This window comes from Megalobrama amblycephala, linkage group LG16, assembly GCF_018812025.1.
Source record: "Megalobrama amblycephala isolate DHTTF-2021 linkage group LG16, ASM1881202v1, whole genome shotgun sequence".
Taxonomy (NCBI): Eukaryota; Metazoa; Chordata; class Actinopteri; order Cypriniformes; family Xenocyprididae; genus Megalobrama; species Megalobrama amblycephala.
In genome coordinates, this window is record NC_063059.1 from 11408317 (window position 1) to 11552495 (window position 144179).

Here is a 144179-nt window from a genome sequence, read left to right on the forward strand (position 1 = left end):
AGTTGGGAGCCAGGACTGAGCCGAAAGTGTAGGGAGCCAAGGTGGAGCCGGCAATGGGAGGGAGGATGTCCCAGGAGGGACTCTGGAAAGCCAGCAGTGGAAGTGATCAATGGAGGACCGGCTGAGAAGAAGGTCTTGGGAATGCTGGCTGAGAAAATGATGATGTTTGGAATGTCGATTAAGAAGGAAGTGCCGGCAGAGTAGATAGCCTGGGAGGTGCTGCCAGAGGGGAAATGGGGACTGGAGAAATTCAAAGATGTTCCTGTTGTATTGAGGTGGCAATAAACGACCACCTTGACTGAGGCAAGGGAGCATGGGAACGGACTCTGTGGCAGAGATGAGGGAACTTAAAACAGCCTCCTTGGCCAAGAAGAGGGAGCTTGGAAGTCGCTCTGAGGCAGAGATGAGAGAGCTTGGAACGGCCTCGGTGGCCAAGGAGAAAGAAGCTTGGAACGGCCTCGGTGGCCAAGGAGAAAGAACCTTGAAACAGCCTCCTTGGCTGAGATGAGGGAGCTTGAAACAGCCTCACTGGCCAAGAAGAGGGAGCTTGGAACAGCCTCCTTGGCTGAGATGAGGGATCTTGGAACAGCCTCACTGGCCAAGAAGAGGGAGCTTGGAACAGCCTCCTTGGCTGAGATGAGGGATCTTGGAACAGGCTCTGTGGCCGAGATGAAGGAGCTTGGAACAGCCTCCGTGGCGGAGATGAGGGAACTTAAAACAGCCTTCTTGGCCAAGAAGTGGGAGCTTGGAACTGGCTATGTGGCAGAGATGAGGGAGCTTGGAACTGGCTCTGTGGCCCAGATAAAGGAGCTTGGAATGAGCTCTGTGGCCCAAATGAGTGAGCTTGAAACAGCCTCCTTGGCTGAGATGAGGGATCTTGGAACAGGCTCTGTTGCCGAGATGAAGGAGCTTGGAACAGCCTCCTTGGCGGAGATGAGGGAACTTAAAACAGCCTTCTTGGCCAAGAAGTGGGAGCTTGGAACTGGCTATGTGGCAGAGATGAGGGAGCTTGGAACTGGCTCTGTGGCCCAGATAAAGGAGCTTGGAATGAGCTCTGTGGCCCAAATGAGTGAGCTTGAAACAGCCTCCTTGGCTGAGATGAGGGAGCTTGGAACTGGCTCTGTGGCCCAGATAAAGGAGCTTGGAATGAGCTCTGTGGCCAAGATGAAGGAGCTTGGAACGAGTTCTGTGGCCAAGATAAAGGAGCTTGGAACGAGCTCTGTGGCCCAGATAAAGGAGCTTGGAACGAGCTCTGTGGCCCAGATAAAGGAGCTTGGAACGAGCTCTGTGGCCGAGATGAAGGAGCTTGGAACGAGTTCTGTGGCCAAGATAAAGGAGCTTGGAACGAGCTCTGTGGCCAAGATGAAGGAGCTTGGAACGAGTTCTGTGGCCCAGATAAAGGAGCTTGGAACGAGTTCTGTGACCAAGATGAAGGAGCTTGGAACAAGCTCTGTGGCCCAGATAAAGGAGTTTGGAACGAGCTCTGTGGCCCAGATAAAGGAGCTTGGAACTGACTCTGTGGCCCAGATAAAGGAGCTTGGAACGAGCTCTGTGGCCGAGATGAAGGAGCTTGGAACGAGTTCTGTGGCCCAGATAAAGGAGCTTGGAACGAGCTCTGTGGCCGAGATGAAGGAGCTTGGAACGAGCTCTGTGGCCCAGATAAAGGAGCTTGGAACGAGCTCTGTGGCCCAGATAAAGGAGATTGGAACTGACTCTGTGGCCCAGATAAAGGAGCTTGGAACGAGCTCTGTGGCCGAGATGAAGGAGCTTGGAACGAGTTCTGTGGCCAAGATGAAGGAGCTTGGAACGAGCTCTGTGGCCCAGATAAAGGAGCTTGGAACTGACTCTGTGGCCCAGATAAAGGAGCTTGGAACGAGCTCTGTGGCCGAGATGAAGGAGCTTGGAACGAGTTCTGTGGCCAAGATGAAGGAGCTTGGAACGAGCTCTGTGGCCCAGATAAAGGAGATTGGAACTGACTCTGTGGCCCAGATAAAGGAGCTTGGAACGAGCTCTGTGGCCGAGATGAAGGAGCTTGGAACGAGTTCTGTGGCCAAGATGAAGGAGCTTGGAACGAGCTCTGTGGCCCAGATAAAGGAGCTTGGAACAAGCTCTGTGACCAAGATGAAGGAGCTTGGAACGTGCTCTGTGGCCCAGATAAAGGAGCTTGGAACGAGCTCTGTGGCCCAGATAAAGGAGCTTGGAACTGACTCTGTGGCCCAGATAAAGGAGCTTGGAACGAGCTCTGTGGCCGAGATGAAGGAGCTTGGAACGAGTTCTGTGGCCAAGATGAAGGAGCTTGGAACGAGTTCTGTGGCCCAGATAAAGGAGCTTGGAATGAGTTCTGTGGCCAAGATGAAGGAGCTTGGAACGAGCTCTGTGGCCAAGATAAAGGAGCTTGGAACGAGCTCTGTGGCCCAGATGAAGGAGCTTGGAACGAGTTCTGTGGCCGAGATAAAGGAGCTTGGAACGAGCTCTGTGGCCAAGATAAAGGAGCTTGGAACGAGCTCTGTGGCCCAGATAAAGGAGTTTGGAACAAGCTCTGTGGCCCAGATGAAGGAGCTTGGAACGAGTTCTGTGGCCGAGATAAAGGAGCTTGGAACGAGCTCTGTGGCCAAGATAAAGGAGCTTGGAACGAGCTCTGTGGCCGAGATGAAGGAGCTTGGAACGAGCTCTGTGGCCCAGATAAAGGAGCTTGGAACGAGCTCTGTGGCCCAGATAAAGGAGATTGGAACTGACTCTGTGGCCCAGATAAAGGAGCTTGGAACGAGCTCTGTGGCCGAGATGAAGGAGCTTGGAACGAGCTCTGTGGCCAAGATAAAGGAGCTTGGAACGAGCTCTGTGGCCAAGATAAAGGAGCTTGGAACGAGTTCTGTGGCCAAGATGAAGGAGCTTGGAACAGCCTCCTTGGCGGAGATGAGGGAATTTAAAACAGCCTCCTTGGCCAAGAAGTGGGAGCTTGGAACTGGCTCTGTGGCCCAAATGAGGGAGCTTGGAACGGCCTCGGACTCTGTGGCCGAGTTAATGCAGTAATAAATAGAAATATTTATTACTGCATTACCTCCATAAATTACAACAAAATATTTCAGCAGTAACTAAGTAAACAGTTTTAAAATAAATCAAGTGAAAATTTAGGGTTTTTTTATAATATATATCCTTTATTTCATGTTCATTGACAGTTCTCTAGGTTGAATGTTGCACTACACACTGGGCAGAGCATATTCCCCACTCAACTAATATTTCAGGGAATGTTGTCAGATTAAAAAAAAAGAAAGAAAAGAAAACACAACTATACGACAGTGTAACCTCTCAAGCATCAACACCAGCAGTACAAAAGAGAGATGACATCAAACTACAGTTGATTAAATGGTGAATGTACAGTCTATAAATTAAATAAGGCATCTTCATGAAGATGATGGACAATTTTAGTATTTAACAGTGAGAGGGTGGACAATATCACCCTGTACCATCCCATAATTATGAGCGGAATGTGGTATGTGGCACATTTAATGACATTCTGGAAAATAATGATTCACATCTATCTTTTCTATAAGTTGAACTTTTTCGAAACACTGAAAGTGTGCGAGTGTCAGAATGTGATAGATACCTTCATTCCACTCAAGCCAAAACTCAATAAATGGCTTTCATCCAGCAAAAAAACAAAACAAAACAAAACAAAAAAAACATTAAGATAATCAGTAAAAACCTCTTTCAGGTCTCAAAAGGAAATTCTGGATTGGCATTTTGGTATTTGAGACTGAGGTTGCAAATAAAGCAGGTATAGAACACACTTAAATGGCATTTACTGGCTATTTAAAGGCTTTGAAACATTTCAAGTTTCCATTTTTTCAATATAACTTGGAATATATTTAAGTCTATCTATGTACATCGATTCCATAGGTCTACAGAAAATAATTAAGGCCAAAACCAAATGCCTATCCATGGCAAAACTTTAGATTGACATCTGCCCCATAATCCTCATGGAGCCTGTGAACGGAAAAATATTCATGGTACATATACAAAGCGGAATTCAGGAGGCGTTCAGTCACATAATTCAATCAAACTTAAAACAAATCACTAAAACTTCCAAAAGTGTTGATAGACAACGTGAAGAAAGATTTGACTAAACAGTTCAAGGAATAATTCACCCAAAAAATGAAAATTCTGCCATCATTTACCTCAGTCCAAACCTGTATGACTGTCTTTCTTCAATGAAACAAAAAAGGTGATATTTTGAAATATGTTCATGCTGCTCTTTTCCATTCAAAGAAAGCATACAGTGAAGCATTCAGAATTTTAATTTTTGGGTTAATTATTCCTTAAATAGCTTTACCAAATGAGAGTGTCAAAATAATCTACAGTGTTTGTTAACAGTTAGAATCTTTGAATTTAATGGCAGTAACATTCATCAGTTAGCCTCATCTCGGCGTAGCTAATTAGTGCTCTCAGCCTCTAGCTATGTAGAAAATAGAGTTGAAATGTGGATGTTTATATGCCAGCTGACGGAATAAGATGCCAAACACACTTACAGCTTGAGCTTTTAAAATGGTGCAATTAAACTATGGTTTAAAATAAACAAAAACCAACAAAAGGTGAAGTCAGCAGCAGTTAAAATACATCAAATGACACAACCGGCCTGCTTTAGGAAAGCAAACGCCAGGTTCAGAAGAAAAACTGGCCACTCCAAAAGACCAAACATTCTGATTAAAATGTACTCGCAGGGCCAATTTACAGCAACTGAAAACGCTGGAGATGGGATTGGACACAGAAGCAATCCAACCTGAAATGAGTAATTTAATCTGTCTAAACATACAATGACGTCTGATGCAACTTTCTGAAACACTTTAGGCATGCTGGGAAGTTTAGCAGATCTCAAGAAACGTGTCAAGAATATGTCTTATTTCCACTAAACATGATAGAAAATGAACCCTGTTATTAAGATGTCTTGCATTGTGACATATATATATATATATATATATATATATATATATATATATTTAGGCCACACATCTTATTGTGATGCAAAAGAAAAAAAAATGTCATTATCACATAATAAAAATGGGTTGGTAAGGTTTTTTTTTTAATGTTTTTGAAATAAATCTCTTTATGTTAACTAAGACTGCTTTTATTTATTCAAAAATACAGTAAAATCAGTGATATTGTGAAATATTATTACAATTTATAATAATTATTTTATTCTTTAATATATTTTAAACTGTAATTTATTCCTGTGATCAAAGCTGAATTTTCAGCATCATTACTCCAGTCTTCAGTGTCACATGATCCTTCAGAAATCATTCTAATATGCTGATTTCTTATCAATATTTGATACATTTTCTTCAGGGGTTTTTTTAATGAAAAGAAAGTTCAAAATAACAGCAATTATTTGAAATAGAATGTTTTTGTAACAATGTAAAAAAGCCTTTACTGTCACTTTTGATCCATTTAATGAATCCTCGCTACATAAATGTATTTCTTTAAACGAAAACGTACTGACCCCTAACTTTTAAACGGTAATGTATACATATAATTTAATTGTATAATAATTAATCATTAAATTATTATAATTTAATTTGTAATAGTTCATTTTGGTGCTATTTTTGTACAACCTCTAATTTATGCTGATTTCAAAAGAGTTATTGTATTACAGTATTTGTTTACTGTAACATTATTTACAGAGCATAATTGTGTTAAATTGTCATGAGAACCATGTGAAAAGTCTAAATAGCTCTAAAAATACAATTTTTTATGCAAATAATCCTAATAATCTACTGATTTGGGGGTGAAATATGACTCGAAGATTGGTGAGATTCACCCTTTTAGTGGTTTTGAGAACGTAACGTGAGCATTTCAGCAGACTTGACAAAGTTCAAACAACATGGAGACATCCCTTTACAGACACGGAAACACAGCGTTCACATACAAGTAAATGTCTTTAGGCAAACACACTGGAATTACACTGGAATGGAATTACTGAAGGTCGAAGCAGTGCAAATTTCCACTTTCACTTACACAAGGAACAAAACTAAAATTGTTCTTTGGCAAAGAGCAGTTTAAAATGAACATTTCATTTCAACTTTGTCAAGATCAAAACATAATACACAGGTGGGATGAACAAACAGTAGCTCTCCCTGTCATTTAATAGCGTTTCTATGAAATCACAATTGGGAAATAGGCTTTCTTCCTTCCTGTGGGGGGTCACAGATGTCGTTCAGGACTTCCTGTGAATCTTCCGTGAATCTTCCCGCGAAGTCATCACAGATGGAGCCAAACATTTCCTGTGAGGTCACGGAGAGACTTTCCCAGTGGCTTCACAGCGGTCACATCTTCCAAATCAGAAGACAAGCAATCAGGGTATGAAGCACAGAAACACACATGTAAGCGTCCCTCGAGTTCAGCGAACAAATAAATAAAGCGAGCCCACGTGGGCTGATGTGGCGGCAGAGGAAAATTTGTTAACGGTCGATTCGAACACCGGAGAAGATCAACGTTGGCAGGCGCTCGCCTCATCCTCCTGCATTCGGCCCGACTCCTCAAATAACTTTAGCACATAAATAAAAAACAGTGCTTGGGAAAGAGCCAAAACTGTCCGTTCAGCGTTTTTTTGGGAGGCCAGGCTGGTCTGTGTAAGCAAGCTGGTGTCTTGTTGGGTGCCAGTCCTACCACACCTCACAGCGGTGGCCTGAGTTCATGGGAGAGCCCAGCGGACACTGGAAGTGCTCTGCGAAGTCGGGTGAGTTGGACAGGGTGCCGATGACACGGTATTTGGGTGGGCTGTGAGGGTCCGTCATCAGGCCCTCGTGAGCACTTTCTGGCGTTCGGACAGAGCACCAGACCTAAGAAGAAGAGCCAAAGGAATGCGTTTCTGAGACCACATGTTTTCACAATGTGCTTTATTTGCTTTAAAAAGTTAGTATATTAAAAAAAAATATATTGATAACATAGAAGTAACACTTTGCAACAAGGTCCCATTCGTTAACACGTTACCTAACTAACAACGAGGAAGACATTTGCTAGTTTTTAAAAATCTTTGTTTTTTGTAGTTAATAAAAATACAACTGTTCATTAATTCATGTCAGCTCAGGTCCATTAAATAATATTAACAGATACAACTTTTGACTTTAATAATGTTGATATTAACATTAACAATGATTAATAAATGTTTTAGAAGTATTTTTCATTGTTAGTTAATGCTAACTTAACCTTATTGTAAAGTGTCAACATTAAAATATATAACATCATACATCAATGCTAACCAGAATTAATTTTATTAAGATTACCCCAGACAATTATTTAATATTAACATTAATTTCTACATATAGTAATATATTAACTTTATAAGTTATATAATCTTAATATATTAACAATGTAATTATTTATAATATATAATACATTACATAAAATTCCGTGTTAATATTAAATCCAATTATTGATCATTTATTAATCTTTCATTGTTATTTTATCATTAAAAAAAGCATTAAATAGTTATTTTATTAAGAAAATTCATTACTTATTCTGTCACCACATCATATAGCACCTGAAAGTTATAATATATATCGTCATATTTACATATATGAACATAAACAAAAAACATTTTGATTTATTATTTAATTTCTACATAGTAATATATTACCATTATAAGTTAGATGATGTTAATACATTAACATTAATATAATTACATATTAACATTTACCAAGATTAAGATATGCTGTAAAAAGATTAAAATTCAAATCACTGTTAGTGTATTAATCTTGGTTAATATATACTAAAATAATATATTTATATAATTTAAATATATTAACATTAAGCAAAATAATAATAAAAATGTTGCTAGATCATGATACCTAAAGGATCGACTAATGTTATTTATAGATCTTAATTGTAGAAATCATTAAAAAAGTGTTATTTTATTCATCAAATTCATTTCTTGTTCTGTCACCACATCATATAGTGCCTGACTTGTAAAATAAGTTTAATATTGGGCCTGTATTGCTGAGGCGCAGAGTGTTTACCAGTTACACAGTAGTTGGGGTGAACAGGTGTTTCATGTCATACTTATTATTTTTACATACTTGCTTCTCTTTTTGCATGTCTTTTCATACCTGTGCAAAACCTACGAAGAAGAGCTGGTCGTTTGTCAGATTGACAGCTGGGAGTCTCTTCTCTTCGCCGTTCTTCCGCACCCATGACCTATACGCCTGTCAAAACAAAGATCTCAAAATCAGTTATTTGTCTTTATTCAGTTTAATCACAACATTTGCATTAGCTTGGAAAGAAATAAATGTCTAGTGATTTATATTCATCACCAGAAGGGGGAGCCTCGTGAACCACAGAATCATCAAAATAAAAATTCCTATGGGATGTTTTTATAAAATGTATCTTCCTTCTTTTTCTTTTCTAAAAGGCTTTAAATGACCATCCACTCTTAATGTGGACAGAGCATATTGGAAATTCTTAGGCCGGTCATTTAAATGATCAAATCTTCAACAGTGCAATAGGATTACTTTACTAATTGCTCTCTTTAAAAAGTATTGGATTACTTATCACTAATTACTTTCTAAATACCATATCAACCTCGACCAGTTGACGACATTTAATTTTGATGTTAAATCCACTATTGTTTTATATAGAATTGTTCTATAGTCTATACAAGTATTTAATGCACGTACATCAGAAGTAACTGTAATTAAATTACAGAAAAATGAAAAGTAATCCCTTACCTTACTTTTTAAGGGAAAAGTAATTAAAGGGGACCTATAATGCGGTCACGGTCACCGTCATGTTCTGTTTGTTTTGGTTTGCATTTTGCCAGTTTTCCCGCCATCATCAGTCACCATGGACACTAACTTGATCATCACAGCTGTTAGTCATTTGAGTTCATTAGTGTGTGTATATCAGTTCAGTTCTGTCAGTGTGTCTTTGTCGGGTCTCGTTTGTACTTGTGATGTGTTGGTGTACGCTCTGCTCTGGATTCTGTGTTTCTCCCTGTGGATTATCAAGACTTATTATACGTTACTCTTCCTCGTCGTGTGTTTGCTCTACCAACATCACGTAACAAATGCTCCTTTTCACAAGATGTAATATAAGTCTCTGGTGTCCCCAGAATGTGTCTGTGAAGTTTCAGCTCAAAATACCCCACAGATCATTTATTATAGCTTGTGAAATTTGCCTCTATTTGGGTGTGAGCAAAAACACACCGTTTTTGTATATGTCACTTTAAATGCAAATGAGCTCCGCTTTCCAGAAGAGGGCGGAGCTTTAACAGAACAACAACAAAGCTGGAGAATCTCACACAGCCAAAATGAGGATCGTCAGTAACGGTGTTCAGCCTTACATTGTTCAAACCGGAGTCGACACTGATGGAGAGACTCAGGAAGAAGTTACAACTTTTAGAATGAAACTGGACGTTTCTGAATGGTTAGTGGATAAATTTATGTAGTTGCTGTGGAGTTGATTCAACTCATCCACTAGCATGTGCCGTCATGTTCATCTTTTGTGCAAATCCAGCATTGAATTGACCTTCATATGTGAAGCATGTCAACAACACTCCATTACAACAACATGGCCTCGCCCCTTTGTTGTGTGTTCTTTGGGGGCGGGGTTTATGTAAATTTTAGGGTTAGTGATGTCACGGGAAGAAGCTCGTTGTAGTCCCTACCAGCCATTTGTTGTAGTCCTTAAACAGAGAATTCTTTAAAAGAAAATTTCTCCCTTTGCATTGAACTTTGAGCGTCGTAACTTTGCAGATGTTATGAACTAACAGCAACATTACACACTAACTTAAGTTAAACAAGTGAAATCATAACAATACTTAGTAATGCATTACACCGAACTCTGAATGTAACCTACGTGATAGGCAGCTTTCAGACCACCGTTGTCTGCTATGTTTTCTCCCAGCGTCTGTTTTCCATTAATGTGCTCTCCATTGATGGTGTACTGCGTGTACTGATCCACCATACACTCAGTGCGGTTCTTAAACGCGTCCACAGAGGAGTTCTGCCACCACGGTCGAAGGTTTCCATCTTTGTCATACTCTCTGCCTGTGTAATAGAATTAAGACACAAAGTGGTTATATAATGAAATATTGAATTTTATTGATGTACTATAAAAAATGTATTGCACTGAAATTAATCTACAATATGTTCTGTGAGCATGCATGGGTTTGTTAAACTTAAAGCAGGCTTTGCAAAGAACCTGTGAAAGCTGTGGTAAAAAAATGCACTTTACTGCACTGAAAGTAGTGTACTTCAAATCTTAAATGGATATTTGCCGATATATACTTGCCTATTTCTTAACGCACTTGAGTACATTTTTAAAAAGTGCACTTTGTAATAATATCAAATTAAAAGCTAATTGTATTTAATATAAATTAAAACTATAATAGATTTGCATTTAATTGATATTAACATGCAAAATCATTACATTTAGTTCAAACTTTTAAAGTATATATTTCCATAATAAATAAAATAACTCTTAATAACTCTTTTAAAAAGTATGCTAAAGTGCACTTCTTTTTTAAAAAGGACAACCACAAAAAAGTCAGTTTAATTCTAATGGCCAGAGAGAACATTGAGAATTATAATGGAAAAACTAAATTTTTTTTTTTTTTTTATCTTTACTGATAATATTTTTAGGCGTCAGGGAAAGAAAAACATATGATATGAACCCCAGTGTACTAACCTTGGTCATCAAATGCATGCGTTAACTCGTGTCCCATAACCACTCCAATACCACCAAAGTTTAAAGCTCTGTGAAACACACCAAAACATCACAGTTGTTACAAACTCAGGAGTATTTTTTTAGCAACATGCTAAGAATTTCAGCCATGTCTGCTCACTTGGGGTGATCCTGGGCGTAGAACGGGGCCTGTAAGATGCCAGCGGGGAAGACGATCCCATTCTTGGTTGGCATGTAGTAAGCGTTCACTGTGGGTGGAGTCATGCTCCATCTACAGAAGAAAAGATATCGCAATCACAAATCAGGTACCATCTTACAGGCTGCCTCGAGTTTTTCTCTTATAACACACACTGTTAAACTCACTGGTCTCTGTTTGGTGGCTTGCGGAGCTGGTCTGCCATCACTCGTGCTGAGAAGTTATAGAAGTTGATCATATTCTGGAAGAAGTTGTCTTCTGTAACCTCATACTACAATCAAAACAGCACATTGCCTGTTAGCTGGGATATTTTCAATAATAATTAATTAAAGTACTTAATAAATCAATAATATAATATAATATAATAGGTCGGCACAATTTTTTTATGTTTTGATTTTGAATGTCTGATTCTCACCAAGCCATTTATTTGATCAAAAAACAATAACAACAGTAATGTTGTGAAAAAATTATACAATTTAAAGTAACTGTGTTCTATTGTAATACATTTTAAAATGTAATTTATTCCTGTGATCAAAACAGAATTTTCAGTATCATTCCTCCAGTCTTCAGTGTCACATGATCCTTCAGAAATCATTCTAACATGCTGATTTGATGATCAAGAAACATTTATGATTATGACAGTTGTGCTGCTTTTTTTTTTGTCTGATACATTTTTTAAAGATTTTATTAATTTCAAAGAACAGAAATAAAAAAACAATTTGTTTGAAAGAAAATTTTTGTCAGAACAAATTTATCTATAATTACAAATTTAATGTAAAATACTAATTATTTTGAATATTTAAATAATTTAAGTATTAACTATGTTTCAAAGACAATAGAAATTACATATAAAGATTAACTTAAGTCCTATTTAAGCGGATGAACTGCTATATTTTTATAAAGCACAACCGCGCTGCCAAATCTGAGACACGTTGAAAATCATTTAAAACTGGAAAAATAAAGTTTTAGGATTCTAAAATGTAAACAAAAGCTATTTGCTGACTCACCCCATCATACACATCATCAAGCTCTTTGGAGTCCAGAATGAAGTCCGGAAATCCAATCATGTCATAGATGGCGTCCGCCTAGAGCCAGAAACGACACTTTATCCTGATTTCTTGGCAAGCAATGCAAAGTGTTTACAGTTAAGCTGTTTTTGCAGTCTTGAATCTCAGACAAATCCGCAAGTTTTGGTTATCCAGTCATGCTGCTGTCTTTATAATTCCCATTCTCTCTCACCTTGTCCTTGGCAGCTTGTCGAGTCTGTTCATCCATCCAGTTCAAATCATCTAGCGCGCTTTTGAAAGCTGTGCGGATTTCATTGATCATCCCCTCCGCCTGTGTTTTGACAGAAAAGATGAGGTTGTGAACTGTGTAATTCACATTGCTGCCACATGGTGGCAAACATGCATCACCAATGAGATTCTAAATTAAACACGAGGACATAAACTTGCACTGTCAAATATGTATCCAGTAGTTTTTAGTCATATGGCTTTGAGTAACTCACTATTTCTTTGCTCTGTTTGTCGAAAGTGGCTTTGACAAAAAGAGCACCCAACGCAAAACCAAGAGTGTCATCTGTGTTCCCGATACACGTCTGCCAGCGTGGGGTACAGGACTAAACAAAAAACAAAAACACAGACATGTTTACAGATTAACTTGAAACAAGCAGTCATAAAATCACAAAATGGGAACCAGATTTTTGATGTGATTGTGTCAATATAAAACATGCTCCAACTAAACAACAAATCATCACTGTAATTTTTTTTTTACAATTATACTGGTCGCATACAAATGTGTCAAGAAAAGTCCAGATTCTCTCTTTAAAGGAACAGTTCACATAATTCTAAAATTCAGATTTTCAGTGAATAATGACTCAAATTTCCATCCGTTCATCACATAAAGCTTATCGCATGACTTCATAAGATGCGTATAAAAGGCATATAGCCCTTTTTTTAAATTATTTTTTTTCAATCCCAAACCCCATTGACTTCCATTACATGGAAAAAAGCACATTTTAGCGCTAAATGAAACATGTCATTTGGAATTGGATCAACATGAAGGCAAGTAAATAACTGACAACTAAATTTTCACTTTTGCGTGAACTATTTCTTTAATTCATCCATACACACTCCAACAACACACACCTTCTTAGTGCCATAGAGGCTCTCCAGAAGCTTATCCTGAGCGTTCTCAAACCGCTGGTCAAGACTGGACGCTCCTTTCTGCACCAGATTCCAGATCATGTAATTATTCAGAAGACTGGAGAAGAAAGAGAAAGAGTGCATCCTAATATCTAAAAAAAGGACCATTCCTGCATTTGTATTCATTTATTTATACAGGTAGAGTGAGAGACAGTGTTACAGAAGATCTAAGAAGGAATAAATGCATTAATATTCTTAGAAGGAGAGGCAAAGAGAGAGAGAGCGTGAGAGAGACTGTTATTAGTACTGAATGTTCTGATACACAATCTAAACAGACGCTCTCAGAGGGGACGTCCTCTTCCTGAACTCTGATTAGCTGTAACCATAGAGACAGCTGCCGTACCTGCGGTCGGTCTTGTTGATAAGGTCCGAAACTTGTTGCATGTATTCCTTGGCGTAGACCACCACAGGCTCTGTGTCGTTCAACTCTAGCGGTGAAAGGACGGAGTTCAGATAATCCAACCATTCAACTGCTGGAGCCAACGCCTACGACAGAAAAAAAAGGTCACAATGTCATAAGTGAAATATTTCCTTATTCATTTCAGTTTAATGCAAGGTTAGACTGTAAAATCACTTTAGGAACAGTTTTGGGCTCTTTATGCAAAAAAAATATACATACAAAAAAAAGCAAAAAACACCCTTGACCACCACTGACACCTATTGGTGTGGATGCAGCTTTACACAACAGCAAAAGTTAAGTTACGATAATGCAGCACAAATATGAAAGCTTGTCTCCCCTGAGAATTAAAAAAAAAAAAAAACATTAATTGTAACTTTATATCTCATAATTACAAATGTATGTGTCGCAATTTTACTTTATATCTCATAATTGTATATTGTAATCAGTGTTGGGGATAACGCATTAACAAGTAACGCGAGTTACATAATCAGATTACTTTTTTAAACCCTTGTGCATTCTTCGGGGTCTTTTTGACCCGCAAATGATGTTTGCTCAAATTAAAAAAAAATGTTCTCTTTGTCCAAATGGCATGAGACTTTGTACGGTGGTTAACACTTTTAAGATCTACAAATAAAAAAAAAATTGGAATGATATCTTGCTTTTATGTTAGTGTAAAAAAAAAAGTTACGTTCGTGGTCTTCTGGGTCTCTGGAGACCCCGGGCAACAAAATGTAATTTTGTAACAATATAATATATTTTTTAATAACCAATGTAATTTTACTCTGTGTTTTTTCTCAACATTTGTGCAGTTTTTGGAGGAATCGTGATATCTTTTAAATTTATATAAATAAATTAAAAAATATTTTTTGAAATAGGTTTTTATGCATGAACAGCTTTTTATGTAAAATTCGCTTTATAAAAGGCCCAGATTTCTAACTTTCATTCATGTGGATAACATGGATAATTTGACATGGTTTAGTGTAAGATTTTTGCCCATCTTTTGGAAAATGCAGTTATAAAAGTAAAAAAAAAAACTATAATTTTACCAGTAGATGGCTGCAGAGCTCCACTATTTGCTATCTGCTATTTGAATGACTAAAAGACGTCTTTTCACAAGTTTTTTTTTTTTTTTTTCAGTTGATTTCATATCTAAATGTTATGAAATAACAATTATTACAATAAAAATTACTTTGTCAAAGTTTAGCATTTTTTGTGCAGGGCAAAATCAGTTTTTCAATAATAATTATATAATAAAATAAAAAAATATATTTTTGTCTGCGTGTGTGTGTGTGTGAGCATGTCCATTTTGTATTGGGAGTGTTTTTTTTGCATTTTTGGAAGTGTGCCACTTCATTTCTGTCTATGTGTGTTGTGCGTTGTTTCTGATTTTGAGAATGGATTTTGTCCAGTTTCTAAGTGGGGTCTCTGTGGGTTACATTATTGATGATATTATTGAAAAACTGATTTTTTTCAGTACAAAATATGCTAAACTTTGACAAAAAGTAATTTTTATTGTTATAATTGTGATTTCATAACATTTAGATATGAATGGTTATTCTAGACTAGTTCTAGACTAAATGTGAGCATACATATAGTCATTTACTTCTTCTCCTGTGTCCTATTCTTCTGTATTCCAGGGCTGCGTTCCGGTTCGTTTTTGTTATGCCCTTCCCTTGCTAACTTCCCTCAGGCTCGTTGACTCGGATGTACGTCAACACTCACGTTGCATGAGTGCCCACTACTGGCAGAACCATTGCAATGGGCTGAATTGGAAAGTCCTAAGCCCTTGATGAGTTGGAATCCGCTATGGAGTTGATTTATTATTATTATTATTTTTTCCTTAACAAAATTGTTTAATGCAGCATTCTATATGTATATAGGTGTATTTGGGTTGTTTTAAATATTAAAAAATATATATCATAGAGTTGTTTGTGGTGGGGTAAATTAAACACGATTTGCAGTGACATCACAATCGTGTTGCATTGTGGTATATGGAGCTGCCTGAATTGTACATATGAAGTAGATGAAGTAGAGGGTCTGTCCATATAAACTTCCCTCGTCCACTTCACAAAGTGGAACGCACATCAAAATGGCGGCAGGGATTCCCCAAAGGGGAAGTGCTTACGGAAGTTCGCAAGTGCGTGTCTAAAAGTGGAGTAGTACGCAGCCCTGAATGGCAGCACAGCTGAAAGGCTTGTTTGTTTGAGCTGCGCCCTCTACTGTACAGGTGTAAATTTGCATTTCCTTGCTTATTCATTTCACTTATGGTGTGAAAGGGCCTTTACATTTGCCAAAAATAGGGTTTTTTTGTTGTTATAAAAACAAGCAAACAAACAGCCCAGATGAGAAAAAGTAAAGCAAAATTAACTTACACGTACTTTCCATAAAAAGTAATGCAATATTTTAAAAGTAACTTTCCCAACACTGACTGTAATGTGAGTCTATATCTTACAATTGTGACTTTATTTCTCATAATTGTCATTTTATATCTCACAATTTTGACTTTATATTTCGCAATGTGACTATTTATTGTAAATGCGGCTTTATAACTCACAATTTGACTTTTAATCCCGTAACTTGGACTTTATTTCTCACAATGCAACTTCATATCTTGTAATGTCCCTTTAAATCTCACAATTGCAAATTTTTATATCACAATTGTGACATCTCACAGAGTGACTTTATACATTGTAATGTCATATCTCATTGCAGTTTTATTTTCCGTATTGTAATTTATATCACAGTGAAATGCCATATGTATCACAATTAATATTTCTCACAGTGTCACTTTATATCTTACAATTGTGAATTTCACGAAATTGTCACTTTATATCTCACAACTGTAACTTTATATGTGGCAATGTGATTATTAAGTTAATGTAGCTTTAACTCACAATGTACTTTCTCATAGGTGAGATTATATCCAGTGTCCTTTAACACATGGAATTTTTAATTTACAATTATGAGTTTATATATCACAATGCGACTATATCTTGCAATGCCAACTTTATTTCTTGCCATTGTCACTTTATATCTGACAAGTGCAACTTTATATCCCAATAGGTGACTTTTGACTATTTCATACTCATGAATATTTCACTCTACAGTTGAAGCTTCAGTAAGAGGGCTTTCAGTAATCAAGTGAATAGTATTGGGCTGGTCATATCTCAACATAACACAGCCATCATTAAGTGGTGATTGCACTATAATAAAACCTTTTGTAGGCCACCAACACATGGAGCATTACATTTAATTAAGACAAACTTTCATTTTTTTTCATAACCTTGACTTTGAGAGCTCTGCTTGTCTTAATTTTGTTTCCCTTAATGATTTCTGTTTTAGCCATGAAAAGGACACAGAATGCGTGTTCGGATTCGCTCTCACACAAAATGCTCAAATAATCAGCAGGCTTCGAGTCAATAACCTGCATGTTTTCACTCCTGAATCCCAGATGCAATTCTAGCCGCTCTGCCCTTGGGTGTAATAAAACAAAGACCTCCATCATAAACACACAGCTGAAAGCCCCCATCTACCCTCATTCACCACATAGCCTTCATCTCTACTGTGGATTTCTGGCAGATGAAAACAAATTAGGTGACTAAAATGGACTATTTTCCCTCTCTCTTATGGATATGAGAAGCTGTGTTGTTTTTTAATAAACTCAAAAACCAAGCGAACCCTTGAGGTTGCTCTGCATAAAGACGTGCAAAATAAGAAGTGACTGTTGCAAGCTTTGTCTAATGAGAGCTGAGCTGTTTAAAAAACAATTAAATTCAGAAATGCCCTTAAAAAGTATTTATTTTTTTTCTGTTAAAATAAGGGCTGTCAAACTCAAAATGTTAAAGGATTAGTTCACTTCAGAATTGACTCCCCCATGTCATCCAGGATGTTTATGGAAAAAGGAAAAAAACATTCCTCAAATGTTTATCAGTAAAAATCCATTTAAACTTAAATCTTTGTGTTCAGTGGGAGATCACAGCTGGTTGATGCATAGATGAGGTACTGAGAATCTATTTGCAGAAGTCTCTTTTGATTTACAAACTCAAAATAAATTAACGGTTCTTCAGGATACTCGGATATCAGAAACACGAACAGAACAACCAACAATTACGCAACATAGATGGAATAAAGATTAACTGAAAACAGACTCAATATATACCAACTCAAACCAATGAAAGAAACAGGAAGCAGGTGTGGTGCATTAATCAAACAATGAATAACCATGGAAACAAATGCCAACAACAGAAACTGAGCAGAAAACAAAGCAAAACCAACTAAGAAAACAATTCAAAATTAAAGCTGCAAGCAGCGATGAAAGGGCCATTGTTCCCGGAGCCACAGCCACCCGGTGGCCTAAGGAAAACAGTGAACATTGGGCGACATGCATGGAAGCAAGAAAATACAGGAGAAATAATTTCGACGTGCCACACTTCCTGCTGCCAACAGGTGGCGTTTTGACTATAACTGAATATTGCCATGTAGATGTCTTCAGGCCAGGACTGTTATCAAACATGTGAAGTTTGGAGCAGATCGGACATTGTATGCCTGAGTTACAACAACTTCCTGTTCATGGAGTTAATCGCACACTTTAACACTTAGCCAAGTGTTGCATGATGTAATGTGTTTCTAGTATGTTTGGTACTTCATGGCATATTTAAATGTGTTTCTGGGAGTGAATTACAGTGCAAAGCATGCCATTTCCTTGTTGCCAGCAGGTGGCGCTATGACTAACTGAATATTGGCATATAGATGTCTTTAGGCCAGGACTCTTATCACACATGTGAAGTTTGGGGCAGATCGGACATTGTATGTTACAACAGCTTCTATTTTTATGGTGAAACATCAGACTTTGTCAGGCCGCCACAGACACACCCTTCAGCGAAAACTCAAGCTCTTCGCAATTTAACATCGCTAAGGCCTTAAGATTGGACTGACAACATATGATGTTGATCTAATTAAATGTCTATGAGTAGTTAATCGCAGTGTAAAGCATGTCATTTCCTGTTGGCCAGAGGTGGCGCTATGACTGTAACTGAATATTGCCATGTAGATGTCTTCAGACCAGGACTCTAATAAAACATGTGAAGTTTGGGGCAGATCGGACATTGTATGCCCAAGTTACAATAGCTTCCTGTTTCATGGCAAAACATCAAAATCTGTCAGGGCACCACGGACACGCCCTTCAGTGAAAACTCTAGATCTTTTCAATTTAATGTCGCAAAAGCCTTTAGATTAGACTGACCAAATATGATGTTGATCTGATTTAATCTCTAGGAGGCTCTAGGAGGAGTTTGTTAAAGTACAACGTCTGGAAAGGGCAAAAACTGCAAAAATTTTGCAGAGAAAATTCAAAATATCTCACTTCCAGTTGGGTTTTCAGATTTTGCACCCAGTGGGCTTTTTGTTGGTATTGGGCTGTTAGATGTGTCCACCGAATTTCATACCTGTACATGAAATGTAGAGCGAAGGGCGCTTGATTGAAATTTTGTAAGGTGGCGCTATCAAGCCATTTTGCCACACCTAATTCTGAAACCCATATCAGACGTACAATTTTCACCATTTCTGACGTGTGCGCAAACTTTCATGAGTTTTCAAGTATGTTTAGGTGCCTCAAAAATGTGATTCATTTCGGAGAAGAAGGAATATTTGACCAAGCAATTACAATAGGGTCCTCACACCATCGGTGCTCGGGCCCTAATAAACTCAAACTAAGACAAAACTGCCAGAGTTATGTTTAGTTCTGTTAGTTTCATTGTGTTTTAGTTTGGTCTTGTTCTGTTCCTGTTTGCCTGTGTTCTCTGTCATTAGCCAGGTTTCCATCCAAGGATGTTTTTGTGAAAAAAAACTCTTTAGATGTGTTTCCGGCTGCGTCAAACCCCAACTGGCTTGACTGCATGTTCAAGGCATTAAAGATTGTTGCAATAAGCAAAGACTGAATATTTCACTGCAGTCTTTTTATGGACCCTAAAATGTTTTGCATACAGGACAAATGAGCTGCTCTGTGTCCAAACCTGTGCTTCATCAAATAAAGGCAGTAAAATCCTGTCAGAGGAGCTGCTCCACCTCACCATCGTCTTCTTATATTTCTAATTTAATTATATGTGAAAATAAGCAGTACTGGCCAATTTCAATTGTCTCATTACTCTGTTACATTTTACAAATATTTGGGATGCAAAGATAAGAATCTTGTGATATACGTAAAAGTATGTATGGAAAAGGCTCATGGGCAGATTTTTTTTTTTGCGATATATGCGACAATGCATTTTTTTTTTAGGGATGACATCATCACACACAACATTTTATCGATAAGAGGCCAAGTGGATGGAAACAGCCTCAAGACAGCAAATTTTGCAAAAAAAAAATTTTGCGCACATTTGCTTTATTGATAACAAAACATGGCAAAAACTGGATGGAAACTTAGCTATTGTTAGGTATCTTGGTTACTGAATTGAGTTTCACACCTGTTCGCTGTTCTGTTGATTACTCCCAGTGTATTTAAGCCTTCTGTTTTCAGAGTTCTTGGTTCGGTGTCGTCACTGTACTACGTGGTCGTGTTCTATGCTTATTCCTACGATTTCCTACATGTTGACTATTGGATTTTGCGATTAAAGACTGTTTTGGTTGTAGTATTCCCTATCGGTTTCAGCGCATTCTGTTGCAATTTAAGAAATAAAATCATCTTTTTTTTTTTCCTTTTTTTTGAGAGTAAGTAAAAAACACTTCTATAAATTTGTGTCACCCACACAAAACGCACAACCTAAAAATGACACATTTTATGTTATTTACATTTTTTTTTTGTTCCCTTAGAAAATAGCTAAGCATGTTAAGTCAAATGTAAGAACTGTGTGTCACCACACATCTGAACTCCACGGCTGCCGGAGACGTCTGCTCATCACATGCAAGAGAATAGTGACATGAATATATAATGTATTGGGCTTCAGCTTTAAGGCAGGGGAATGAAGAACTACAGGTCATTTTAAACACACTTTCACCAGATGGTTTTCTTACAAACTGAGTAAGAAGTAAATGAAAATATACTATAAAAGGAGATACAAAAAAGTCCTAGAAATGTACATTTACATAATTAACTGAAGCCTGTTTAATCATTTGTAAAACAACTATATACAATTATTATTTTAGAATCTTGGTATAAAAACCATAAGCATTAAATAATATTAACAATAATAATCATTTAAAAATTCTTTGTAAGAAAAAAGTTTTTCAAAAGACTGGACTTTTTGGACTTATTCCCTTTATACTGACAGCAGACATAATTTAATCAGTAAGCAATCTACTGTCATGCCCACCCCTCCACCTCACTACTTCACTGTACAGTTGCTCAGCAACTGTTGCCACGGAAATCACAGGAGCTTTCACAATACAAAAGTTTCAACGCAGGTGCTCTAAATGAAAAAAATCGTTAATAATTAAATGATGTAAAAAAGCCAGAAGACACAAAAAGGAATGAATATTTATATGCACAGACGGATAAAAGATGTGGCCTTCTGTTGAACCATATATATGAGAATTAGATAGATAGATAGATAGATAGATAGATAGATAGATAGATAGATAGATAGATAGATAGATAGATAGATAGAAGGATAGATAGAAGGATAGATAGAAGGATAGAAAGTTTATAATGTGTGAACACACTTACACAGACACACAGCGGCAAACCTGACTCCATGCGCTGTGCATTATTCATGAACTCTCTCTTCTCTTATCTCATACAAACACTATTAATAAGCAATATGTCTGAAACACATTTACTGATTAAAACTAATGATCCCAAATATTCAGCTAAGAATTTCTGAGCTTCCTGAACACGCTTTCATCTGTTTACCGCACTACTACACCAAACCTTCAGGACTTTTGTCTAATTAAACCCTTGTGAGCCTGCACACACACCTGGAGTTCAGCTATCGTTATCTTGTGGTAGATCTTTTCCTCGTCTCGTCGTTCGTCCTGAGGCACCGTAATATTAGCCAGCGCTGTCTCGAAGTCCAAAATTTGCTGCATCTGACCCCGGGTGGAATTCTTGTCTCCTCCCAACAACAATCCCAACTCTACCATGTAATCCAGATAAGCCTTCAACACCTAAACACACATCAGTGGCAGGCTATTAGACATGGGCAAAAAGCTGCTTTAAATATTACAAAATGTCTTTAAATATTGATACTTTAAGTTTTGCTTCATGATACCTTCTCGTTTGTCTTATTGAGGTAATAATCTCGGGATGGGAGGAAGAGTCCTGATTGGTCAACCTGGAAAAAGAGGAAGTTTACACAGGTGAGCAAACACCTCGGGTGTGATCAGTTTAGCAAATACAATAAAACAAACATGAAACAAAAACTTTCAAACAGCAGCTGTTCATTAAAACTTGATAAAGAGAGTAAATGTACCTGAATGACATTACTGTTGGAGTTTTTAGGGTCCACGCTTACACCAAGGGTGAAGAAGGGCTGAGCTCTGTAAGGTCCAGAAACTATCTTTAAAACGTTCCTGAAAGTTATCTTTATCCCAGGACTCTGTGATGTTCCAGCCTCCTATCTACACACACAGACAGACACAAAGTAAAGGAAAAACATTAGTTTTTAGGTGTTTTCTAAGTCTGAGGTGGTACTTAAGTCCTACTGTGGAAATCAAAAGTGACCCTGTTTACTATCTTTATATCAGTTCCTGGTTATACTGTGCCTGATTCATCATCTTTTTTGGGGGGATAAATGTGTTTGCAAAATGTATAAATGTAATCCAAGACTAAAAAAAAAAAAAAATAAATAAAAAATACCAGAAATGTAAAATGTGTGGGTAAGAAATTATCTATTTATTATCTAACATATTTCATTGATGTTTCATATTGTGAATGTAGAGAATGTGAAGAAAACAACAATTCCAAAATAAGGTTTTATCTAGTTCATTAGACTATATAAACTGGAACAGAACAACTGGTAAATCAGACGAGAACAGACAAATTAATTGAACAAAACACAGGGCTTAAATACAAAAAGCAAACTATTCAACCACATGAACAACAGGTGCAAATGATAATCAAATCAACAAACTCAAACACAGGAAACAGAACTAGAACGTGTATCCAACCCACTCAAAAACAGAAACTGACAACCCCCCATCAAGAAGGCATGACCTTGCACCTTATTAACTATTACCATAAAAATTCCAACAGAGGAGGGGGCTTAGGTGGGGGATGGAGAGCAGGCATAAGGGGTGACCACTGGAGCCAGGGTGGAGCAGACAACATGAAGGGCCAGGGAGGAGACGACGCAGCAGAAGCCAGGGAGGAGACGACGCAGCAGAAGCCAGGGAGGAGTTAGTGGTAGGATGAGCCAGGGCAGAACCCCCAGCAAGAATCCCAGGATGTAAGCCCATGGTGGAGGCTTGGGAGGCAGAACCAGGGGAGTGACCGATTGAGACAAGGCTCCTGGAGACCAAGGCAAAGCTGTGGGGATGAACAGCCAAGGGAAAACCAGGGTACCGGAAGACTGAGGCAGAGCCGGTGTACCAGAGGACTTAGGTGGAGCTGGAGGGAATGCAAAGCCTGATAGAGCCAAAGGGGTGGAGGGATGAGGCACAAACGAAGGTCCGGTAAATCCATGGCAATGGTAGAGTGACGACTGACCAAGGCTGAGCCAGAGGAATGAGGAAACCAAGTGGAGCTGTTGAGACGACTGTCCCAGTTGGATGGAGCATAGGGGACGAAGACACATGGTGAAGCTGATAGCTCGACGGGCCGAGGAGGAGTGATGGGACTGGAGGATAAGGCGGGGCAGACAACATGAAAAGCCAGGGAGGAGACAATGTGGCAGAAGCCAGGGAGGAGTTAGCGGTAAGATGAGCCAGGGCAGAATCCCCCACAAGAATCCCAGGACGTAAGCCCATGGTGGAGGCTTGGCAGGCAGAACCAGAGGGATGACTAATTGAGACGAGGCTCCTGGAGAACAAGGTGGAGCTGTTTGGATGAACAGTCGAGGGAAAACCAGGGTACCAGAAGACTGAGGTAGAGCTGGTGTGCCAGAGGACTGAGGTGAAGCTGGAGGGAATGCAGAGCCTGATAGAGCCAAAGGGGTGGAGGGATGAGGCACAGACGAAGGTCCGTTAAATCCATGGCAATGGTAGAGTGACGAGTGACCAAGGCTGAGCCAGAGGAAGCCTGGTGGATCTGTAGGGACGACTGTCCCAGTTGGAGCAGAGGGGGCGAAGAGCCATGGTGAAGCCGATAGGTCGACGGGCCGACGTGGAGTCAGGGGACTGGAGGCTAAGGTGGAGTAAATGGGTCGACAGTCCAGGGTCGAGCTGACGAACTATCAGTCCAAGGCGGGAAAACGATGCACCAAGTAGACAGCGTAGGATGAGACAAAGGGCTGATGAGAGGCAGTGAAGACAGGGCTGAAGGACTGGGCAGTGTAGACAGGGGTTTAATAAATTACCTTTCTGGCCTATACTGGACACACAGACAGTCTAAGAGCAGCCTCCTTGGCCAATACAGGACGGGCAGACTTCTCAGAAACAGCTCCTGGCTGACATGAAACAGACAGACATCTCAGGACAAGCAGAGAAGGTGGGAGTGGGAGGCAGGGCAGGAACATCAAAGACATCAATAACCGCTTTTTCACTGTCGGCCCAGTGTGAGCCAGGGCTAACAATGTACTGGACAGGGCCAATAGCCTCAAACCTCAAGTACCAAGGTCAAAATCAAGTTGCATTTCCACTGTTGGGGTGGTAGCCCCACAGCGCTACCCTAAAACTCGCCCTCCATAGAACGACGTTACACAACCTCACTATTACACCAGCTGACGGAAAACTAGCTAGATCACAAAATGAGCATGACAGAAGCAAACGATTTAAGACTTAAGACTCCAGCATCGATATTTGACCAATGTTTTACAATAAAAAATGTTGCAGTGACAGTAATTTATTCATTTGTGTCAGGAGTGAACATCAATCATGCTGAATCAAACTGGTATTTACCATTTCACATAAAAAGAGAACATACCTATTCAGTTGCACCTGCTTCCATTTATTTGAGATCACAGGAATGCACAAAACATCTCCATTAAGTCTTTTAAGTCCAAAGGCTTACACATTTAGAAAAAATATTGATAAAATATATTTACATTACATTTCCTTAGAAAGAGCATTTATATTAATTTTCCAAGAAATTATGCGATCTGATCTCAGGTTTGAGCGATCCCTCCCCTCTCACTATACTATGATTTCAGTCAGAGCAACAAAGGGAGCTCATGAGATGAAAACAGGAGTTAGGAGTTATACAAGTTAACTGGAGTATACGTAATTTATGACATATGTGAAATCGGATGCAGAAGTCAACAAAGGCAAAAGGAAGGTTATTCCGGTGGGCTCAGGCTTCACGTCCATTGAGACGGTGGGGGCGGGTGGCACAAAGTGCACGACACAGACAGTTGCTTTATAATCCATATTTAATTAGCTGGGAAAACAATGCAATAAACAACTGATTTAATAAGTAATAACCAGGGTAGTCGACGTTAACGCGTTAACGCATGTGATTCATTCGTTAACGCGTTAAAATATTTTAATGCAAATAAATTACTGAAGCACATGAAATTGCATTATTAAAGTAATTTACATCACGCAGTTAGATGATCTTACAAGTTGCAAGTTTATAATACTGAGCATCTACAATGTCGCAAGCACCTGTAAAAGAGTACTAAAGAAAACAAGGTTGATTGCATCAGAAAGGGCAACGAGAATAGAGACTCACATTGCATTTTCAGTGAATTGATCATTCCAGTGCATTCTGTGATTGTTTCTGGAGAGCACAAGCCCTCAAGCATCACGTTGTGTGAAATACAAACTGAACGTAACATCAAAACACCCCACCGCTGTATGGCCAGATGATACACAAACTAAGTTTCTCGGCTGGATGAAACAAACCAGCGTCTCGCTAGTAAAGTTTTGATGGATGATCAAGGTAAACATGATTGTGGAGTCGTATAGTAAGCACACATGAGTCTCTTATATTGATGCACAAACAAACCGTTTAAGTGCGTTTAAGCACTTAAGTGCGGTCTCAATGCACTGATCGCATTTATGCACAGACACATTTCAGTACATTCACGTTGTTTCAACTGTGGTAGATTTTCCAAGACGCACCTGACTTAAGTTTACCTGTTCCTGGGGTGTCTCCTAATCCACACTCAATAAATTTCCTGATCTTTCACAGCGTCTCCAAATCGACACTCAATAATACACTTGGGAGCCTCTCCAAATCGACACTCAATAATATATGATCTCTCGGAGCGTCTCCTAATCGACACTCAATAATATCTTGGTCAGCATCTTGACCCTCTTAAACCTAGTGTTCCCTAACCTGACTTGCTCTACAGCAATAACCAGAGACTCCAGTTGTTGTCCTTCAAAGCTTTAATCACGGCCGGGAGAGTTCCCATCAATCCCAGAGAATCTCTCTCCGAACAAAGGAATACAGCAGGTTTTATAGGATTTCAGGTACATTTCACAGTCAGTACAGCATGATCTATTACTCATTATAATCAGTCTTAATATGATTGGTTCAGATTTAAGAAAAACATCTCAGTTCCTCTGCCCCGCTTACTGGCGGAGTAAATTTAGATTAGAACAACTGAATCACATGATCATAAATATCACCGGGTTAATAGTTCAGCAATTTTTCAAAGACTATTTTTTATCCTTAGAAGGATGCTGTCTAACCAGCACAGCAGAATTTTTCCACTTGTTACAACACTCAGTCCTAGTGACTATTTCTCTATTTAAAAGTTACCTTATTAGGCCTGTAGAAGAAAAGAACTGTTAGTTCATTATTAATTAGTTCAAAAATTCCATCACACCACAAACAGCCCTGGTTAACAACCATGTGAGAATACTAAATAATTTCAATGAACTGATTGAATAGTATTGTATTTTGATGAAAAGATAATAAAATAAGATCACAAAATATGTCCTAATAAAAGTTTTTTAAAAAATGCTCTGAAAATAAATTCCAGGGTGCAAATATTATTTTCTTTTTTTTAAATATTCACAATAATATTTTTCTAAATATTACTTTCTATTATTTTTTTTTAAATATTCATAATAAATTTAATAATAATAATAATAATTCTCTACACAACTGGCTGCAAATTCACTTTCAGATCTCTTTCCATTCTGATTTGGAAAGCCCAGGTTCCAATTCACATTCATTTTCTTGTTGAATACTTTTTTTTTTTGTTGAAATATATCACATTACTGAAGTAAAATAAGCTGCAAATGCCATTTCATGTTGATTTTAAGATGTTCAGATCAAAGGTATTACATTCTGGAAGTGTGAAAAAAGACAAAAGCTTGAAGAACATTACTCAGGCTGATGTGTTCGGGCTGACACCTAATATCAAAGGCAATTAAATCTGTCTCGCCTCTGAGAATAAACCTATTCTCAGTTATCTTCAACACTATATGCTCTATCACTGTGAATCCCAATGATACGAGATGGCAGAAAGAGTGACAGATTGAGAGAAAGACATAAGAGAAGGGTAGCATTTGTAAAGGCAGCTCATCAGAGGCAGTGTAAATTTTTCGCTCTCCATCTTCCCAACCGTATCTCTTTTAAACCTTCCAGAAGGCAGCTGTGTGTGGGGAGGGCTGTAAATTAGGTAGATGAAGAGCTGTTTGACATCACTGCTTTGTGTATGTAACATGGATTAATCTTTCAGGTCTGTGCTGAGGGTTAGTTTCAGAGCTTTCTTCTTCAAAATGGCTGATTCAGAGAGATAGAAGTGCATGAAAACGTCTTTCACTGAAGGATGTCTACATAATTTCAAGGCTCGCTGATTTTAAACCGAGAGGAATTGATAGTATCGTAGCCGTTTGAGATAAGGTATCTTCCTCAGTTCAAATAAAGAACTATTTTTAGGAGATGCACAGAAAACCAATCAAAAAAATTAACCAGGCATTAAATTAAATCAAAGGTCATTCTACAAAATTGGTGTTTTTGTGTCCCTAATTAATATACATAAAAATGACTACAAATGAATAGCTGACACCAGCTTTGTAAACACAAATACACACACACACACACACACACACACACACAAAATCCAGTGACATTTACTATATTTTTAAGTATTTTTTTGCTTCACAAGTATACCTTTGTGCCTCTTCACCCCTGTGTTTTGCTGTAGTAAATATGCACAATTGCATTAGAAAGAATATGATCTCTGCATCTCTGCAAGGACAAGTAAAGTTCTCTTTTTTATCAGTTTGTTTTACATTTTATACATGTTACATCTGTCAAAGGGGACAATTTTAAATGATCATGTTACCATGATTTTGTATAGTAAACAACTTGATTCATGAAAAATGGGTATTTTTGTAATGTTTGCATTAGCTGTACCTTAAAGGAACACTCCACTTTTTTTGAAAATATGCTCATTTTCCAACTCCCCTAGAGTTAAACAGTTGAAATTTACCGTTTTTGAATCCATTCAGCCAATCTCTGGTTCTGGCGGTACCACTTTTAGCATAGCTTAGCATAGTTCATTGAATCTGATTAGACCGTTAGCATCTCGCTCAAAAATAACCAAAGAGTTTCAATATTTTTCCTATTTAAAACCTGACTCTTCTGTAGTTACATTGTGTACTAAGACAAACGGAAAAAAGTTGAGATTTTCTAGGCCGATATAGGAACTATACTCTCACTCCGGCGTAATAATCAAGGAACTTTGTTGTCGTCCCATGGGTGCAGCAGGCGCAATGATATTACGCAGCGTCTCTCACAAATGTCTCCATGGTTGCAAGGCACGCTCCCTGTGCAAACAGGGGGTCACAGGCGGTGCATAATATCATTGCGCCTGCTGCACCCATGGGACGGCAGCAAAGTTCCTTGATTATTACGCCGGAATGAGAGTCTAGTTCCAAGCCATATCTAGAAAATCGCAACTTTTCATTTTCCGTCGAAACTCTTTGGTTATTTTTGAGCGAGATGCTAACGGTCTAATCAGATTCAATGAACTATGCTAAGCTATGCTAAAAGTGGTACTGCCAGACCCGGATCCGCTGAATGGATTCGAAAATGGTAAAACTCAACAGTTTAACTCTAGGGGAGTTGGAAAATGAGCCAATTTTTAAAAAAAGTGGAGTGTTCCTTTAAAGAAATGCCTTCTTGAAATGGAAAAGGTTCCCAATTCCATTAAACATTTTGCACTGTTTACCCTCCACACCAGAGGGGGCGCCACAGAAACACTCACCTTTGCAATCAAGTCGATGAGTGGCTGGGCTCCGAAGTTCTTCTATTCGTTGTTCATTTAGACAGGAAAGATAGTAGGACTGCGTCTTTCTCTCTGCCTCACTGCTTGAGTTAAAGGTGCCATTTTCTACAGGAACACATAAGAAATAGCATTTGAGTTGCATCACAAAATTGTAACATTTGATAAATCTCATCAAAAGATGAAAATCGTCACCCTTTACTCACCCTCATGTTATTACCAATTTTATATCCACATTTCTTTTTTCCATAGAATACAAAACAAGGAATGTTCAAGCTGCTCTTTACCTTAAAACTAAATTAGGTCTAGGCCAAGGTATAGATATAGGCTTTTTTGTTTGTTTGTTTGTTTTGTTTTTACTTTTTGGAGCTCAACTGCCCTATGCTTTCATCAAAACATTCTTCAAAATGGCTTCTTTTGTGTTTGGAACAGCATTGGGTGACTAAAAGGGTGACTAAAAGATGACAATTTTCATTTTTAGGTGAAATATTCTTGAGCTTGATGCTAAGGCAAAATTGTCCCCCACAGAAATAAAAGACAGGACATGAAGGACGAGAGAGAGGAGCGTCACATAGTTAAGGGGAAGCTTGGAGTACCATCGTTAGGGTAAACAAACATGACAGCAGGGAGAACAACTTGCGCGGGGTCAACGCACAGGGTCATGAAACAACAATCTGAGTTTCTCCAGCTGCCTGACAAACTGACAAGACGGTGCCCTCTGATTGGCTCCCGTTGCATGGAATGATGGTACGTAAGCACAAGCAATGCAGTGGAGGTAAACTGAGTCAGAACTGGAAGAATTGCAAAAAAAGGGTCCTGTCATCTATCTTTTTAATGTCACATCCATGACAGCTGCCCTTGCATGAGAAAACGTGACGAAATGCAGATGCCGTTGGCGAGCCAAACAACCAGGGTGGTTTTCATCCTCAATAACCTCTGCCATCAGTCGCAGTCAAAACACTGTGTGTCGCAGCTGCCAGTGGGAAGACAGGCAGAGGGGAAAAGCATTGCCACTGTCATGCTAACTTTATTTACATTAAAAATGGCAAAATTAAGAGGATAGACCCGGAACAGGTGATTGGCAGTGCTGGGTGCATATTGGACTCAACAGGGAAACAACCAAGCCATGCAGGTTAACTTCCTGAACCATGTAAACACTCTTGTGGTTTTTGACAACATAGGCTCATTAGGAAAAACATGCCTCTACCTACATTTTTTCAAAACTCCAAGAACTTGCCTATGCATACAATTAACTGCAGTATCCAGATTTATCGAACATTATTGGCACCTACAACTTTTATTCTTTTTCACATAAATTACAATTACAGGGTCAGATTATCAATTAATAAAGACTTATTTTGCACAGTTCCTTGCACCTCAAAACCCTTTTACCATACTGTAAGTTTTGTAAACTAATACATCTTGATGTTTGCATCACATAACCAGCTCCATATGCATCCACCTTTTTCCTGAGTAAACGATGTGAGCAGCCATGATGGATTCTAACTTCCATTTGTATGCTGTCCTGTTCCGGTCTCTATAGGAAACCATTGTTAAAATGGGGTAAAAAGAGCAAATGAATTATGCAGAAACTTTTTGAACATTACTGAGTGCAGGATTAAGCTGTGCTGTTGTTGGCTGCCAAAGCAAATCGCAAATCACCACCCTAAGAATAAGAATATAACACTTTCAAGAATATCACATCAGAGTTAAGTAACATAGTCCTTTAAACAACTAGGCTTCAGATAATCACGTTTAGGTTCAGTGGCATGAGCAGTGTTCTCAGCCGGAGTTGTTGGTGTACATGGAAATGCAGTGCGATGGGAAGCATTCCATGTCTTTTCATCAAAAAGAACGTATGTATCCACCCCAAGTCTTTTGGAAACCACGAGAGGATCGGTAAACTTTATGTGTCCCTTAGGAACATGCATGGGGTTCCGGACCATCACTTTATCCCCTCCTGGAAACCAGGAGTGCGAGCACCCCGCTTAGCATCAACATACTTTTTCATTTTGTGTTGTAGCCGCGTAACAATGCTGTGAACAGTCATGTCAGATGGCAGGAGCACAGGAGCAGTTGTGCGCATTTGCCTTCCATAGAGAAGCTGAAATAGTAAAGTGCCAGTTGCAGCATGTGGAGTGGCACGGTTCACCTGCAAGAAATCAGTTACCATGGCTGATGCTGCTGGATGGCCATTTGGACAGTGTGTTTGAGCACACGGTTGAACCTTTCTACAGAACCATTAGCTGCCGGGTAGTAGAAAGTGTACTCTTTCACTTGTGTTCTCACACATTACATCATAATACAACACTTTTCAAAGTAGTAGTCAACAATACAATTAACTTATGAACACAACAAAAAACAAGTATGGCTTGCAGCACTTAAGTTAAAATACTCCCCATAAAAGGTATATGTGCGTTCTTATCATTTTGAGGACAACTCAACCCACCCCCCCAAACTTCACCCCGATCAGGAGCTGTATGTAGGATATGAGCGCCTATCTGTTTTCAATGTAGCTAACTTCGAGTAGCTTTTCAGACATAGTAAACTTGTTTGAAAGCTCACCTGATACAGCATTACTTGGGTACAAGTCATGTGATACACAAGTCACACCTCAAGTACTTGTAGAAACAAGTTAAAAATGGCATAGTGGTTTCAGCAAATGCATTTTTCTCTAACGTTTGCTTTTGTCAACACTACCGGTTAGGAATTGGGTAGGTGGTACGTTAAACGTGAAAGAGCATTTCCTTTTAGCGCCATTCACTGAACATTTCATTTTCAGACTGCAGCAATATATACATCAACCAACATAATAAAATGTTGCCAGAACGACATTAATTTTTTAGGACAAATTATCGCCACAGGCATGTTTTTTTTTGTTTTTTTTCCAATGAGTCCAATGGGTTGGATTTTTTTTTAATTTGGTGAATAATAAGATGACAAAACTCCCTAGAAATACAAAATATTATAAAGACTTGAGGATGGGCACATTTGATTGGGTCAGTAAGCAACCGTCTATCAACCACCCAGAACAGTATTAATCTTTAGTAGGGTCAATGACAAATACGAATGCCCAAGATAAAGAAAGGAAATGAAAAACATGTGAGTGTATATATCCTTTTCATTATTTTCGAAAATAGTTTCAAAAGTTTATATTTGACATATATATAGTTTTTCATTGCTAATGCATAAATATGTTTTGGGGGAGTATCACCTTGTGACATTTTACAATCAGAAATTTACCATGTCATAAAAAGGTTAAATTATTTTTAATATTTTATAAGACTTGCTGACCTTGACATATAGTCAAGAGGGTCTGCAGGGTTATGATTTCTTTCCTTTATTTTTCTGCATGTTGGTAGCACCACATGACTAGCACCAGATAACTGTTTATTAAAGGTCCCGTTCTTCGTGATCCCATGTTTCAAACTTTAGTTAATGTGTAATGTTGTTGTTAGAGTATAAATAAAATCTGTAAAATTTTAAAGCTCAAAGTTCAATGCCAAGCGAGATATTTTATTTAACAGAAGTCGCCTACATCGAACGGCCAGTTTGGACTACATCCCTCTACTTCCTTCTTTAATGACGTCACTAAAACAGTTTTTTGACTAACCTCCGCCCACAGGAATACACAAGAGTTGCGTTGGTAGAGTGTGTTTGTCGCCATGTCGCCGAAACGCTGTTATTTTCATCCCGCAGTCCAATCACCGGGTCTGATTCCGGCTCAAATTGATAGGGTAAAATTAAAGACATGTTTACAATAACACTGAGCGCGTGCATCTCCACGTTATGGTAAGAGGCGTGACTTTTCCGGGCAAGATGCGCTAAACTGCTGTCGAATCACAACACAGGAACCGCTGGCACAATCAGAACTCGTTACGTATTTCTGAAGGAGGGACTTCATAGAACAAGGAAGTCATCAGCCCGTTTTTATGACAGTGAAAACAGCGGTATACAGAAAAGTAAATTATGTGAAAAATACTGTGTTTTTTACACACAAAACATGAACATGTTATATTGCACACTATAAACACAATCAAAGCTTCAAAAAAACACGAAAAACGGGACCTTTAAATATGAATTATTAAATGTTGTAACAAAATTGCTTCACTGCTTATATTCAGCATAGAAGATGTGTAATTGTATGTATACATTTCATTTTTAATGAATTGTAAAAAAATAAATAAATAAAAAAAGTAAAAAAGGATCTGGACAAACTCACATTTTCTTCAAAAAAGTCATCTAATGTACACCGATCAGGCATAACATTATGAGCACCTTCCTAATATTGTGTTCGCCCCCCTTTTGCTGCCAAAGCAGCCCTGACCCGTCGAGGCATGGACTCCTCTAGACCCCTGAAGGTGTGCTGTGGTATCTGCCACCAAGATGTTAGCAGCAGATCCTTTAAGTTCTGTGTGTTACGAGATGGGGCCTCCATCGGGCTTGTTTGTTCAGCACATCCCACAGATGCTCGATTGGATTGAGATCTGGGGAATTTGGAGGCCAAGTCAACACCTCAAACTCATTGTTGTGCTCCTCAAATCATTCCTGAACCATTTCTGCTTTGTGGCAGGAGCATTATCCTGCTGAAAGAGGCCACAGCCACTAGGGAATACCGTTTCCATGAAAGGGTGTACATGACCTGCAACAATGCTTAGGTAGGTGGTACGTGTCAAAGTAACATCCACGTGGAAAAGAAAACGTGATTCATCAGACCAGGCCACCTTCTTCAATTGCTCCGTGGTCCAGTTCTGATGTTCACGTGCCCACTGTTGGCGCTTTCGGCGGTGCAACAAACTGTGATGCACTGTGTATTCTGACACCTTTCTATCAGAACCAGCATTAACTTCTTCAGCAATTTGATCTACAGTAGCTCATCTGTTGGATCAGACCATATGGGCCAGGCTTCGCTCCCCACATGCATCAGTGAATCTTGGCCGTCCATGACCCTGTCGCCGGTTCACCGCTGTTCCTTCCTTGGAGCACTTTTGATAGATACTGACCACTGCAGACCGGGAACACCCCACAAGAGCTGCAGTTTTGGAGATGCTCTGACCCAGTCATCTAGCCATCACAATCTGGTCCTTGTCAAACTCGCTCAAATTCTTACACTTGCCCATTATTCCTGCTTCTAACACATCGACTTCGAGGACAATATATTCACTTGCTGCCTAATATATCCACCCACTAACAGGTGCCATGATGAAAAGATCATCAGTGTTATTCACCTCACCTGTCAGTGCTCATAATGTTATGCCTGATCTGCGTATAGTTGCCTAACATCTCATCCAAACAAAGAACACACAGGGGTGTGAACAAACAGATAAAGGCACACAAATGATGAGTCGCAAATATACATGCAACCACCCACTCCTGAGCACACAATTATCCTTGTCATTGTGATCTGTGATTGGTGCTTAGTTGTTGTCATGGTAATACACCTCACACTTCTTTAGAGGAGGAATAATTCCCCCTGCTCTTTGTGTTTTTATACACATCTGTGTTTTGCGAAAGAGCGATGGTGTAATTAATCTATAACATGATCGTTCAAGCAAACAATACCTAAACCACCTCTTACTCCCCTCTCCCCTCTATTCTTGCTCATTTTTCTTCTCTGTAGTATTTTCTCCTTCTAACAGTGCAATTACATTAAGAAACAGGAGGCAGAAATATTCAAGTAATAAATTCTCAGGGGAACAGTGGCAGTCCAATTACCGGTCAGCAGGTCTAGTCTAGAGAGAGGACACACGGTGAGAAAGGAATGGGTTTTGGCATGACTCGCTGCTCGTCTAGCAGAATTCAGAGCTGATCTCATTCCATTTCCAGATTTTGCTTATGTTTGTTTGTGTTTTCTGGGCAAAAGGTGCCCATCAAGCAGGCGCTCTGGCACAAAGTGCTCATTTGTCTTTATCGGAGTTGCTCTGTGTGAGGGCAAAGCACACACTTACAAACACATAATCTGACTTCACGACTCTCCGCTTTTGTTTTTGTTTAAAAATATCCCTTTCAATTTCAAATTATATTTTTTAGTTAAAATCATTTATGCAAAAGCCCTGGAGTGTAAACAAAAATTTATTTTATGACTTGGGCCAGTAAGTAGTCACCTAGCAACCACACCCTAACACCCTAGTAACACCCTACAAATCACCCAAAACACCTAAGCAAAACACCAAGCAATGCTCTAGAAACCATCCATACAACCCTAGCAACCCCCCAGCAACACACTGAAACCACCCAGAACATCCTGGTAACCACCTAGCAACACTCTGGTAACCAACCTTGAACACCCTAGAAATACCCTGGTAACCACCCAGAAGACACAAGCAACTACTTAGTAACACCTTGGCAACCACCAAAAACACTCTAGCAAACACCCAGCAACAACCCAGGTTTGTCACATTCAGCGTAGACAGCTTTTAGCTGTTGCAGCGCGATGCGATGCGACAACAGTCGCGTCTGGTGTAGACACGGTGTAACGATTCCGGTTTCCGATTCCGTTTCCATAAAAATTAAAACCAATTAAAATAGTAGTAAGGGGAAAAATGCATAATACTCAACACAAACAGTCATTTTTGTGTTAATTATATATGTAAAATTAGTTTCACAGACTGCTAATCTCAACAAATTCGCTAAACACTTTACAATAAGGTTCATTAATGACATTAACATTTACTAATGAGCTGTATTTCTACAGCATTTATTAATCTTTGTTAATGTTAATTTCAACATTTACTAATACATTATTAAAATCAAGAGTTGTATTAACATTAGTTAATGCACTGTGAACTAACATGGACAAACTATGAACAGCTGTATTTTTTTATTAACGTTAACAAAGATTAACAAATACACTAACACATGTATTGCTCGTAGTTAGTTCATGTTAGTTAACACATTAACTAATGTTTAACTAATGAACCTTATTGTAAAGTTTTACCACAAATTCAACACAAATACGATGCTTGAACACACATGTAAGATCCAGACAGGTGAAACATAATATTTTTCTAAGTTAGATTCATAAAGACTTCACTTGTTTCTGAAAGAATGATTCAGTGATGGATACATTTTTAACCACAATTTGTTGCCACCTAGTGGCGTAACAATGCAATTGATACAGTCGTTATTTGAAGCACCCAGTTACTTTCAAAAGGTGATTTATTCAATTTTGATCGGTAATGTAGACATCAGCGTTTATATCTGAATAATACACTTTTGTATACTTCTGTGATAATAGGAATATTTGTAACAGAAATAATGATACTGTGTGTTTGAAATGATTGTTCGTGAAGCTGTTTATATCTAAAAATGACTAGATCTGCGGCAGCGCAAATGCAGATTTGAATGTCACGATTTTATTTTTGTCAAAGATCTAATATACACTGGCAAATCGTTGACACTTAGGAATTAGATCATGTGAGTGATGAAATCGAGAACGCAATCTTTGAAAGATTTATCGTGCAGTTTTGTGCATCTCATTCGCTCTCTGCATTGATATCTGATGTATATGAGTAGCCCAAGGGCTTTTCCGAGCATTCACTGATATAATATTCATGGAGTGAGACGTCTCTATTAAAGGATATGCTCCTCACACTTTGCTCACCCATCACAGCAGAACCGTTTTCGGAACCGAAACTTAGAAATTTTGCATGGTTCCGGTACTTTTCAAAAACACTACCGGTTCTGGATAAGAACCAGTTCTCAGTTCCCGACCCTAGCAACAACCTGGTAACCACCTAGAAATCCTCGGGTAATCAACCTGGAACACCCTAGCAACCACTTAGCAACACCTTGGCAACCTCCTAGAACCTTCTATCAAACACCACAGCAACCACCTAGCAATTCCCTGGGAAGCACCCATAACACCATAGCAAACACCTAGAAATGATCTAACAACCACCCAGAACACCCTGGCATGATTATCAGTTTTGCAATACAGAAGCACTGGAGTGTGATGTCATGTACTGTCGCCCATATTCATGGTGGAGCCAAAATAATTACACAAGCTTAAAATCCAGTGTAAGCACCTTTTATCCCACCACTTCTTCTAAACATTTTCTTCCTTTCTGTTCTCTCTCTCTCTCTCTCTCTCTCTCTATCTATCTCTTCAGGGGGCTGCACTAGTTCTCTGATTTAGGTCATTAGAGAATACTCTTCATTTACTGTTCGCTGGAGCGTTGTGTTCACTTCAGCATGCTGAGGTGTTCACTTGCCCGAACACACACACCACAAAGAACCACAGAAGATGTATCAAATATCTAAGAGTAATCTGAGATCAAAACTATGTTGATGTAAGTCGAGTGTTATTAAATGTGCAGAATGTTGAGAGAACAGCGTCGTGTGATTTGGATGGAGCTGGCTGCGGGGGTGATGCAACATGCAGAGTCAATGTGATGGCGTGTCATCAGGGCAAAACGGCTGCAGGGACCCCAGTGTGAGAGTGCATTCATTAGACAGAGAGAGAGAGCTTGATCAAAGCCAGTGCATTACAACAGGTTATTAAATCAAACAGGAAGAGTAAAATAGACCAACAATTAGAGAGAGGGAGGATGATGGAGCAATGCATTTAAACACAAAAGAGACTACATTAGCATTTCCAGAACTCTAGAGCTTGCAAGGCAGCAAATAAGTAAACCCGTGAATTCAATAAATAGTCTTTTTGAAAAATGAAAAGTTGCATTCAGATATAAATAGTGGGAATGAGAGGGAGAGAGAGATTGATGAGACTCCCCAATTATGGTTGACTTTCCATTAGTTAGTGTTGTTTGCTAAGGCAAACATCAATACTGCTATTAATCATTCTTAGAGTTTGTACAAAACAGTGTGTAATGAATGCTAAGCCAACATAAAATCACATGGCTTGAGAAAAGGTGCTATTATTTTTCTAAAGGCACCCAGACACTACAAGATAATCGGACCAATTTTGAACCCAAATCTGACAATCCTAGGTAAAATCATGATTATCTTGATGGTTCTACAGATTATCTTATCAGATTTTCCTGTGGTGTGATGTGTTGTTGAGTGATTGAATCTGCTCAGAAGAATGTCGGGGTCACACCGATCAGAAATCCTGTGGTTTGGGGTCTCTCACATTTTGAAAATCTGATAAGTGTGGGTCAGCCTTAAAAGACCAGATCTGTTTTGGGCCTGATGGATAATAAATGGGTAAAAAAATCCCTCAGACTTACATTAAAGGAAGGGCTCCAGTGGGTGGGCTGTTTTGATCCTCTAAATAACCACCTAGCAACCACCAAGAACACCAGGTCAAACCACATGACAATACCCTAGCAACCACCTAGAAACCCCATGGCAACCACCTTCAACAACCTAGAACAAACTACTGAATGTTCTAGCAACCATTTAGCAACACCCTGGCAACTATAAAAAAACAGCACAGCAACCTCTTAGCAACACCCTGGCAATCATCATGAACTGTTGTAGCAACTACCTAGCAGCACTGCCCCAAACACCCAAGCAAATGACCAAGCGTCACCCCAGCAACCACCCAAAACAACCTAGCAAACAACTTGCAGCGTCCTGATAACTACTCAGAATATCCTAGCAACCGTCAAGAACAGTATAGCAACCACTTAGCAACAGTCAGGCAACCTTCTAGAACTGTGCAGCAACCAACTAGCAGTGCCTTGGTAACCACCCAGAACACCATGGCCATGGCAACCACCCAGAACAAACTAGCAAACCATTTACTGTACCCTAACAACCATTTAGCAATGCCTTGGCAACTATCAAGAACAGCATAGCAACCCCTTAGCAACACCCTGCCAATCAACAAGAAATGTGTAGCAGCTACACTGCAGCACGCTGGTAATCACCCAGAACACCCTAACAAATGACCAATCGCTCAGAACAGCCTAACATCCACAGAGTAATACCATAGCAACCACCTAGCAACACCCTAGCAACCCCTCAGAACATGCTAGCAACCACATTGTAACACCCTGGGAAACATTCAGAACACCCTAGCTTTGTGGTGGCATGCAGTTTTACCTAGTCTACAAGTCTAAGTGAGTGGTATCATTACTGCCAGTTTGAATGGAAGTTTTTACAAAATGTAACTATAAATTTCTTGAAAAAAGCATAACCTATAAAAAGCCTTGCAAGCACTATACTGTAAATCCATGTGATGATGAATAATGGGGGGATTTAAAGTTCCAGAAACAGATAATGGGTGCAGAAAGTCATCGTCCCTTATTGAACAAACAGACAGTGACGGATGCACTCAGAGAAAACAAGTAATCAGATCACGCAATGCAGGAATCGATGAAAGATTTTGAGCAGATCTACAAACACAAGCCAAGTACAGAGAACTGAAGTGTGAAACTCTTCAAAACGCATGAATGCAGCAGTTTCTACCCGTGGAAAATCAAATAAATCATTTAGATGTCTTTCTAAATATATTCTGTTATGTGAACACTGAGTGAGATTTACTAAGCAAATCCCATCCTACAAAAAAAGATAAGCACGTGTGTGTGTGTGTGTGTGTGTGTGTGTGTGTGTGTGTTTTTGTTTTCCAGCACTTACCCAGCAGGTGTTTGAGCACAGCCTGGTTCTGGTCCCAGATGCTGTTAAACGTGCTCCAGCGGGACCGGCCATCTGGCAGGGGGTTTTTGCGGACCCATCCTCCGCAGGCGTACTGGTAAAAATCCTGACACGGGTCTACGGAGCGATCCAGAGCTTCCACGATCTTACTGGCCACGGTTACACATGCCTCCGTTAGACAAATACTACGGGCCGGATCTGGGCGTTAAAAACAACAAGAAATAGTTTAAACTCCCATAATGTCACATAAAACTGAATGTTAAAAATTATGCAAGAATGGTGTTGATTTTATCCATCGGGATTTTATTGGATTGTGGATGATACTATTTGAATTATTTATTACAGTAATAATATTAAGGCCTATTCATACCAACATGAATGTTTGGCACAAAACGTTGGTCCGATTTTCCCATGCCATTTGCCCAAGTCGCAATCAAGTCATAGTTTTATGCAAAAGCAGTGGCTCTGGGCATGAGACCAACAGCACAAATCTTATTTGTTTGCCAGTTTTCTTCGCAATGAGATGGAAAAGAGATTAGAACACCTCTCTGTTAAAAAAACAGCCACATTGACAGCATACAAATGTTCATGTCTTTCTGGACAGACACATTAACAGTCTTTTATTTATTGAAATGTTTATGGCACCAAATGTTCACACCAAACATTTGTCTTGATGTGAACAGGACTTTAAGCTTAGGAATTTATGTTCTGATGATGTAACATGTTTTGATGAAACTTTTTTCTTTACAATAACAAGCAAGTACATGAAAGAAAATGCTTCTAATCACACAATCACACATTGTGTTTTTAAAGAACGCATTTCATAATTCAAATTCCATAATGCAACATCACAGTTACATGCAAAAAAAATACAAGTGGCAAGGTGTGTGAAAAATTATTATTTTTTTAACCAATCAGATAGGGCTGCAACGATTAATCGCGATTAATCGTTTGCAAAATAAAAGTCTGTTTACACGTAATATATATGTGTTCTGTGTATAATAATTATGTATATATAAATACACACACATTCATGTATATATTAAGAAAAATGTTATATTTATATATAAATATATATGTTTATCTGTAATATAAAATATATATGTTTATCTGTAATATAAAATATATATATATATATATATATATATATATATATATATATATATATATAAAATACATGCATATATTTCTAAACTTTATACCTGTATGTGTGTGTATTTATATATACATAATTATTATACACAGAACACACACATATATATTACGTAAACACAGACTTTTATTTTGCATTAATCGTTGCAGCCCTACAATCAGAGCACTCGGAAAATGGTAAGCGAGCCATGTGTACTTCAATGCTGACCCAATTGAGTGATGTATTAATGTTAAAGTGAGTCATGATGATGTATTGCCATTTTTTTAAATTCACCCAAACAGATATTCATTAAATTATTACACTACTCATTAAATGTTGTTTCTAAAAGAAATAAATTCATACAAGTTTGAAGCAAAGCTCACCCTCAAACCATCCTAGGCGTATATGACTTCTGACGAACAGTAAATATCCTGGCTCTTCAAAGTTTAATAATGGTAATGAATGGAGGGCCAGATTTTGAAGCCCAAAAAAGTGCATCTATCCATCATAAAAGTAATCTATCCGGCTCTGAGGGGTTAATAAAGGCCTTTGGAAGCGAAGTAGTGGATTTTTGTAAGAAAAACACGATGTATGACATATATGTAGGAGTATCGTAAGCTGAGACGTCTCTCACGGTTCAAACAAATAGGGCTGGGCAACAAACTCAAGCTTCTCTTCTCTTATATCGAAATCCTCCGATATTTCTCTTTAAACATTCTCGTCTAATTTGAGACTGGTTTTTGCTCTATCCTCTGCTCTTCCTTCCGTGTTCATCAATAAGTCATGTGTCAGGTCAGAGGTCACTCTTTTGCCTAGGCCATCTGCTGGAGGCTAGTTATTTTAGTTTATAAAGATTTAAATATAGATATTTTTCTCACAAAAAACAATTGCTTCGCTTCAGAAGGCATTTATGAACCCCCTGGAGCCGTGTGGAAATATTTTATGATGGATGGATGCGCTTTTTTGGACTTCAAAATCAGGAACGCAAATCACTACTATTATAAAGCTTGAAAGAGCCAGGATATTTTATAATATAACTCAAATTGTGTTTGTCTGAAAGAAAAAAGTCATATACACCTAGGATGGCTTGAGGGTGAGTAAATCATGGAATAATTTGAGAAGGGGCTCGCCAGCCTGCGGTGGACGTCCAACCCGGCCCACATCCAGAAGCCAGGCCCATGCCGCTCCGGCAGCCCATTTTATTGGTCATGTCAATCAGTTTTATAGCCTATTCCCTACACCAAACACTGATCCCTAAACCTACCCATCACTGTAACCTTAACAAATGAAATTAGCTGGAAATTAGCTGGATTTCTGGTAAAGTGGTTTGAGAGAAAATCGCACGCTTATCCTCATTAACTTTGAACATCGAGATCGAGAAGACTTAACCCTCTCACCCAATTCTTTATCATAACAAATGTAACAAATAGGGGTTTTTATAAAGATTTAAATATAGATATTTTTCTCACAAAAAACAATTGCTTCGCTTCAGAAGGCATTTATGAACCCCCTGGAGCCGTGTGGAAATATTTTATGATGGATGGATGCGCTTTTTTGGACTTCAAAATCAGGAACGCAAATCACTACTATTATAAAGCTTGAAAGAGCCAGGATATTTTATAATATAACTCAACACGGGGATGGGGAGACACCATAGATTTATCATGTCACGGGATGAACGAACGCTTCAGATCGGGAGGTGAGGTAAACTAACAGACTGCTAAACTGAACTAACAGAGCCAGTAAAGCAATGAAATTAATCGTTGCTGTTTCTCATTATTTTGCATTGCAGTTTTTTTTGTTGTTTTTTTCTAAATGTGATAAACGTCACATAAGTTGATGTGTTAATTAATTTGGCTATTATCATGTAATATTTTAATTATATTCTGCTGAAATGACTTGAAAAAAAGATTCATTCGTTTTGATGAACGATATTCAAAGATCCGAGTCAGTAAAATGATCCGAACTTTCCATCATGGGCGTGGCTTCTGATGTCACACTTGGATGTGGGCGGAGTTGCACGTCCACTGCAAGCTGCAGCAAGCCCTACTTGGATAATTTTCATTTTTGGGTGAACTATCCCTTTAAGTATCTATAAGGGGATGTTAGTCAAATTTAGCATGTACACCTGGGAAATTATATACTAAATAAAAATACTGATGTCAAAAGCATGCCTGCTTTATATAAATCAGTGTTACATGGCATCATATTTATCAACAAGTTATTGTGCATTAAACAAATTTCACTGTGTGTGTGCGTGTGTTACCTCTGTTATAGCGGACTCCCAGTGTGATCGCACAGCCAAACAGCGCTAGAAGTGAAGCGAAAAGCAGACCGGCCAAAACCACCTCCAGCTGAGTCCTCCTGCCCAGTGGACCAAACAACTGAACACCACCCTTACGGAAACCCACCTAAAAGAGAGTCAAATATTGATCATAGAGTCTTTTTAAGTTTGATTTTTTTTTTTAAATTGTTACTATTTGCTGGTTAGCATTACTATGTACACTGCCTATCAAGATAGCATGGTGCACAGCAAAATCTCCAGAGTTAAATCAACTCTGCTCAGAGTACATATGGTCCTTCTCTAAATAGTGTTAAAATAACACTGAAGCAGAGTTAAAGTTAATGAGATAATTAAGCAATTAATTAAATAATGGTTGTTCATTAGTGATGAACACCTGCTGTTAACAAGCAGAATCACTGAAGAAAAGAGAAACACAAGAACTACAACTGACTTAAGTCACAGCCTTATTAATTGCTTAATTATCTCATTAACTTTAACTCTGCTTCAGTGTTATTTTAACACTATTTAGAGAGGGACCAAATGTACTCTGTGCACAGGTTATTTAACTCTGGAGATTTTACTCTGTGAATGTATACAATAGTGTGGGTAATGTTAATATGGGATGCTACATTTTATTCAGAATCCATTGGATATTGACTAAACATATTTGATACATTTAGAATTTAATAAGATTTCCCCAAGAAATTGGTAAGAATGACAACAAAGCATTTGCGACAAACTCGTAATTACGACTTCAGAAGTGGCAAGTGGGAAATTTCTGATAGCATGTGATGGCAGCATTACTATCTGATTCCATCACTGTAACACCACAGTACATTTTTGTAAGAATAAAATGTTGACAAATTGTGGCATTGCAGTTTAAACGCTTTCTCCTGAAATGTGGAGCAATGTTGCTCACATGGGAGATGCAGGTTTGTGTCTGGCCACTGACAAATACTGATTCTTTGTAGCATCTGGACACAATTATTAATTTTATTTAATGAATAATCCAGAAACTCTCCCTCACAAGTTCTGTCAATTCCATCCCCCACAACTGCAACACACAGACAGAATAGGTGTCCTGTTCCTGTTTTATTGCTGTCAGGAATGTGCAGAGAAGATAGAGACTCTGACTTCATTCTTTCTGGGAAGGACAAATAAACCCTCTTAATCCTATATATTCTATATATAACCACATGAGAAATGTATAAACGTGTATCCAATTTTCCCCTCCCACGATTTTCCTTTTATAGGGTTTATTCTATGTATTCATTCTCTCTTTTGAAATAGTTTGGTATTAATGTTTCAGAGTTGCAAATGTAAGGTGCCGTAGAACGTGTTTTCAAATGATGATATATAATCTAAGGTGTCCCCTGAATGTGTCTGTGAAGTTTCAGCTCAAAATACCCAATATATTTTTTATTCATTTTTTTTAAGTGCCTATTTTGGGGCATCATTAAATATGCGCCGATTCAGGCTGCGGCCCCTTTAAATTCTCGTGCTCCCCACCCCCGAGCTCGCGACTGCCTTAAACAGCATAAACAAAGTTCACACAGCTAATATAACCCTCAAAATGGATCTTTACAAAGTGTTCGTCATGCAACGTCTAATCGCGTAAGTATATTATTTATTTGGATGTTTACATTTGATTCTGAATGAGTTTGATAGTGCTCTGTGGCTAAAGCTAACATTACACACTGTTGGAGAGATTTATAAAGAATGAAGTTGTGTTTATGCATTATACAGACTGCAAGTGTTTAATAATGAAAATAACGACGGCTCTTGTCTCCGTGAATACAGTAAGAAACGATGGTAACTTTAACCACATTTAACACTATATTAGTAACATGCTAACGAAACATTTAGAAAGACAATTTACAAATATCACTAAAAATATCATGGATCATGTCAGTTATTATCGATCCATCTGCCATTTTTCGCTATTGTCCTTGCTTGCTTACCTAGTCTGATGATTCAGCTGTGCACAGATCCAGACGTTAATACTGGCTGCCCTTGTCTAATGCCTTGAACATGAGCTGGCATATGCAAATATTGGGGGCGTACATATTAATGATCCCGACTGTTACGTAACAGTCGTGTTATGTTGAGATTTGCCTGTTCTTCGGAGGTCTTTTAAACAAATGAGATTTAAATAAGAAGGAGGAAGCAATGGTGTTTGAGACTGTACTGTACAATGTACTGAACTCTTGTTATTCAACTATGCCAAGGTAAATTCAATTTTTAATTCTAGGGCACCTTTAACTAAAATCACATGGGTAGCATGTTTGGTATCGATGGACTCTAACTTCCGTTTCCTATTTGTTATTTAATCTTACATGTTACTAACTCTGTGACACATTAGTATTATAAGAATCTAGAAGGTTCTTCTCTCATTCATCCAATCCAGTGTCTTATGCTAATATCCTGCCAAAGGCACAAAGACTCATAAAGTTCCCTCCGAGGAACTCCTTATTGGCTCAGACACCTCAAGAGGGTGTGACATATTCACCCTTTAAAATCACTGATCACAAGATCACAGATGTGAAGATGATGCTGTACTAGAAGCTTCTAAGGAACCCCAAGCTTGTGCTAGGCTTCGGCCTAGACCTTCCTTTCACCAAAGATCCTCTGAATCCAACTGGTTCTCTTTCATCAAGATAATCTCAGCAAAGATTCAACAGGGAGCCTCCACAAATTGCATCATGAGTTTTAATTCAAATGGGCGAGACATGCAAGTATCAAACTTAGTCTCATTATCTGATACATTAAGTATCCTTACCCCTTAAAGAAGCGCGTGTTAGAACTAAACTGATGGTTTGCTCAAGGCTGTTGATCTGCTGAATTTCAAACAATGCTCTAACTTCTCGCTTTCCTGTATTCTGCTTCAGCTCTCTCTTTCCCTTGGTAAACTGTATGCATGTATGTGTGTGTGTTAGTTAGTTTAGTTATGTGTTTGTGATTTAGTTAAACACAACATGTGTGCACACTTTGCGAGTTGATTCTGGTCTGCTTATAAAACCAATGTCCCTGATAACAATTACGATCACAGCTACGTGCTAAGAAAGCAATATTTTTCTGTGGCCATGGAAAAATATACTTCTTGAAAAGTTGACAGACGATCAATACTGAGTGTTTGCTGGCTGAACAGATTAATTGATTGTAATATTAATTCAGCTACATTAAGTTAATTTGATTAACTGATTCAAATATTAACAAGTTATGCTTAATTATTCACATTTATTTTAAGCTAATTTGCTACACCTTACTTTCCCTTATAATAAAAATCTTCTCATAAAAATCTTCCCAAAGAAGAGCAATCTCATCTTCATCGATTACTGTGTCAAAATATACTGCATGTCTCTTAACATTATTCAGCACCCAATGAATATAAATCAAGTTAGATACCATATCAAATACATGTTTCATATCATTGCTTGCACAGCAAACCAACAGTAGAGGTGTCAAGTTTCTTGTTTGAAATAAAAGTGAACAGCAAATGAAAGGGGCCACATGAAACAATATGAATTCATATCAAATTTCACTCATTCATTGCAGTAAGTTCTCTGTTAAAATTAAAGTCAGTTAAAATTTATCGCTAATGCAAATGTCTACAACAGAAAGAAGACTGTTATTCATGCTCTCTCTCCAGTTCAATATTATTACATGTATTGTGTTCACCATTTGAGATTTTTAAATGCTTTTAAATACAGGTTTTCTGTGTTTTGAGACCATTATTCATACCTGGATAATTGTTCAGACTTATCTTACCTTTCTATAACTGAAAAAAAAAAAAAAAAGAATTAGTTCCTAATCCACAAGATGTTTGCCCATTTAGTCATGAGTCATTATGTAATAAACGCCTAGCCATGGGTGTCCAGACTACTAAACTGTTTTCTGTACATTTATGACTTCTTATATTAATGACCTCAAGTATAATTGGCTAATCTTCGCATACTAAAATAGGTACTGTTGATCATACTGTTATACTGTTGATCATACTGTTGTTATACTGAATACTGAATAGGCTGCTATGTAAATGAGGGTGGTAATACATTCAGTTTAATGGTTGTGACATAATATCTGTGACAATTTCTGCATTGCTCATTTTAACAGCTTAGTTTGATTTGTTTGACTGGAGAGTAAGTATTTGTAAAATACATCAACACATTCTTGTAGGGGAGCGCGGGGTTAGCTGTAACACGCATGGTTTAAATACTTTCACACACGCTAGCATGAAGAAACTTAGCATATTTACTAGTTGCCATATCGACAATAAATAGAGAAAAAATTGCGCCAAAATTCAGAAATATTTGGAAGATATCACTGAACATGTATTTAAAAATAGCCAAAGTAAATTTCTTATTTAAGCTAATTTTTCATCTAATATTTTTTTGTGTTTATTTAAAATTAGACAAATCTGATATTATTTTAAACTCCAATCTGTTTTTTGGGTAGTTCTTTAATACTTAAAGTCCAGTTGCGCAGATAGGGTTCTTTTTAATACTGCGTTACAATGTGGGCATGTTGTCACATTTCCCTTCCCTTCTTTCAGGGTAAATAAAGAAAAAAGTATACACTGTATTAATGAAACAAAGCCACATATTTGTACCAGACATGTGTGAAATTAATGTGGAACAAAAGAAATTCTCTGAACCCTAAGTACATTTACACAAACTGAGAAAGTCAGAAAGTGTTAGGTTGTGCTCCGCTCTCCCCTACTGCAACAGAACAAAAAATAAATAAAAATCATGTTTTCCATGAAGCATCCCCTGTAAAGAGCATGAGAGTTTTAAAACTCTGAAAGAGAATGAATAAATGAAGACACACAAAAATGACAACAGTTCACACAAAGTGAATCATTCTGCTGGACATTCATCACAGTAACACCGTGTCCTAACCAGACGCGCCGCAACAAGTGATAAAAGGTATCTTTTCCATGTTGCGACGTCGTGGCTAGAACAGCGACACAAAGTATGGCGATGATAATATCAGGTACTGTTTGTGCTTTATTTAATGTTAAAAGCATCTAACGTGAGTTTGAATATATTTTTAGCTGTAATGAAAACAACACTGTCTAATTCACCTCAGATCTTGAAAATAAATAAATGGGCACAAGAACGTTCAAACTGTCAACTCAATGCGAACAAACAAGTGTATTCTATGACAAAGACTGGTTCAGTCACTCCGTATGTACTTTAAATAATGTTTAAATGGTGTAATATTTAGGGATGCACCGAATATTCATCCACCGAAAATTTTCAGCCGAAAATGGCCCAAAAGTGCATTTTCGGTTTTCGGAAAGACTTTTATCACCGAAACAATACGGCCATTATCACCGAACAGTACAGGACATTATTATTTAATGTACACATGAGTGGGGTCAAGTTAAACATTTTAGTTTGAATTTTATTTTATACTGTGCATTGTTGCAATGTGCTAAATAAATATTTGCATAATTTGTAATTGATTTATTCTTTGAAACTTTAATATTAATTTATGCAATTGCAATGCCTTAATTTTGGTAAAGTTAGTACACAGTCATAGCCATAAATGCAGTGGTACTAATAATTAGCATAATTTCTTTCAGTGTTTCGGTTTTTGGCCTTGATTTCCACTTTTTCGGTTTCGGCCAAGAATTTTCATTTCAGTGCATCCCTAGTAATATTTATAAATTTTACGAAGTACTTGCTCGTTTCATTGTATCTGCTGTGCTCTTGCTGAGAGAGCCCGCCCACTCTCTTCTGATTGGCTGTGGTTTTTGATTGATTTTATCACTTCTCATTTTCGCGTCGCATCTAGTGTGGACAGTCAAATTGCTCGTCGCTGGAATCTTATCGCATCGCGTCTGGTTAGGACACGGTGTTAAGATGCTTTAGACACTGTGCATGGGTAGATTCTGCGTGGTGTCTTTGAGGGAAGCAGTATCTAAGCAATATCAGCAAACCACTGAAGTACCTCAAGGTTCGGTGCTTGGCCCCTTCCTCGTTTCACAATCCATGAGATCTACCCATTTAAAAAATTTATAAAAGTTCTTTATTGGCATCGATGGTTCCATGGAACCTTTCAATGCGGAAAGTTTCTTTATAGTAGAAAGTGTTTCTTTAATGAACTGTTTACTGAAAGTTTATTTGAGGAACCCAAAACGGTTCTTCTGTGGCATCACAGCAAAAAACCTAAACCTTTTAGAAACTTTATTTTGAAGAGTGTATTGTCCAACTACTGCTATGTTTTAAGTATCTGGTGTTCTGACAGTGTTTGTATGTATCTCGGCTTGCCTGGGTATCTCAGCCTGGAAGAAAGAACATCACCACCAACTCATGACAGTGTTTCTTCCCTGCTAGCCCAGCAGTTCACCACAACATAACTGTCAGCTAGATTATTCAGCGGTAGTCAGCCAGGAATCAGCTGAACTTCACAGAGCACATTACAACTATACAGAAATTCACTATTCTCTCACTGTTGTTTTGCCATGTTTTAGCGCCATTTCTGTTCTTCTACATTTCAGGGGAATTGCGCAACCTCTCATCGTCTCTGTAAAACTAACAGCTTAAATTGTTGGTTTCGTTATTTTTATGTGGCATTGGATAAAAAAGTCTGAAAGTAAATATAAAATGTAGACATCCACACTGAGCCAAAACCCACACTCACCTCCACACTGTCAGGAGAGATGGCTCCGTCAGCAGGGACGTCTGTCCCGTCCTCCTCCTCAAACGTTGCACGCTTGTAGTTAGACATCTGAAAGGGAGAGAAAAGCATGTATAAATGTGTTGAAATATTACCATTGTTAGCAATGAAGGTCAATTTACAGCAAACATAAAAAAAAAAATATATATATATATATATATATAGTCCTTTTCGCTGTTTTATGAGACCTTTCAAAACAACCAGGCACTGGCAGAACACAGAAATTTGTGATTTATATGTTGCTGTTGCTTTTACGGCCACTTTAAAGTGTGTCAACTGAGAGATACACCATGAAATCAAAAATGACCCCATCTTTATATTTATATTAAGTTCCCACAGAATCTACAGAAAACTATTTTAAAAGCCTTGAGTATGAGGACAAGAGATACTACAAGAGAGTGTGAAATGGAGATGAATGTTGGGTGGGGGGATTCCTTGTTTCCTCACCCCCCTCTTGGATGACGGAAAGGAATTTATACAAACACACATTTGCACCCACATATACACGACTCTCACCGTTCACAATTGAAAAGGTGGCTAATCTACACAAAAAAGGTTTCACTTTGCTGCGTTAGTCTCAAGTGTTATAAGAATTATCTTGCAGAGAACAGAAATCTTAGTTAAATGTAACCTTATTTATGCTGTCTATTGATATCTCACTGCCTGCACTGACAGCCATGTAGACAGCAGACGCATTGGCCTAGAGCAAAACCTCCCACCCAGGTTACTCAACAAGAGACTAAAGACTGCCAGAGAATCTCTCTCACACACTGACTTATTGAAAATGAGGCATGCCACTAATTATTTTTTTTAATTATATTTTTTATTAAAAAAAATAAATATAGCTAAATAAATTATCTATAATATATGTAGCAGTTTCATGTTTCATTCTGTGAAAATATAGCAAAAGTAACAGAAATTCAAAAACAATGGACTTGAAATAGGCCTGAAATAATCAGACCTTCATTTTAAGCTTTCATTTAGTGATGAGGGATTTTTTTTTTTTGCTAGACAAAGAGCATGAGAAATATCAAGCGAGTGTCTCAGAGCCAGCAACAGCTATGAAAAGAGTGACTGTTTATCTCACAGAGTAAGATGCAGCCTGCAGAAATGACATGCGTGGTTGTTGTTCTCACTGGAACTACCTACTGTAGCCAGAGCTCAATAAAGTCACTTAGCCATTTCCAAAGCCCATATTTACAAAATATAGATTCTGGGAATCAATACTCTGGTCTCATGAGACCAAATCAATTATTTTGAATCTAACAGCATCCAAAATGTTATGGTGTTGCTAGAGGAGGAGTACAGTGAGAAGTGCCTGATTCCCACAGTAAAGTTCAATGGTAGTAAAGCTCTTATATAGGGATATATGAGTGTTGAAGGTGTGAGGGAGTTGTGCTTTATCAATGCTGTCATGAATTCCCACACCACTGTGTTAATTTAATACACAAACTTAAGATGTTACCCATTCTCATTCCCTGCATTGTTGGGCATTTTTTAAACATGACAATGAGGATATGCATTCTCCCAAGGTGAAAAACCTTCTGTGGACATGTTTTGCACTCAATTTTAACACTCTTGAGCACCTGTGGGGGATTCTGTAGAGACGAGTTGAGCAACACTCCCCATTAAAGATCAGGGCATTTAAGGAGCTCATCATCCAGGAGTTAAACAGGACAGATGTGACAATTTGTCATGAACTTGTACACTCCGTGCCAAGAAGGTCAGAGCAGTATATTCAAAATTATGGAGGGCATACGGAGTACTAGAATATTATACATTTGTTGAATTAAATCTAGGGTGTACTCATTTCTGAAATATTTCATTTAAACAAAATTGGTTAATTTACTTATTTTATGGCTATTAATGACATAAATTTCTCAGTTTTTATTATGTATATGTTTAATACATTTTAGTTTTGCCATCTTTCCATGAATTGTATTAATGATCATAAAGAAAATACATCTTTTGTAGTTGTTCAGAGGGGGTGTACTCATTTATGCTGTGCACTATATATATATAGTTTTATATTACACACAAAACCAATTATAAATACTAATGACTAATCCAAACCCTGACCCTTTGTGCATTTCGAGAATAACAAATTAGTTTGTTTTATGAATTGTTTTTCCAACTGGATGTCCCTGGAGGTTCTGTTAAATTTACATAACTTCTGGAGCCTAATTTATCCAGGACGTCAAGCTAAGTAAACTTAAAACACAGACATAAAACACAGAGATGTACCCAGTGGAAAACTGTATTGCTCAAAGTTTGCTCTTTGGGGACTTAATGGAGTTCTCAATTGTTACATTTAAGTATCAACTTTAAAAGAAACAATGCCAGACTAGTGTATTTTTCTCAGGAGTAAAATGTTTCCATTCGTTTTCTGTTCAGTCTCATTGGTGATAATTGTTTGTATTTTTCATTCCTGTGGATACAAACTATTTCTTTCTAAAGCCAACATACTTTAATACACACACTTTAAATACTTTCATCTGTGAACAGACCTTGTCTACAAGACATATGATTGCATTGAAGGTTTTACACACACACACACACACACACACACTCACACACACACACACACACACATCAGAGCAAGTAAGACACAAGAAAGCAATGGGTGCTCTTTGCAACATGCTTTAAAGTTCATCCGGAACGCCACACTCAATCATCTTGGCTGTTAGTGTCTCTGTTAAATAAATGTTGTATCTTCAAAGCCAGATTTGGAGTTTCGGTAAGCTATTTCTCAATGGGCTTTTACAGGAAACCGTAAATAAGATTACAAAGACAAAACTCTGACTCATAGTGATGTGAAACGAATGCATGCACAATGAACACATGCTAAGCCCACACAAACATGCACCTTCACAGCTGCTAATCACTGGCTTGACATTGTCCCATCATTTGTTACCTCATAAGCAGTCAACTGACACTTCAGTTGTTTGTCCCATACTACTTTGCAATGCAATGGCCGTGGTTGAGAAGAGGGATGTAGTTTTAAGAGATCATAGCCACAAGAATTCCCCCCAGAGAACTGGACATGATTCCTGGGTGGTTGATCATGGAAGCTTCCTAGGGTATTTCTACATTAATCCAGATGCATTTAAAAATGGTCAGTGTTGGGGAAAGTTACTTTTAAAAGTAATGCATTATAATACTGTGTTACATAGTTACTTTTTATGAAAAATAATGCTTTTGTGTTACTTTTTCTCACCTGGGTTGGGTTTACTTGTTTGTTTTTTTAATAACAACAAAAAAGTTCTATTTTTGGCAAATTCAAAGGCCCTTTCACACCAAAAGTGAAATGAACAGGCCTCAGGCTGAAGGAAATGTATATTTACACCTGTACAGTAGAGGGCGCAGCTCAAACAAACCTCAGATGTGCTGCCATTCTGGATAAAAGAAGAATAGGATACAGGAGAAGGAAGTTCAACACTCTTATTTCTAAATCTATTTCTAAAGTCATTTTTGCTTATTAGTATGGTTAAAATGAGATCATTGAATGTCAGCAGCAAAAACTTTGGTTAAAGGGGTACTTCACCCCTGGAAAGATGAATGTGTATTTAAAATTGGTCATTTATGTAGTAGAAATGTGAAATTATTTTTGAATTTGGAGCTTTCTAGACTGAGAAAAGGCAGAAAATGTATTTTTGACTAATGTGGATGAAAGACAACAACTCCCAGAATGCACTTGTTTTGCTGCCCTTGCGAGGCCACGCCCAAACCACGCCTAACGGTTACAGGCGGCATTACCAGGAAAATTCAAACAACTAGGCTTGCTTTGTTACATATTAATTCTATAAATCGTGAGTTAGTTCATACATTTACAGCGAAATGGTGCTAAATTGCTTTGTACCTGGATGTACACCCAAAAGCAGGAAAGGACAAGTAAGTTTCCATCATTTTCCGATTAAGTTAAAGATTTGGAGCGATGTAAACAGTGGCTGCGGGCCATCAAACACCCGAAGTTTGGAGATGACACCGTTATAGAAAACCTAAAAAAACGCAGAATATGTAGTCTCCATTTCAAGCACGAGGACTACGACAAATATCCTTGAATGAAGAGAACCATTCTGAGACACCGCGATACCATCGATATTCACTTTCCAGAGGACAGCCTGGGCATCTGCTAAGCGTATTCGCCTAGAGGTAAGACTCGCTGATACTAGACTGATAACACAGTAGCCTATATGTAGTGTTGTAGGTAGCAGTAAAACTGCAAACTTAGCAAAGTAACGTTAGATAGACAATTACATATAAGTTGCATATAAGTTGACTGTTATCAAAGTAAAGCCACTGTTCTGTAAAACTGAGTTAGTCGATTTATCTATTTATGCTAACGTTACCACAAAAGCCTGTTGCTGTATTGGTTGAGATGACTGCAGAGACCGATAAATTTGCGAGATGAACACTGATGTAGTGCAGACAAAATAAAGTTAATTACTGTAGTTAAAAATATAATTGACACCCACTTTTGTAAAATTTTGATCTATGTCCGTAGTAACCTACGCGCAATGTAGGGCTTAAAAAATGCGGAACTACCTGCTATTATGGCTGTAGTTTTAAGCTCTGGCCAAGCCTCCGATGACCCGATTTTTGCGTCATCGGAGGCTTTTTTAAAATAAAAATGCATAAATCTCTCATCTCGATATGATAATTCGAAAATACTAGTGGTATTCTACTAATACAAAGCTTAATGCTAAATCCTGAAGTAACCCTTTAATAAAGTGAGATTAAATACATAAAGTATATTTGTGTAATTTAATATATTTTGCATAAAATTCTGAGATTGAATTTCACTGTTTTTACTCATTTTGAGGAATACTGTATGTTTTCGTAATGCACATTCACATTAAGTCTAGAACTACAATAACCATCATGTTCACACAGTGCACACAACACCTCTGTATTTTATTTCTCTCAACATGAGGACAGGAGAGCTGTCAGTCAATAAATGTGAAAAAGTAACTTGCGTTACTTATTTGAAAAAGTAACTTAGATATTTTGTTGTAAATTGAAAAAGTAATGCGTTACTTTACTAGTTACTTGAAAAAAGTAATCTGATTACGTAACTCAAGTTACTTGTAATGTGTTACCCCAAACACTGAAAAATGTTCATACAAGTGTTTTCAAGTGTTTCACAAAAGTTTCTCATTAACACTGAAATGTCAAAAAACACTCAAATCATTTCACTGCGCACGTGTAAAACATAATAAAAGCTCATTGAGATGCTCACTATTCTTCTTGGCATGGTCATTTTATTAGCAGAATATCTCACTATACTGTTGCGTCCAAGTCGCACTCAATCGCTAATTCATTTTTGGTCTAAAATGCAATTGCCTTCAGCTTTTGCCACAGGACAGCAATCTCATCTTTTCAGTAATGTAATATAAAGATTGTACAAAGTAACATTTATCTAGAATCATCTAGAATTAGAACATTTAAAAATTGTATTTAGAAACACTGAAAAGAAAAAAGCACATAGCAAACACATGCCGGTATAAGACATCTACGGGTATAATACTCATCATATCATGTGACATCCTTTGTAATTACATTTGTATTTGTGTGCACCTCAGTGTGGATAGAAGGCCAAAATTAGTGTAGACATAGACTTAGAGGAAGGAAAAACTATGTTGGACACCTTGGTGTGAAAACTACCCATGCATACTAGTACTGAAGTTCTTCTTTGAACTGTAACTGACACATTCATGACGTGGTGTCATGTGAAATTCAGTATTTTAGTCTCTAAGGCTATGTTGGAAATAGCATACTACCATGATTGCCAAAATGTACTGAACCTACTGTATACACTGCAAAAGTGCAATGAGTACACCTGACCATTTCCATTGTGATGAACAATCTAGAACAGGGCTCAGTAAATTATGGCATGATGGACAATCACTGGCATGTAAACAACAGTGAGAGAGGTGTTTGTTCTGCTTTTACTTGCTGCTCTTAGCTTTCATAAACAAGAAATGACCTCTATCAGTGCTGGAGATTTTTCAGCTCAGTTTACAGAATCCTTCACATTCCACACACAACTCATAATGACGGTGATGTGTGAACTACAACATTCTGTGGAGATCAGAAGGGTCACACTGGGAATCTGTTATTCAAAGTCTAAGGGTATGTTTACACGACATGTTTACACGTCTTTTTTTGCATACAGATGACAATGTTGTCAAAGCGTTCTCTTGTTCACACAGATTCGCAAAAATGACTAAAAATGCTGTATTCTGCTGCCAGGCCAGTAGTTGGCGATGTCATTTTGTAAAGAAACACTACGCACCTATAGACTGAACACGTAATACACATACTGTATGCGTATGATGTCATCAATTTCACAAATTTGCAAATTTTTGTAGTTTACATAGAGGCGATAATGGTATCGTTTTCAAAAACTTCCACTTTGAATCTCGTTTTCAAAATTTTGTGTTTTCAGGCCCCCAAACACTGTTGTCCCGTAAATGAAAGGACAAAATGCATACAAAGTTTTCCGTTTTTAGTTGAAAATGGTGTTGTGTAATTTAAATCTGAAAATAAACAAACTTTTAGGATTTAAAATTAAACTTTTAAAATTTTAAACCACTTTTTATGGAAAAAAAAAATGAAATGAAAACGTTTGTGATTAATCTAGTGCTGTCAATCGATTAAAAAAAAATAACTAAATAATCGCACTAGAGTTGTCAAAAGTACCAACTTCGGTACCAAGTCGGTCCTGACAATTTTAAAAATGTGACGCTTTGAGCGCTGTTGAGCAGATTCTAAACACCTCTGATTGGCCACTGTGTTCATGCGCTCAACAGATATGTCTGTGATTGGCTAGAATGATCAACGCATGGGAGCGTTTGAAAGCAAACGGAAGTGTTTGAGATTGAAAGCGTTTTGAAAGTGGCGTTTATCAGTGGACTGGTCCGCGATAGACGCCTGCTTTCAAATGCTCCCGTGTGTACCTGTGTACAATGTTTTTGAAGTGTTGATCAATTTAAGCCAATCACAGACACATTTGATGAGCGTGTGAACACGATGGCCAATCAGAGGTGTTTACAAATCTGCTCAACAGCGCTCAAAGCGTCACATTTTTAAAATTTCAGGACCCGACTTGGTACCGAAGTCAGTACTTTTGACAACTCTAAATCGCAATTTTTTTCTGTAATTAATCGCGATTAAAAGCATTGGAGTTTTTATATATTTGTATTGTAATAATTTCACAGTTAATCTCCAAATTAATGTAGAAAGAACATAAAGACAGTATATTTTAAATATTTGTTTAATGGCAACTTTTTATGAATGAAGGCCAGTATCACTGACACTAACACTGCTACTGATGTCTCTATGAAATTGATTTATTTAAAACATTAATTATAGACATTCAACATTACATTACAGTCAATTTCAATATTAAAAAAAATTTGACAGGTTTAAAAAAATAACTTTTAATTTAAGTGACCTTAAAACAATCTTCACATAAACCTATTATAATATGTCATATTTACCTGTGGTCTGTGGAAATATACAGAAATCACAGAAATCACTGTATAAATTATAAATGAAATATAGATTAATCCTTATTAAAGCTACAATTTTCTCTGTTCCCTTTGTTCTTTGATGAACATTAATGACAGACATCACAACATTTATTAGGCTGCTGTCACTTTAAGAGCTGCCGCTGCCGAACATGACACGAATCTGATGCGCATCTCATTTTCTCACTCTTTAAGTTCATTTAAGAGATTTTTAAACTAATTTAAGACTGCTCTTATGAGGATACTCGACAAAACAAGCATTTCGGCATAATTCTGTGTTATTATTTGTTCAAGCGCGAAAGAGAACTGGCACGCGTCTTTCTATCAGTCACACAGACACAACATTCACAGACAGTGTGTTTAAGATATTAAACATCAGAGATATTTTAACATCTCTTTCTTGATGCATTATTTGACTGAATTGCCAAACGTTAAAATTAGAGTCAAAATGCAAAATAATCAGAAGATGATAGCATTAAACAAGCAAAGTACATACAGCATATGCAGTACACAGTGCAGTATGTATTGCATTTTAAACATAGCCACAGTTTATATAATAACAGATAGAGAATGTCATTACAGACTCCAACAAGCAAACACATTCTACAGCAGCCCAGACAAAACCATTGATGGACTTACCGTTCATCAACACAGTATAAAACACACCAGCAATGCAAAAGCAGAAGTGAACTGGTGCCACTGCTGTGGAATGACTGGAATAAACCATCTACTGCAGAACGGGGAGGAGGAAAGCCAATGTTTTGTTAACATGACCCAGAAAGGGCAGGTCGCTACCGTGGGAGAGGGAAAGCTGCTGGGAGTGAAGGAACAGATAAACCTCACTTCCGAAAAGGAGACTCCTACCTCGGTTTCATGGGTAACGGTGAAACGCATGCACATGGGGAAGTTGTAAAACAAAAAAAAAAAGAAGTCACTGAAGTTACAGTAATCAGCATTTGTGGCTTGAACCACTGGTAAATGTTGTGGGGATATGGGATAACCATTTGAAACCAGATGTCAGAACATCTGCATTTATTTCTGATGCATTAGCACTAAGAAACTTCTTGTTATTGGAACAATAAGTTAAATTGACAGAAGAAATATTGAAGAATTATTACAGCTTGAAATGCACATCATGTCATAATTAGGACTTTTTAGGAAGGACCTGAAGGTGGCATAACGTCCATTCATTAACAGTATTTATGTTTTAACAATGAAATGCTGAAATCTTGCCAAATATTCATCTTCATCTGTTCCACCTCACTTCTCTTCATGTTCAGGCTCTCTTGCTACATTTTTATACGTTTATCACCCTTCTTCTGTAAACCATCATCATTTCAGAAAAAGTCAATAATCCACTCCTGTTTAGTAAATATTTATTAAATATTTGTATTGAATATTTCTTTGGAGACACTCATAGCTCACAAAATGACCTCGCCACTGAATTGACAAGCTTACCAGAAAAGCCATATTTCAACAAAAGTTTAAAAATGTCAAGTCTTGTATAAAGTAGTATTTTCCATACGCCTTGAATTAGGGGTGTAACGGTACACGTATCCGTCCCGAACCGTCACGGTTCGGTTCATGCAGTATGACGACGAATACAGGCGATCCACACTCCAATCCAGAAGGGGGCGGGCTTTTTAGCCTAACCTATTTTTTTAACCAGCATTGACCACCAATAATCGCAATAAGCTATGTGTTTTGTTACTTCAAACTCTGTCCATTTTATTACGAAATTCAAACAATAATTGCCGTTTTGACGTTTTTCGATGTGACGTGACAAACGGCAGCGCGGAGCGTGAGTGAACGCGATCATCCCTTCCTCTTCACTACTACAGAATGAACATGAAGGTATGTTGAAAGATACAGTACAACTTAATGTTTCAACAGTGGAAAGACGTCAGAAAAACACTTTGTAAACAATGTCACGTATTACATTTACCTCAGAAAAGCCATTCAGTGTCAACAGCTTGTTAGTTCGCTAGAGAAATTAACTGTTTCGCTAAATAAATGCACTATATTAGCCTATATATTAATTATATTTAACTTAACCTGTTAGTTAATGTAAGGCCTAAATAAATCCGTCATGAAAACGAGTTATGACAGCGACTGTGTAAATGATTATACTTCAACAACGAATTGGAGAAACAGAAGTTAATGCAAAAACTGCCTTATGTGTAATTTACATGCTTACAATACATTTTTTTTATTATTATTATTTGAGTGTTGATGATTATGTCTAAAAATAAATAGCAACTGAATTTAATTATTTGGGCTCTGTTGTTAATTGCAACCTTTAATAGGGCTCCTAATAGTTTACAGCACTAGCAGAAATTTTAATTATAATTGAATACATTTAAAGACAGAGACACTTTAAAGTTTGTTCAGTAGAACATTGTTTAATAAAAAAAAAGAAAAAATAGTTTTGTTTATTCACCCTGCTGTACCGAACCCATACACAAAACCGTGACTTCAAAACTGAGGTACGTACCGAACCGTCATGTTTGTGTGTACCGTTACACCCCTACCTTGAATACATGTGAGTTTACACATCAGAATCATTATTTTTCAAATTTCCAGTTTTTTAAAAATATTTTGCAAGGAAAAACGTTTATTTATTTATTACAAATATAAATTATACATTCTTCATAAATATCATAAATAAGATTTTGGGGAAGTTTTACCACACACACACACACACACACACACACACATACATTACATAAACCCCGCCCCTGAGAACACACAACAAAGGGGGTGAGGCCATGTTAGACTGCTTTAGAGAAGAGGAAGAGTTGTTGCAGTAGAGTGTTGTTGACATGCTGTCATTTTACGCCGGACTGCTTCACAAACGAGTCAATTCAATGCTGGATTTGCACAAAAGATTAACATGACGGCACATGCTAGTGGATGAGTTGAATCAACTCCACAGCAACTACATACATTTATCCAATAACCATTCAGAAATGTCCAGTTTCATTCTAAAAGTTCTAAAAGACTTCCTGAGTCTGTTGGCGTGAGCTGTTAAAGCTCCACCCTATTCTGGAAAGGGGGCGGGAGCAGCAGCTCATTTGCATTTAAAGGGACACACACAAAAACAACATGTTTTTGCTCAAACCTAAATATGGGCAAATTTGACAAGCTATAATAAATGATCTGTGGGGGATTTTGAGCTGAAACTTCAGACACATTCCGCTGACACCAGAGACTTATATTACATCTCGTGAAAGGGGTATTATAGGTCCTTTTTAACATTAACAACACTGTGTCAAACAAGTGTGTATTAAAGTCATTGTTTTTTTTTTTTTTTTTTTATCAAGTGTACTGTTATGTATCTTTTTAATAAATTAAAATCAGACAAGACAAGTCAGGTGAAAAAAAAAAATCCCACTAAGGGACTCCTGCCTTGAGTTAGCAGGAGCATTCATCAGTCACGTGTGTATGTGTGAAAGATACGGTGATGGCTAAAAGGTCACAGCTCTGTTTAAAGGCCATCATACACTCCCTGCCCATCCCATCCCCATGGCAACAAGGCGCCCATCAAGTGAACTATCACTAATTAAATCAATATGTTCTGTATCCTTTCACAGGCTGTTTAAATGGATAGAGAACTCTCCAATCAGAAGCCTTAAGCAAAAACAGCCGTGAGGTTGTGTGGGGTCAATAGGACTGAAAGAGCGAGCGACCATTTGTGCACTACGACAAGGAAATACAATGACGCACAAACAATAAACGGCAATATGGAGATAATAACAGAGAGAGAGCGAGAGAGAGAGAGAGAGAGAGAGCTCTTACAGTACATGCACATAGAGGTCATGAAACAAGCTATGAATTGTTATTTATGAAGGCCTTTTTAAAGCCTTGACGCAATGGAGGAAAAGTGAAGGTCTCTCTAAATCAGCCATGATACTTTTAAAGGGGAACATGATATATTATCTAAACATACTTCAATGTTATGAAACAGGGGCTGAAGTTTATATGCAAGGTCCTTGAATATTTCAACCCAACATCAAAGCTGCTTAGAATTTCACATGTAAAATAAATCTACACATGCTCAGACATCACTAAAGGGATAATATTGAAAAGATACTGTAGGGATGAAACAAAAAAATTTGGACTGATTCTAAATACCAAACATTTACAAATGATATTAACAATAGTAAATAAATAAATAAAATCAATCCATTTTAATGCTACAGTAAATTTAGCTAAAGTAAATTTAGGCATCACAAGATTATAATGTATGTTATGAAAAATGGAGATTCATTTAGAGATTTGCTAAAGACTACATTTCACATTGTAATATAAATAAATATTATAAATTCATTATTAAAAATATACAGAATTAAAACAACACATATTGCTTCAAAACAGCTTTACAGAAAATCCTGATGTTCATACTATGTTAAAGTCACCATGTTATCAAATCAACAATTCTTATTTTTTATGGAACATTGCATGATTTATCCATGCACATCAATATTTTTGTTAAAATTCATATATCCTTGTAATCTTTAAACAAAATAACTTCCCCTCCCTCTTGCAGCTCTTCTCCTCTCTAATTATGTTTACTGGTACAAGGGCGGGACAACCTGTCACTCACATGAGATCCACCAATAGCAAACCATTCAACCATCCAATCAATTCCCATGTTGGCAAAAACAAGTCCCACCCTACAGTTTCTCCAGTTTGAGAAGCCGGATATATGTCACAATAGGGAAGAAAAGACTAGTATCCCAACTTTCGTTTCATGCTGACTTTAATGTCTTCATGCCTTCTAGTCGCATTTTGCAAATTAGAGCTGTGCGAAGACCAAACGTGAAATGAATAAGCCTCAGGCTGAAGGAAATGCATATTTACACCTGGACAGTAGAGGGCGCAGCTCAAACAAACCTTTCAGCTGTGTTCTGGATCAAAGAAGAATAGGATACAGGAGAACGAAAGTTCAACACTCTTATTTCTAAATTTAAACTAAAGTAATGTTTGCTTATTAGTATTGTTAAAATTAGATCATTGAAGGTCAGCAGCAAAAACTTTGGTTAATAAAGTGAGATTAAGTACATAAAGTATATTTGTGTAATTTAATATAGTTAATTATTACAGGTTTGCATATAATCCTGAGATTGCATTTTACTTGCATTCATTTTCATTCATCATTGCATTCATTTAGAGAAATACTCAGTGTTTTGTGCAGTAAATGCATGTTCACATTTAGTCTAGAACTACAATAACCATCATGTTCACACAGCGCACACAACACCTCTGCACTTTATTTCAATCAACATGAGGACAGGAGAGCTGTCAGTCAATAAATATGCGTTACTTATTTAAAAAAGTAACTATTCATATTTTGTTTTAAATTGAAAAAGTAATGCGTTACTTTACTAATTACTTGAAAAAGTAATCTGATTACCTAACTCAAGTTACTTGTAATGCGTTACCCCAAACACTGATCATAGCAGGGCTTACTTACATACTTAAAGATATGATAGCAACAAAGGTTGCAAACAATTGCCCATATGTGTAAGTTGACACCCAACAAGAAACATACGGCGAGATGGAGACCCACTAATGAGAGCGAGACGGAGAAAAAGAGTAGCCTTATGAGGGGAAGGGAGAGGTTTTCCCAAGTTCCAGGAGTGGTGCGGACCTTTCTCTGTGCGGAATGTGATTGTTTGAAGTGGTTTCCTGAGGAGTGTTTTTGAAAGGAAACAGCTCAGGTGGGGGAAGGCTGGCATAGCCCAACCTCTGCCCCTGAGAGCTAGAAATACCCTCACACTCCTGCCCCGAGAAACCCACCCAAGCCAACCCAAAGCCACCTTGAAGGGAGAGAGCGCCAGCCATACAACAAGAACAAACACACACTCTCTGAACGGTTATTAAGAGACTAGCGGGGCCACACAAGTTTCTGTCAGCCCTCAGAGACCATCGAGGGAAAGATGAGGTAACAAAGCCTGCTTTGAACAGCCAGCATGGGCATTACTGGATCCAAGTGAGAAGAATACTGAAGAAGGGTGAACAGAAAGGGTGGGAAACAGAGCAAGTCCGAGAGCAGGCCATCATCGGTCTGCAGTCGCTCAAATGAAGGTGCTCAGACATTCTGTCGCCGGCAGACGTGGGTGAGGTCCAAGTACAAATAATCACATACACATACATAATTACACACACAATCTACATTGTCTGACTTGCTAAAATATGAGTGCATTCACAGACGAGTGATGACTACAAATACTTTTCATGTAAAAATAGGGCTGCATGATTTGGGTGGAAATCTAATTGTGATTTTTCTTATAAAAATGTAAAAAAAAAAAAAAAAAAAAAAAAAATGGTACGGCTACACAATTTTGCCAAGGTTTTGTGATTATATATCAATATGGATATAAAATAATAATAATAATAAAATGTATTACTATATACTGTAAAACATTACAAGAAATAACAAGAAATATTACTATTGAAATGTTTCGGTGTAAAAAAATATTCAAACAAATAATTCAAACAATTTTATTTTAAATTACAGCTGTAAATATTACTTTTCTTATTATAACTGGAAAACATCTAAACATCTTTAAAACAAGATTTGCATGACTTGAAAAGAAAAAATTGCATGAGATGGCAGAGCCAACGGCAGGAGAAGCCAGGGTGGAGTCTAGACTAAAGGGCTTGGCGGAAACTGGGGACTGGGCGGCGGTGGCAGAACCAGGGTGAATTCGGTAACTGGCGGAGCAGAGAGGTCGATGAACCAGGGTGAATGCGGTATCTGGCGGAGCAGAGAGGTCGATGAATCAGGGTGAATGCGGTATCTAGTGGAGCAGAGAGGTCGATGGACCAGGGCAACCGCCCCGGCCTGGAAGCACAAGGTGTAGCTACTGGCTTGCGGGACCGAAGCGGATATGGGGGCTCGGCAGACTGGGGCGAGTGTAAGGATGATGGGGAAGCCGGAGGGAAGGAAAAGCCCGGTGAAGCCGAAGGGGTGGTGTGTCGAGGCACAGCCAGAGACCCGGAAGTACACACCAGAGGCAGAGTGATGACTGACCGAGGCTGATCCAGATGGATGAGGAAGCCCAATGCAGTCCCAGGGCTGGCGGGCCACGACAGAGTCAAGGGAGTGCAGATCCAGGGCGGAGCTGAAGACAAGGGCCTGTAGGCCTGATGTGAAGCCGGGGGCTCAACCTCAAGTTGAGCAGGCAGACAGGAGGCCCGAGGCGGAGCCGAAGAGATGCATGGTGCAAGCCTTGGGGTCCGAGCCGAGGAGCAGGATGAACCAGTGGCACCAATGGATCCAGGGAACTGGAAAAAAACAGCTGAGGGTTTTGTGGGACCAGGAAGTCAGGCGGGGACATCGGAGAAGGAAGATTTCTGGATGGATCCAGAGCATCCAGATGGCCAGACAGGACCGGAGTGGAAGGTGAAGACTCATGGGTAGGGACTTTTGAGAGGTACTGGATCCATGGACCACAGATCTATCAGGCAGTGGTCCTCTCTTGGATCTGAGTTGGACTGGGCAGCTTGCTTCGGCTCAGATATACCCAGGCATCTGGTTCTGGCTCGGGATCCTTCTCTGCCTCAATGATGTTCCAAAAACTCAGGAGATATCTTAGAACATGTATGAAAATGAAAACCATATAAACTGAAACTTATAAGTATAACGTATAAATACAAGATGACATAATGACTGACAGGTGATGATTATATCTACAGAAACAAACTAGGAGATAATTAGAAACCAATGAAACCGGAACAGATTAGGCAAAACAGGAACTAACAGAACAGAATAACAAAACAATAATCTACAATCGTGACAGGTTTATGAAAGAAACTATTTGCTAGTGGCCTCAGTTCTACAAAAAATATTCTCCCCCTGACTACACTTTTGTTTTTCAGAGGAAGTGAGTGGCACTTTCCAGTTTGATCACACACACACACACACACACAATCTGTAAAATCTTAACAGCAAATGTCAGAGCCTAAGTGACCTTGCCTGATCATTTGAGGAAGTGGAATTCCTCGAAGGGTGTGGATTACACAAACAAAACACACTTACGCACGGAAAAACGTTGCCTCTCCGAAAATGGATATTGAGCAGCTGGGAAAGCTCTGATAAATTGGATGACACCAGATCTGTAATTAGGCCAATGCTCTACAGAGAAGTGAACTTACAGACATCATCGACCAAGTGCCTTTTTGCTTTTGTGTTCGTCATGCAATCTTTTATATGGTTCTGTAAGAACTGTATGAAGTCAAGAGCTTAGAGGCTCAGAGACCTCATTTAGACACCTTCATGTTGTTAATAAACCCGTAAGACTTCTGTTCATTTTTGAAACACAGATATAAAGAGGAGATTTCTGTCCCTCCATTAAAAGTACATTGTACCAAAACTTTCAAACTTCAAAAAGTTCATAAAGACATTGCAAAAGTAATATGTGCTGAGCTGTCTGAGCTGAGTCTTCCGAAGAGACACAAGTATTCACATATAATTTAGACTTTTATTCACATATAAACGTTGATCAACGCACATATTGTACACGGAGCACATCAAAATGGTAAACGTAAACTTAACTGTACTTGATTTACATGTGAGAACGAAGCTCATTCAGAAGACTTAGATTAAGCTGCTTGATTCATATGAATTATGTATTATAAACTTTTTGAAGCTTGAAAATGTTGGTGGAATGGACTTTGAATGGAGGGACAGAAATTTCTCAGGTTTCATTTAAGATGGAGGCTATTTGCACTAAGTGAGGCTATTTGCACTATTTGCACCTGGAATAATATTCAGTTCAAAATCATAACTGAATATTGCCTTATTGGGATATTTCTTGTCCCCGTCACTGAAGCCATACAATAACCATACCCCAGCACTGAATACCCATTTGGCACTTTTTGAAACTATTTAAAATAAATGCCTCTCCGAGCTGATATGCAATGGGAAATGGGAGAAGAATGAGTTCAGAAAATTTCAAACTCGCAACAAAAGCTAATGCCATCTGCCTTGCGCTCTACACCACTGATCCTGTTATCAGATGAGTTTCTTTTGTAACTTTGTCTCAGTCAGATAATGGTGGGTGGAGTTCATGAAAATAGCCTCTGCCAGCAAGTTTTTGCATTTCATAGACACTGAGTTCATTAAAAGTATTGTGTTTCAAAGATGAACGGAAATCTTATGCGTTTGGAATAATGTGAGGATGAGTAATTAATGAGAGAATTTTCATTTTTGGGTGAACTATGTCATTAAGTATGCAGGCCTAATTTCTGTGCTACTAATGATACCAAGCACAATCACACACACACACACACACAAAAGATATTTACATACAAAAATATGGATAGCGTCTGTCTGTTGTGTGCTGTAGGTGGTTGCTAAAGTGTTCCAAGTGGTTTTTGGATTTGTTTCTATGTGGTTGTTTTCTAAATGAATGACCTAAAAAGTTAAATCTAATCAATCTATTAAATTTATTTTCAGTTATGCTCTGTCAAAAGCCAAAAATCAACTGGTGTGGGGTGACCAGAGAAGAACTGCGCTTCGTCTTTTAAGTGAGAAATTTCTTGCTATGCTTGCTGCTGCTTCTGCTTTATCTATTTATATAACATTATATGTGATGTGGTGATTCAGTTGTTATTCTGTTGAGTAAAACAATTATATATTGCTCTATGTATGAAATGACTAGTTCAACAAATAGTCCCGCCCCAAACTCACATCACTGGACCGTTCAAAAAACAGAAACATGTTTTAAAGCACCACAGAGTCACAGCTTTTTCAGGAAGTCACTCTACCGATGACTTACAGTCGCTACACATTTCACTGGAATAAAAAGAAAGAGTATTAAAGTAAAACTATTTAAGTTCTAATTTAGATTAGTTCCTTCCTTATTGTAAAGTAATTCTAATAAATGCTCCAAATCTAATCGAGCGAATGCGAGAGGGTGAAAGGGCAAAACAAGGGTGTGAGAGCGAATGAGACAGAGAGAGAGAGAGACTGCTGGCCCGAGCTCTCAGTGGTGACACGAAACGGAAGTCAGGGTTCAGCAATCTCCTTTTCCTCTTTTCTTCAATTCATGACCTCTCTCCACACTCTGACAGCGAGACCCGCTCAGTAACTCACACATGTACACAAACAACCACAACACACACACCTGTTAATGCAGACGGAGCAAAGCACTAATCATCTCTTAGACGTATCCTCAGACACGTTATTGTTTCCAAACAGTGACTGTTTTTCTTCGGCAAGACAGATCAACATCTTTTGTGGGTCTTGAAACAATGTTCCTAAACATAACCATTGACTACAACTACAATCAGAGGGAAATGTTTGGCTGAAAAGTTTGTTGTTCAAACCATTAACCCAAGCATTCCCATAGAAAAGATTAACCATTCCTTCCCACAGCTTACTAATACGTCAGCATGTTTTACTAATTCGTTCCCTCGTTTTAAGTAAATTGTGCGCACAATATGATAATTCGCTCCCTCGTTTTACAAAATTGTGGCCATGTTGTAATAATTCATTCCCTTGTTTTAGTTAAATCAAAAGAAAGGAGCGAATTAGTACAACATGGCCATGATTTATTAAAACGAGAAAAAAGAAATCTTAATTTGTGGCCATGATATATATTTATTTGTCCATATGTCATGTGCGGGACTCTATACATTAGAGTATTGAAAAACATGAAAATTGTTTGAAATTGAGATTAAAGCGGAACTCAGTAAGATTTGCGTAGCTCCCCCTACAGGTTTCCTTCAGTGAATCACACGGTCGTAAATACTCCAAGCGCAACTCTGGACTACAACGACTACAACGCTCACCAGCGCAGTAGTTTTGCAAATACAGTACAAGAAAGAGGAGGTGGGTAATTTGCAAATACAGTACACTCGATGGAGGTGGGTAATTTTCGAAATTGTCTTATTAAAGTCACAATATATACATTGTTTTTGAATTACCGTAAAGCATTTTGTCACTCTCGCGTGAACGTGAACATGAAGGCGAGATTGTGTCGGGTCGATGCAGCTCAACTTGCAAGTGCTGTTTTCTGGCGTAGACGTGCCAGAGGGGGTTAGTGCTCACCTCAAACACACCGCTACAAGTCAATTAACCATCGTAAGGACTTAGAAAACTTTTTATGAAGGTAAAAAAAAAGTTACTTAGTTCTGCTTTAAGTTGTGTAATGAAAAGTAGAATGTTTTATTCTGGTTACACCACTTGACATTTTAGTACCTTACATATCTATAGAAAACTTATGAACATTTCTAATCTATATTTCATTAAGATTTTCTTTTAAACTACATTTTTTTCTGGCTCATTGACCCAGATGCTATTTAGACTAAGCGTATGTTGATTTACATGCTGTGCACCAAAAGTAAATAGTTAGCATCTTGTTTACATAAAGTGCAAATAGCGATAAAGGCAATTCGCACAAAGTTCAAATAAGCTACTTGTACTAAGAGTAAATTGTATGAACAATAGTGGGCAGAAACACCGCCATAAACAGCCTGTAGTAAACACATATAGCTTTACTTGTGCATATATTCTCACCATCTCTGTTAAGTCAGCAACGGCTGCACCCGGACAGCAGGCAAACAAAACAATAAATCAATCCCTCGTTCAACACGGCGCATCATGCTGTACCGAGAACAAGCTCTTTACGTACCTCACACGCCACAAACACATGAAAGACACTGCCTTCCCCCTCTCATTTCCTTTTCTCGTCTCTTTCTCTGGTGGTGGCCTCCGTCACAGAGAGACCATAAACAGCAAGCAGAAAGCTTTCAGACGGGGCGGGAGGGAAGAATGAGAGCAGATGAACGCTCAGACAAACAACACATGCAGGGGAGTTTGAAAATCACAGTCAGGAGGGTATGTGAGAGTAGGAGGGGGGTTGAGACAAAAAAATAAGGGGATGAGAGAGAATCAACAGGGGAGTTCTCTGAAGGGCTGATGATAGTTGGGAAAAGTAAACAGTTTCGCCTATGAAAAATGCCTGGGGCAGCAGCTTGTTTCATTCGACATCTTGGCAAAATAGAGGAGAGTTCCTATAATAGATTGATGTAACAACCAGTGAAAGAGAGAAGTAAAAATTAATGTTTAGCAAATGCTGACACATTGAGCCCTGGTGCTCATGTGGGCAACATAAGTTTGAATCATGCTCGCAACATTAACATATCTTCTAATAGGACAATGTAATGAAACGTTTTCTCTTAAAGGTGCCCTAGATTCAAAATTTGAATTTACCTTGGCATAGTTGAATAACAAGAGTTCAGTACATGGAAATGACATAGATTGAGTTTCAAACTCCATTGCTTTCTCTTTCTTATGTAAATCTCATTTGTTTAAAAGACTTCCGGAAAACACGCGGATCTCAACATAACACCGACTGTTACGTAACAGTCGGGGTGTACGCCCCAATATTTGCATATGCCAGCCCATGTTCCCAACATTATGAAAGGCATTACACAAGGGCAGCCAGTAACCAGTAAGTAAACACAACTTCATTCTTTATAAATCTCTCCAACAGTGTAGCATTAGCCGTTAGCCACGGAGCATATAGCCTCAAACTCATAGAGAATCAAATATAAACATTAAAATAAATACTTTACTCACATAATTCGAAGCATGCATACAGCATGCATGACGAACATCTTGTAAAGATCCATTTGAGGGTTATATTAGCTGTGTGAACTTTGTAAATGCGCTGTAATATAATCGAGAGCTCGTGTGTCAGGGAGCACGCGAATTAAAGGGGCGGCGCGCTGAAAAAAATCAGTGCATATGTACAAAAGGCCAAGCTTTAATAATGACGTTAGCGCCCTCCGCTGGATATTTATTATAGTGCACTGCAGGATGCACGTATTATCTTTGAATCACCTGACTAGTATTCTGTAATTTCATTGGTTTAAATCAGCAGAACTGAATGTCAATCAAAGACTGTTCGTGTCCAGACTTGTATTGAAACTGCGTCATTTGATCGTGCTGATCTGGTCCGATTTCTTGCTGATTTTTGTTCATACTGTGTGCGTACATCTTAAAAGTAAGTAGTTAAATACCCTATTATGTATCTGTTGTTAGATCTAGTTAGTTCTACGTTATATTGCAAGACTAAATGTTCGCTAATCCCTTTGAAGTCGTCAATGCGCACGTAACTTCAATCACGCATTCATTTCAGCATAAGACACGCTGAATAACAGACTTTGAATGCAGCTGTTTAAATATGATGTGGAGATTTTTATTTCTGCTTTATTTGATTGTTAATTTAAAGTGAATATGTGTATAATCTGAGGAAATATACACCTGCTGGGCTTCTAACTATGTCCAAATCTGTATGCTATATATCATTGCTATTGTTATTATTGTTTCTGCCTCATAATTGTATATTATATATATTCATTATTGTTATTATTGTTCATTTATAGAACCACACACACTCATACTGATGTATGAATAAAGACAACAGTAAAGAATCCTTTTTGTGGACATGGACCAAGTGATTTATTGTTCTGCCTTGACGATCTGTAGCGGTTGCCACCTATATTAAGATCCACACCTTAACAACTTTCATACAAAATTTGGTCCTTCGAGCCGGATCAGGCAGCTACTACAGCATCACCATGTACAGAACGGAAAAACAGGCTACCCCAGAACTACCAGTGGTTCGACCACGTCGACAAGCCATCCCACCAAGATACTTGGATGACTTCTTTGTTGATTATACTGTGCCACATCAGCCACTTCATTCTGATGATGAACAGTGCACAAAGGGTGCCACTGGACCTGAACAAGGTAAAAGGCCTGCATTTAAAGAGTTCCAACATACTGAAAGCGGACCAGAACCAACAAAAGATACAAGCACAGGATCAAGTGAAAGGAGTTCATTCGTGGAGACATATCAAGGTTTGCCGCAGCCAAAGCCACGTACTCGGACTTCTCCTAGGCAAGTAATGGATACGGATCAGAGAGTTCTTTCCTCAAGTCCAGATACAGCAGCCATTGAGGGCAGGCCAGTTCTGTCTAGAGATCATGACGATCTTCCTCAGCCCATGAGGGCACTGTCTGAAGATTCACGAGGATACCCTCTGCATTCTCACTCAGTCAGTCACAAAGAGATTGACCATCTCACTGACAACATAGGAGAACTGAGACTACCAAGCTCTGCAAATCGGCCAACTTCAAGTCATCCTTTCTCTCCTTATGAACTAACTCAAGCCCATGCTAAGCTAGCTCATCAAGAACGTCCTCCTCCTTCTCCATATCCTCATGCAGCTGTTCAGTTTATGCCCCAAGCCTACAGCCAAGAGATAGCAGCTACTTATGGGACTTTTACAGATCATAGTCTAAACCGCAGACCTGTCCGATATATCCCTTCCACTGAACCACATGGACAGCAAACTTACCATGGTTATTCAGCCACAAGTCCAGTCTATCAAGATGAGAGACTTACTCCAAGGGATACATTAACTCATCACGCACGCTATGAGAGACACTCAGACTACTATGATCATCCAGCTCCTATTCATGCAGACAAACCGAGACTATTGACCCCACGACAGTATGCAGATTATGCTCAGCCTGAGACATATCAGCCATACCACCCAGTCCGTCCTCCTCCTTCTCCATATCCTCATGCAGAGCCCTCCTACAGAGGTCCCATCCCCACAATTCCTCATTTTTGCAGTGAGGATCCTAGAGAGTTTGCTCGACTCAAAATTGCATTGGAGAATTTGCTACCTGCTGAGTCTACAGAACGTTTCAAGTACCAAATACTGGTTGATCATTTGAAACAAGAGAATGCCTTGCTCATTGCAGACTCGTATGTCAACAGCAGGTACCCATACACCAACACTATGAGGTCCCTAACTGCAATTTATGGTCAACCACATCAACTCGCGCTACAAAGAATTGCAGAATTGATGGATGGCCCAAAGATCAAGAGTGGTGACATTAAATCTTTTAGACTGTTTGCCCTCAAAGTACGTGCATTAGTTGGAATGCTGGACCAACTTGGAGCAAAGGGATGGACAGAACTCAAATGTGGGTCACACGTTGCACGTCTTCTTGCCAAACTGCCTCATGACCTTAAAGCAAACTTCAGAAGGTTTGTCAACCCCATTCAAATACCAGTTCCAACACTGCTAGAACTCAGTGACTGGCTTGAATATGAGCTCAGAATACAAGAGGATGAGTCACAGTATGCTAGTCATTCAAGCAGAGCCTACTCTCAGCCGCAGAGAGACCAGCAAAGAAATTCTAAGCCAGTTCGACAATTTGCTAATGTCTTGCATGGTGGTGAACAGAGTAAACCATCAAGTGCTACAGCAGCTAAGGAGAAACCAAAGAAGTACTGTCCCTTTTGCAATACTATGCAGCATTTCTTCAACCAGTGCACTAACTTCAAACTGCTGAATCAAGATCAAGTGGAGTCGTGGCTGAAGTCAAATCACAAGTGCTTTAAGTGCGGCCGTGATCACCAGATCTCACAGTGTACTCTTAAAGCCAAATGTAAAAAATGTGACAAGAGACATTTAGAAATACTGCACGACTTCAATGCCAAAGTGAAACATGAAGCACAATCTTCAGCAGAGAACAGTTGTCTTGTGAACTCAGCAGTGGAGACCTTGTATCTGGACAGGCCAACTGCAAGCAGTAAAGTTCTTCTGAAAGTCAGTCGAGTGATCTTGAGGAATGGTGAGAAGGAACTTGATACATATGCTATACTGGATGACGGTTCAGAGAGGACAATGTTACTGTATGAAGCAGCACAGCAACTTGGTCTTCAAGGACTTCCTGAAGATATCGCCCTCCGTACTGTGAGACAAGACATACGGGTCGTTCATGGGGCGGCTGTTTCATTCTCCGTAGCTTCTGTGTCTCAGCCGAACAAACCCTTCACCATTGAGAGAGCTTTCACAGCCAAAGAACTGAGCCTCGCAAAACACACTTACCCTGTTAAGTTGCTCCAGAAGAAATACAGACACCTGCAAGGTCTGCCTATCCCCCAACTGCAGCAGGCTCAACCACTCTTACTTATTGGCTCGGACTACCCACATTTAATCACAGCCACAGAACCAGTGCGTCTTGGACCCCCTGGTGGTCCTGCTGCTGTAAAAACCAGACTTGGATGGACTCTGCAGGGCCCCTCAAAGTTCCTTGCCAGTCAGCTCTCACCACAGCAGTGTCTGTTAACCTCCGCTTTGTCTCCAGAAGCAGAACTGTTCAACAATGTACAGAAATTGTGGCAAATGGATATCCTTCCATATCGGAGTGAAAAGCTGATCACAAGATCAAGGCAAGATACAGAAGCAGTGCAAATTCTTGAGGAGAAAACAATCAGGCTGGCAGTCGGAGATATCCAAAGGTATGCAACACCCCTCCTCTGGAAAAGAAATCTTCCTCCTTTGCAATCAGCTAAAGAAGCAGTAACCGCTCATTTAAGAAACACAGAAAAACGCCTTTTGAAGAACACGGATCTTGCATCAGTGTACAATAATGAGGTGCAGAAACTTGAAAATGCTGGTTACATCTCAAAGCTGACATCAGAGGAGACAGAGAGAAGCCATCACACATGGTACATACCGCATCACATTGTTCAACACAATGAAAAGCACAGAATTGTCTTCAACTGCTCGTTTAAGCACAAAGGGACAAGCCTAAATGACCACCTCCTCCCTGGGCCTACACTTGGACCAACCCTCTTAGGAGTACTTCTGCGCTTCAGAGAAAATGTAGTCGCCATCAGCAGTGATATAAAAGGAATGTTCCACCAGGTGCGTCTGCTGCAGGAAGACAAACCTTTTCTCCGTTTTCTTTGGAGAAACTTGGACCAGGGAAAAGCCCCCACTGTTTATGAGTGGCAGGTATTACCTTTCGGTACAGTCTGTAGCCCCTGTTGCGCAACATTTGCTTTGCAGAAACACGTGTATGACCACAGCAAACCAGAAGAGGATGTGCATGCCTCAGTAGAGCACAACTTTTATGTTGACAACTGGCTGCAAAGTTTTCCATCAGCTGATGAAGCGCAGAATCTTGTTACAAAGATGCAGCAACTCCTTTCAGATGGTGGCTTTGAATTGAGGCAGTGGGCCACCAACACTCCATCAGTCATCGCTCATTTCCCGGATGACCTGAAATCTGCAAACAGTCACCTTTGGTTCACTCAAAGTGGAGCAGACCCACAAGAAATGACTCTGGGCCTACGCTGGCAGTGCTCTTCAGATGTTCTTGGTTACAAACACAAACAACCTGAAAATTCTGTACCAACATTGAGAAACATTTACAAAACCCTTGCAAGTCAATATGACCCGTTAGGCTTCTTAATTCCATTCACTACAAGAGCCAAAATAATCATCCAACGCTTATGGGACAAGAAACGTGAATGGGATGACCCAGATCTTCCCAAAGATCTACTTCAAGCTTGGTTGACCTGGCAAAGTGAGCTGACGCAACTACCACATGTTACGTTCCCAAGATGTTACACCAAAGCAAATACCGACCTATCAGGTAGCAGACGCATTCTCCATGTATTCTGTGATGCATCGGAACGTGCATATGGATCAGTCGCATATATCAGTACAAGTGATAAACATGGTGAGACCCAAGTTTCATTTGTTGCTGCCAGATCGAGAGTGGCACCTAAACGACAACAATCTATCCCACGACTCGAACTCTGTGCTGCCCTGACTGGCGCTCAGCTGGCTGCCACTTTGAGAAAAGAACTGACCATCAAGATTGATCAAGAACTATACTGGACTGACTCCACAACTGTATTGACTTGGCTCCAATCAGACTCCTGCAACTACAAGGTATTTGTCGGAACACGTGTGGCTGAGATACAAGACCTTACAGACCCAAAGTCCTGGCATTATATCAATTCAGAGTTGAACCCAGCCGACGACATTACCAGAGGACTCGCTCTCTTTAAACTCTTAGAGCAAAGACGATGGAGTCAGGGTCCACAGTTCTTAACTCAGCCAGTTAGTAGTTGGCCTAAACAACCACTTGATGTTGTATGCGACGACATTCAAGAGCACCGCAGTTCTACTTTCTGTGGAGCATTATCCTCCAGTCAAACTGGCATCCCAGATATCTCTCAATATAATTCGCTTCAAGATCTGATTAAAGCTACTGCTATTTCCCTTCATGGGGCGGCGGATGGAAGTGAACTCTCTGCTGACGACTATTCACAAGCTGAAAAGGAACTTCTGAGACAAGCTCAAATTGAAAGTTTCCCAGAAGAAACAGCCCTGCTCCAGTCAGATAAACCTGTATCTCATTCTAGTCGTCTTCTAACTCTTGCCCCAGAGTATGATCATGAAGCCAAATTAGTCAGAGTTGGTGGACGCCTACGCAGATGTAACCATTTGGACTCAAACGCAGTCCACCCCATTGTCTTAGACCCTACTCACCCTCTCGTAAAGCTTCTGATTCAACATTACGATAACCTCCTGCTACATCCAGGACCCGAGCGTGTGTTCGCAGAACTGAGACGGAAATATTGGATCATAAGAGGCAGAGAGGCAGTGAAAAAACACCAGCGTGGCTGCTTTGAATGTAAGAAATGGCGAGGGAAGCCAGAAATTCCCATGATGGCAGATCTTCCTCAGTCCAATCTTAGACTGTTTCGTCCAGCTTTCTATTCAACAGGCATTGATTGTTTCGGGCCCTTTCAGGTTAAGTTTGGACGCAGATGTGAAAAACGCTGGGGAATACTGTACAAGTGCCTTACTACCAAAGCGGTTCATATTGAACTTCTGTCGAGCATTGACACAGACTCCTTTCTTATGTCATTAAGAAGGTTCATAGCTCGCAGAGGGAAACCATATGAAGTGCTTTCCGATCACGGAACAAACTTCAAGGGAGGTAACACAGAACTTCAGAATGCCTTCAATACACTTCACCCAACTTTGAAAGAGCATCTGGCTTCTCAGCAGATTAATTTCCGTCTGAACCCACCAAATGCACCGCATTTTGGAGGATCGTGGGAGAGAGAGGTTAGGTCTATCAAGACAGCACTGCGCACCTCTCTTGGTTCTCAGTCCGTGCCAGAGGAAGTACTGATCACGGTACTTGTGGAAGTAGAGGGTATATTAAATTCCAAGCCATTGGGATATGTTTCTTCAGACATTGCAGACATAGACCCTGTGACACCTAATTCCCTCCTCATGGGACGTCCAACTTCTGCATTACCACAAGTTGTTTACCCAGAATCAGAAATGCTCAGCCGTAAGAGATGGCGTCACAGCCAGATTCTAATTGAAAACTTCTGGAAATGTTTCATACAACACTACCTTCCAAACCTGCAACAACGACAAAAATGGCAAAAAGAATCTGGAAACCTTCAAACTGGTGAAGTCGTGATGATTGTGGACCAACAAGCACCAAGAGCCTTATGGCAAATAGGTACTGTAGCCAAAGTCATTCCTGGACAAGATGGGCGAGTTCGTACAGCTGTAGTTAATGTCAAAGATAAAAGTTACACAAGACCTGTAGCTCGTCTGATTAAACTACCTGCCCTACATGATGACACCAACAAAGACTAATGTGCCTTTTCTTTATTTACAAATTTGATAAACAAATTTGGGGGCGGCTGTACAAAAGGCCAAGCTTTAATAATGACGTTAGCGCCCTCCGCTGGATATTTATTATAGTGCACTGCAGGATGCACGTATTATCTTTGAATCACCTGACTAGTATTCTGTAATTTCATTGGTTTAAATCAGCAGAACTGAATGTCAATCAAAGACTGTTCGTGTCCAGACTTGTATTGAAACTGCGTCATTTGATCGTGCTGATCTGGTCCGATTTCTTGCTGATTTTTGTTCATACTGTGTGCGTACATCTTAAAAGTAAGTAGTTAAATACCCTATTATGTATCTGTTGTTAGATCTAGTTAGTTCTACGTTATATTGCAAGACTAAATGTTCGCTAATCCCTTTGAAGTCGTCAATGCGCACGTAACTTCAATCACGCATTCATTTCAGCATAAGACACGCTGAATAACAGACTTTGAATGCAGCTGTTTAAATATGATGTGGAGATTTTTATTTCTGCTTTATTTGATTGTTAATTTAAAGTGAATATGTGTATAATCTGAGGAAATATACACCTGCTGGGCTTCTAACTATGTCCAAATCTGTATGCTATATATCATTGCTATTGTTATTATTGTTTCTGCCTCATAATTGTATATTATATATATTCATTATTGTTATTATTGTTCATTTATAGAACCACACACACTCATACTGATGTATGAACAAAGACAACAGTAAAGAATCCTTTTTGTGGACATGGACCAAGTGATTTATTGTTCTGCCTTGACGATCTGTAGCGGTTGCCACCTATATTAAGATCCACACCTTAACAACTTTCATACAGCATAGTTAATGATGCCCCAAAATAGGCAGTTAAAAATTTTATTTAAAAAAAATCTATGGGGTATTTTGAGCTGAAACTTCACAGACACATTCAGGAGACACCTTAGACTTATATTACATCTTGTGATAAAGCATTCTTGGGCACCTTTAAAACTTTTGTGTTCCCCTGAGAAACTTTGCATTTACTCTCAAAACTTTTGTGATGGAAATAATAGAAAAACTATGGGCCCTATCATACAGTGCCAGGCGTGACACAAGTGTTTTTTGCTAGTTTCAGCCCGACACAGTTATCATTTTTACGTCCTGCGCCATGTTGTTTAAATAGCGCATTTGCGCCCAATTGTGCGCCCATGGGCGTGGTGGTCTGACAATGAGGAGTGTTCAGGTGCATTGTTGGCGTGTTGCTATTTTGAGGCAACTGAAATAGACTTCACCATTGACCAACTGAAACCTGGTCTAAAGTCAATGGCGCAATATTTGTTTTGTTATTTAAAGGGGGTGATAGTAATTTGCGCCTATATGCGAGTGTACAACGCGTGTAGACTGCACACAAACATTCCAAATATTAAAAATAAAAGGATTGCAATGTAAAAGATTATTATTGTGTGCATAAAGATAAAAATGGGACACACTTTATATTAAGTGGCCTTAACTACTATGTACTTACATTTAAATTAATCATTTGATACAATGCATTTATTGTGTACATACATGTTTTTACATTGTACTTATATCTTAAAAACACCTGCATGTAATTATATCTGTAATTAATTTCTGTAATTACATTTATAATTACACTGTTGACCCATCCCTTACACCTTACCCCTACCCTTAAACCTACCCATACCACCAAAGTTTTCCCTAATCTTACCCGTATTCCACCTCAATAGCAGCAAAAGTGTTTTGCAATTCAATATGAACCCAATAAGTACATTGTACTTATTTTTTGATGTAAGTACTTAGTAGTTAAGGCCACTTAATATAAAGTGGGACCTAAAAATGCTTAGGTGGAATCCAGCTTGTCCAGTAGATGGTCTGTTTGCGCTCTTTAACCTTAGATCCGTTTCCTCGCTAGAGAAGCGTTCAGTTTTTCTGCTTGCAAATTCCGCCATGTAAATAGCGAATCCGCCATGGCGCGAGTGCAACTGGCTTTTAAAGGGAATGGGAGATGACACTCTGATTGGTTTATTGCATTTTACGCCCAAAACACACCTATTACTCATTAAGAGAATAGGGCAACCCTTTTAGGCCATGCACCAGGTACGCCAACCATTTTTCCCCTCCTTAAACTAGCAAAAGTGGATTCGGACACGTCCTAAGTGCACTTGCGTTGTACGCTTTAGATCATGAGCTTAGATCGTTAAAATAGGGCCCTATATTTCAGTAATGTTTTTGAGGAACGCAATAGTTTTGCAACAAAACATCAATGTTTTACAAGCTAATGCAAAGATTTTCGGGGAACACAACAGTTTTGCGAAGAAAACATTTTTGTGGGAGGACACAATAATTTTGTGAGAGAAGTTGGCATGGAATGAAAATTCACACTATTTTGTAAATGCATATTGTAGATCTTATTGTGACTGATTCATCCTTGTATATTTTTTATCTATGCAACGCCTACATCTCAAAAATCCGATCAACAACCGATGGATAAAACTGCCCTATATTTTTTCTTTTTGATAATTCGTTACATTTGGATGTACATCCCAATATGGATGAAAAGATCTATTGCTAATTCATTGCAACTTTAATACATAGTGTTAGAGGTTTATTCAAATGTATTCAAATTACTCAAGTTTTTTTATGTAATAATGATGACTGCCCACTAAAATGCCCCAAAACAGGGACAGTTTAGCCAAAAAAAAAAAAAAAAGTTCCAATAATTTATACACATTAAGCCATTGTGCTCATGTAGGCACCTCAAATTCAAATCTTGCTTGTGAAAAATTTCATCCCCCAATTCAAAATTTGTAGTCTGATTGTTTAGAAAAGAAACAAGCCACATGGTTTGAGGCATCATTCATGTCTGTATAATTTCAAACCTAAAGTTGGACACAAAATGAGATGTTTAGCAGAAAGTTAATGTTGCCCTTTTCTATACAGCTCAAATGGTTGGAGACTATTAGCTATCATGCTCCAAAAATGTATAAAATAACTCCATAAAATGAACCAAAATGACTGCAAAACTAATTTGACACTATATTTCTGAATCATTGGTTTCAATATCCCCATTAGTGTTCCACAGAAGAAAGAAGGTCATTTTGGAAATGACTCAAGGGTGAGTAAATAATGACAGAATTTTAATCTGGGGTGAACTCTTCTTTTAAAAGAGAGAGAAAAAGGAATTAAAAGCCAAAATAACATGGACTCAACCATCTCAATTTACAGTAACATACATTCACATTAATCTATTTAGAGTATCCACCGAGACATACAGTGCCACATAAAAACAAACCACAACCCTTCCTTTCCTCGGTATATATTCGCTCCACAGTAACTCCCATTCAAAATCGCCTCACCACCCCCTATTCCCACAGTCCTCTGGCCGCTCATTCATAGGGACTTCATTCAGGCTGCCTGCTCAGAGTGTGCTAACACTTCTGCACCGTTAGAGGGGGCTTCCATTGTGGCCGGCTGAAGGGTACAGGGACAGAGAGTCGTACTGTTGTGGTACAAAAGGCCATTCTGTTCTGTGCCGGCGGCCCAACATGCCCTGAAGTAGTTAGACACTTGAGCGCACTTCACACGAGCCCCCCTTTCACTGTAAACCAATAAGCACAATGTATGAAGACCTGATGATAGCAGCTTTTTTTTATAAAATATTGTTTTTGACAATCAAGTCAACGTGAAACGCCATCTGCAACCCATTTAACAGGACTAACAGGACTGTCACTGTTGAAGAATGGGAGGCTGGACTTGATCTGATCTGCACAGAATCGATTAGATCATAAATGTGGGTGTTTTCGAGTAGAATGCAGGAAGGTTGTTTGAAGGGAGGGGTTGAGAATAAAGGGAGATTGGTGACATCAGCCAAAAAGGGAATGTTGTGTCACAGGCGGAACAAGTTTTTACATTTTGATTATGCAGACAAACATTTTTGGACTGGTGAATCATTCACAAAAAGCTAAGAATTTTCATTAAAGGTGCCCTAGATTCAAAAATTGAATTTATCTTGGCCTAGTTAAATAACAAGAGTTCAGTACATGGAAAAGACATACAGTGAGTCTCAAACTCCATTGTTTCCTCCTTCTTATGTAAATCTCATTTGTTTAAACGACCTCCGAAGAACAGGCGAATCTCAACATAACACCGACTGTTACGTAACAGTCGGGGTGCACTCCCCCAATATTTGCATATGCCAGCTCATGTTCCCAACATTATGAAAGGCATTAGACAAGGGCAGCCAGTATAAACGTCTTGATGTGCACAGCTGAATCATCAGACTCGGTAAGCAAGCAAAGACAATAGCAAAAAAATGGTAGATGGAGCAATAATAACTGACATGATCCATGATAACATGATATTTTTAGTAAATTGTCTTTCTAAATGTTTTGTTAGAATGTTGCTAATGTACTGTTAAATGTGGTTACCATCATTTATTACTGTATTCACGGAGATAAGAGCCGTCGCTATTTTCATTTTTTAAACACTTGCAGTCTGTATAATTCATAAACACAACTTCATTCTTCATAAATCTCTCCAACAGTGTGTAATGTTAGCTTTAGCCACGGAGCACTATCAAACTCGTTCAGAATCAAATGTAAACATCCAAATAAATACTATACTCACATGATCTGATATGCTGCATGACGAACACTTTGTAAAGATCCATTTTGAGGGTTATATTAGCTGTGTGAACTTTGTTTATAGCTGTTTAAGGCAAGCGCGAGCTCCGGGGGAGGGGAGCACGAGATTTAAAGGGGCCGCGCTGCATAAATCGGCGCGTTTATAATGATGCCCCAAAATAGGCAGTTAAAAAAATTAATAAAAAAAAAACTATGGGGTATTTTGAGTTGAAACTTCACAGACACATTCAGGGGACACCTTAGACTTACATTACATCTTTTGAAAACATGTTCTTGGGCACCTTTAAGGAAATAAATATGGTATTTATTAATTTCATGTCGACTGCAGAGCTTGGGTCAATTTGACTGACTGACTGAATGAAAGAAAGAAAGTGGACAGATAAAAAGACACATAAGTGTTGCCTAATTCTGATTTAAAATATAATTTATAATTACTTGTAATATAATTTCATAAATGACAAAAATCATATCTATTAAGAAGAACCTTTGAATTTGTCTTCATTACACATTTTAACATCTATTGTTACTGTTTAAATGAAGTCTCACACCGTTTTGCACCTTTCTGTTTCTTTATACATTCAAGCACAAAATTATGATAAATGTCCAGTTAGATTTACAGAGACCACACTGAAATTTGGGATTTTTTTTTTTTTTTAATTAATGTTACATTGTAGCTCAAACAGTAGAGCATTGTGCTTAACAATACCAAGGTCAGTTGCTTGATTCCCAGGGAATGCATGAACTGATAAAATGTATACATTGAATGCAATTTAAGCTGCTTTAGATAAAGGTTTCTGCCAGATGAGTTCATTTAATATTTTTAGGCCACTAATAAAATAAGCACTTTTGTGACACTGATCATGTACATGCTGGAGAACATAATCATCAGGATCGAAACAAACTTGCGTAGTTCATGCAGCTTGAGTGCTGCTAGTGAAATGGTGAAAAACCAAATACATATTTATCTATTTGAAGAGAAATGTTATCTGTGAGGAATTTCAGTCAGGATTTAGACCATATCACAGCACCCAAGCTGCTCTCATGAGAGTTTGATAAGAGTAGAAATGACTTGCTCTTATCATCCGATCATGGTTGTATATCTCTTTAAGTATTTCTGGAGCTTAATGCTGCCTTTGATACTATTGACCACAATATTGCTTGAAAATTATGTTGGCATTAGTGGAATGGTATTAGCATGGTTTAAATCTTATTTGACTGTTATAATCAGATAATAAATAAAGATGAATCACAATTTCAGTATGGTGTACCACAAAGCTCTGTACTAGGACCGTTGCTTTTGTCTGAAGATACGCAGCACTATATTTCCTTGAGGTCAGACAAAACCTACCAATTCTCCAACTGAGTGCATAGAATGATATTAAAAGCTGGATGACTGATAATTTTCTATTACTTAATTCAGATTAAAAACTGAGGTATTAATTATTGAACCAAAAATATCAACTGTCAAGGTCTTGCTCTAAAGTTAGGAACCTAGATGTGCTGTTTGATAAGAATCTGTCATTTGAAAGCCACATTTCTAGCATTTGTAAAACAGCATTTTTCCATCTCAGAAATATCACTAAATTATAACATTATCTCTTAAAGCGTTAGTTCACCCAAAAATGAAATTTCTGTCATTTATTACTCACCCTCATGCCGTTCCACACCCGTAAGACCTTCGTTAATCTTCGGAACACAAATTAAGATATTTTTGTTGAAATCCGATGGCTCAGTGAGGCCTCCATAGACATTTCCTCTCTCAAGATCCATAAATGTACTAAAAACGTATTTAAATTAGTTCATGTGAGTAGAGTGGTTCAATATTAATATTATAAAGTGATGAGAATATTTTTGGTGCGCCAAAAAACAAAATAATGACTTATATAGTGATGGCTGATTTCAAAACACTGCTTCAGGAAGCTTCGGAGCATAATGAATCAGCAAATCAAATCAGCGGTTCAGAGCGCCACAGTCACATGATTTCAGCAGTTTGGCGGTTTGACACGCGATCCGAATCATGATTCGATACACTGATTCATTATGCTCTGAATCTTCCTGAAGCAGTGTTTTGAAATCGGCCATCACTAAATAAGACGTTATTTTGTTTTTTTGAAAATATTCTCGTCGCTTTATAATATTAATATTGAACCACTGTACTCACATGAACTGATTTAAATATGTTTTTAGTACATTAATGGATCTTGAGAGAGGAAGTGTTCATTGCTCCCTATGCAGGCCTCACAGAGCCATCGGATTTCAACTAAAATATCTTAATTTGTGTTCCGAAGATGAACGAAGGTCTTACGGGTGTGGAACGACATGAGGGTGAGTAATAAATGACAGAAATTTCATTTTTGGGTGAACCCTTTGAATTCCAAAAAGCTAATTCAAGCATTCTTGACCTCAAGACTAGATTATTGTACTGCATTACTGTCATAACTGCAAGAACTGAAAATATCAGATTCAATATGATCTGTCCCGTTCACACTGGAAAAAATATATTTAAGCCATGTTCAGCAGCAGTGTGAATGCACAATAAGGGCATCTGCTAATGAGAATGTACATTCTCTTTTCCGTTTGCTATGCCACCCTCTGCTTGACTGTGTCATCGATTAAACGAAAAGAACCACACTGAGTGTGTGTTTGTGTGATTCTGAGAAAGAGAGAGAGTATATTCCCCACGGAGCCCGAATGACGTCACTCATCTGGGCATCAAGGTTACCTCACTCCCCGCACGCAGACCGCGAGAGGAAGATGGGAGGAACGGAGGAAAAACAGAAGGAAGGAAGGAAGGAAAAGAAAAGACAGTGGAAAGAGTGTTTGATGGGTTTGCATGTGCTCTTTTTCTTTGAAACAGGATTACCTACAGATTCAGTCTTTAACTTGAGCATCAGACAATGATTCTTAAAAAAATAAATAAAAAAAAAACCACAAACTGTTAAATGCACATTTGAAAGGAATATGTAGGACTCTGTGCACATAATAAGCAAATTATGCAAACACATACAGCTTTCCTCAGAGCTACAGTGGAAATGCACCACAGGAATCATGGGAGGGAGCCGTCCGAACGTCACACTCTGCTGTGGAGCTGTTCTTCACAGCATATCGTCATCTATTAACTGCTTACTTCCTGTCTTCCTGTGGATTTCTGCTTGTGCAACCCTGACAGACTTCAAATCGCTTCCCTCCTGTTGTCTAAGCTTTCACACAGGTGTTTGTGCACAGAAAGCTTACACTGCAAAACACATTTTCTTAATTATTATTTTTGTAGCAGTCCAGTATCTAACACCCTAAAACAACAGGTTAAATTTACTTGAGAAGAAATAATGTCTTTTCGGAGAATAATAATAAAAATGTGTAAAAGTTTAAATAATAAAACGAATAAAATGTTATTCATATAGCGCCTTACATACATTACATGCAGCTCAAAGTGCTTCACATAATCAGAATATATCTTGAATTAAATGTATTTTTACCAAAAAATGTTTAAGCATAAAAAATGAATAAAATTCACTATTATGATAATAATAATAAATTAATTAACTAACTAAATAAAATATTAATATCCTATGTCAAACAATTAAATTTTAAATGAACAGTTTATGTTTAACATAAACTGCAAAACAAGACAAAATACAGTCTGTAAAAAGAATGAGCAAAAAATGTAGAGAACAAATCATAATAATGTTCAGATCTAATAAGCAATCTGTAAGCGATCTACATAAGCTGTAAATTTACTGCGGGAGGATGTGATTAAGAGGAAGAGGAATTGAGTTCTTCACAGCTGACAAGGAGAGATCGCAGCGGGCAAAGCCAAACCTCGTCTCTCTCTCTCTCTCCTCTGTCATTTTCATGCCAGGTCTCAGGTACTGCAGTGCAGAGCTGGCAGAATGTTAAACAAGCCAACAATGGCAACATGGGGGAATAATGGGGACACAGAGAAATGAAAAAGAAAGTTAAGAGTAGGTATAACGTGAACAAAGAGGGTAAAGACAACAGCGGCAGTGTTGAAGGACAAATGCAGATGGATAAAGTAGCTGGTCAGGACAGACGGTCCCTAGAAATCAATTCTGACCCCATTTACTCGCTTAACCTTCATATTCTGTTTTAATAGCTCAAAAACATAATTAACATTAAAGTATCTGGTTAATACTTCATGAGTCATCCTAATCTTATGAGAAGTGTTTGTAAACAAAATTTCAACTTGATAACACACTTCAAACGGCCTCTATGAAAAAATGTTACATTACTTATGTTTGGAGTCTCAGAGGCGCCAGATAAGCATGAATAAATGCAATGAGTTTTCACACTGACTAACGTATAAATTGAAGAGACACTTCTGACAATTTTGATTTTATTTTTCTACAGGAGCAGACACAAGATCGCTATAATATATATAAAATATATATAAAAGTCTGTCTACCTTGTAAAACAACACAAGATTAAAGCTTCAGTAATGTCTCTCTCGTGGGTTCTGATTAGGTCAGAGGAACAAATTAAAAGAATCCGAAGGGAAAATAAGAGGTTAATTGCATAATTATTATCATTATCTTCATACATTCATCACTAGGGCCTCTGGGAAAACAACAGAAAAGTCAATCTTAAAAGAACATGAAGGTTAATACACATATACATGTTTTCATGAAATTTAATTAAAATGAAATACTATGCTCCCACTTGTGAAATGACATCACCTAGACTCTTAAAAAAAAAAAAAAAAATATATATATATATATATATATTTTTTTTCTTTTTTTCTTTTTTTTTTTAAATGCTGGTTAATGTTTAATAAAGGTTATTCTAATAATAGCAAACAACAACAGATTTTAAAAAGAAATGTTATCACTGGGATACATGTTCAGTTTATTTTAGTTTCTGTCATGTTTTAATTATCTCTTAATTAAGGAATTAGTAAAGATTTATAATATTTTATATTATGGTAGTTATAATATTTCAATATTTGACCAACTTAGAAGCCTTCACCATTAAATATAATAAATACTGTATGCACACTTGTTGATTACCATAAGTAATTCCCCATCCCCTTTGTACATTTCACAAAAATATGGCGTAAAATGGAACCCAGACTCATTGGAAAAATGTTCCTGTGGTTCTTGCTTGTTCACGGCACTTTCAACATGAAATGTCCACAGAGTGGTGCTAAAAGTGTGTTTAATTTTCTCCAAAATATGAATGAGGCAACATTTTATCTTTGGTTGTTTTAAGTGTCGTGACATTTCAGAAATGAAATGTCCTGTGAGTGGCACTAAAAGGTTAGCTTACACTAAATACTGCACTAAACCAAACCAATAGTGTTGAAAAATGTGAAATAAAAACATATTTGCTGAAGCAACTGTGCCATTTTAGTTTGTTTCCTTGAGTCATAACTGTATCCCGGGACTCATACTCGGCGCTCCACTAAGTGCACTGCTGTATCAGGGGAGCTACTGAGCACGTTTACTACAGTTGAAATGCCATGCATATGGAACTGATTATGTGATGCAAACATCAAAATGTTTTAGTTTGCAAATCATGCACTATGGTAAAAGGTTTTGAGGTCATAAGTATTGTGCACGTAACTGCTTAAAGGTGCCCTAGAATTAAATATTGAATTTATATTGGCATAGTTAAATAACAAGAGTTCAGTACATGGAAAAGACATACATTGAGTTTCAAACCCCATTGTTTCCTCCTTCATATATAAATCTCATTTGTTTAAAAGACTTCCGGAAAACACGCGGATCTCAACATAACACCGACTGTTACGTAACAGTCGGGATCATTAATATGTATGACCCCAATATTTGCATATGCCAGCCCATGTTCAGGGCATTAGACAAGGAAAGGCAGTATTAACATCTGGATGTGCACAACCAAATCATCAGACTAGGTAAGCCAGCAAGAACAACAGCGAAAAATGGCAGATGGAGCAATAATAACTGACATGATCCATGATAACATGATATTTTTAGTGATATTTGTAAACTGTCTTTCTAAATGTTTTGTTAGCATGTTGCTAATGTACTGTTAAATGTGGTTAAAGTTACCATCGTTTCTTACTATATTCACGGAGACAAGAGCCATCACTATTTTCATTTTTAAACACTTGCAGTCTGTATAATTCATAAACACAACTTCATTCTTTATAAATCTCTCCAACAGTGTAGCATTAGCCATTAGCCACAGAGCATATAGCCTCAAACTCATACAGAATCAAATATAAACATCAAAATAAATACTTTACTCACATAATTCGAAGCATGCATACAGCACTCCATTTGAGGGTTATATTAGCTGTGTGAACTTTGTAAATGCGCTGTAATATAGTCGAGAGCTCGTGTGGCAGGGAGCATGCGATTTAAAGGGGCGGCGCTGCCAAAATCAGTGTATAGTTTATGATGCCCCAAAATAGGCAGTTAAAAAAAATAATTAAAAAAAATCTATGGGGTATTTTGAGCTGAAACTTCACAGACACATTCAGGAGACACCTTAGACTTATATTACATCTTGTGAAAAAGCATTCTTGGGCACCTTTAACTGATGATCTGCCACTGTAATCATTTGCATGGAAAGGAATTAAAGTTGATGTTTTACTACCACTTGTGTTCATTTCAGTTGGAAACTGCTATATATATATATAGTAAAGCCAAAAATTATTCAGACACTAGATATTATTTTTTATTTTTATTTTTTTACTAGTGGGTGCAGGACACTATAGTTCATTTATGTAAGTGAGGATAGCAAAATAAAGTAAACTGACATACTGTATTACCAAATACCAAATATTCTTCATACAGTGGACTACCAGTAAAATTGATAAAAATCTGGAACCAAAAATTATTCAGACACTTTAACCTGACCATGTTTTGCTTAAGTGTTATCTGACATAATCAAGAATATTCTTTCTGACACAGTTTAACTCTGAGATCTTGTCATATTTTATTACCATTTTTTAAACTAGAGTGAATAAACTGTATTAATGAAAGAAATGTTCAAGGTGTCTGAATAAATAAATTCATATATATCAGTGGCGTGCAGTGGTGTTCTGAAATGAGGAGGCACATTTTTTTTTTATGAATCAATGTAAATTCATGCATTACTCTTAACGTTGACACATCTTCTCTGTTAACATTACATTACATCAAAAAAGAAACCAAATGCAATTCTATTTTGTAATTTTACATTAACAATGTATTCTAATAAATGTTCTATTTATCAAAACCAAGTCAATCTCATCAAGTTAGTGTTTTAAGCATTTCTACATTCATTCAAAAATAATAACTAAAGGCAATAATAATTTAAACAATATATTTTATTTGTGTATTGATGTTTTTCTTTTTAATTGTCAACTTAGGATATTTTGGATCATCAGTCATGCTCCGTAAACACCGTCTGTCACACACACAAACTGTATTTTAAATTTCACCGAGCTAATTGCACTAAAACCTCCCACAGTCAGCAAGCTTTCAGTCCATTTCAAGTTTGATCTTGACGTGACATGAAGCAGTGATATCTAACTGGGTGATCTGTTTACTTACTTTTCAGTTAGTCTTCCCATTGACACCATCATTTGTTCATTCAAACTGACGCGGGATTTATCAAGCCAATCATATCCAATCATAACCAATTACATCCAATCATAGTGCGATGGAGACATTGCCTCCTCTCACGTTACTTTCCCCAATTCATTCTCAATTACCCCCCACAAAACCCACCGCACACTGGGGGTCTGATGCTTTTCTATGGTTTTCTATGAGAGCAAAGGGAGGCATGACTCCTGCTGTAACTTTACCTGCGGGTGTCGCTGTTGGGCAGTGTTCCTTAAGATATATGAGAGACTTTTTAATGTCATAATTTGTAATATTTGTGTTGTTTTATATGTAATATGGATTATTTTCTCATCCTATTTTTTTTTTGAGGAGGCCTATATATATATATATATATATATATATATATATATATATATATATGAAGAGTTAAGATGCAAAAACCCTAAGTCCATCTGACATGTTTTCTTTCAAATGAGCATTTTTATCAGGCTCCTATGTTTTGGTTCAGTAATTTCACTTTAATGGCAATGAAAAGGTTGTTAGTCAGTTATTGAAATGCCTTATTTTCAAAAATATCACTTTGTTCATTTCACTGGTTTTTAACAAATTTGACTGTCAGCGAGTTTAAGTCCATTTGTGCTTTTTTGCAAAAACCTACAGCAGCACAAGGAACACTGTTGTGTTTACTTGCTACTTGCGTAATCCTGTCATTGCCAGTGTAATGATGGACAAATCTTGATAAAAACTTGCAGCTGTGCAATTGAAAGATGGCTCATATGCACACCGTCATTCAACTGGAAATCATACTATTCGATTCACATCTTCCGATTGGTTCCTATGTGGACTTACAGCAGCTTTTGCATCTGAACTCTCTATGTAGTATATATATATATATATATATATATATATACAGTAGATAGAGGCACATTTTTCCAGTGAGCCTGTCGCAACAATAAATGTTCAAGTTCCAAAATTGTATCTGATTTGTTGGAATGAAATTATATTATAGTCATTATATTGGCCATTGGCTATCAAGATATTGACATTGGCCATTTAAAAACAAAAAACATAATGGTCGACCTCTAGCCTAGATGAGAAATGGAAAGGAAATCCAAGGAAACATTATTTAAAAAGACCTACTCTAAGGAGCATCACATGGTGACTGCGAAGGTGGATTGCTAGATTGCTGACCTTAACTTGGACCCTGAACACACACACACACCGGTACAGATGGAGTCTTGGCGTAGACAGGAAAGTGTGGCCATCTCCCTGCTCTCACACACCCAATGGCAGGATGTACCAGTGCTCCCGAGCCCTGAGCAGTGCTTCAGGGGTCACGCAGGGGATGACTAGAGAGTGCACTCCACCTCCAGAGAGCTTAACAACCAGCCTTTCCCACAGCAAACCACACCCTGGAGTCTCCCTGTCTTTCTGATCTGGAGCCAGTGCTGCGTTCTCTCCAACGATGGTTACGGTTTGGATCGGGATTTGACAAGCCGCTCCTAGATTAGACCGAAAGGCCAACTGCTACTCAAAAAATCATTTTATTACTACTACCATACTACAGTATGCAGTGCTGAGCCTATAATGGTACCATGTTGGGCTAAACACAACACTATTGCAGATAAGTATGGGTTAATTTTCAGTAAGCGTTGATGGAGATAGTGCGCATGAAGCATAAACATGCAAACAGGATGATGCTGGTTACATAACATCTTTATCTACACAACCAAATAATCCAATAACTGCTGACACAAGCCAGTGGTTCTCTGGCCATACCAAACAACAGTAAGGCCGAAAGTTTACAGCAAGCCGCTGAAAACTACTAAACAATAGCATTACTATTTAAATGTGCAAAAACCACCAAAAAACTGATACTATTTCTGGATGCACAAAGGGCAGATTCACAGAGGAAGTACAGTAGAAGATAAGATAAAGAAGTAAGCTGTCAGTGGCCTCGCACACAAGAGTTCACGCCGAATCAGAGAACAATGCAAACTTGGTGAAAGGTTTTATTAGTAGCATTTAGTAGCATCCAATAAGAATATCAGAAAGTGGTGGGTCGGTGCTTTTGGAAGATCAATTTTTCATATTATGGATACATTTCAGACTGTCTCTGGTCTTTCCGCATCCTAAAAAATGAATATATACATTCCTACCTGGCAAAAACATCTTAAAGGGATATGTGTCATTCCAAACTTGTATGATTTTTTTTCTTTTTTTTCCCTGTGTAACACAAAAGAAAATATTTTGAAAAATGTCTCAGCATTTTTTGTTCATACAATGAAATACAATGTTGTTTTGGACCCCATTGACTTTCATTATATGAGCAAAAACAGTGGAATCATTCTTCAGAGTTTCTTATTTTAGGTTCCACAGAAGAAATGAAGGCATACAGGTTTGAAACACAACATGTCCTCCAACCAATACGCCTATATACATGGGTTTCATGTGACGTCACTGTATTCTATCGCCGCCATATTTGGGACCGGTCACAGCTGCGCGCCCTGTTTAAGTCTATGGTGACAGCAGCTACAACTACCAGAGGAAGGCCAACGAAACGCTTTCAGAAGGTTCACAACAAATTTATAATATATCTTGGATATGTGGTGCTGTTAGCCGTTTCAACAGTCGTCAGAACTACAAATTTATTTGATCCCAAAGTAGTTAGATCGGCAGAATTATTGGCTTCATTCAGAAGGGACCACACCACTGGCAGCCAAACAGCAATGCACAACATTAATAACTGCTGGGACTGTCATTTACGTAACATTATAACGAGGACACTATTGTAATAAAATGTTGTGAATTCTCTGTGTTGTTGTTTCAGCGTGTTGTTGTGGTAAGAGCGCGTCGACTGAGTTAAACATTGATTACATAACTTGTTCAAACTTCACTTGTGCATTCGCATCATTTTGTACAGATAAAACTTATTAATTTTATTAAGTATAAATATCTGATTATTCTCATAAAGGATGTTTCGTTGAGGTAAATAACCCACAGAGCTGATGATCATCTATAGCTTCAGTGCGAGCGCTCAAAAAGTAAGACAAAACATTAATATGATTGGGACTGTCTTCTTCTTATACATGATATTATAATCGTATATATTTGTAAAATAACGTTGTGAATTATTTGGGCTTATTTGCTGTGTTTCGGAGTTTCAATGAGGTTACTTCAAGTTCATCTGTGCGTGATTTTGTGCAAATACTAGTTGTAATATTATTTTTATTTTGTATTAATATCTGGATTATTTTATATAGGATGTGTTCCGTTGATTAATTAAAAAGTTGAAAGTTAATTAACTTTCAGTTTATGGGTTTTTTTATTCTCTTCAGCTTCAGCGTGCGCAGCTCAAACAGCAATGATTAAGTCATTAAAATGTTTAACGTTACTACACAGTATTATTAACTTTAATATTTCTTTTAGAAAATGAATGCATTATTTTTAATAACTAGCTCTTATATTCTAGTATTATTTTCATCAACACATAGTTTGATTAATAATAAGGATCATGAACAATAACAGATTTTTTTTTTGTATACAATAACATCAATAACAGATTCATTTTGATAACAGTATTATTTGAGCTGCGCGCGCTGAATGAACACCCGTAAACTGAAGCGCTTTGCTAGAAGTTTAATTAACTCAACAGGACACATCCTATGGTAATTCATATATATTTATACAAGCTATACATAAAATTACAACTTATATTTGCACAAAATCATGCACGCATGTACTTGAACTAAGTAATGTAGTCAGCTGGTGTCGTGAATTTGTTCATCCTGTAACACGCCGAAACACAGCAACTAGAATTCATAATATTTTCAAATAAATCAAATAAATTTGAAGTTCTGACGACTGTTGAAACGGCTAACAGCACCACATATCCAAGATATATTATAAACTTGTTGTGAACCTTCTGAGAGCGTTTTGTTGGCCTTCCTCAGGTAGTTGTAGCTGCTGTCACCATAGACTTAAACAGGGCGCGCAGCTGTGACCGGTCCCAAATATGGCGGCGGGCATAGCGGAAGTGACGTCTTTGAAACCCATGTATAGGTCGTTTATCACTTCCCTGAAATACGACCCATAGGAGCGTTTGCTAAAGTTGCGCCCCTATCGACAACAGGATACTTTCATTTTAATGCATTGTTCCCTTTTATCTGCATCATATTTCAGGTTTCGTGTAGTTCAATTGGCAGAGCATTGCAATATATAACAATATGCAATCATGTGATCATGCAATTGTGGGTTCAATCCCAGGGAACGCATGTGCTCATAAAGTGTATGCACTATAAATCACTAAGGGTAGGTTCAGGGTTGGGGTAGGGGTAGTTGTAAATAAAAAATGAGTTTTGCTAAATGGAAATAGGACAAATGGTGTAAAAAGTCCACACATTGCATTTAAATGAACACGCATTTTGATTGGTAACGACAGTCATTCGTCATTTCATGACGACAGACGTAACACGACACTGTCATTATTTTTACGCCAGCTAGAGGGCGCATGACTTTAAAGCGTAAATATAGGTCATAATAAGGTGCTTGAAAAAACAACCTATAGGGTCATTTTTTAGAGGAGGACAGTCTCTTGAAACAATATGAGGATGAGTAAATGATGACAGTATTTTCATTTTTGGGTGAACAACGAAACCCAAACTTGTAAGAAAACGTAACTATTTGACGTTTTGGAAAATTGGTTGGAAATTTGTATGAATTTGTATGATTTGGGTCATACAATAAGGACAAAAAATATATGAAGGGTTCCATTGCAAAAACCTCTTTAATGACAATGAAAAGGACATATTGATTGCCATTAAAGTGAAATTACTGAACCTAAACATAGGAGCCTAATAAAAAACACTCATTTTAGAAGAAAATTTCAGATGGCACTTAAGAGGTTTTTGCATCTGAAGTCTTCATATTTACTGTGGCCACAAATTAAGTTTTATAATAAATCAAATTGTTGCCACATTGCACTAATTTGTTCTCTCATTTTGATTTAACTAAAACAAGTGAACAAATTATTATATTGTGTGCACAATTTACTCAAAATGAGGAAACAAATTAGTAAAAGGTGCTGACGTATTAGAAAGTCGTGGGAACGATTTGTTAATTTGTGGCGATGATATACATATTTTTTCACCGCATGTCATGTCATTTTGTATGTAGTACAAAAATGTACGATTTTTAGAAAAAAAGACGAAGCATGAAGGTCCACCCCTAAACTTAACCTTAACCCAGTGTGGGGCGTTAGCAGATTGTATGAAAATGTATGAATGAAATTGTACGAAAACATATGAATTCGCCACCAATCTCGCCAAAAATAGTTACGAATTACCATGAGAGTGTGTTGAAACTGTCCCATTAACTGAAATCTCAGGACTGATGGATGGTGAAACTATGTCTATCTACAGTATACTACTCAGATACAGCACTGTGAACCAATCAACTGCATTATTTTCAAATTATTTGCTAAATTTATTGAAACTGAAATACTGAAATATTCATTTATGCAGTTAGCAGACATTTGCATTTTAAATCTAGCAGACACTTAGCCAAAGTGACTTACAAAAGATGAAAAGAAGTAATTTGTCAAAAAGCCAGCAATATGTCATCATTCACTAAAATAACAAGGGCATATGCTGTACATTCAGTATGTTCAGGAGTAATACTGAACTCGTGCGCTTTTCTTTACTGGAACTGTGATGAAGCCGTTCATCATTTTTATATAACATTAGTACACCGACCTGGAACACAGTGTACGACATGCGTCAGTCTACAAATAAATAATCTTGCAGATCCAGATAACCAAGTTGTGGAGATGGCTCTCGCTCTGCAAGCAGTAATTGATTTACAGCGTATTGGACTGGGCTAATTAGAGCAGCTCCATCACGACCGCTGAGCACTCCTCCCAAATGAGTGAGACAGTGGGCGCTCACATCCGCTCGGGGTACATTAAGTGTACAGAAATGAGTTCCACTTATTAGTGGTGATTGCTAAGGCAGGGCGATGGGTTCTTCAGAACCCCTTATCCTTAGTATTATGCTTCAGCGAGTTTAAGCTGCATACATGAGTGATACCTAAAATCATGTGGACGGTTCAGGAGAGGTGTGCTGTGATTAGACGTATGGTTTTTGCCTGGCAGAAAATAAAATAAGCAAAATTAGCCAGCGGCTATTTACACTAAGTGAAAATAGCAAATGTTTTCTCAGCAATGCTATTTGCACTAAGTGAAAATAGCAAATGTTTTCTCAGCAATGCTATTTACACTAAGTGAAAATAGTGATATATTCTGTTTACACTATATAAAAGTAGCAGTTTTTCGCTATAAGTGCAAATAGTCGTTAGATGCTATTTATACTTATAAATAGTGGCAGATACTATTTGCACCTCAGAATTATTGTAAAAAAACAGGATGCAATAATAACATAGTGTGTAAATTATTATATTTATTAAAATTATTAAATGGATGCCACCTTATTGGGACAATAAAGCCCTCTGTCTACCCCTAACCCTACCCGATATTTACTTCATTATTAGAACACGTTAGACACTTTATTTCCACTTTTCAAATTTTTTCTTCATTTTTATTGAAAATAAATGCCTTTCCAATCTGAGTTCGGCAAAAGGCGGATTCGAACTTGGGTTGATTGCGTCAAAAGCTACTTTCATGCGCCACACTCCCTATGGCCAGATGTTGAGTGACACATCTTTTTTAATCTTGTGTGGTCCGATCAGACATTAGTGTAGGGTGACCACCTATAAGATTATTTTGCTTACCCCATTGGCAGATTATTTTGCTTGTTTTAAGGAAAAAACGTACTTAATTTTGACTTATTTTTCCTGAAAACAAGAAAATAATTTTTACTTGTCAAGAAAATGCTTCTTGATTTAAGAACTTTAAGATAATTTGACTAGAAACAAGACAAAAACTCTAAGAACAGCATTTTTTGCAGTGTATGGCGTTATTGTAATGTCAAGATCGATTATTGTAATGCAAGAGCGCATCAAATGTTCGAGCAGGAAGCTTGCTTAGAAATTACATGTGCGTAGGGCTGTGTATTGCCAAGAATCTGGCGATACGATACGTATCACGATACTGGGGTTTTGATACGATATATTGTGATATATTGCGGTACTGTAAGAAAGGCGATATATCGCAATATTTCTTGCTTTAGAAAAACAGTCATAAAGAACACACCACCATATGCATAAAACTTTACAACTTTGTTTTATTTAATCAATACAGTATCCATGGGCGTATGGAACACCCCTGCAGCCCCCAAACTATGATGGGCCCTCGTTGCAGATTCACCTATTTACTATGTAGTCTTTGCTTTTTTTAAGAACTGAACTCATTTGACTAAAGATGAAAATAAAGCATCCAACTGAAGCCCAAAAATGCAAGTAGAAGATCACAGAAAATAGTGCTACAGTAAATTACCACAAAAGGGGAAAAAATTCACTGTTGTTTCCATCGCCGTTTGTGGGCAGGGGCCTCACAGACATGCGGTACGCCACTGACAGTATCATTTGCATTTATATCACTAATCACTATTTTGTGCAATCTAAGGGAAAATAGTAAAGTGACTGCAGGATTCTTTAGGTGTATATGTTTTAAAGGTTCACAATATAGCAGATTTTAATTTCTAAACTATTTAACAACTAGTGCATAGTCCATTTAATGACTGAATGTCTGTTTGTTTTATATTTAATACTGTAAAGCTGCTAGCTTATATTGTATAAAGTGCTATTTAAATAAACGTACCTTCACTGAAATGCTGAACAGAGCTGATGCAACCATATCCACATCGCTATGATCAGATGCTTTCTTTCTGCTGTCACCGCTGTCATTTTTCGTTTTGTGTTTATTTTGTTACTGAGAGGAAAACGTGCAGTACATATATTCTATCGAACGCCTCTCTCAGGACAGGAGCGCGGATGGCATCGGCAGATTCAATGAGTTTCCCGAGTTTTGGATTATATAACATGGTCTATTTTGCAAACAACTGACTCTTGTCGATCTCCTTACTGGGTCCTTTATAGTTTAAGCCAAAATGAGTGCACACTTCAGCTCTGTATGCCGTGGGAGAGGAATAATTCTATCGTCTTGTGAGCTGGGTTTGCTAATGCTAACGCTATAGAGGGTATGCACGTGACCTCAGCGTCGACCGTTACGACTGCGGTCACGCCTGCTGAGTGGCACAAAGGCAGTATTGGTTTTCAGCGTGAATGTCGCGAAAAACTCACAAAACACATCCAAAACGGGAAAGAGCTTTGTGATTGACAGAACAAATAGCTTTGACACAAAACCTGAGGTGTATATTTAAAAACTGCCAAAAGCTACAGAAAAAAGAAGCAAATGTGTCACTGCAATTCACACAAACAATCGACTCCAGCAGAAACATGGATTTGCAGTTATCATTTTGTGTCAAAATGTTGGATTTTGAGGTAAAATCATACCGTATATATTGTATTGTTATATGTTATGTTGACAACTCATCTATTAAATATTTTCCATCTTTTATTCTGCATAATTGGGTGTTTTTAAATAAACAACACTGACAAAAACTATACTATAAAACTATATATAAACTATATACAATATGACGATATAACATTGATATAAGTGATTACTTGGATTTAAACCTACCTATATTGTAGTTATATCAAATATTTACAGACAGATTTGCTTTATGTGTTTCCCCGCCGTCGAAATCAGGCACATATAAATGTCAGGAAACACAACTCCTGGCTGCATGTCAATATCCATGGATTAGGTTTATTTGACAAGTTGTAAGGAACACATTCAATTCCAACCTTTAGTGTAATTCGTTAGTTTTACTCGCGTTTTCGCAGTTTCCTCTATTAAATCCAGTCACGCAGCAGGTTCTTTTGCCACTCAGCCCAGCTGAGGGAGTGCGTTTTCGGCGGGAAAGTGACGTCGATGCATACCCTCTATTGATGCACCTCGCGCTTCTTCGGCTACGCGTCAGTTTACGTTCTGAGATAACGCTGACATATAGAGGTTGGGTTTTATACAGTCTGTGGTTTAAACCGAGCACAAACCCACGAATATTGGATGTAAATAAATAAATAAATATCGATACAGTGTTTTTGAGAATTGATACAGTATCGCCAAACATAATATCACGATATATTCATGTGTATCGATATTCTCTTACACCCCTGCATGCGCGGGCTCAAATGTTGTCCTCCTGCATGTGCACTCGTCAATCTAGAATAGTCTTCTCTCCAGGATTTAATGTTGCCAGAAGCGCAACATGGTGTGAAACATTAAGCGGCGCATATGTCAACTTTGCCAACGAATGTAAATCAATATTTACATTGCATAATAGTAGTAAATGTATCTGTCTCACAAGTGTCCCGCATTGTCCCGCAAAATCACATCTACTGTCCTGCAAAAGATCAATAGCGAGGTGGTCACTCTACATTAGTGGGCGGAGTTAGTGTAAATAGTCTTTGCCAACAAGACACTTAGTGTAAATAGACTCTCCATTATTTAATTTCCTTGCTTTTTAAAGGCTTGGAAATCACAAATTTAAAATGTCCTGATATTTCCAGGTTTACCTGAACCATGGAAACCCTGATAAACACTCAGATAAAGAAAAGTTTTTAAGGCTGTTCTGCTTTCAGCTTTGCTGCACCAAATGACTGGAATGTGTTACAAAATCTCTCTGCTTTTCAAATATTATTAAGGAGCTTTTCAGTTACTATTTGTAAATGTTTTCACTAATCCATTTTTCTTTGTGTTATGTTTTGATGAATTGTATGAATACAATGTTATCTGTAGCCTATGTCCTCCAGGAGTTTATTCTCCTGCCAGGCTGTTGTAAGTAAGAATTTGTTTTTAAAGTGGCTTGCCTGGTTAAATAAAGGTTAAATAAAATATAAGAACTTGAGCCAGTAAGGATCCACTTAACAACCACTTGGCAACACCATAGCAACCATCAGATCAGCCTAGCAACCGCATAGCAATGTGTGACAACCACTTAAAACACCCCAGTTACTGTACAGCACCAAGCACACACAATGCAGTTCTTACTTATACCTGAGCTTAAAATTAAATGTTTGTGTAACCCAAGGCTGTATAACCACGTGTTAAAGGATTAGTTCACTTTCAAAAAAAATGTCCCTGATAATTTACTCAGCCCCATGTCATCCAAGATGTTCATGTCTTTCTTCAGTTGAAAAGAAATTAAGGTTTTTGATGAAAACATTCCAGGATTATTCTCCATATGGTGGACTTCAAAGGCCTCCAAACGGTTGAAGGTCAAAATGACAGTTTAAGTGCAGCTTCAAAGGGCTTTAAACGATACCAGACAAGGAATAAGGGTCTTATCTAGTGAAACGATTGGCCATTTTCTAAAAAAAAAATGTAAATGTATATGCTTTATATAAACAAATGATTGCCTTGCACATGCTTCCGCTTTCCGTATTCTTCAAAAAGCTTATGATGTATGTCCTACGCCTTCCCTATTCTACTTACGGAATGAATGCAGCGCCAGTTACATTTTTTCCGTAAGATGAATAGGGAAGGCGTAAGACATACAGCATAAGCTTTTTGAAGAATACAGAAGTGCGGTTTTGGCGGACACACATGCAAGGCAATCATTTGTTTAAATATAAAGCAAATACAGTTTTATTTTTTTCGAAAACGACTGATCGTTTCGCTAGATAAGACCCTTAGACCCTTACCGCTAGATAAGACCCCACATTCAAAATGTGGTAAATATTATATTTACAATAATTGTATAACATCTGCTGTTATTTGATGTATAGTTTTGTAATTGTTTTGCAAATAAAATGTTTTTATGCCAACCAGATGAAGTTAGTTCTTTTCAAATGGACATATAATTGCTTTTCATAATAATGTGATGTTTGTATAGATTTAAGTAATGTTATTTATGTATTATAATTTATATAATTAAAATGTAAGTAAGCGTTTTGGCTGGGTATCAAATTTAAATGAAAAATGAATAAGTACGGGGCTGGGCCGTTTCTGGCACGCTGTGCGCATTTGCGACGGCCCAATACCGGCTTGATTGCGGCAGTGTCGGCATGGTAACGGCTGCGCGTCTGGCCCATAGACTGTAAAAAAAGATGGACGACGCGACGCCGCTTCCTTCCATTGTTTTGAACTGAAGCCAAAATGGGCTGATGAATGGGCGCTGACACGTTACGCAATACGTCAAAAAAAAAAAGTTTGGAGCCTGGGCATGCGCAGAAGGAATCGTCAGTGGAGCCGGAGGCGGAGTCGCGATATCAAACTTCCGCCCAGACGACTGCGTCATCATTCATGTATTTTAAATAGACTATAAAAATTATACACAATTTAAAAGTCTACCTATAAAATAATAGGCTATTCTGTTTCTAGAGCAATAATATTTTTGAAACAGCAAATTCAGTAGATAAAATCAATATAATATGCCACTAGAAACAACTCTAAATCGTCAGAAACGGTCCTGCCATTTTAAATCAAGTTCAACTAACGTTACAGGAGATCGATTGCTGTAATTAGAGTAGGCTATCATTAGTTTTGTCCTGCTAATTATTATTTTATACCCATAAAAATAATAAGTAACTGCCAGATAACGATCACCTGCTTTTTCCCAACATGGTTAACATTAGGTGCGTTATCTTAACTAATAACATTTATTAATTAGCTTATAACGCCCACATTTGATGTTACAGAAAAAAAGTTCAGTGATCCGTCAGATCCTGTAGGTCGGTTAGTACAGTTTACTGCTGAACAACTCATTTTGTTGGTGTTAAATAACAAAGAAATCGAAAATTAACAGTTAGTTAATACATCTTCAATCTCCCCTCGAAGCTCCGACAGTCCTCAGACAAGCTGTCAATCAACTTCGAATCATGACGACACGCCCCGTTTTTATAGCATCAAATTGCTAGCTAAAATCTAAATCATCACAAAAACGAACAATTGAATATATATCAGTGTGATAACAACTACCTTAAATGACCAAAACCATCTTTCAGAAAGTTTTATTTGAAGCAGAATTTATTTTTAAGTTTTCACTGAAGTCTCATTCGACTGCATTGAGAGGGCGGGGTTTATGACCTGTACTGCATCCAGCCTCCAGGGGGCGATCAAAGAGCCCGTGACTTCACTTTTCAGAACGTATGAGACACACCCGGTCTGGCCCGATTGATTCGGCCCGGAATCGGGCAGTGAGTACACTGCAGAACAGTACAGGAATCGCTGCAGAAAGAAACGGGCCGAATGGTAAGTCTCCGGCAGGCGAGAATCTAACAGGAACTGGCCCGAGTGTATTTTGCTATCTGGGCTCAGTTAGGAATTACATTAATCGCATTTAATGCGTACTTTAAATTCAAAACGGCAATATTTGAGAAAAAGTTGTGTAGTTTGCATCACTAGATGTTACTGTCGTTCTTTTAACATTTCTGTCGCAACAAAACAGTTGAAATGTACTCAATGTTTCGCTATTTACATCATACCTCACTCTCTTCCAACGTTAAATTGACGTTTCGCGCTCTTGCAGTAAACCCTGCCTGCTTGATTTGATTGGTCATCTCAATCACTTTGACATTGACGAGCGATGCTGGGCCGCTGATGTAGACCAGACTAAAAATGTAGCTTTTAAACCTTTTTGTCATCCTAACAACACACAGAGCAGAGCGCTGCGTAATGGAGTGCATTAGAACAGTGCAAGATTTTCAATTATCGGGGGGACAATTTAACCAATATTCTAATTATTTGGGAGGACTTGTCCCCCTCAATGTCTATTGCAGTTTCAGCCCTGCCAATGCATGATTCTGTAGTGTACGTAGTACATATTAGGTTATCTGCCAAAAAAAAAAAAAAAGGTGAAGATTGTGGTACAGAGATTTGCATGCGCACCACTCACAATTTCAAAATACTCCATGTTTTGTTTGTCTCATATCTAATTAACAAACATTACTCAAGAAGATCACGAAACGACATTTGAACCTGACTCTAATTTAAAAACGTAAAAATAAAACCGCGCGCTTGCAGCGTGGCTCTGAAGGAGAGCTCGCGGGAGAATGGCGTATTGTGCTACCTGTTACAGTACAACTATCCTCGCGCGACCCCCCAGTTGCCATGGCAGCGTACGCCAGTCTATAAAGCGCTGTGCAACTCAAGATGCTCTCGTATAGCCACTCCCTGTAAACAAACGAGCAAACCTCGAACAAAGAGTCAATGAATAAAAACCAGTTCGTCTTGAGTTGGAAACAGCTGTTCTACAGAAAGGAAACTGTTGTTTTAGAAAACGAACGAGTTCGGCGTGTCGTGTGGGGAACAGTTTATGGTTTCAGAATCTACAAGCGTTACAAGAAATAGTTTGTTTGCGATAGAGAGCAGCGATAGCGACTCAGCTTCGCATTTAACCCCACGAACATTTTGACGTTGGACATCAACTGTTTGTTTTCCTTAAAAAGATGCTTCGGGCTTTGTGAATCGCGGAAACGAGCATGGAAACCAGGAAACACAAAAATAAATAAACGTTTGTTAAAATAAACAGTTTGTTGCGTTATACAAGAGTAGAACATCATTTGTCATGAGTTTCGTTACATCAGTCCTTGCGCAACCAAAGAGTAAACATCAGAAAACAGACGCGCGATAATCTCCGAATGTGCAGAATTTGCCTTTTTACGTGCCAAGAATCAATTTAAAGCATGTCCGATCAATTCAACCTATGTTCTGCCAATGACACGGATTGCAGATGTTTTTGATGTAATAAAAAGCATCAGTGCGACTCACGTTATTCCGTAAATCTTGCAGCGCTACACTCATCGTGCAGCATCGGCGCTCCGCACGCGACTAAGCCATCCCTCGCGCCTGAAACAAACATGATCAATGAGAGTTAAAACCATCGTTCATCCATTCGCAGTCGCAGTTTTCGATCTGCACATATTGAAAACAGACTGACAGGCGATGTGTTACCCTACCGCTGAACGTTTTCAGAAGACGGCGCGCATGATGGGTTGCTGTGCCACCGTCAACGACCAGCACGTCCTCTGCTCTGTGTATTACAACATAGAAAGATGTCTGTGGGAGATAGATAGAGATCAGCCTGTGCTCTCTCTCTCTCTCTCTCTCTCTCTCTCTCTCTCTCTCTCTCTTTCCCCCGCCCCTCTTGCTCTCATGCGCGCCGGCTCCGTGTCCGTGATTGAATGCGCGCTCCCGCACGCCCTCTCGAACTCCTGCCGCATCTGTATGGAGGTGGATGCTGACGCTGTCATAAGCATCAAGTGGGATGAGCGCTAATACCCTCTTCATGTACTCCTAAAAATTAAAATTTTCCCTGTATATAGTTCTTAAGTTGCTATATAGTTCTTTTGAGACTAAAACGTCTTGACGTTATATTACAGGTTATCCACTGGTTTATGGTGCTAGATAGTTTTCTAAAGAACAAGAAGTTATTCTAACATATTCAAAAATGCATACGTACAAAATAAATATACATAGGGCCTATATAACATAATATATGGATATTATTTTGCTGGAAAATGATGAAAAACGTGGCACATGGTGCAAAATACACTGCTCCAAAAAAAATAAAAAATAAATAAAGGAACACTTTTTAATCAGAGAATAGCATCAAGTCAGTTAAACTCCTGGGATATTGTTATGGTCAGTTAAAGGGATAGTTCACCCAAAAAGGAAAATTTGATGTTTATCTGCTTACCCCAGGGCATCCAAGATGTAAATGACTTTGTTTCTTCAGTAAAACACAAATGATGATTTTTAACTCCAACCGATGCGGTCTGTCAGTCTTATAATGCATGTCAATGGTAACATAATCTATGAGAGTAAAAAAAACATGCACAGACAAATCCAAATGAAACCCTGCGGCTCTGACAACGGAAGTGATCTCTCGCACTCATTGACGGATACGCACAAGAGATCACTTCCGTTGTCAGAGCGCGTTTTCAGACCTCATACACTGGATGCTCAAGGCAGTTGGACATAGTGGTGTATTAGAGGTAAAAAATTATATAAATAATGTTTGGTTTCTCGCACAAACCGATCGTTTTGTGTCTTAGGACATCAATGTGTCAGGGTTTCATTTGGATTTGTCTGTGCATGTTTTTTTTACTCTCATAGATTATGTTACCATTGACATGCATTATAAGACTGACAGACCGCATCGGTTGGAGTTAAAAATCATCATTTGTGTTCTACTGAAGTCACCTACATCTTGGATGCCCTGGAGTAAGCAGATAAACATCAAATTTTCATTTTTGGGTGAACTATCCCTTTAAGTAGCAGAGGGGGTTGTTAATCAGTTTCAGCTGAATAAAATTAACAACAGGTGCACTAGCTGGGAAACAATGAGACGACCCCCAAAACAGGAATGGTTTTACAGCTGGAGGCCACTGACATTTTTTCCCTACTCATCTTTTCTGACTGTTTTTCACTAGTTTTGCATTTGACTAGGGTCAGTGTCACTACTGGTAGCATGAGGCGATACCTGGACCCTTCAAAGGTTGCACAGGCAGTCCAACTCCTGGATGGCACATCAATATGTGCCATTGCCAGAAGGTTTGCTGTGTCTCCCAGCACAGTCTCAAGAGCTTGGAGATTCTAGGAGAAAGGCAGTTACTCTAGGAGAGCTGTACAGGGCCGTAGAAGGTCCTTAACCCATCAGCAGGACCTCCTTTGTGCAAGGAGGAACAGGATGAGCACTGCCAGAGCCCTACAAAATGACCTCCAGCAGGCCACTGGTGTGAATGTATCTGACCAAACAATCGGAAACAGACTTCATGAGGGTGGCCTGAGGGCCCAACGTCCTCTAGTGGGCCCTGTGCTCACTGCCCGGCACCGTGGAGCTCGATTGGCATTTGCCATTGAACACCAGAATTGGCAGGTCCTCCACTGGCGCCCTGTGCTTTTCACAAATGAGAACAGGTTCACCCTGAGCACATGTGACAGACGTAAAAGCGTCTGGAGAGGCCGTGGAGAATGTTATGCTGCCTGTAACATCGTTCAGCATGACCGGTTTGGTGGTGGGTCAGTGATGGTCTGGGGAGGCATATCCATGGAGGGACGCACAGACCTCTACAGGCTAGAAAATGGCACCCAGACTGCCATTAGGTATCGGGATGAAATCCTTGGACCCATTGTCAGACCTACGCTGGTGCAGTGGGTCCTGGGTTCCTCCTGGTGCACGACAATGCCCGGCCTCATGTGGCAAGACTATGCAGGCAGTTACTGGAGGATGAAGGAATTGATACCATTGAATGGCCTCCATGCTCGCCTGAACTAAATCCAATAGAACACCTCTGGGACATTATTTTTCGGTCCATCTGACACCGCCAGGTTGCATCTCAGACTGTCCAGGAGCTCAGTGATGCCCTGGTCCAGATCTGGCAGGAAATACCCCAGGACACCATCCGTGCCATACAAATTACTGAGTACCATTCTGAGTTGCTGCAATGAAATTTCAGCAAAATGGACTAGCCTGCTGCATTTTTTTCACTTTGATTTATAGGGTGTCTTTGAATTCAGTCCTCTGTAGGTTGATAATTTTCATTTCCATCAAACGATGTGGCATCCTTTCGTTCCTAACACATTACCCAGTCCATATCAGTATAGATATCCAGCATGATATTTTTCCCCATTGAGATCTGATGTGTTTTGAAGTGTTCCTTTAATTTTTTTGAGCAGTGTATATATGATTTGTTTAGCATTTTCAACTCAAAACAACAAATCATTCTCTAAATAATTGCTGACATTTTTACATCAGCAGAGTTCCAGGAACCTTATTTAAAACATCACAGAAAACCAAATGTTCTAGTTTGCATAATCAATGAAAGCAACACTTTTGAGACAGAACCTTAAAGTCATCAAAATAACTTCTCGCCCCTCTTGCAGCTCATCTCTTCTCTTCTCTGATGACATGTTTACTGGTGCGAGGGCGGGACAACCTGTCACTCACATGAAATTGACCAATAGCAAACCACAACCATCCAATCAATTCCCCATGGACAAAATCAAGTCCCCCCTACATTATTGTTTGAGAAGCTGTTTCACTCGGATATACGTCAAAATCTCAACTTCTGTTTCTTGTCAACTTGAACACTGGCCCTGGGGTTTTGAGAATCTTATCGATGGGTTCCCATGTGAAGAAACAGACATAGCTCAGCGCTGGATCTCACAGCTGATTGAAAACATATGTTTTACATGACTTAAGCCTGGGTAGGGTTATGTAACAGATTTGAGCCGCTCTTGCTGCTTCTCTCTCTCTCGTCTAGGAATGAACGCAAATATCTCCGCATCTTGGAGCCCACCCAAACCATGCATCGTTCAAATGAAATGGGAACTGCAGTAAAGTGCTGGCCCAATATCAGAAAGCAGATTAGACTGATTAGCTTATACACAAGACAAAGACACAGAGACTGAGATTTCTCAAGAGTATCCACCAACTGAGTTTCATCGTTGTCTGGATCCATCCTTTACGGTTTGCTACTTTTTGAAAATAGCATGAGAACCAGATGCACAATGCAACAATACACATTTCAAACATTAGTGCTTTGTTGTTATGTGACCTTACCACATTGCATGTTTAATTAGTCAGTGAGTGGAGTAAATTTATAAAGAAAATAAATATGGTTATTTTGCATTTTGTATAAAAATATCTTAACTTTCGTCAGTTCAATCTAAGAATGGATGGTCAAGCATATTAGACTGTGGGATGCATTACCAACATGTATGCTTCAGCTGTTCCTTTTCCTTCTGAATTTTCAAAGGTTGTGTAATAATAAGAGTAATATAGTATGCCATTCTAGATGGGCCTATTAATATGAATGAGTTCTCAAATCACATTAATATTGCACCTGAAATGCAGAATTTCTAAATACAGGTACAAAACCTGTTAAAATCAATATTATGTTTACCATAATCAATATTATGTTAAAATCAACATTGTGTACATTTGGCCGTGACTTGACAGACTTAGAGTCTTAAGGCCTGTTCACACCAAGAACAAAAACTAACAATAACAATAAAGAGATCGATCCATTATAAGCATGGTTTTGTCGTCTGCAGTTTTAAATGCTCAAGCTCTTTAAAGTAGGATTGGCTGTCAATGTTTTTTATCATTCATTAGCTGGAAAAAATCATTCTTTACAGTTATCATCTTTGGTGTAAATGGGCCTTTAGAGTGTATAAATACATATTTGAAGTGTTTCTGAAGCCATGCTTTTGTGAGAAATTTAATGTTTATGTAATTAAAGGTGCAATATTTCTGTCCACTAGAGGTCGCTAGAGGCCTATTCAGAACAAAGGCATAGCTTGATGACTCCAAGTTTGAGCGCGGAATCTTGGGACATGTGGTCTTCACCTCACAGCCGGTGCAAAATAATCAGGATAGAACTTGGGCAGAAATCATGTTCATGGATGAGATTATTAACGTTACTGTAGTATGAAGCAGGACCGAGTGTTGTGGGAGCTAAACGAGGCCGCTGGAGCGATTGCGCAACACATGCCGCGAGCAGCAGAACTTTTATTATGTCACAGTCACCGGCGCCGCTTCTGCTTTTCCGGTCATGAGTATGAGGTAACACAGCGCTGTTTATCATATTAGATACATTTGAGTGTGTTGAAAATTACTCTGTGCGTTCGCTCGGCAGCTGCTGTGAGACACTTGTTGCACACTGCAGTAAACTAGATTGATTTTAGAATATCATATTAATAAATGCTGGATGGCTTGTGTTGATAAATGGCAAGGAATTAATTTTAAAACGTATTGTATGATGGAGAAAATTCTGTATTACTGTTACTAAAAAAATAAAGCTGCATCTGATTATGCTATGTTAGCTACTTCACAAAACAGTGTTTTTCTCTGAGGCATGGTAAAGCATGGTACTCGCAAAAAAATCAAGAAAATTAGATTTAAACAATAAGACTAAACATGTTGAGCTATATAACAATAATTAGTTTTTCTGTCTATAAATATATCAAAACAGTTGTTCCCTTGTCTATTAAAACATGTAAATATTAAAGCGTCTTTGTTTCCACGGTTTCTACAAAATAAAACCGGAAACCGAGGGTAACGTGGGTATGACGCAATTGACAGGTGACTCCTCACATGTCCCGGAGCCTTGGTTAAAATTTTCTCAAGATTTAGAAATAGTTGGAAACATTTGGGATATTGTAACTACTCAAGTGAACAAAATTTACAACACTGGCCTAGTGGTTTTTGGATATTTTACAGCAAAATCCTTACACATTGCACCTTTAATGGAAAAAGGTACAATTTTCGCATTTTGATTTCCAAGGACGGGATAAATTAACAAGTTTCGAAAGACATGAGAGTAAGTAAATGATGACAGAATGCTCATTTTTGGGTGAACTGTTCCTTGAAATTGTTTTACTTCATTTATAAATCATCTGATAAATGAATAAATCATGTAACATTTTTTTGTTAATTATTCAAAATAAACTGCCAAAACATTTGGTAACAATACTGATGTATGGTAGGGAGCAGAAAAGTTTTTCATGTTTCAAAAGGGGACCATGAAAATAAACACGTCCTACCAAAGAGAAGCAGCAACAGTGAAGTCTTTATCTCAGTTTAAATGCTCTCTGTGATCAATAGCTGAAGGCTGTAACTCTTGGGAGGTTTTCATAAAGCGCTCCATGCATAATATAACTCAGCTCTCAACTCCTGGCTTTATTTGCTTGCTTTCACCAGATGGAAAAGCGAGGTCAGCGGGCAGATACGTCTGCTGATAGATCCCCGTCTGCTGCCATCCTCATCTCTTACCTTGAACAACATCAAGGCCTGCCAGAACCCCAATGATCTGATGCAACTGCATGCACTTAAATTCTCTCTTTCTATTTCATTTCTGTTTAGTGCAAAGTGTGATTGACTATTCATTTCAGTATCCAAATGACATATTGCAGAAGGGTTTCTCTGGAGAAAGCTTGGGGCACTGTGAAGTGAGAAGCACTGCACTTTAACTCATTTCTTGTTCCTCTTCCAAGTTGGTTCTAGTTTAGACTTTGTTTCTGTTCTCCTTCACAATCTCTCCTGCTTGTTTCTGGCTGTCTCTCTTGGCCTCCTGCTCAATGATGTTTTTGTGTCTGCCTCCAACAGAATTCTGTTCACCTCCTCCCTCCTTTCTGTTAGAAGGTCAGATCTTGCTATTGGGTGAAAACTCTGCATGTGGCCTTGTCACATTCTTAGAGGAATATTCTAGGTTTCAAAACACATTAAAGGGAGTCATAAAAGAAAATTATGTCATAATTTTGCAAATCAGGCTGAATGATATGCGAAGGATAGGACTCATACATGATTCTGACTGATTTGTTCACAGATTCGAAGATCCGATGAAAACTGTTCTCAAAACGGTCCACTGAAGATAAAGTTATCAAGGGATTTATCCACTCAATCAGGAATTTCGCTCAGACAAAAGACACTTTCAAACCAAGCAAATTTTTCTTGGTCAATGTGGCAAATTTGCATGACCAACTTGAATACAAGCAAAGTCTGCGTGAGGAAATTTTACACCCTTACGCAAAACATCTCGGTTAAGACTACAACTTCAGTTCCCTCAAGAGGGAACAAGACACTGCGTCGAATGTTTACGACACCATGGGAATGCCTCTGCGCGATTGTGTCTTGAAGCCTGAGTGAAATCAGTCCAATGGTATGACAGAACATCATAGTCAGGTGACGTCACAATTAGGAAGGTATAAAGCACCCCTGAACCAAACAATGTCAGCTTCTGATTGGCTGAAGCGAGCTGGAAGTATTGCGGATTGACGCAACATCTCTTTCTCTCTTCAGGGAACCAAAGTTACAGTCGTAACCAAGGCGCTCCCTTTCAAGGGAACTCACGCTGTGTTGCAAGTTTACATCACTATATTCTAGGCAGAATGTGTTGACCAGCACTGAATTATGGGGCGTGTCTGTAACCGAACCAGTAAAAAAAAAAACTCTGCACTCAATTGGATAGACCTACAACCAATCAGAGCAACGCAGTAAGTGACGTATGTTGAACTTGTACTTAAACTTTTGCCGAATCCCGTTGGAAGGACGGCAAACACATCTTTCCCATCGTCAAATGCCTTGATTGTGGTTCTTTGTTCGTCTTTTAAAATTAATGCGCTGTCGATTTCTTTTATTACAGACATGATAGCGGAATCTGAACATCTTACTTCTCCAGCTGCAGTCATCGTTGGTGAAAACCAATTCAACCCAAGCCCAGACGTGGGTGGTTACGTAACCGCAGTAGCCTGTCCATATCGATTAAAGCCTGCCCTGGCAATTTGAAGCCGAGCATAATTACTCCACAATGGATGAGTCCAGCCGAACTTCCCGTCCAAAAAATGACCAGGCTACAAGTTTACATCACTATGGGAATGTGTTGACCAGTGCCTGTCTAGTGTGAATCCTGTTTGGAGCACAACTAAGACTGGAGCACCTGGGAGCCTGGAGTGGAGCCCAGGTCAAGGTCATAAAACCTGGTGAATGTGTGCAGAGAGGACCAGCCCACCACAGCACATGTGTCATGAAGAGAAGCCCCAGAAAGCAAGGCTTTTGAAACCACCATACTCCTAGTAGAATGGGCCTGAACAGCCAAAGGAGAAGGCTGACCAGCCGATTCATAAGCAAGAGAGATGGCCTCAACTACCCACTTTCTCATTCTCTGCTTAGATGCCGAGTACCCCATTCTGGGTGACTCAAAGCATACAAAGAGTTGATCAGAGTTACACCACATGGTAGCTCTGTGAACGTAAACATCAAGTGCCCTCATGGCAGACTTAATTTCTCCTGGTCTGATGTACAAAGGGGTGAAGTACAGAAGACCAGCAACTCTATAGATCTGGCCACATTAGTGGGGACCTAAGGAACTTAACCCAGCCTAGGGTGAAGAAAAGCCTTCACCATGCCAGGTGCAAACTCCAAACATGAAGGGGAAACCGAAAGGGCTTGTAAATATCCAATTCTTTTTAGAGATGTAATGGCCAACAGAAATAAAAGGCTCAAAGGGAGCAGCTGAAAGGCCCTCCAGTACTAAAGCCAAATCTGCCGGAAGCTGTAGGCCTAAGCCTCAAAGTACCACAGAGGAAATGAAATACTAATGGGTCCCTCCCCAAAGATACACCACCCAAAGGAGTGTGGTAAGCAGCTATGGCCACCACATACACCTTTAGTGTAGTAGGGGATAAGCCTGCAGATAAATATTCTTGCATAAACTCCAGCACTGTACCAACCGGGAAGTTAACTGGGTCTAAATGATGAATCTTGCACCATGAAGAGAACAATTTCAAATTTCCATTTGAAAGCATAAAGTTTCCTTGTGGAGGGAGATCTGGAGTGAAGAATGGTTTCAACAACCTCAGTTAAGAGACCAGCTTCTATGAGTTGGGCCCACTTAGGGGCCACAACCACAGCTTCCATAACTCTGTGGCAGGGGTGAAATATTGAGTCCCAAGGGGAGCCATCAAGGAGGGAAATCAGGTTCAACAACCAAACCCTCCATATCTACACCATGGCATCCAACCCCAGTGGAGCTGGATGCATTAGAGAGAACCACAGTGGACAGTGTGTTGTTTCCTGAGACGCTGAGCTTGGCCGTACCTCTTCCATATGAGACCCACCACATCGGGGTGAAGTATTCGTTCCCGGGGCCTCAGCCCCTGTCTCGACAGGCTTTCTGTCTCTGTCCCTGTCCCCTGATTTAGGCGTCAAGGGATATAAGCTGCTCTCAGCAATAGCAACTTCCCCTCGGCCCAAAGGGGGATCTGGTATGAAGGTATGAAGAAATCTGCTTGTAACCTTGATCATGCGGAATGGATTGCCTCTCTGGGAAAACCCTGGACTTGAGCCACCACTGTGCTGGAGACAGCACGCACTTCTTGGCATTCAGCCTCAACCCCAGCTCTTTCATATGAGCGAGAACAACATTTCAATGTTGAACTGCCAAGTGCTCTGAATTAGCTAATATCAACAAAATGTCGATGTAATTTAACACACGAATGCCATGGAGTAACAGGCCGAAATGAAGAACCTGGTACCGGTATGCTTCACCCCCGAAAGCAAACCTGAGGAACGTCCTGTAATGTTGAAGGATTGGATATATGGAAGTATGCATCTTTGAGGTCTATCATGAGAAACCTGTCCTCGGATCTGATTTAAGTCACAATTTGCTTTAAATCATCTTGAACGTCATTTTTTTACCGTACGATTTAGATGGGACAGATCTAAAATCGGACACAACCCCCCATCCTTCTTTGAAACGATGAAATACTGGCTGTAAAATCCGGACGCTCTCTCTGGTGGAGGAACACGTTCTATGGCCCCCTTGACCAAGAGCTTTTCACCTCTTGTTCCATAACCAGCCCACCATAGTGGGAAGACAACAAAGAGGATGAGAACAAAACTGAATTCTGTATCCTTTTTTTAGCATTAACAGGAACCCATTGTAAACATTATGCAGAACTTCCCACGCTGTCAGATGGTCTACTAAGGGAGCCATTCTCTCGAGACAAGGTCTTTGGTGTACTTAGAGTAGTCAGCTTGGTGCCCTGAAGCGGAAACCCAGCAGGGCACGACTGAAGTGGCAGAGTTGTCAGAATGGCCCCCTGAAGGCACCGAAGAAAAGTGGGCACCGCGCACTGAAGTGTTGTAAACCACTTCCCCCAAATGGGGAGGCCCTCAGATCTGTCTTATCCTTGCCAGGTTTAGGCTTCAAGCATTTTCCCTAGCCTCATTCTTTCTGTGGGAGAGCTTGAGAAGCAACGCTCTGCTTCTGCTGCGCCCTGTGTGAAGAGCTGGCATATGGCTGGGTCTGCTCCCGACCAGCAGCCCTTGAAACCTTTGATCGACGAGGGAGAACCTGCTGGAATGTTTTCTTTTTAGCCTCCTGAAACCTCTCAACAACCGAGTTGATGGCGTTGCTGAAGAGGCCAGGAGGAGACAGCGGGGCATCCAGCAGGAAGGACTTGTCTCTCTGTTTGATGTTAGAGAGATTTAGCCATAAATGTCTCTCCGAAGCTACTTGGACTGCCATAGTACAGCCAGTTGCTCTTGCCGTCTCCTTGGTAGCCCGAACAGATATATCAGTGGCTCAATGAAGTTCTCAAACTGCATTGGAATCAAGCCGGAGCTCATCCCTCCCTTTCGGAAAAGCTACGGTGACCGTCTGGCCAACACAAAGATGTCGTTTTCTGAGACAGCAGAAAGTACATTAGTGAAGCAATGAGGTTTCTTCTTACTTCTAACAAAGAACGGTCTCTGTTCTAATAAACCAGAGGACTACTAACTACTACTACTGCTACTACTTTGTGTGTATTCAATGTAGTGATGATACAAGCTGCCTCTAAAAACACAAAAGATTTAGAAGAACAACATATGACTAAACGTGCTCTGTAGAGTAGTTTGCCCATTTAGGTCTGCTGTAGAAACATGCCAGACCAAAATGACGACTTGACATGGAGGGGGGACCTGCGTTATGTGAGATAGAAATGGCTCATTCTAAGGTAATAAAAACATAATGGTTCATTATGTAAGGTCTTTATACAGCACTGAAAACATAGTTATGTATATTATATTGCATTTCTGTCAATAGATCCTCCAAAATTTTACACACTACACCTTTAAGTTTTATTTGTTAAGTTAAGAAGCATCCCAGGATACAAAACGCAACATATGCTGGCCTTTTCAACAGGGTAGTAAACTGCCACCCCCACTCTAAAACCCTGAGCAAGTTGGTATTCCCAAACTGTACAGCATGTATCATGTATCCCTGATTCTCTCACCAGAATGAAAGTGCAGCCATGCAAGACACAATCTTGTTTCAGATAGTGGCATATAATGGAAGACTAATAACATGCTGTTCAGTCACAATAGAGGTGTGTGTCAGGCCAGGGGACAGCATGCATATATACAATACCAACAGCCTGTCTTTACATCGCAAGTGCTTCTTGTTATCAGGGGTGCAAAACGCACTCAAAAATTATACTTAAGTGAAAGTATGGATACTGAGTGAAAAATTTATTCAATTAAAAGTCCAAGTATATAGCCAAAAACATATTTGAGTGATAGTAAAAATCTAAAATATATAATTAAAAAAAAAAAAAAGTATTAAAAAAAGTAGAAGTAACCTAGCAAAAATAAAAATGAGAGAAGACTCCTCGGTAAGAGCATCATTAAACACGAGGCATTTTCAATGTGTTTAACATTTTATAATGTTCATATAAAACACTAATTGTTTTGAGATTTATAACATTAAATAATGGCCATCAAAATACAAATATTTATATCAATATTACTGAAAAAAAACACTTATTTTATTCTCATTTGCACTGTAGTGGACAGTTACCATAGACCAGTCGACTTTCATGTTAAACAATGAGTCATATTGATCTTCTTCACCTCAGAGCTCACAAAATACTTTTATACTTTAAAGTGTGCAGTGTGTAAGTTTTAGCGACATCTAGCGACGGGGTTGCGAGAGAAATTACGGTGGCCAACACAGGACAAAAATGTCATCGTCTCAGACAGCAAAGAGTAGGCAGTCAAGCAAACGCGCTCTGTAGAGCAGTTTGTCCATTTAGGGTTACTGTAGAAACATGCCGGCGCAAAATGGTGACTTAACATGTACGATGACCCGCGGTGTATATAGATATAAATGGCTCATTCTAAGGTTATAAAAACATAACGGTTCATTACGTAAGGTCTTTATACACCACTGGAAACATAGTTATGTATATTATATTGCATTTCTGTCAATAGATCCTCCCAAATTTTACACATTGCACCTTAAAGGTGTGTTTTTCTTTGGAAATGTAATTAGGGAAAAGTATTCAATTTAAATCGCACTTATATACAAAATACAAGTCCTCCAAAATAATATGTAAGAATTGTAATCAAGTATAATTACTCAAGTATTTTACACCTGTTAGATTAACAATGGTTATGGTTTATGGTTATTTGTCATATCATGTCATAACCGTGTGTCTCTCCAATGACTTGTGTCCTAATAGTTCAAAACAAACTTGAAGACACTTTGCCAGCCATTCAGCACCATTCTGAAATTCAGTGAACAAAAATCTACATAAATGCATATTAAAAAGGAAATATGTTTAGTTTGCCTGTTATTGTGTTGCACAGTATACTTTTTATGAAAAAAAAAAAAAAGACTTGTTGCTTTCACACCTGAATGTGTCATATATGCATGTTATAGAGCTTTTTACTTTAGTGTGTTTTCTTAATGAGGTGGCGATGGCATCATTACCTGACTAACAAACAAAACAGCGATCTTAAAAGGACTAAGTGCTAATATGCTGTCAGAATAATGGACACATTCCTGAGATGACAAAACAAAAGCAGGCATAGTGATTTGTGTCTTAGAGAGCTGTATCTTTAATTGCTACATGCATTATGTAAAACTGTCACATTTGCATGACTGAGCATGCATAGCGCACACAGACCACAGATACGTTCTGCGTTGGCAGGATGCTATTCTGCTATAAGAGTCTCATGTTCTGCTGTGGTCATAGCATCACTAATGAGATGGACTAAGGCGTTGTCATAGTATTGCCATGGCAACCGTTTCCAGCCAGTTGGAGGCCAGAAATCCTTTTTTCCTGTGGCGAGAATGAGTGTGGTGTGGGAGGATGGTGGGCTGAGAGAAGCGTCTGGGGAAAAAAAAACAAGAGTGTTTTCTCAACTTGCTGACTTATTTTTATCATTCCATTGAGTTGTACTGAACTGCTCTATTAGTTGCTTTCTGTTGTTTAGAGCTCAACATTAAATGTGGCAATTTGATGTAGTAAACATCCCATATTTAGAGCACTTATTTATTTATGAAATGCTTGAAGTGAAATAAACACAATACCTCTATGCTTATTGGGATTTTGGACGTGTTCCGAGATCAACATCCGTGTTGGTCATGCAACAACATTCCTATCAATCAGCCAGATTTTACAGATAGAGAAAGGGAAAGGGTTAGGCTCAGGACTGCTAATGTGGTTTTTGGGACTTGGATTGGAATTGAGAGTTTAGGCTAGGAAGATGGATGGAGTTAGGGATTTAAGTTTATGGTTGGAGATTTGGAGGGTTTCATGCCATAAAGGGTTAGTTCACCCAAATATGAAAAAAATTCTGTCATCATTTACTCTCCCTCATGTTGTTCCACACCCGTATGAAGTTCTTTCTTCTGCTGGGCTCAAAAGAAGATATTTTGAAGAATGATGGTTTTCAGGCTCAAGGCTCAACTTACTAGGGGTTGACACTACAGTATGTTGACACCTACACTATGTAAGTTTTTTTAAGTTCAAAATGAACAATATTTAAATAATGTGAAAGTATATCACAAAAACATCTTCCAAACTGTGTTTTTGACCCACATTCATTATTTTGAGCTTAAAATAGTGTTTTTAATTTTAGAGCTGCAGGAATGGATTTCAGATGTTGAAACTGCATACATCCAATTTGTGTGTGTGTGTGTGTGTGTGTGTGTGTTTGTGCGCGTGTGTGTACGTCATATTCGTAAATAACAAAAACAAGCTGTTTTTTAATGTACTGACAAGCATTTATGGTAAACTAATATGTACTTTAATATCACACTTGTTGAAAATTGTATGTTATATAATTAAATTAAATTACTTTAAATGTTTGTGTCAAATAACATTACTGTTAAAATTAAAACATTAAGTTAAAATTACTGAAATTAAAATGACTTTACATATGCTTTAATAAGTCAACACAAACAATAAGTGTACTTCTTTAAAGCTGCAGTCCGTAACTTTTTTTTTTTTTTTTTTTTTTTGGTTAAAAATCATCCAAAATCAATTTTTGAGCAACTACATAACCAGCCAGTGTTCAAAACTATCTCCTTACATTCGCCCGAATTCACAACAGTTAAGCTTGTGATAATGTTTTATCATTCAGGGTGGTACTGGTGGGTTTCTGGCGGGAAATTCGAGCATGTCGCCGTTCGTCTTTGCATCATTACATCACATCTGTTTACATAAAGAACGGAGTCCCCAGCTAGTAGCTATATCATGTGAGGATGCTGCAGGTGGCGGATCATTTATAGCCTTTTCTCACAGCAGCTGCAAAAATTAAACTTATTCTTGATGGTGGATCCAGAAAAGATCCAAATGACAATCATCAGTGACAAATGGAGATTCACCCGTAATCAAAAGCAAAAGACTTCGGACTGCGGAGTGGCTACAGACATTGAAATCTACAGGTAACACTAATATACACTAAATACACATAGTCATGCAATGCTGATGTTGTTAACATTAACCAATTTGAGAACAAAGTATAACAGTAATAATAATTTACACAGTTTGACGTGATCCGAGCTAAGTGATCATTAGATTTAAATCACCATTGGCAGCGCGATTTATTGTAATGCTTTTTTTCTCAGTTGGTCAGAACAAAGTGGCAGAAAACCCATGTAAAGATGATAATTCCGCAAACAACTGCAATTTGCAAGTTTCAAACAGAGGTGGCGACAAAGAGGCAAAACTTACGGACTGCAGCTTTAAAGCATGAAGAAATTATATTAAAACAATTATTTAAAATGTAAAACTTCTTAATTTGACATAAAATGCACTTTATAAGTGTACTTAGCCTAAGTGTATTAAGAAATATAGTCATGAAAGTGTAAGATTTGAAGTACACTACAAGTTCAAATTCAATACATTTAAGCACATTTCTATTTTAGGTTACTATAAGGGTTACTATAATAGCGTGCTATAGCCAAGCTATAGTTTCCACAGTTTTAGCCTACCCGATATGAATAGTAATAGTTACTATTCATATATATATATATATATATATATATATATATATATAATAAGTTGTTTGGAAAGATAATGCAAAAAGCACTTTATACATCATATAATTAGTAAATGTACAGTAACAACATAAATATACAATTTATTAAACATCATGCTGACTTTATCAAAGCATTTGTAATAAAAATGCACAAAGATGCAAAATGCTTTTGCAAGGGAATCATCACATTTGAGGCTTTTGTCATCAAAAAAATTGAAAGTTCCTGATCTGCATGTGAATTTCAACATTATATTAGTGATAATAGAACATTTTACATGGCATTAAAATGAATGAAAACTATTAAGACTATTAAGTCATTCGTCCTGCAATAACAGCTGCCATCTTTAATATGCCTATATAATAAAGTTTATTAAAGTACACAATAAAAGACATTTAAGGCACCTTTAGTTTTTAAACCATAAGCTTTGCCCTAGATCACAACTGGAAAATCATTTTGTCCACCCATAAATAACCTGGAGGTGAAACATGTCTTTGCATTGGCCTGGTTACCAAAAACATGCGGCAAGCAAATTGCTGTCCTGTCAATTATTCAGCTGCTCTTGTATTAAAAGATCTATTATTCAGGAGGAAGAAAACCCTAGCTGAAAGAGTAGTAAATTAGTCTTGCAAATCAAATACGGGTGCCTTTCATCATAAAGAGCAAGTCAGAACACCTGTTTATTCATTAATGCTGAAATCACCTGTCACAATAGGGCACCTTTAACGCTTTGATCTAAATGTGTTGAGTTGCAATAAAGGTTTCTTGATGCTCCATATTTTGGGTTAACCACCTCAACAAACTGGAGGTAGCTCAATATAATGATTATACATGACGAATCTATAAACTTCAAAGCTTCAGTTTTCTATTAAATAATAATAGACAGTTGCATAACCGTCTGAATTCAGGTCCTGCTCATATAACTGCTAACACACCACCACCTTGTGGTAACCAGAGGAGTCACATTACCTACCTCCCACAGTGAGATGAAGATATGTGTGATTGTGCAAAGACTGTATCATCCCCCTAGCGTTAGATAGGCCTAGTAGTGGGCAACAATTAGTAGGCTATTTTTACTTATATTTTTTATAATATTAGTATTTTCAGTAGGCCTATAGGAAACTTTCACTTTACTTTACATTTCAAACATAACATCTGCATTTTATCCCACTAAATGTCATGAAAACTTATTAATCATTATTTCAAAACGATGTCTCCTCTGATTCGCGAACAAATCTTTTGAACCGATTCTTTTCAAACGTGTTGAATCGCATCACAAATTTCACTGAATGATTTATATGCCTATCGGTCTGTTATCGAGTTAACGTAGCCTACTGATTTAAAAGGTTAGTTCACCCAAAAAGGAAAATAATGTCATTAATTACTCGCCCTCATGCCGTTCCACACCCGTAAGATATTTTTGTTGAAATCCGATGGCGCAGTGAGCACTGCATAGGGAGCAATGACATTTCCTCTCTCAAGATCCATTAATGCACTAAAAACATATTTAAATCAGTTCATGTGAGTACAGTGGTTCAATATTAATATTATAAAAACAAAATAACGACTTAGGCCTATATAGTGATGGCCGATTTCAAAACACTGCTTCATGAAGCTTCGGAGCGTTATGAATCTTTTGTGTCGAATCATGATTTGGATCGCGTGTCAAACCGCCAAACTGCTGAAATCACGTGACTTTGGCGCTCCGAATGTTATTAGATTTTTAGCAAACAATAAATTTGTATCAATGGGGTGTTTTACCCCACAGGTGGGGTTGCCCCCACTGTGTCAAAACAATTTGCTTTATACATTTACAGCAAAATCCACTACTACTGTTACCACCACAACTAAAATAAACTAAATCAGTAATGATGTCTTAACCATAACCATAATAGACTATTTAAAAAATATTGTTAGCTGATGCTAGCTAACTAGCTAGCTGATGTTAACTTGAGGTAATTTTTAAATGTCAAGTCCAAGTTTTATTCAACCACCTAGTTAGATTACATTTAATGTAAGAAACAAACAAACAAACAAACAAACAAAGGATTTGATGTTCAGAACAGATAACTACAGTAATAGTGAGAAGGGGGCGTTTTACCCCACAGACAGTGTTTGAAAAAAAAAAAAGTCATTCTAAAAATCTAAATATATTTTCCTTAAATGTACTTTCCTGACTACAGGCTTTACTATTCTCATATTATATATAATGGTGATAAATTCTTCAAAACATCAAGCTTTAAAACACTTATTTTCTTATTGCTGAAAATTAGATCACGTAACATGAAATCCGTTTTCTCTCAAGTATGTCGCCAGTGAAAGCTTCACAGTAAATACTTCTACATCACTCTTGTCAACGTAGTCCATAGCAACAACAAAAACATATCTTGACTCCATCTAGTGGTTATTTTGGGAAAAATATTTTGGGGGCGTTTTACCCCAAGGGGGTGTTTTCCCCACTCTACCCTAAATCGTGCGCATGCTTTACTAAGTTGTTCCCTCGATTTCCTAAATCATGCACACAATTTACTATTTCGTTCCCTCGATTTACTAAATCATGCGCACAATTTACTATGTCATTCCCTCGATTTGCTAAATTGTGCGCACAATTTACTATTTCATTCCCTCGATTTACTGAATCATGCGCACAATTTACTATTTCATTCCCTCGATTTACTGAATCATGCGCACAATTTACTATTTCATTCCCTCGATTTACTAAATCATGCGCACAATTTACTATTTAATTCCCTTGATTTACTGAATCATGCGCACAATTTACTATTTCATTCCCTCGATTTACTAAATCATGCGCACAATTTACTATTTCATTCCCTCGATTTACTAAATCATGCGCACAATTTACTATTTCATTCCCTTGATTTTCCCTCGATTTACTAAATCGTGAGCACAATTTATATTTCGTTCCCTCGATTTGCTAAATCGTGCGCACAATTTATATTTAATTTCCCCGATTTGCTAAATCTTGCGCACAATTTACTGTTTCGTTCCCTCGATTTCCTAAATTGTGCACACAATTTACTACAATTTGCTAAATCGTGCGCACAATTTACTATTTCGTTCCCTCGATTTGCTAAATTGCACGCACAATTTACTATTTCGTTCCCTCAATTTCCTAAATCGTGCGCACAATTTACTATTTCGTTCCCTCGATTTGCTAAATTGTGCACACAATTTACGACTTCGTTCCCTCGATTTGCTAAATCGTGCGCACAATTTACTATTTCGTTCCCTCAATTTAATAAATCGCACGCACAATTTACTATTTCATTCCCTCGATTTGCTAAATCATGCGCTCACAATTTACTATTTTGTTCCCTCGATTTATTAAATTGCGCGCACAATTTACTATTTCGTTCCCTTGATTTGCTAAATTGTGCGCACAATTTACTATTTCGTTCCCTTGATTTGCTAAATCGTGCACACAATTTACTATTTCGTTCCCTCGATTTAATAAATCGCACGCACAATTTACTATTTTGTTTCCTCGATTTGCTAAATCGTGCGCACAATTTACTATTTCGTTCCCTCGATTTACTAAATCGTGCGCACAATTTACTATTTCGTTCCCTTGATTTGCTAAATCGTGCGCACAATTTACTGTTTCATTCCCTCGATTTACTGAATCATGCGCACAATTTACTGTCGTTCCTTCGATTTGCTAAATTGTGCGCACAATTTACTTTTTCATTCCCTTGATTTCCTAAATCGTGCACAGAATTTACTATTTCGTTCCCTCGAGTTGCTAAATCGTGCACAGAATTTACTATTTCGTTCCCTCGATTTGCTAAATTGCGCACACAATTTACGACTTTGTTCCCTCGATTTGCTAAATCGTGCGCACAATTTACTATTTCGTTCCCTCGATTTAATAAATCGCATGCACAATTTACTATTTCATTCCCTCGATTTGCTAAATCATGCGCTCACAATTTACTATTTTGTTCCCTCGATTTATTAAATTGCGCGCACAATTTACTATTTCGTTCCCTTGATTTGCTAAATCGTGCGCACAATTTACTATTTCGTTCCCTCAATTTAATAAATCGCACGCACAATTTACTATTTCATTCCCTCGATTTGCTAAATCATGCGCTCACAATTTACTATTTCGTTCCCTCGATTTGCTAAATTGTGCGCACAATTTACTATTTCGTTTCCTCGATTTGCTAAATTGTGCGCACAATTTACTATTTCGTTCCCTCGATTTGCTAAATTGTGCGCACAATTTACTATTTCGTTTCCTCGATTTGCTAAATCGTGCGCACAATTTACTATTTCGTTCCCTTGATTTGCTAAATCGTGCGCACAATTTACTATTTCGTTCCCTCGATTTACTAAATCTTGTGCATGATTTAGCAAATTGAGGGAACTAATTAGTAAGTTGTGCGTACAATTTAGTAAATCGAGGGAATGAATAAGTAAATTGTGCACATGATTTATAAATCGAGGGAATGAGCGTACGCATGATTTAGCCTACTATTTTTTTCCTGTATGCCACTCGCGGGGCTCCGTATAGGGTTTAGGTTTTGGACAGACTTTCAGCATTTTGTTCTTTGTGAATACCTCAAATTGTGCAGTTGAGGTGTGCTATTACCCATTCCTGTACCTATTCAGTAACTGGACTTTTCACCTGGTAAATAATAACAGACACAGTCAGGGTAGCGCTTTTTTAAAGAAATGAAAAGGAGGCTGTGAGGGATATAATTACACTGCGTTCAATGGATTGTAGGCTACTGTTGTTTAACAACATACCGATTGTCCAGCTGATGAAATGTCTTTCTGAAAAAAAAAAAAAAACTTTCAGCATACAAAAATCTCCATACAACTGTTTTGACTTTGTGAAAATTATGTGATCTATAACCTTTATACAGCATGTGCCATTGTAAAAACTGTACCCACTGCCTCTTTTTCAAAATTCAATATGGCCTCTAACAAGGTCTGCTGGGTGTATCACTCAAATCACCTAAGTAGGTGAGTTTTGCACACTCGAGCTCTGCTACATTTTACTCAGAAAGTAAAATGTTCCTTCCTAGCTATGCAAAACTGTTCCAAGAAAACCTTCAAGTAAACATTATTTGTCCTTGATTACTTAAACTCCTTCATAAATAGTACTCAGCAAGGGGAATATCTGCATTGTACTGTATATTAAGTGTGGTGTGTTTAAGTCCTCCTGATGAGTTCATATTTATGAGTTGGGAAATCAGGTTTATGCCAGATGCTTTCAAGACACTTTCAGTAGAAATGTACATTGCCTAAGAATAAAGGTACGCTCACGCTGTAATGATGGGTCAGTGGAGAGTGGATCCATTTGCAGTCTTTATTAAAACACAGTATAAACAAACAGGGCAAAGACAATACCGTAGTCGGGGACAGGCAAGGGTCAGGGCTGGCAGCAAGAATCAAAAACGGGTCACAGGCAATGGTCAAAACAGGCGGCAAGCAAACACCGATCAAAAGTCCAGGCAAGGTTCAAGGTAGGCGGCAGAGGTTCTCAGGAGATAAACAGTCCAGGTAGCAACAGGTAACCAGTCCACAGAAATAATGCTCAGAAATCACCTTAGCAAATCAAGACTTCACGATGTAATGCAGTGTGTGAAGCTCTTAAATAGTGTGTGTGTGATGTGGTGCAGGTGCATGTGTAATCAGTCCCAGGAATGAGGGCCTATGGGAAATGTAGTCCAAATGTGAAACAGTCAATATTCCGGTGATGGCTCCCTCCGATGGTCCGGAGGACGGGTCGAGGGAGCCTCATTCATGACACAAGCAATGTCGTAATTACGAGATTCCATCTTGTAAAAAGCGTTTAATTTTATGCAAAACATACAGGGTATGATGCGAGCCACCTAAACGAATGTCGCATTGGTCTTTTCGTGTGATGGAAATGCCTGATGCTTGCATAAAATTTAATGATTTTATTCAAAAAAAATATGCTGGGTTAAATAACCCAATTTGATGGGTTAAATTAACCTAACATGTGTTCTGTCCTATATTTACCCAGCCCTTGGGTTGAAAACAATGTTTTCAACCCAGTGTTCTTTAGAGAGTAAGATGCAAGTTACTAATTAAATGTAGAATCGATCACATAAATGCAATGGGGAGGTTTTGGATGTTTTCCAGGCATTTACAGAAATGTATGTTATGTGGTTGAAATCAACAGAAAAGAGGACAGTGCCACTGAAGGCACCACAGGGGTTTGTTCTTAAACTGTAATTGACCATGCTGTTGGAGGCCTTAAAGCAGCAAGCCTTTTAGCTCTCAGTAAATAACTGTGGCAGGGAGAGTGGCAGCGTGGTGGTACTATACTCATGCCAGCACACATCAAACAGACACTTTGCCCTGCAGCTCAGCTTGAAATGAGAAGATAAATCCAAACTTATCCTTCTGTCTGCACATAGAAAGTGATCTGTCCTCTCTCCTAGTACCAGAAAGACTCCTAACCGGCTGTGGGTGGGTTGTGAAGGGCATACAAACGGCCTTCCCTCAACCCGATAATCCAGCCCCATCATTTGGGTTTGGGGCCCAACATGGTATATAAAGAATTTTCCCTCAGGGATCAATAATGCCTTTCTGTTCGCTCATCAATTTGAACAATGTTTCATTCCTTATTATTTTGCCTGTATATGAGTAGAATGAATAAATGTATATTGATTTGAGTTGTAATGCCTGAATCAATATTCAGTCAAATTAAGTCCTGTCATAGATTAATATTTTATATAAGCCATACTTTCTTGGACACACATCTAGGCTGCCATTTAAATGATATTAAATGCTTCCAGCCGAAAGCTGACATGATCTGTGAGCTGACCGTCAAAGACATTTTTTTGTTATTTGATAAGGTTTAAGTTCAGTGGATGTGTAAAGTTCTCCTCCCTTTCACACGGGTGTTTTGGCCAAGTAACCGCAGGTGTAGATCATCACTTTGACTATGAACATGATTCACTACTGCTTGACAACCAGAAAGCGTCACGTTTATTGGAAGTGTGCTTTTACTGGATAAGAAAGTGGAGAACATGGAAAGAGAGGGGGAACTAGAATGGAATGTGGTAATATATTATTTTTTCCATTGAAAGTCTGAGTCTGGAACAATGGTAAACAATAAAAAGTGTACATGTAAAGGTATTTGAAAAGAAGTAAAAATAAATTATGAAGGCAAACAAAACATTTTTGAATCAATCCCAAAAAAATAAAATAAAAATAAAAATCAATCCCTGGGACATAAAAGTATCTGAAGTTAAAGAAACAACTATATATAAAAAATAAGTAATCCTAAAAAGGCTCAAAACAAACTTAAGGTGCAATTTTGCACACTTTGTTTGTGTTCTAATACAGGTCTCTGCTGTTCAGAATTGAGTTGAGACTGACTGATCAGTTAGTGTTCAGTTAAAGGGTTGGTTCACCCAAAAGTGAAAATTATCCCATGATTTACTCACCCTTAAGCCATCCTAGGTGTATATGACTATCTTCTTTCAGCCAAACACAATCAGAGTTATGTTAAAAATATCCAAGCTTTATAATAGGAGTGATTGGAGGATGAGTTTTTGAAGTCCAAAAAAAGCGCATGCATCGATGATAAAACATACTCCACACGGCTCCAGGGGGTTAATAAATGCCTTCTGAAGCGAATCGATGTGTTTGTGTAATATCCTTATTTAAAACTTTAGAAAGTAAAATAACGAGCTTCCGACATGACAGCCATACACATTCGGTGTAAACTTCCACAACAGTACACAATGACATGACGTTCTACGCTACACCATGAGGTACTACACTATGTCCTATGTTATAACGTGTAGAAGGTCATGTTTAAACCATACAATTCTATACATATATATATATATATATATATATATATATATATATATATAAGTACTGCCTGGTCACTGATTGGTCCATGATCAACCAATCACAATGAAAGTATGACCCATAACTTAATCTGATTGAGCTTCAGGCATCACAAAAGACAGGCATGGCTAACCAACTGGACAAGAGGAGGAGGAGCTCCTTTTTTATATGCAGATTCATGTTCATTGTAGCATCATCAACTTCATCAATCAAATTATAATCTTAATAGTATCAAGTGATAATATTCAAAGTTAATTTGAAGATCTTTCAGAGCTGTAGAACACAGGATTTTGTGTCTGATGCCCATCGCAATGGACATTAGGTCTTAATTAAATTAATTATTAATATGTTTAATCTGATTATATGTCTTCAATGTTGTGATCATAAACTGTCATTCAGTTTTTTATTAGTTTTAGTGAAAAACAGAAACAGCGAATGTGAAATGAGTGCATGCACAGCAACACACACACACACACACACACACACACAAACTCTCTCTCTCTCACACACACACACGTTTGTTTTTGTGAATTGTGGGGACATCCCATAGTCGTAATGGTTTTTATACTGTACAAACTGTATTTTCTATCACCCTACACTACCCCTTCCCCTAAACCTAACCATCACAGGAAACTGTGCACACTTTTACTTTCTCACAAAAACTCATTCTGTATGATTTATGAGCCTTTTGAAAAATGGGGACATGGGGTAATGTCCTCATAAGTCACCTCTTTTTGTAATACCTATGTCATACCCATGTCATTATACACATTTGTATCCTGATATGTCACAAAAACACACACACACACACACACACACACACACACACACACACACACACACACACACACACACACACACACACACACAGGCGGGGTATTCATGTTTTATAGGGTTTTTCCAGTGACATAATGATGTTTATTATTGCACAAACTGTATATTCTATCCCCTAAACCTACCCAACACAGAAACTTTCTGCATTTTTACATTCTCAAATAACATCATTTAGTATTATTTATAAAACAATCTAATAAAAAAAATGAGTTTGCACAAATCTTGATTTTTAGAATAATTTATACATTAAAGAGCAGCAAATGTCAATTTGAAAAAAAAATGTCAATGATTTTTTTTTTTTCTTTTCTTTGCTCAGTGGAAAAAAATTCAGGTCTGAAGGGGCTAAAGAGAGTTAGTTGACATGTTGCAAAGTTAATTAATTATAGTTAGAAGAATGTCTAAAGTGGACCATCGAAATAATGTTTAAATGATTCCCTAAACATACTGTTCTAACTATACAAATCATATGTTTTAGTATGTGAGTAAAATTTGTTAATGTGGTCACTACTAACACTTTACTGTCACTACCGAAAATGTGCAGTCATGACCGAAACATGGATGTTTTGTCAAAAATAAAGTATATTGAATTATCAACTGAGATGTTATCATAATATTTGGTTCAATGTATATTTAAACTAATGAATCCTTAACTTTGAAATCAGTGTGATACACTTTATGCCTTTTACAAAGAAAGATTGGATTCAAAATACAACAAATTACACTTGAAATATTGTTAAAATTGTAACTATTATTGATTTGCCTGTGAAAACTGTTTTTAAAAAATAGCAAAAAATATGATTACAATGTAGATGCAAAAAAAATCTTAATACGGTCAATGTAACCCTTCTTATTAAATGATTTATTATTGTGTTTTAGTAGTGACAAATTTGGGAAGAGGAAAAATATTCCAAAACTTTCTGAAAATACAATATGAGAATTAACTGCACAATTACTAGAAACGTGTACCTTGGATATTATACAACTTGCTTACATAAAAAATTTGTGGAAAAGATGTTTTTTCAAGACGTTTCCAACTCTGACTTTGAACCAATTCTGTAGGATGGCCCTCACACTTGCACGTATATGTATGAAACTCAGGTACATATATAGATCTCATCAAGCCGAACAATTAGTCATAAGCTCCGCCCAACAGGAAGTCAGCTATTATGGCTTGTTTGAAAAAAGCATGCTCTGGAATTTGATATACCTCCCTATAGGGAACTCATCCAATCGCCACAAACATAAAGCCAAGACATCTAAATTGCGGATGAATTTTAGATATCTTGAATGGTTTGGCCGTGGTGAAGCAATGAATTCATGGCGAAAAAAAGGGAAACAGGAAGTGTGTTATAACTTCTTCATACATTGACTGATTTTGATGAAATATTCAAATATTTCTATAGTTCTGATGAGTTATATAGAATAATCAATTGATCTCAACATTCTGTATAACTATTATTTACATTATATGCTATGATTAGTCTCTAGTTATCAAACTTTTTGTGAATCAGTTCAGATGATCCCAACCACTGCAAACAACTGTTTGTTCAGATGTTTTTCTAATGGTCTGTAAAGGTGTAAATCTCTGATCACATTGTGCTGTGTGCGTTTCTTAACTGGCTACAACCTTCTTAACCAGAGTTTGCTGATGCTTTAATATCAGTCATAAAGCTTTCGGAGTCATGATGAATGTTTATCACATCATATGTGGTCCAGAACTCAAAGCATTCACGTGATGGTCCCACAGCACCAGCTTTCTCATACCAGTACAATCTGTGAGCGGCTCCAGATCAGAGACAGGTCAGAGGTCACCTGCAGTGGAAAAGCTGGCTTATCAACACACTCTCCAGACACTTGGTCATGCTCTTGACCCTGAGTGTTAATGCTTCTGTTATCGACAGCTGTGCAGATTACAGGCCTGAAAGCAAATGAAGATGCACAAGGAATTCAGAAATTAACTCTGAATGAGACAAGATGTTTTCTTGTGCTCCTCGAGTGTCGACACAAGTTTGTACCGTGTAGATAGTGACATAAGAGTCAGGTCAGGTCACAAAGTGAGGTCAGGAAAAACGATTGCAGCATGAAGCTTTTGTTGTGGTGCGTAGCCTAGCCTAACTTTTCTCATGATGGTACCAGCAGTAAAATCTTGCTTATGTCACTATTGCTTTTACTTCTTTTATAGTTATATTCATTCAATATTTCATGCATTTTTGCCTGTGTGTGAAGCTTTGATCTAAATACTGTCTTTGTCTTGGGACCACGTGGTCTTAGTGTTTCCGATTATGGTCTCAGACAAGACCACAATCTACTTTCAGCATATGTTCAAACTGAGCCTACAAGGGGGTAGGATAGTCCTCAATGTATTTAGAAACCCAGAGAAATCCCGATTCCCACTTTTTATTGAGAAAAACCTGTTTCCACCTGGTATTAAGATTAAGAAGACATTTTGGTCAATCGGATCACAAGTGGATGACGTTAAATACTGGTGTAAACAGGGTGTAAAACGTTTTGCGCTTGTCCGCATTTGACCGGATTGCTTTTGTATAGTGTAAACGCTCATGTGATCGAATCTGTTCAAACAGCCACAAAAGACGCCTACTGACATAATGCGTAAACATTAAAGTGTGCTAGCCAGATTAGATTTAAACATTGTCAGCTGAAGACCTAAATTTGGTTTGATGAAAGATGAAAAACGTATGAAAAAGATGAAAAACCTACCAAGCACAATGATCCGATCGAACAAAACACATCTTAATACCAGGTGGAAACACGGCCTAAGGTGCATTTTGATCAATCGGATCACAAGTGGATGATTTGAGCTTGTCCACTTTCGACCGCTTCCTGAGGTAGTTGAAAACGTATTTGGCCAGATTGCTTTTGTAGTGGAAATGCTAACGTGAAATGCTGATGTGACGTCATTTCGAACAAAATCAGGCCAAAATGAAGTTCGTTCTGTGTTCTTTTTGGAAGTTCGAAACGACTTTCAGGAAAAGTTCGCTCCAGCCGCAAAACACCTTCGTACTATGAGGCGCCGAACTGGGCAAAAGCGATGCGAACGCCGCGAGCGAGCGAACCTGCGCGAGAGAGACCGAGTGTGTCCGAGAGCGAGTGAACCTGCGCGAGAGAGACCAAGTGCGTCCGAGAGCGAGCCAACCTGCGCGAGAGAGACCGAATATGAGAGAGATCGAGTTTGTCCGAGCATTAGTAAATTAGTACATTAATAAACATTGATCAGATTATATGCAGTCATTAAAAGAATTCTAATGTAGGAGTGGAATTTGGAGACCAATATTACAGTTTCAAAATTGGGATAAAATTTTAACAGAAAGAACACAACAATTTACTGTAATTCTACCATTTCAATACCATTTTACATTTGCAGCAATGGTTACAGCTATAATTCTACAATATAAAAAATAAAACATTACATAAACAACACATAATTAACATCTTTAGTGGCATATATAAAATGTAGGCTATACAGACATATGAAATGTAGATGGAGATTATTCAGTAGATGGAGAAAAAATAAAGAAGAAATAAAGAAGAAATAAATTATGGTACATAATTTTCTATTTATTAAAGCACAGACAAAAAAAAAAAAAAAAGACAAAAAAAAAGACATTGACAAATTGGCTGAAACTGACCCAAACTGAATTCCATCATAAATAGTCTATAAACAGGAAGTTAAGCAAAAGGAAAATAGCACTTGCTTTAACACGAATCCTTTTAAAAAAAATTGTTCATTTGTTCAATTAAATTCTCATTATTCATTTACCCTGATGCACAACTTCAGCAGAACACAGATATGTTTAGAAAGACATTTGAAATCTGTAGATGCATACCATGAAAATAAAAGACTGCAATCATTTGGAAAGAAATCAAATAATGTCTTATAGCAAAACAATAGGTGTATAACAAAACAAACAAAATACATAAAGCTTTAAAAGCTCATCCTGTTTGCACTCAATTCATTAAGAAGCTGTGTAACAAATATGTTACCATGTTCATGTGAAAAGAAAGTGATGCTTTGATTGCAATAGAAGAATGAACTTCACATGGGAGTTTCAAACCGAATTTCAAACAGCATCAGAGCCCTGGTCAGATGCACTAGTTTAAAGGCGAGGATGTTTTACTTATTGATTTGTTTCTTGCATAAATCACAATGGTGGAACCCATTTTCTTGCATTATATATGCAGACAGAGCTTGAATTTCCTGCAGATTAAAGAAATGCATTTGTGTTCTGAAAAAGAAAGTCGTGTGCACCTGAATGGCATCAGAGTAAGTAAACAATGAGAATCTTAATTTTTGAAACTATATTGCTTTATAGTTTAATCATTATGATAACAATGTTAAAAAACAATGTTAAAGAGAAAAGTGTAAATCGCACAGTCCAATGAGAAGAACTAGTTTGTCTATAAACCTTAAGAAGAGTCCACTTTTTTCCCTTTATGTTAGAAAATGTGACACAACACATGACAAAAGATTTATCATTAACACTGCACATGGCTGTTGTGTTCTTTCTATTACACTTTTATCCCAGTTTTTAAACTGTAATATTGGTCCCCTAATTCCACTCCTACAGTAGAATTGTTTTAAATGACTGCATATAATCTGATCACTGTTTACTAATGTACTCATTTACTAATGCTCGGACACACTTGGTCTCTCTCGCGCAGGTTCGCTCGCTTTCGGACGCACTCGGTCTCTCTCGCGCGCAGACTCGGTCTTTCTCGTGCAGTGTCGCTCGCTCGCGGCGTTCGCTTCACTTTTGTCCAGTCCGGCGCCTCATATCGTACTACCATTGGATAACGTAATAGGAGGGGTGCGCTGAGGCTCCGCCTTCACTCACGTGGACCGCGTCTTTGACTCATTTCGCGTGTTTGAGTCCGTTGAGGTAAGATCTCCGTGAGTGAAAACATGAACACACTGGATAGCCGCTTTATAGTACAAAATGAAGTTGTGCTTCTGATAAAATGAGGCACTAACACTGTTTTTCATGTTTGATACTGTAAAGCTGCTTGATTTTAAGCAATCTATTGAATAAAGTGCTATAAGACGTGACGTGACTGGAGTGCTAATCTGCAGAGCTCGTGCTAACATACCCAAGCTGTTATGATCAGACGCTTTTCTTATGCTTTCTATAATAAATGCTTGCCGTTTTCTCATTTTTGTTGTGCTTGTTTTGTTACTGAGAAGAAAGTGCACGGCACATATTTTCATATTCATCTAATCGTCGCTCTCAGCAGTGTGGGCGCCGTCAGATGTTCATTTACAGTATATCGCTGGTCACGTATTTAAAACTTCGTTTTACCCTAAACGAAGAACAAAAAAGAACTTCGTTTGAAGTATACCGGGGCCTTTAGCCTATAGGAAACCAACTTTGCATTCATATGTCAATTGTGTGAGCTTATTTTGTCCATTAGATTGGAAAAAAAAAAAAAAAAAATCCATACATTTACCCACCCACAGACCCTCTCCTCGAAGAAATCAGGACAGAATTGATTGAAAGCAGAAAAAAGAGATGGATTAAAACACCAGGTGTAAAGGAGTATGTATCTGCCTTGTCAACTTTTGATCCGATCGACCAAAACGCATCTTAATACCAGGTGGAAACAGGGCCTCACAGAATCATGTAATGCGTATAACAGCCGCTAGAGGGCAGAATTGGAACATGTTTCTGTCACTATCATTTTTAAACAGTGACAGTAAGAATTTTCAAGTCTTGTGGCAATTCTTAACTGTTTTATGCTTTAAGCCATACAGAGAAATATTAGGCCTCGTTTCACAGACAGAGTTTAGATTAAGCCAGGACTAGGCTTAGTTCAATTAGGATATTTAAGTAGCTTTTATAAACGTGCCTCTGAAAAAGAAAAACATTACTGTTGTGCATCTTGAGACAAAACAACGACACTGACATTTTAAGATGCAGTATGTAAGGGCAAGTTACTTTCAGTTAAAGCAGCTCAAACATGCATTTCAGTGTGGGACTATGCTTAAGCCTCGTCTGTGAAACCAGGGGTCAGTGTGATAAACCCTACAGTAATAAAACACTTCAGTGAATAATCCATCATATGATGCATACATCAGATTATATGCAAATGACAATTTTAAACATTTATACTAAGGGCGTAACGATACCCTCATGTCACAATACATATCATGATACGATATTATTGCGATATTTCAAGACATATGGTAAAAGGTTAACAAAAATGTACTGTTGATTAAAATGCTAAATTTGGTATTATTGGTGCTGAACCCAATGCACAGGACAATGGTGACACCAGAATAAAAATATTCATGATTCTAACGCTGAAACAGGTTTATTTTAGATGAATATGTTTGCACTCTGTCACTGACTAGATATATTTAAAATAATGTAGGCCACTTTTCACTGGTAACAAGACATTTGACATTATCTGCACCCACAAATATCCCCCCATTGCATTATTATACAACATACATATATAAGTTTTGTATTTCAATATATTGTGACAAGATATTGTTACACCCCTAATTTATACAGAAATATATTTTCTATTGCTTTTAAGAGTAGGCTACATATTGACAAATAATACGTAATCTCATTGGTAGCAGGATTTTTTCAAAAGTTTGCCAGCTCATGTTGCATTTTAACATTTCATTCATGATCACTACTGATCAAAAGTTTAGGGTCAGTATTTTTTTTTTTAAAGAAATGAATACTTATTCAGCAAGGATGCATTAACTTGATCAAAAGTGTCAGTAAAGATTTGTTACAAAAACAGTTTTTTTTTTACTTTCCATTTAATCAAAGAATCCTAAAAAGTCAAAAATTGCTATTTTTTATTGCCAGGTTCACACATAGCAATTATATACAGTTGCAAGAAAAAGTATGTGAACCACTTGCAGAATCTGTGAAAATGTGAATAATTTGAACAAAATAAGAGAGATCATACAAAATGCATGTTATTTTTTTTGTTTAGTACTGTCCTGAGTAAGATACTTTACATAAAAGATGTTTACCTATAGTCCACAAAACAAAACAATAGCTGAATTTATTAAAATAACTCCATTCATAAGTATGTGAACCATTGATTCTCAATACTGTGTGTGATTACCTGATGATCCACGACTGTTTTTATGTTTTGTGATGGTTGTTCATGAGTCTCTTGTTTGTCCTGAGCAGTTAAACTGAACTCTGTTTTTCAGAAAATTCCTCCAGGCCCTGCGTAATCTTTGATTTTCCAGCATCTTTTGCATATTTGAACCCTTTCCAGCAGTGACTGTGTGAAAAGAGGGATCTCAAAATCACACTGAGGACAACTGATGGATTCAAACTCAACTATTAAAAAAGGTTCAAACATTCACTGATGTTCCAGAAGGAAACGCGATGCATTAAGAGTCGGGGTGTGAAAACTTTTGAACAGGATGAAGATGTCACAATTTTTCTTATTTTGTTTAAATATCATTGTTTTTCATTTAGTACTGCCCTTCGGAACCAACAGAAGATACCCGGAAGAAAAATTAAGTACAATTTACCTTGATATTCAAATTCAAAAGTTTTCACCCCCCGGCTCTTAATGCGTTGTGTTTCCTTCTGGAGCATCAGTGAATGTTTGAACCTGTTTTAATAGTTGTGTTTGAGTCCCTCAGTTGTCTTCAGTGTGAAAAAATGGATCTCAAAATGATACAGTCACTGCTGGAAAGGGTTCAAATATGCAAAAATGCTTGAAAACTGAAGAATCTGCAGGAGCTGGAGGATTTTTCTGAAGAACAGAGCTTCAGTTTAACTGCTCAGGACAAACAAGAGACTCATGAATCAATAGGTTCACATTCTTATGAAATGGGGATATCTTTTTTTTTTTTTTCCATTTGGACTATCTAAACTTTATGTAAAATATCTTACTTTAGGACAGTACTAAATAAAAACATAACATGCATTTTGTATGATCTCCCTTTATTTTATTCAAATTATTGATACATTTTTCACAGATTCTGCAAGGGGTTCACATACTTTTTCTTGCATTTTTCACTTCAATGAAAAATTATATTAAAATGCAAGTTAAGTATTTCAATAACTTCCATACGTATTCAGCAGCTCTGTGAAAACACGCTCAAAGCAAACCTTTGTTTAAAATCACTTTTATTTCAAGATTTTTAAACTCATACAGATCGTAAGGCATCTGCACAAAGAACAGTTTCTGCAGAGGTTTAAAAAAATCACTTCCCTCAGATGGTGGACGGGTTTGATACAGATGTTTTTTTTTTTGGCTTTTTCCCTTTCCCCCCCTCCTTATTTTTTTCATTTCTCAATAATCTTAAATTACAGCTATTATATAATTTCATACTCTTGATTTCTTACAGCAGTCAGACGAAGTGAGAGCAATGACAGAGAAAAGAGTGTTTAAAATCCATTAAATATGTACACAGAGGCTTCACATCACACGCACACACACATGGCAGGCTAAACAGTACTATGGGGGAGCAGAGCACATCCACGTCATGTGTCGATGCATCTATTTACAGGTCCCTAAACTTACTACACGACGACACTAGGTTCTCTCTTACGGGGAGACGGAGGAGGAGAATCGACGTGTCTTGTTTTTTACCTTTGAATTTCATTTCCGGTGGGATGTTTTTGGATTAAAGGGTGGCGATCAATGAATTATAATAAGAAATAATTCCTAAAACCTTAATTAACCGTCACGCATATGCACACTTTTCCATCCGTAGCGCAGGGCCAGTGAAGGTCTGCATGCATCAAACTACACTGTAATCGAGGACGAGTTGTGAAAAAACTTGACCCTAGAGGAGCATTCATACTGTGCTTGATACGTAACGGTCCTGATTAAACTCACAGGACGCCACACAGGGGACGAGGTGCATGTGATATGGACGTGATAAACATGGGAAGGGACGGGGTTTGAGTGAGAGGAACTGACATCGTGCGTCTCCGGTAAATGATCCAGGCTACTTCAACACTTTCACCCGGAAGGTGACGCGGCCCAAGAACTTGTCGCGTTCGTCGTTGTTGAGCAGGTCCGTTCCCTCCACCTTACACTCGATGACGAGCTCAGTATTGTAGTCTTCCTCAGCCAGCAGCAGCTTCACGGCTACAACGGGCTGGACGTAGTTTGCCTAAAGGAGAGAGGAGGAAACGGCAAGCGTGAACGGCAAAAAAATGATAAGAAACTCAGTAATAATTATATATATATATATATATATATATATATATATATATATATATATATATATATATATATATATATATATATATATATAATATATACAATTTAAATACTTTTAAATATGCATTTTATATTGTAGATTATACATTTTCTACATATATCAAATATACAAAGAATTTCTCATGTAAATATTAAAAACACATATTACAATTATAAATATTTCTACATATACAAAATAGCCTATGCATATAATATATATTTTTAAAATATATACACATTTCTATACATAATATACATATACTTATTCTAAAATTCTTGTTTAATACTTCAAAATGACATCTCTCATTAATGCAGCCATCAGACCAATATCAGTCAAAAAATATATTTTAATCATAATTCTAATTATATTACACATTTTCTATACATATTATACTTTAAAATACATTTAAAATATTTATTTTATATTAAAGATTTATTATATATTTTCTATACATCAAATAATACATTTTTATTCATAATAAAATTCATATTAATTAATTTAGAAAATATTTATATTTTATATAAATATTTAAAAATATTATATAAATAAAACATTTAATATGTAGATATGTAAAATATTTATTTTATACATAGATTTATATTAAAATATATATATATATTTTATACATTTATATACTATTATAGTGTACACACACACATATATATACATATATACATATACATATATATACATATATATATATATATATATATATATACATACATACATACATACATATAGTAGTGTGTGTGTGTGTGTGTGTGTGTAGTAATATATATTGTGTGTATATATATGTGTGTGTATATATATATGTGTGTGTATATATATGTGTGTGTATATATATGTGTGTGTATATATATGTGTGTGTATATATATGTGTGTATATATATATATATATATATTACACACAGATATATCAGAACAAAATGGCTTTTTTAAGCAAAAACAGTTTTAGTAAGAAATTCTCAGAAACTCAGATTTTGAATCTCTTCAAGAGAGCCGGTTCCTGTTATTGCTCAAGTGTAAGGGGAAGGTCAATATAAATACTATAGAAGCAGTTTTTTTAGAAATGTTTCCGTTTTTAAAACTGCATACACATTTCCTGTATTTTCTGGTTATATCCTAATAACTAGACAGAAATAATTATATACGTTCATTATACCATTGTTAAAACAACATCTAATGGTGGAATACATACATAATTTTTTCTGACAGTGGTCACCAATATATTGTGCATCTCGACAGTGTGTACTCACATGCAGTGTCTTGCCATAATAGGGGAAGTAACTCTTGTCGAGTGTGCCCTCAGTGGGGAAATACTGCATCTGCAGGGGAGTTTCTCTCTGTATCAGAAGAGACGACAAGGATTGAGATCACACTGGTGCACTTTATGGACAATATGTGTCATGTGACTCATGTGCAGTTGCCCGTAGCAACAGACTGCCCTCACATCACTCAAACTGATGACACAAAGAAAAACAAGCCCCTGCTCAAATGCACACAGATATTTCAATAAAGCACGTTACAAAAACAATGGGGGAAAAGGGTTTTTACAAATGAAGATTCTGATCATCATACAATACAGACAGGGTTTTGCATCATGTACTGAATATGAGCGCATGAATCCATAACTCTCTGCTCGCAGTCCATCACAGTCTATATCCAACAGCAGCAGGAAGCAACAAACCGTTTCCACAATTCAGAAACAGTCACAAGGTTCTAATCCTAATGCGCAATCAATAACTGGTTCATCTTTCACTAAGTGAATCCAATGAGATGACCTGCCGGAAGCTTTTGAAATGGCCGCGTGTCTTGGGAAAGGTCAAAGTGATGCATGCTTGCGGACAGTGTAGTCCAATGAAAAAGAAGATCATAAAAAATAATAAAAGAAGGTATTTTAGACACTCATTTTAAAGCATCAATACACCATGATTCACAATTTAATAATCAAATTCGAATAAAGAATGTAATTATTAAGAATCAGTACAGAAGCTCAACAAGTGCAGTGTTTCATTAGTCGCTTTCACACAAACTGCAAATATACAGCATTCAATCATTACAATTTTGTAACCAAACGCAAACTAGCGATATGCTCGGGTTCGATTTAATGCGATCATTTACACAAGCGTGGTTTTGAGTAAAACGTACACAAATGCGTTTTGCTAGTGCACGCAACAATTCGCACGAGAATCGTTTTATTAATGATTTACGCCAAAAAATTCACTTTGCTGCTGTTCAATACAACAATTACAATTTATGAATGAGCACTACTGAGCATTCACTATACTTTCACCATAGCTGTTGAAATGTCATTTCTGGCAAACAAAATGAGTTTTATGTCATTTTGATGTTGGGCTGGTATCAAAAGTGTAAACACCAAACGCTGTTGCTTATGTGAATAACAGATGTGGTAATATCACTGGAAGAGTTCATGACATCTGAATCGGTTTCACGTGTGAAAGTCCCACTGAAACACTGCAAAGATTAGTGCAAAGATTGTTTAGTAAGAAATGGCAAGATTAAAACAGCAGGATCCATCAGCATAATTTGCAAAAGCGTTAAAGTTCAGAGGACACAGAGTTCCTAAGGAGCAGAGAACACATGTATACCTTCAAGGGTCACACGGGTGAAAGCTCTCAGAAGTCACGAGGTGCAAAAATGACTAAATGATAAGGGCAGTGAAGAAGTTCTCATGGGACAAGTGAAAAACAGCGCAGGTCTGATAGCATCGTCTCACATCTGCAGCACTGAACCACTTGAAGGAAGCAAACAAGTGTTTGAAACGGGTCCAAACATTGCATAACTTGCGCCTGATATCGGTTAGATATTTGTGGACATGTTCGTAAGAATACGTAAGAGGTTTCTGAGGTCAAAAGGCAATGTTTTGCAAGAAAAAAAATTGTAACGTCAATAAAATCAATTGGAAAACCATGAATTTGACCTGAACACATTTCACTTATGTGTGGCAGACTCCCAATAGCAATGGGCCCTGTTTACACACTATATAGTGGATCCAACAATAAGTGCTAAACAAGCACTTGTAGCGTAAACATTAATGTGACCTGAACAACCCTAAAGAGCCGTCATGTTTACAAGGTAACAGGCTGCTACAATGAGTATTGATGAGATAAATCACAGGATTTTGCCTGGTTCGTGGCATCAAATCTTAAGATTTTTCGAGTTTGGAGCAAGTAAACAGGATATTGTCGATGTAAAACAAACCGTTTGTTCATTTACATGCCATCTGTTGGTCCCTTCTTATAAAAGTGGGCTCTTTTTGCTCAGAATACGATGTGAAGTGGCGCAGATCTTTTGATCATTACGTAGCCATACCTTGGACCAGGGGTGTCTAAGGGTGTGTTCACACTTGTAGTTCGGTTCGTTTGGTCCGGACCAAAGAAGAAAAAAAAACAAACAAAAAAAAACATTTAATCCTGGTCCGATTAGCGTTCAGATTATTACCAAACCAAAAGATACCGAGCCTAAAGGCATAGGGATACCTTCACAACCTGATTGGTCAGATTTTATGGCCAATTCTGAGATGGAACTTACCGAACATCCAAAACAACGCTGTGTGCTGAGATGAATGCGCTCGTTGTGTGTGTGTAGCCTGCATGTGATGGTATAAAAATGGAATAAAATGGAAGCGCTTATAAAATGTATAAAAGTTGTCAAAACAGCGGCGGGAATCCCTCCGTCACACACACGACCCGCTGCGTGGAGACGCGCATCTGATGCCTGTCTTGGGCAAACTTGTGACTATGACGAAAAAACGATATGTGTGAGGATTCGGTCCTACTTAGGATCTCACCTTCCCGTTTTTGGTTCGTTTACATGTCTTTGGTCCGTGTTGCGTTCATATATCATTCGAATCGCACCAGAGTTCGTTTGGAAGGGGACCGAGACCCATCTTTTCAGCGGTCTCGGCCCGCTTGTTTGGTGCGCACCAGGGTTCGGATGGCAGCGTTCACATATGTTCAAATGAACCGCACTAACCGAGCAATCGCACCAGGGTTCGTTTTAATCGAACCAAACATGACAAGTGTGAACACACCCTATTTCTACTCCTAGAGGACCTTTCAGTAGAGTAGGGCTGCCCGATTATGGCAAAAATCATAATCATGCGCGTCCACGACTTCACACATTACGTAATCACGTTGGAAAGGTCACACGTGACGTAGGCGGAAGAACCGATCCAGTGTCTACAAAGCGAATGTGCAAAAACAAACGCCCTCTACAAAAAAAAGGGGATGTCGGACAACAAAGAGTTTTTCTCCCTACCGTGTTGCTTCCAACTATGTCACGCGTGTGTGTATGTAATGTGTGAAGTCGTTGCCGCGCATTGCAGACCAGTGCAAGATGAGCATTTGTGGTTAAAAAGTATATATTTTTTTATTTTTAAGAAAATGACAGATCGGTTTGCTCGATAAGACCCTTATTCCTCGTCTGGTATCGTTTAAAGCCCTTTGAAGCTGCACTGAAACTGTAATTTTGACCCTTAACCGTTTGGTGCCCATTGAAGTCCACTATAAGGAGAAAAATCCTGGAATGTTTTCATCAAAAACCTTCATTTCTTTTCGACTGAAGAAAGAAAGACATGAACATCTTGGATGACATGGGGGTGAGTAAATTATTTGAAAGTGAACTAATCCTTTAATATCAGGAGCAAACAGGCCTTAGGGGTGTCTATGGTGTGGAAGGACCCACTGCTATGGTTGTTTTTACCAAGATGCTATGCGTTACATTCTCAGTGGCTGGGGATCTGAAGGTATACATCATTTCTAGAATGAAGGCAGTTAAAAGCATCAATGACAAAGCAGTACAGGAGAGAGGCAGCAAAGAGATGGAAAAGGCCCAGGGCAGAGATCCTGGGGAAACAATGGGGTAGGGGGGCTGGGGCCCGACATCTTACCCACCATTAATACTGCTGGCCCTATAGGCAGCGTGGAGAGAGACCAGATACAAACAGATGTGTGAAAAACGCAAGATGGAAACACGCACATTAATTCAGACTCTCACCATCACGTCACACTCATCGTGGTCACCGTGATTTTGCCAAGTAAGACATGTTTCTGGATCATCGTATTTTGTTGATCATGAAACAACATTCCTCTCCGAAAAATTAAGCCTTCCCCTAAACCTAACCCTACCCATAACTAATCCCTATAATCAAAGGGAAATGATAGGTGAATAACTGATGTAGAAGCACCTAGCCCTGGTTGTAAGCCTAAACTTGACATAAACTGTGAACTTGTCCCTCAAATCTGATTGGTTGATTGGAATGTTGTTCCAGGATCAACAACGATGTTGATCCAGGAACATGTTGCACTTGGTGAAATCAGGTTCACCTAACATCGTACATACTTAAGCTAGTATACAACGTGTGATGTGGGAATTACCTTAGCTGCACAGTTGATATGTGGGTCTCCTCGTGGCCTAAGCCCAATAACCTGCAAAGGATAAGGAACAAATACACTGAACAAACATCCTTAGACAACGATCCAACCAATTCTACGACAGCATAACAATTTCAGCTGATGAACAAGTAAAACGCAGAAATGTATAAACAAGCCTGATCTCATCCTTCAAAAGGTGAAGTGTTGAATTTCTGATATGCAATTAGAAAACAGTGAAGGCCGATTTGGAAGTTGTCCTTGCACGAGCACCATGGCTCAATTTGTCTGGAGAACATATGCCAACAGCTAGCCTGCAGTTTCAACAGCAGGCGCCTTTCACTGGGGAGAGCGTAAAAACATGTGACTCACTCGATTCATCTTGACTAGGATGCATGGCTGGCCCTCTGAATAACCAAAAGTGCTATCAGCCAGTCCAGAGCACTGTCGTAGCACACTTCTCTTGAACTGGCACACCTGCTTCTCCTCAGCTTTATCTTGCTCAAAGTACTCCCCCTCAGTACACTGCTTGTTTGCGTCCTGTATGGAGTCATTGTAAACTGAAGTAACAAAAGAGAGAGATAACAGATAGTGAGATAAAGGTGCTGAGCTGAAAATCACCAGCAGTAGTTTGTGACAATTGTGTGGTTTGGAGATGTTTTTCTTGTCTACAAGTGTGGCCATTTTGGAAGTCCTGCATTGGAACATTTTTCCTAATTGAAAATCTTCTGTTTGATATGTCCAGTTGAGGCGCGACATATCAACAGTTTGTACTGCTCTTTAAATAGCTAATAGTTTTCAATTTAAAATCAAGGTCAGAATTGGAACATTTCTACTTGAGATCGACTCCAACAGGAGGGAAAACGACATAAGAAAAAAAAAAAAATTGCAGTTGTCTGCTAGTACCCAGTAGGTACTACATTTGATGAGGAAAAAACTTTATGACTGTTAAAGACCCCCTGTGGTGAAAATTACGTTTTTAATGTTGTTTATATGTGTTTTTTGATGTATATTACGATGATATGATGAACTATATGCCTTTCCATACTGATGTTCCGTGTTGTTCAAAGCCTTTGTAAGGATACCGATTGTTAGAAGGCAGCTGTCGGACTCTGACATGGCGAACAGGAACATGGTTTGTGTAACATTACCAACACATTATTAGCTGTTTGATAACTTAGTCAAGCAAAAGGCTAATCATATTAAATTACCGTTACGTCCGATGTTGTAAAGATCGATACCATTGTGCAGCGTTTACCTCAGTAAGTTGACCGAGTGGATCTCTGAGTTGGCGTGAGCGAGTGGAGGTGGGGCCAATTTGCATATTCATTTATCCACATATATTAAATGAGGCAAGGTGTAGAGTAACATTCAAGCTTGAAGATTTTTTTTTTTTTTCCACAGGAAAAAAAACGTTTAAATATGTCATTTTGGTGATCAAAGAGGAGTTTTTAAGGGATGAAATTACTGACTACATGAGGACTTTAAGGGTGCTTTCACACTTGGTTCGATTGCCTGGACCGAACCAGAGTTTGATTGCTCCCCCCTCCCCCTGCTCCCATTGGACTGTGTTCACATTATATTATTTGGATCCGACCCGCGGTTCGTTTGCGTCATCAAACCAGCAGCTGTTTACTCCGTTGCTTAGTAACGACGGCGCAGGAGAAGGCGGCAAAATGCATAACGTTGCTCTCCTCACTTTCATATTTTTGTTTTTGAACCGTTGGTTTTGTTCATAACGACACTTGCCTCTATCTGCCGCGACTGTAGTACGCTGAAGGTGAGCAGAAATAAGAAAAGCTACACTACAGCTCTCTGCTTGCAGCACGTCAGTCACGCTCATTGGGAAAGTGAGTGAAAAACATGCAAACAAACATTTTTATCAAATAAAACGGCATTAATAGCGGTTCACTTCCGCAATTTGGTACGTTTGCATTCATATCAGAAGCGAACCGTACCGGAGTTCACTTAAACCGCACCCCAGACCACCCTTTTTAAGCGGACTCGGGTACGGTTCGTGGGTGCGCACCCGAGTTCAGAAGACAGTGTTCACATCATCCAAACGTACCGAACTCTGACGTCAATCGAACTCGGGTGCGCACCAAAAGTGTAGGACTTCGTCCGGGTAATTCTGTCTACCGTTTTATAAATACTACATAAATGCTCGAACAAAATACTTATTTCACATACTGTTCATCACCTACTATAGTAGGGAAGTAGGCATATTTGAAACAGGTTTTAACATCATGCAATGGAGGAACTTACTGACTATTATTAAATAAAATTAATGTCATGTTTATCATTAACCACTTAACTAGGTGCTGGATCTCTAAAATTAAAGTTTTGGCTTTCCAAAAGGAGTATACAAGTCAGAGTTGCGACTTCAAGAGGTGATCTTTGCACTTTTCAGAGCAGCAAGCAAGTGAATTGAATGCAGCATCAGACAAACCACTGAACTATGATTTGCTATTGCTAATTAGTGGTAGGTGTAATAAGGACAAGTGTTTTATTGGACAAGAATGTATATATGACTCTGAGCAGTAGATGATGCCATTTATATTTCTGGTCCATTTTCTCCGAGAAGAAACACTTTAAATGTGTGTATCTGCTAAAACTAACCTATAGATGACCTTAAAACAAATAGACGAGGACTAAAAGCCACAAGACTCCAATTTTGATTGTATGGGGTCCTTAAATGAGTCACTCATGACTGCTGTATCTGATCATTTGTGATCTAGTCAACAAATTCTTTGGCTGCATCTGAAATGCTGCCTTCGGAGAACACATTCCAAGCTAGGAAGGCATCAAGGCACGTCCGAATCCAATGTTAGTTCACTTCATGTCTCCTGAGATACCTTCATCTGATCGATTTTTGAAGGCAACATATAGATCCATCCTTTGCTGCCTTTGATATCCCACAATCCTGTGCTTTCCATTCTGTGACATTTAAGCTAAAAAATAAAGATGGCATCTGAAAGTTGCGATTGGTGGCAAGTTTGTGTGTAAAGTTTTTGACCAACGTTTTTCACTCTTAATGTCATTTCTAATGAGAAAATTTCTATCACTATTAAATATTCGCTTAGTTCTCATCCAATCTTATGAAAATCAGTTTCGTAAGGTACTTTTGTGCACAAACGCTGCCTGCAAAGTCATTGCCTGATAAGGCAGCGAGGATTGCAAAACACTGCTTCTGAGCTTTATGAATCTTTTGTTTCGAATCAGTGATTCGTATCTCCTATCAAACGGCTAAACTGCTGAAGTCACGTGACTTTGACGCCCCGATTCACTGATTTGATTCGTAAAGCTCTGAAGCAGTGTTTTGAAATCGGCCCATATAGATAGCTGAAGTGTCTTTATTTTCTTTTTTTGGCA

The 144179-nt window shown here is 38.1% G+C and overlaps 3 protein-coding genes across 3 annotated transcripts in view; 1 reads left to right on the top strand and 2 right to left on the bottom strand.

Annotated features, from left to right (window-relative positions):
- Positions 1-5802: 5802 nt before the first annotated feature.
- On the bottom strand, positions 5803-102800 carry ece2b (endothelin converting enzyme 2b). Its single transcript, XM_048159847.1, is given in 22 exon segments — positions 5803-6833; positions 8100-8195; positions 9847-10037; positions 10678-10745; positions 10835-10945; positions 11038-11141; positions 11878-11955; positions 12110-12208; positions 12378-12488; positions 13018-13132; positions 13418-13560; positions 21386-21574; positions 21679-21741; positions 21880-21975; positions 21977-22027; positions 28735-28767; positions 28769-28860; positions 39295-39510; positions 42711-42855; positions 49377-49463; positions 102454-102531; positions 102642-102800. Coding segments are annotated over 21 exon segments (2298 nt in total). The 5' UTR covers positions 102487-102531; positions 102642-102800; the 3' UTR covers positions 5803-6656.
- On the top strand, positions 69719-77295 carry LOC125248161. The gene is made up of 2 exons (XM_048159846.1): positions 69719-76774; positions 77157-77295. Exon 1 carries the CDS (start codon positions 70544-70546, stop codon positions 76466-76468), a length of 5925 nt encoding a protein of 1974 aa, XP_048015803.1. The 5' UTR covers positions 69719-70543; the 3' UTR covers positions 76469-76774; positions 77157-77295.
- A 31512-nt stretch (positions 102801-134312) lies between the features above and the next one.
- atp1b3b (ATPase Na+/K+ transporting subunit beta 3b) overlaps positions 134313-144179 on the bottom strand; it is a 37974-nt gene continuing 28107 nt past the window's right edge. Inside the window, exons 4-7 of the mRNA XM_048160445.1 lie at positions 141180-141367; positions 140814-140864; positions 136671-136757; positions 134313-135324 (exon numbers count right to left, since the gene is read on the bottom strand). Coding sequence (XP_048016402.1) covers positions 135157-135324; positions 136671-136757; positions 140814-140864; positions 141180-141367 — 494 coding nt within the window. The 3' untranslated portion in view covers positions 134313-135156. The remainder of the gene's footprint in view (positions 135325-136670; positions 136758-140813; positions 140865-141179; positions 141368-144179) is intronic.

Coding starts and splice junctions, on each gene's coding strand:
- LOC125248161 (XM_048159846.1), top strand. CDS start 70,544: ATGTACAGAACGGAAAAACAGGCTACCCCAGAACTACCAGTGGTTCGA.